Here is a 144,179-nt window from a genome sequence, read left to right as displayed (position 1 = left end):
GCGGAAATCTACTCTCTTGCCAGCATTTTGCCCCGCAGTGACTAAGAGCTGGCAATAAAATCCCTTCTTCTCATTGGACACTAAAATCTTCCTGTAAACAAAGAAAATCTAGATGAATTAGACTGCTGACAACTCAAAACAATTTCTTGTGGTTGGGAAGTTACATCTGAGAATGACTGGAAAAGCAAATGTGACAGAGACTAGAACAATAGCAACATTCAGATGGAAGTCCACCAGTTGCATCCCTTGATGCAAACAGATTTTATGAAGGGCTTCTTTCAAAGGCACTCCACACACACACACGTCATTTGGAGGTAGCATTAACATTCACGTGGAATGAATTTTTTTTTTTTTTGATGCAGGAATTTTTATCGCTTTAGAGAAATCTCGTTCTTTTTATAAAGCAGGAGAAAGCAAGCTGCTTTTCCCTCAGAAGGCCTGAATGATACTGCTGGTTCCATGTGAACTGTGAGGACTAGAGGGAGAACAGAAAAGCTTAATTTTTTTCATAGACATGCACAAGCTCAGACACATGCAGTTCAGAATAGGTAGTTGGATTGCAAGCGTAACTGTGTCCCAGTTCTGACAATAAAATATTTGTACCAAGTTGTCAAAGTACAAAATACACACCCTGTGGAAAAATTCTGTTACCAAGGACAGCTAAGGCAGATGTTGAGGAAGTAACTTGGAGCAAAAAGGAAGACAGCCAGTTTTCTGAATTGATTTATTCTGTTTTAATGCATTTACTTCCAGGGATCATGACCATACAGGCCTGGTTTTACTGTGTATTTTTTTCATTGTAAAAAGACATACAATGAGCCACAAAGGCTTGAGCCACACGGGTCAGACCAGGATCAAATGTTTCACAAAACTCCAGGGGTTTTCTAATCCAAGGCTTTGCTTTCTCCCATTTAATACAGAACAGCTAGATTTGGGTTACAGGTCTGACTTTCTTCATCTACAGGGAAATCTTTGGCTGAGTGGTTTTCCTGGTGTCTTCTCCCAAGATATCACCAAAAGAAATCCATGACATGTATCAGACATAAAAGAAAATACAAAACTGTAGGAAATATTTGTTGACAGAAGATTTAGTTCAGACTGAACTTTACGAGTGCTTACAATTGAAACCTTCATTACCAATACTGGTTTTGTCTGAGAAGTTTCACAGCTTTATTCTGACAAGTCCTAGTCGGGGCATAAGAGGAGAGGACAGCTGCATGTACAAGTAGACAGGATGCCAACACATCAGCCAAATGCAGTCTCCTGAGTGAACAGTCAAGCTCTATATACAGGCTGATAGAAAAATAAAGGAATTACGTAGCAGGCCAGGAGCGTTTTGGGGAGGAGCAGGGTATCACTGGGCTCCATATCACTCTCGGCTATCAGGAGTTTCCCAGGGAGCTTGGCTGGGCAGAGACCTTCCCTTTGGGTAGCGGGTCCAGGAGTTGGACCACAGAGGCAAGTGCATGCTACCCTTCTTCTGTCTCTGTCTTTCCTCATGCTCAGATGGTGTATGATGTGGGCCCTGATTCTCCTGCCCGTGGTCATGCTGCCAGCCCACTCCTCTGCCCAACTTGCGGTATGGAAGCCTGCTAGCAAGGCCAGCACTGATGTGCCCACCCATATGGAGGACAGGGCTTGCACTCACTGCTTGAAGAGCTGCTCCTTGCTCACCAACACCAGCAAAGAGAATCCATAGATCCTCCACGCACTCTGAGCAGCCGCAGGACACCCTTCTGCAAGGCTTTGTCTGTGCCCTGAGAAGCACATAGACCACACTCATCCCGGGCAATTTCCTCCTCAGCCAGGGTCACCTACATGGTTTTAAATTCAGGAGGACAAAAAAAGCCTGGCTAATGTGGGAAAGAGGACCGTTTCTCTTGGCTGAGAGCCCTGACCTCTCCAATCAGCACTGGGAAGAGAGAGCAGCACAACATCTCCTGTGAAGGTGGCACCTGAGGGTCTCCTCCACCTCAGGCGTGCTTCCACATCTGTTCAGCACTCATTGCTACACTGCAGTGGGTTTATGTGGGCAGTGAGAAAAAAGCTTTGTGTTGATTCCTTTGTTCCCTTTTCTTGGGCTGTGCAACACGACAGTGACATTTCCCTTCCCTGCTTGTGATAACTAGCACGTCTCTACGAGTGCCGGCCCCAAATCCCCACCACGTGCTTCTTGCAACCAGCACAAATTAACCAGTGTGGAAGGAATGCTAAATATCAGGAGGGCTTCTAGGCTAACAGCTCATGTACAAAGTAAGAAAAACCATGAAGAACTGAAAAAAAGAGATTCCCTGCCTTCAGTAGACCATTACTCAGTCGCAAGCTATGTACTTCTGAGCTTCTTTTGCTCCCCTGCCAAGGCTCTGAGAGAGGGAAAATCAGGACAGATACATGAAAAGAAGAATAAAGACAATATAAAGAAAAGGAGACAAACTATCATGTCATATATCAACCTTAAGTCCCCCCACTGCTGTTTACCTGTCTGACATTTTGCCTGTAACAGCAATAGAAACTATATGCTTAAATTGTATTTCAAAAAATTGACAGCTTCAGAGCATCTCCATTTTCTCCCCTCGCCTTGTCCTGTTGTGTAACTGCATGTCAGGCCAGGAGCCAGAGCTGACATCACGTTGCAGAGGACTGCCCTGGGTCTTGCATAACCTTAATAGGACAGCCACTTGGAAAGTGTTTATGTGCCATTAGAGAGGTTGCTCTTCTAGCCACTCTACTGCATTAGAGGAGCAGAGTCATTATAGACCAGGCAGAAGTATTAATTGCATTTGCATCATTGACGCCCACGACAGTGTATTTCAGTGGGCCCAGATACTTCAGGTCCTGTTCCCATCGCCCTTGGAGCAAAACTCTAGCCATGGTAAGTGATTGCAACTCACTGTAGCACTGTTGTATTTTCTCCCAAGAGGATTTTGTTACCTCAAAATGGTTTGTGATTACTCTGGAGGGGTATCATCAAAAAGATGCCCAGCAGGCTGCGGGTAGGCTCAGGTTCCATGCCCAACATCATATGGTTTAGGTCTCTGAATAACAGCATTCCTGTTTGCCGGTGGTATGCTTACTGGGTCCAAAACCTCTAACGTGCTTGTTCTTGCTGGCTGTTACCTATGTGGCAATAGGTGGAAGCAGCCTGCAGAAATGCAAGTGTGAGGGAACTATGGAGGGAGTCAAATACATGCAGTTCTGCTTGAAAAAGGTGTCCTTTTCCTCGCTATTCCCACTGTAACATTCAGATCCACTTTCCTGCCCTGTAATAGGCAGACGCCAGGTAGACACTGGCTCCAGCACATGTTGCTTTCCTCACCTCACTGCTGGGATGAGTCCTCAAGCAAATTAAGGTTATTAAATACCAATACAAATTAAGAGCCACCAGCCTATATCTGTCCTTAGCACTGCCTTTCCCCTTGAAAGGAAGGATTCAGGATGGCTATGCTACTTTTGCAATGAAGAAGGTGACACGAAGCTTCCCCTAGCTTTGCTTTCAGGCTGGCTATTACCTTCCTGGCCTCTACATCCTGCGCTACAATTTAGTCTCCTTGTACAGGTACAGATGAACTCACTCTAAATAGTATCAAGAGAAAAATGACTGCCTGTTTTTCCTCCAAGTGTTACATTATGTCCTTTCTTATTTAGCAGGGTGATGGTGTTATTTTTAGGGTATTAAACAAGATGTAACACTTCTCTGTCTCGTTCTCCTCCTGTATTGTATCTAAACAATTTTAAAGATGACAGCTACCAACATTCATTAAGTGAAGATTTGTTTTGGTAAATTTGTTCCTGTCATAATTATGCTGACAACCCCTCAAAAGAAAGATCTCTCCTAAAAACTTTGAGTGAGATGCTTTGATTGTACTTTTAGGCTGAGTGAGAGGAATTCTGCTTTGCTGCAGAAACCTTTCGTATCCTGCAGGCTGTTGCCATTCTGCTTCCATATGGTCCCAGCAATTCTCACTTTCTTAGCAGAGCAAGTTGGGGCAAAAAAAAATATTGGGCAACGTATTCTCCAGCATGTCCCCACATTTTCTCTTTTCTGGCCACAACATTTCTTCTTTGGCAGGAGCAATGAAAAAGCTTTTAAAATGGATGAATTACCACACCACAAGAAATCAGTTCACAGAAGAACAGTTTGCCTCATGGATCCTGATGATTTTATAACCATCTGGGTCACTATAAAAGGTCACACAACCAAAAAAGCCAAACAAACCCAGAACAGTTTTCGCTTAAAGAGCTCTACCTTTAGCTGGTTACCCACAATAGTGTACAGGATTTACAAGGGCATTAAGTATCTGAACAAAGTACTCCAGGCTCAGTAATTTTCAAATAACAGCTGACTTTAATTTTTTCTTTGACATTTATACACACATCCTATTGCAAGCTTGATTCATTTCTTTTTGCACTGGAAAAAATGTTAAAGCTGGAATGGGAAGTCAAGAATGTGGGAATTCATACATTGCGTGCATATGTGGTTTAGTGGTGTGTGCCATTTGTACACATCACTTACTGGGGAAGTTAAATCACTTTTGGATACAAATTTCAGCAACTGCTTCCAAAACTCCATCGACTTCAAAACTTTGAAGTTACATTCTCCACAACCTGTTATTGAAATATTTCTTGCCAGCTCAAGGCAAGCACCATTTTCTGAAGCAGAGATTTTTCTTTTGCTCTGCAGGCTGCGAAGTGATGCTCTTGACTTGCACTTAGAGACTGGCTTCCCCAAACTGGAACTGACTGTCTTGTCTCTGTTAGGAACACAGTGGCTTTTGTGTACTTGTGAAGGTTTTTGTGGGGTTTTTTTTAACTTCTCAGACTTCTTTCATCATCACTGATGAAAATGAATGCAGGGCTCTTCGATGTGCAAACAGGACTTCATTCATTTGTGCAGTTATTAAGGAAGCCTCGGAGTTGTGGACATGCACACAAGGCTCCGATGGTCTCAGCGAACTACTGTTCCTTTGTGGTGGGTGCCTAATGCAGTAGTGACACAGAATTTACATGACAAAGGAATTAAAAAATATCTTTAGCGCTGGCTTCCAGATGACTGAAGAGCAGGTTTCAATAAAAGGAGTCATGACTCATGCACCAGTTAGCAAAATTGCCTTCCTGTCACTAGGAGGAACAGCTTTCTGTTTGCTCCTTTCAGGCTCTTTCCTACACTGGGGGCCAGACTGGGCACCATAGGATCTGGTGATCTCTTTGCATTGGGAAGCTGTGGCTCTCCACTGAATCTGCAGTTTCAGATGTGAGTCTGCTACTGGTGGTCCCTCAACCTGCTCAGCTTAGTGGCCCCTGTGCTATCTACACAAACAACCTTCAGTAGGGTCAGCGCAGCCTTGGGGTGGTGGGGCCAGGTGTGGCCCCGTGCTGGCATGAGCTGGGAGGGTGCTTGGCACCCCGGAGCAGTCTTCTCTAGAGCTTGCTGAGCTCCACGGCCTCCTCAGCGCACAAAAAGTTCTTCTGCAGAGAGCTTGCTCCCACCAGTAGCAGCTCAGTTAGTGAAGATTAATTTGAAAGCTTATCTCTTCTCTCTGTGTTGGTGCCGCTCTGGCTGTGTCCAGCCTCCCTCGCCCCATGCCTCCACAGCTCCTGCCAAACATTCAGTCTTTTTAGTGCATTTCCCCTTGTTCCCATTATAAAATAATCCAGCTGATGCAAAGATTGCCTCTCTAGGGGAACTCGTCTTTGCTCGGCAATCATTGTCACTGTAACCTTCCCAATGGAGTTTAATTATGTGCTTGCGATTAAGCAATTACGCATTATCAGGAACAGAGTAAATCAAGCCTTTTATCTCCACTAACAGGATATTTCCTGTGAGCGTTCCTGCCAAAAGAACCTAGGGGAAAGATGGGACGATTTTGCATGTTATGTAAGCATGTTTATTTAGGGAGCTCGCAGCACCATGCATTGGATGCAGCCACCTCTGCTCCAGCTCCAGCGTGGTCGCCTGACTCCCAGCCCGCATGGCCAGAGGACCAGACCCACACAGTAGCGAGCGGTTGGGTGGTTGTGAACCTCAGCTGCTTTTACGGCACGCTGCCGAGCCATGCTCAGAAGCAGGCAAATCGGTTTCAAAGATGCAACGCACTCGCCGATAAGATTCCTTGAGCTCAGTCGGATGGTTGCCCTGTCTGAAGGCATTTCATTTGCAGAGAAGGGGATCTCAGAGCTGCTGCAAGCTTTGCTGTGCAGATAAAAGAGGAAGAGGCCACCCATGCGCTCGCTTGCTCTGCATTCAATTAGCTCGCTCACTGATGGGCTAGCACTGCAGAATGGATTTTCCCACTGATTGATCTCTTAATGTAAATGAGCTCTGGTTTTAAACTCAAACCATACACACTTTTTTCCCCTTGGAGCTGTTCTTTCATATTGTGCTCTGAGTATACTTTCCCTCTAGCTAGGATCTGCAGCACCTTTGCAATTGAGGGCCTGCATTATCATTATTTATACAAACAGCCCTGGGATGGCCATTTGCCTCAAAATGTCTATATTTATTTATTCTTTTTCTGGTCTCTCCTCTTATGCTATTTGAGAAGACTCTGAATAACTTGTCCCATGCAGCTCTTTCCTCTTGTTCCTCCAGGCTCTTTACAGGAATAATTAATATATAATATATGTGAAATTTTTCCATATATGTCTACAAAAGCATGACTAGCCAATAATAGTGACATTTTAAGCAAATGGAGATTCATTCATTTATTACAAAATTTAAGTTTAAAAGAGAGATTGTCCTTCTTTGAATACAATATATGTCTCTGTTTTGGAATATTTTTCTTATCCATGATTCACATGTTCTCTATTGTCTTTTCAGACCTTGACCAGGAACTTTACCTTTTGTAACTGCAGGAATAATTATTTAGTGCCTAGTGGCTCACTTCTCCACAGCCAAAATGTCACTTGAACAGAGCCTTTGGGATCTGCAACAGTAAAAACCCGCAATAAATATAGTAGATGCCATTAACAGCGCTAAGAGCTACTGGGAAAGGAGGCTTAGATTCTTTTACACAATTTATTAGCAACAGCTATACCTAAGAAAATTAATCTGATATAGGAATTTAAGCAGAATAAACTTTAATGGAACTATGCCCACCTTCCAAAGCACTGACTGGGTCAGTACGTCACAATCCAAAATCTCTCCCACAAAGTCAAATTTCTGTGTGCTCAGAGAAACAGAAACAGCTAGATAACATGGTAGAAAGGCATTGATTCTGAATAATATTACAATTGCCTTCTTAAAAAAAGGAAAAGACAAATACAACTTTTTAAACTTGCTATTGTCATAAAATTGAAATTTTCCTTAGCCAAGTGTGGTATTTCAGAACACTGCTATTTAACAACTAATCACATTCAAATAGGAGCATCATAATAAATATTTATGAAGACAGTAGCTCATGAGTTTTGAGATTATTTCTATTAAAAGCAGCATAATAACTCTGTCACTTTTCATTTCTATATGAAATCTGGCAAGAAAATCCCTCAGGTATGACTGAAGATACTGTATTCTTGCTTTCAAGAGTAAGTCCATTAGCATTTGGGTACATGGGTTTTAAAATAATAATCGGGATTGTTTAGATTAAAATTATCCATTGGTGAACTGAACATCTACTTATGCTACTTTGTACCTTGTTTTCTTTTTCATAGCCATGGAGGGTGATTAGAAATAATGACATAACCCCAAATTACTGAAAGAGCGGATAGTTTCTGGAATGATTTGGTGTAAATCTGAGGTGCAACAGACTGAAGCGGGAACTGATTTGCAGTGTGATCTGTAGGCTGTTATGGATGTTGGTGGTCACAGGCAGAGTTGTCACTCCTGTTCAGAGCTGACTGCATCTCCCATGCAGCCTCCCCCATCATGCCTGGGGGTACCAGTTCTTCAAGACATGATTTAGGACCTTCTGGGAAGTTTTAAGGGCAATGTGTCAGTATCTGATGCTTTTTTAGGACATTAGTGTAGTGCCTGGATTGTTTCTTGAAGAACACTAAAAATTAAGGAAAGAAAAAATCTTTAGAATGATCCTAAAATGTTTTGTGATAGCAATCCTTGGGCTTTGCTTAAAAATATCAGGCTGGCCAGATGGTACCTACAGAGGCATCTGTGGAGATTTGGAATAGATGGGTGTTGACCAAAATCACAAGTTGCACAGAGGAAGATGCTCTGCCAGTGGTGTTCCTCAGCCCTGTGGGGCAGAAGACCGATGTGTGTGTTCATGCGGAGAGCTTGTGAGCTGCCAGTTCCTGTCCAGAACCCTCCTTCACCTTGTGCCCAGTCCTCCTGGAGCTGCGTGTGAGCTTAATGGAAACAAATCTAGCATGAGGGATGGGGAGAATGAGCAAGCAGAGAGCTAGTAGAGGGGAAACTTCCATCTCCACCATGCAGCAGTACAGTCCCTGTGTCAAATGCCCATTTATCACAGAGCTCACCCACCACTCACCCATGTCCTCCACCCACAGCAACATCCTGCCAGTGCTTCACTTCAGCGTCCCTTCCTGCTCCCCGTGGCCCTCGGGACCTAAGCCCATGGCTCCTCTGCAACAGCTGGACAGAGTCCCGGGACCTTGCGGACATCCCTGCTCCTCCTTAGTGACACCCACAGGGGCGAAAAGTCGTAGGAGTTGAAGAGTCAGCATCCGCAGTGCTGAGTTGTTTGATTTCTTTTACAGCAGTGCTCATTCCCATGGCTTCAGTTTGTCCTGCAGCCCAAAATAGCTGTAAGGCCATGCACATCACATATGTGGCAAAATGACATCTCGCCCTGCCTGTACCCAGACCGAGAAGCTTTTCTGCAGAATAAGGATGCTTGGGAGCATGGCCACAAGCTGCGACAGGCTGTCTGCACTCAGCAGCCACAGAGCTGAAGTCAGTTTTGTGCTCCAAAATAAGGATTTTTAGCAAATTTTGTGTTAGGTCAAGAAGTGTGTGTGTGTGCGCAGGAGCCCCATGGTATTGTTACTTTAATCAGTAAAGTGTGTCCAGGAAGTCCTCTGAAAGGCATCATCTTCTCCTTATAGAGGGTCTTGGAGACTGGTTAATTTTCATTATTCCAAATTTCAGAGCCTGTCATCTGCTATCTATTTGCCCTTTGGACTGCTGATGAAAAATCTGTGCTGTTTACAAACCACTGGAGATGCAGTGCCTCATCTAAACACAGAAACCACATTACTTTGAGTCTCTCAGGGCTGTTCACTTGCCCTTTTGAGGCATTTATTGCATCTTTTCGTTTCTCTCTTTTTCCTTCCTCTTACAGTTTGGATTCAAATATTTACTCTAATACAAATATTTAAAGCAATTTAATTCTCCTGAAGTCTGGGAGCAGCAAAATCAACAAATGAGGGAGAAATCTGAAGTGAATGAAAGAACAAAAACTTATATGTTACAGCAAAGACATAATTACAACTGACTTTTTTTCTGTAGACAGTAATGTTTCACCTTATAAAAAGCAAAAGACAAATTTCCTTGGTCCTTTCAAGATAAGAAGAAAAGAAAATTGCAAGCACTTCACTGAAGAATAATAATGGAATTAGGCAGTTATCAAGAACATATAATTGGAAATTATCAGGAAAACACACTTAGAGGCACAGGAGTTCAAGCAAGCATCTTGCACGATAAAGTCGCAGTGTTCTTAATTATAAGCTGCAGTATCAGTGAGCTGTTGACTAGAAATACAAGGAAAATCCACTGTGTTTATTATCCGCTCTCCCATGACTCATATAGCACATTATCTTTTAGCAGCACACAATGAACATGTCGGATTTTCTCAGGATCAATTATATGTATATCCCAGTGGAAGGGTGGGACAACATCTATGAGAAGAGCAGTCAGTTGGTCAGGTATAGGACATGCAGAAATTGGTTTTCCATTTTGTTCCTAGACTTATTCTTACCAGTTTTCTATCTCCTTCCAGTCCAGTTTTGTAAAGACTTCAGCAGCATGCCACATGTTCAGTAGTTTAGACATCATGGGCAAAGGGTATCTGATTTTCATGATAAATCTACTTCTTCTGTGCTCAGAGCAACTTAGGGGGAAGCCACCCATCCTGCCCACCCAGAGCAGAGAGGGGGCAGGTTTCTCACAAGATTTTCCTTGCGTGCTCCCTGGCTGGAACTAAACATATCAAAATGAGACCTCTGTTTTTGAGACTGGATCAATAAAATAATTTTATGCCTTGTGAAGGCATAATGGAACTGCTCCCATCTAAGCAGCGATGCCCTTCCTTTATCGGCAGATAAGGGAAGGGCAACTGACATCATCTACCTGGACTTGTGCAAGGCATTTGACACTGTCCCGCACGACATCCTTGTCTCTAAATTTGAGAGACATGGATTTGATGGATGGACCACTTGGTGGATAGGGAATTGGCTGGATGGTCACACTCAAAGAGTTGTGATCAACGGCTCAATGTCCAAGTGGAGAACGGTGATGAGTGGTGTTCCTCAGGGGTCGGTACTGGGACCGGCACTGTTCAACATCTTTGTCGGCGACATGGACAGTGGGATCGAGTGCACCCTCAGCAAGTTTGCTGACAACACCAAGCTGTGTGGTGTGGTTGACACACCGGAGGGAAGGGATGCCATCCAGAGAGACCTTGACAGGCTGGAGAGGTGGGCCCGGGCGTACCACATGAAGTTCAACAAGGCCAAGTGCAAGGTCCTGCATGTGGGTCAGTGCAATCCCAAGCACAGCTATAGGCTGGGCAAGGAATGGATTGAAAGCAGACCCAAGGAGGAGGACTTGGGGGTATTGATTGATGAGAAGCTCAACATGAGCTGGCAGTGTGCGCTTGCAGCCCAGAAAGCCAACCATGTCCTGGGCTGCATCGAAAGAGGTGTGAGGTGATCCTGCCCCTCTACTCCACTCTTGTGAGACCCCACCTGGAGTACTGTGTCCAGCTCTGGGGGCCCCAGTACAAGACAGACATCGAGCTGTTGGAGCGAGTCCAGAGAAGGGCCATGAAGCTGATCAGAGGGCTGGAGCACCTCTCCTATGAGGACAGGCTGAGAGAGTTGGGATTGTTCAGCCTGGAGAAAAGAAGGCTCCAGGGAGATCTAATTGTGGCTTACCAGTACCTGAAGGGGCCTACAGGAAAGCTGGTGAGGGACTGTTTATGAGGGAGTGTAGTGACAGGACAAGGGGTAATGGGTTTAAGCTGAAGGAGGGTCGATTTAGATTAGATGTTAGAAAGAAATTCTTTACTGTGAGGGTGGTGAGGCACTGGAACAGGTTGCCCAGAGAGGTTGTGGAGGCCCCATCCCTGGAAGTGTTCAAGGCCAGGTTGGATGGGGCTTTGGGCAACGTGGTCTAGTGGAGGGTGTCCCTGCCCATGGCAGGGGGGTTGGAACTAGATGATCTTTAAGGTCCCTTCCAACCCAAACCATTCTGTGATTCTATGATTCTATGACCTGGTAGCTTTAATATTTCATCAGAAGGGAGTACTTGACTTCTAAGGCTGTTGTGACATAGGTCCAATTTCCTGAGCACCAATCATTATGGAAATGCTAGCAAAGGCCAAAGTCAAAGCTGTGTCTCTTTTGTCCTGCAAGTGCTAAAGCTGATGTGAGGGGATGGGAAGCTGGGGATGGCTTTTCCCCTTTTGGGGGATGACTGGGAAGTGAAGGGGTGGCAAGGGCCAAGGTGCGCCTTGCACTGGCTTTTTTCTGTGGCCAGGCTTGTGCTAAGACAGTTTTCAGCCTTCGGGAAGGACGATGCGTGATAATGCGGAGTCGTCAGGGGTCACTTGCTTGAGATCACAGATTAAAAGAAATTTTAAAAGAAAGCAGAGATGTTTTGACTCAGATATTCTGAATCACTTCATTTAGCTTGAAAAGTTTGAACAAAATATTTTGCTATTTTGGCACCAGCTATTTTGGCAGTTCCAATTCCATTAAGAAGTTTGCTAATTTGACTTCTTCTCCAGATGCATGAAAAAAACTCCAGTCCAGATGCAGTATCAAAACTGTAATGTGTAAGAAGATCTGATTTTGACCATCCCTACTGAGTACAGCACTTGATGGTAAAAAAAGAAGGTGACATTTCTGCGTTACCCCAAGAGACTGCAATTCCTTTGCAACAGATCTCCACAGCAATATCCCCCAGTGTCTGAGCTCGGGACTTTCTGCTTGTTGAGCAGTCCAAAGTTTTCATATGTGATCTTTTTTCCCATCTTTCCCATGCCAAAAAATGCATGCTAGGATCCTCCTCTGTGCGTCACACTTCTGTCTGCAGCTGGGATCATCCTAGTTGGCGTCCCGTTGCCTTTGTACATGGGCAGAGGAATAGTGGGCTCAGCAAAGTGTAACTGGAACTACATGGTGCTGCCAGATCCTTGGTTTTCACTTGTCAACATTCAAGGCAAAGTTTAATAGCTGGATAGCAATGAGCTGTATTTAAGCCAGTGACCTACAAGGTGAAAGGCTCCATAACCTGTTACTAATTTCCTGAATCATCTAGCCCTCTCTTCGTGCAAGAAATTCTTGCAGCTTTGTAACAGCAGCAGAAACTGTTGGAGTCAAAAGCCCTTAGCCAAATAGTGGAGGAACACAAGAGCTGGATAAGTCGTACAGTACTTTTTTTCCAGTGTTTTTCTGTCTGGCAGAAGCTCCACATACGTTTGATTTCTGTGCTGAAGCTTGGTTATCCGAACTTCCCGCATGCTAGATGTATCTTCCTTCTGGTTTAACTGTGATGGCTTTTATTGAGCTTTCTCTAACACCTTTATAGATCATTACATAGCCAAATAAATGTGAATCCCTTTACTCTGATCACCAACATCAAAAAGCCTCACCCTCAGGAAGAATAACTTGGTGGTTAGAAAAATTACAAAGATGCATAACTTGATCACACACTCACAATTTACTGTTGCTGTTGCTGCAGAGCTGTGTGGGAAAAGCAGTCTGGTGCCCTGGAGTTCAAATCTACAGCAGTGCATTCAAGATGTCTGAGCTCTTGAGAGCATTTACTGGTATAGTGAATTAAATTTAGAGCTGTGCAAATCCGGCTTTGGATTTAGCTTTGTGAGATTCACCTTTGACCTAGCTTTGGATAGAGATTTGGATCCTGTCTTGTGCAAATATCTTGTGCATTTTGTGCTACCTTTCAGCGCACTGAAAGGGTATAATTTCTATGAGGAATATTTTACCTACTAGTTACCATGTCAGGCTATGGCAAACGCTAATGGCTATGTCCCTTCTTTTCTGTAAGATCAGGCTTTAAGGTGTCTGCAATGAATAATTTCAATTTAATAGACTTGATGCAAACAGCAGACTGGGAGAATACCAGCAAACATTGATATGTTGCAGCCAAAGATCTGAGTAAGTAGATTAATGTATAGACTTCATGTAAACCATAATAGACAGTCAGCTGTTCAGACAGCAAGACAGACGTGGCTCATCAGGGAAGGTTAGGTTTGCACTGTGATAGTTTTTGGGTTTTCCATTTCTTTTGTGAGGACAGGGGAAGGTAAAGCTGAGGACAAAAGGTTCTGGATGTCCAGAAAGATGTTTGAAAACATTGCATCAGGGAAGACCTTTCCTGGGATGTTTTAACAATTAAGAACGAAACCCAGCCTTGTGACAAGAGATGTCCTCACAGACCAGATGAAACAAGAAGAACCTCTCTGTGTCCTATATGTGGCCAACACCCTGCAGCTAGTCCTTCCTCCCCATAGTTAGCACCCAGACATGGGCATCGATGTCAAAAGCTGCATCTCTTTCCTAATCTGGTTTCAAAATACTCTACCATCTCAGCCATCCAGACTTCCTGTGCTAATGGTTGCCATGACAGGAATTCTCTCTTTGATCCCTTTTTGGGGACACCCTTCCATCTGCAGCAGTGATTACACTGGTCACAACTTCCTGCTAAGCACGGTCTGTCTGCTAATAGGAAAATGGAAAGCCAGCCAAAGTCCTTGCTATATTTAATACAGAGTAACACTATACACAGGCAAAAATTAAAATAAATAAGATTAAATAATATAAACCAAAGTAAAGTAAAATAAAATAAAATAAAATAAAATAAAATAAAAATGCTAGAAGTTAATTCTGCCCTTGTAAAAAAGACAAGAATGGTAATAATATATTTTTTCAGATTGTATTTGCATCACAGACTGTAAGCAATAAATTCATCTTGTTGAATCTAAGAGGAATGAACATGAATTAGCAGCCTCTGATCTTGACTTGAGGAGAAACCCCGTGGGGCAAAACCTGAAAATGGCATCCACTGACTACAAATTTCTCAGCGATTAGGAGCTAAAAGGCACATCCTGGAGCACAGCAGAGCCCATCAGCTGCCAGCACCCACATGATTTGTGCCCACCCTGGCCACCCCACCACCCTCCAGCCACAGAACAGGGGGTTCAGCATGGCATCAGTGCTCCAAGGGCAAACAGGCATATCCCTTGCACCACTGTGGCCTTTTTTGGACTCACTTGCCATCAGCTTGGTCTGAGTTGAGATCCTGAGCACCGGCAGGTCCTGGCGGTGGCTTTGCGGCTGCGCTGAGCAGGAGCCGGCACTTGCAGCAGGTGAAAGGGACTAAAGATTGTCAGTGCCTTTGTCTGCTCAAACCCCGCAGCCCCAGCACATGGACCTCTCACCCCTCCTCGTATGGTCTTTTCTCTATTGTTACTTTGCCTGCCATTGTCATGCTGTTGTTATATAATGTTCTCTGTATATTGTTATATTAAAACACCGTAATTATAGGCTGCAGGTCAGGCTGCCGTTAAACAAAAACCACTGCAGCGATTGCCAGGATCCTCAGTGGTGCTTTCCCATGCACTGTGACTCTGCAGAGCGCAATCTGCGTGTCTTGGAGAGACACGGCAGGAGAGGGTGGTAATTAAGTGATACAAATAGGCATTTTGGTAGCTTTGCCGCGGACAGAGAGCTCTGTGGATTCGCTTTAGCTGAAGATCTGGACCTGGTTCAGCCAGAAAACAAGACAGGAAAAGGGAAAAACAAAAAATATGTGAAAAGAGCAGCTCATTGAAATTATATCCTTCTCCACCTATGACACAGAAAGGGACAATGCCAAATTTGGGACCAGGTTCCCCTTGCCTCTTTCTCCCTTTCCCAAAGCCGATATGAGAGCGTGTCCCCCAGGCAGGAATGCAGAGCTGGAGAGGATATGGAAAGCATTCAGTGCACTGGTCCAAATGGAAAACTGGAAGAGATGCAAACACTTGCTGTGATTCCCAGGCATTATACACTCGCAGGGGCACACATACAGCTGTAGGTAGGAAGATAGCTTTTGGCATGCTGAAGGCTGCAGATGTGTGTCTGAGCTTCCTAATTCTACCAAAAGCTCTGCTGCTTTCGAGCCTGCTTCTTCCGTGTCACTGCTCCCTTCCCTTGGTTTTTTTCCTGCCCTTCTTGTCTGTGTAAATACCCTACGAAGGGAGGAGGAAAAGGCTCGCAGAAGGTGATAATTCCAGCTCCTTCCTCTGTGGACTTAAGACTTCCTTCTTTCTTCCTCTTCCACAGGCTGCATGTTTCCGTGAGGGTTTGGATACGCAGGGCTGTCTTTGCTTCCAAGCTTAGTGGTATAAAAGAGAGGCCACAAGGAAATATCCTAATCAGATCTCGCTGGGAAGAGAACTCAGAGCAGAGGATGATGTAATGCGCATAAAAATTGTGGAACTGAATAAAGAATCAAGAATGGGTTTTGGATATCTCGATGGCCAGCTAAAATGCCAAAAGCAATATGAAATAAAGCAACAACTGTGAAAATGAGAGGAAGCAAAGTACATTTTCCTTACTTCCTGATAGACTCAGTTTTGGACTCTTCAGTGACAGTCTATTAATCTTCTGTGTATTTTGGCATCAGAAACCTTATGAACACACAGAGACATATATTCTGCTGAATCTTAAAGCTTAGTTTTAATGTTAAAAGTCAAGGGCTTTCACATCAACAGCTCTTTGTACACACTGTAAAAATATAGATATTTTAAAACGCCCTTAAAGCTCAAGCTATTACCATCCCCATCTGGATTCCCCACAGTGAAGCAGAAATGCTAGCACTCATCATCACACATCCGTGCTGGTCGACTCATCTTGCCAGAGGGAGCTTCTGGGGAGCACTAGGGATTCACACAAGATGGGGCAGACACAGTGGCTCTGTTGGGTTTTGTATTGTCACTCAGCCACCCCCTCCCTTTACCAAGGGCCACACGTTCTGTTTCTCTGACATGCTACAGCCAAAGCTTAAACAAGCTTCCTGAGAGCTCCCTCTTTACTCCCTGAGGTTTGAATCAGGGATTCACCCTGCTCGAGATGCGCTGGTGGCTTCCCCAGAGCTCCTTTTCTTCTGCTTTGCTTTGGCTCAGGCATCCTACAGGCGCTCGGGCTTTCCCTCTGCCTCCTCCCCTGCATTCATCTCTTGGCTCCCTGAGAGGGTGTAAGTCCTTATGTCTGTGCTCTGTTGTTTCCTCATTTGCTCTGCTGATCTGTACACGATTTCCCTTTGTTTGCTGAAGCATTCTCTGCTCTCGCCTCAAAGCCTGCCTGCTGAGCTGATGCCCCCACCCGTGGAGCTCGGCCACCTCGCCCCCTCCATTCCCACGTGGTGCAAAAAATGGCAAGCCTGGTGCCGGAGCAGGATGGCGATGGACCGGCCGCCGTCTGCTGCTGCGTCTCTTGCGAGGCTAGGGGAGCCGCTCTTCCCACGGCCGGGCGTGCTGTCTGCGCTGTGCCTGGGGCTGGGGACGGTGTTGCCCAACACGCCTGCCCTAGGCACAGCTTGCCATGCCTTAGTTAGCAGGCTTGCACAACCGTCCCTCAAGTGCCACAGAGGGCACGCCGTACCTGTGCTGAGCAGAGAAGAAATCCAGCGTGGCTCAGGATAGCAGAGTGCTGGGGAGCGGGGCAGCCAGAGGAGCCGTGAGTTGACTGTGTGTGGGATATGATGACTTCCAGAGAGCTGTCTTTGCCCCTGGATACTGCATGGGGAAGGTAATGCAACCCATAGTTATGCTGCAGAAATACCCAAAGACCTTACTCAAGTTCAGACTGATCCTCACCACGGCTCACTAGCGATCTGAGGACAGTGATGAATAGGCCTGCAGTCAAACACACCTTTCACAGACCTACCTTTGTTTGCTGTTTCGCTTGGTAGTCCGACATCTCTTCCTGGCTACACTTAGACATGTTTGTAAAGGCTGATTGCTTTTAGATCCTATCATCCGGCCTTGATATGGAATAAGATTGCCTCTTACCCTCACAGAGCAACCTGGGGAGGATCTTTTGTGCATAGGAACCACTGTGAAAGAAGACATCAGAGCTTATTTGGGAAAACAAATGTCCCTTGTATTACCTTCTTCAAGTTTTGAAAGAAATTAATTTATTCCAAATCACCACAAAAGGAGAAATTCATGAGAATGAGCAGAACTAGAAGCCTCACATTTTTTTTCCACTCAACACCCCAAAATAAGGCAGGTGCCTTCTCCTTCACCAGTAGCTGGCTGCAAGACAGTGACCAATGTCTGTTGGGCAGCACAGGATGGGATGTCGCTGTGTGCACCAGTGGGCACCTCCAGGAAGGGCTTCCCTCCCGCCAAGGGTGGTGGGACTCTCCACTTGGACTGCACGGCTGCCTTTTCAAGGGCTGAAGTCCCACGCCCCAGAGCCCATCACAGAGGGCTTTTGGAGGGAGGCACAGCCTCCTCTGTGTGCCATTACTGCAGGCAGTTTGCACAGACGTCGGTTTCGCTTCAGCAAGCAAAGGCAGGAAAACAACTGTCAAAGTAGAAATATAGTCAAGAGTAAATACAAGTAATTTCCAGTTTGGGCAGTGCTATGTTTACCTATTTTTCATATATATGCTGTTTTTATCACCTAAAAAAATCTCTGATCAAAAAGTTGCTTCCAACCTAAGTCTCATAAAAATATTTGTTTCATACCCATTTTCTAGCCTTTTATATTACCTGCTTTCTACAGAGACATTTTACAGCTGTAATCAATCATATGTCCTATTGCCTATTTCCCTGTATAAAATCCCACATACAAAATACCTTAATAGGAGCTAGATTGTAGTATGTACTTATTTAGTAAAAAGCCAGTCTTTGAAAAATGTAGACATGACTTCCAGCTACTGCAAAATGTGTCTCCAGGTCTGCCAGTTAGTAAGCCTGCCTGTTCAACCTGTGAAGCTGAGGGGGCTTCAGGAATCGTCAGACCTGTTCAATAAACCGTGCTGATCTTTTCATCTTCTCGATTTCCTGAGTCATCCCAGCTCCGGACCTCAGCTGCCATATGGAATACCGCTTTGTAATACAATCTGAAACACACTTTCAGCTCATAAATGTGTTTGTGTTTAGAACTACAAAGGACACTTCCTGGCTGTTCAGTAGGATTTTTTTTTTTTTTTAAATATATATATTTATTAATTAAAATGTCAAGCTACTTAGCATGTTATTGTTTTTATACCAGCTTGATTCTCATGTGATTTCTTATGAATAATAATGAAAGCGCTGCTTTAAATAGAATATGGATCCTGAGCCTCAGTTAGAAATTGCTTTTAATCTCTTATTTTCTAGATAGTTCTGTGCTGAATGCATTTTCCTGCTACTTTTAAGAGAAATTTTAAAATCTTTAAAACGTGTACTACTGCATCACACTGTAAGTTTTAAAAAAAACAGCTAGCAAGTAATGTGTGTCATTCTCAACATTGTTTTTGTACAAGATTTTTTTTTGTAGACTCCACCTTTTTTACATCTTCCAGCAACACTGAAATGCTGCTTTTCATTAGTTAGCTATAGCTGCTTGCATCCTGGTGCCTTCAGAGTGGGGCGGGAGACCACATCTGCGGTGCTTGCATATCTTGGTGACTTTGTAGCTTGGACTTCAGTGAACAATTTGAAAATCGCACACACATAAGGCTGACTTACATTGCTTCTTTTTCAAAAACATTTCAGGATTTTCTGTGTTTCAGCTCTGAAAGGCTCAGAGCTATTTTCACTATTCTGTTGTACGTGTCAGAGATCATGAGAAATGGAGAAGGGAAAACTCAGTGCAGGCTAAGCTAGCCCATACTGTATGCAGGACAAAGCAAGCTCCTAAAATCTCGACTCGTAATAGTGCAAGGAGGCGCAGGGTCTTTCTTCTGGTCCCCAGTCCAGCTTTGGCCATAGCTTGCTGGGACTGAGGCAGTACTGCAGCGTGACGCAGGACTGGGTGCTGATGCCACCTGGTCAGGAGCATCCAGCCAGCCTTGGAACCTTCCTGGGTGGCAGCAGAGACATGTGCCAAGGACTTTTAGCCCTTGTTTGATATAAAAATAGACTTAGAACAGAAAATACCTACCTTGCAGTCAGGCAGCAGGGAGTACTGTGGGATAGGAAGCCACACAGAGAAACCCCTGAGCACCAGAAATGCTGTCCCGTGCCCAGCCTCGCTGGCCCTTGGCTGGGGATGATGATTATGCTGAAGCCAAGGAGGCAGAGGTGTGCCCAGCAGCAGTTTCCCCAGCTTTCAACAAGCACCCATTTCTTTCCTAGGTGGCTGCACCAAGTAGTTCAGAAACATTGCTCTTCCTCCTCTGAGACAATGCCAGCACCTTGCTTCTGTCTGTCGCCTCTGAGGGAACAGCCAGGTTGCTGTGGGGACCAAACAGGGCTCCCATTGCTGTCTATTGGTCTGGAGGACTTCCAGAAAATTAGAGGGGCCATGCTGTGGGCAGGGGCGGTCATGCAAGGAGCCAAGGTCTCCTGCCACCAGGGACCTGGAGCAGGCGGCTGGGTGGGAGTGAAATGGGCGCTGCCCTGGAGGAGTCCTTCTGACCCCATCCTGCCCCGGTGCCTGCGGCTCCCTGCAGCTGTGTGTGCCACGGCACATCATGGAGGTGATGGGCTTCTGTAGCGCAGATGTGGTGCCGTACCGCCTTGGACCCACAAAGCGTGGAAGGACATCAAAAGACCATATGCCTCAGCAACGGCCCTTTCCAGCAGCCAGCTGTCCCGCCTGCTCAGAGCCATATGCGCACCCAGCCCCCCAGGCCCTTCTGGAAAGAAGCTTTATTTGAACTGGGACGGGCTGGGCACAAAGGTGCAGCCTGCTCTCCTGGCACGCCACGCTGCCTGCGCCTTTGCACCCGAGGAATTGTTAGAGCAGGACAGGGGATGCAGCAGTACAAATCGGAGGGGGTTCATTTGTGCCTTGGCATCAGCACAGCGGAAGGGAGGTGAGGTGGTCAGGGGTGAGGAGTGGTCACGTAAATACAGGTTAAATGAAGGGCTTTTCAGCTTGGAAAAGAAGCAGCACAGAGGTGGTGTAGCAGAGGCCTCCAAAATAGCAGAGAAGGAGAGTAGGGATCACTTAATTCACTGTGGCCCGTAGCACAAGTACTAAGTGGCACAAAGGATGAACAAAAACCCCAGAGCAAATCCCCTTCCAGCCAGCACAGAATCAAACCCTGAAACTCGTCAGAGGATAATCTGCCAAAAAGCATAAACAGAGTGAAAAAGTGTTAGACAAAGACCTCAAGCAAAGACCATGCAATCTTAATCTCAGGATGTCTTTAAGCGCTCAGATACTAGGGACAGGTACTCCATTGTTTATACTTTTATAAGCATCCAGTACTGTTACAAACAGAGCAGTAGACTAAATAGATCTGATTACTGATTCAGTACAGCTGTTTTGCTGGCATGTTCACAGAACAGTTGCAAGATTATTTAATAATTGTTGTGAATTATTTTATATTTCCAAGTCATGTTTTTTGCAAATGTATATAAAGGAACTAATTTACTACCATAAAAATAAGCCACGATCATATGTTTGAAATCGTTTTAAAGTTAATGACGAAGAAGTCTATTCCTCATTATAAGTATATCAGGATGAGGAGAGAAGAAAACAAACAAAAATGCAAAAGGGTCTAATTCCCAAGGAGGCAGCAAATCACAGCATGTTTTTTTATTCCTGATGAAGTAATGCTATTTAAATGCAGTTAGGATAACAATCCCAAAAATGTCATGCAGTAGGAAATAATCAGTTTTATTCCAGATTATATCTTGTTCCTAAACTGTAGCTTTGAAGCTCCAAAACCCTGGAAGATGAGAAGCAGATATAAGGATGTGCTGGTCAGTTGGTGACAAGTGATGCAGTTTCTGAGGGTTTGTCACAGTAAAGGAATGGAATCCATCTTGGAGAGATTTGTGAGGCACAGAGTTTTGAACAGGGGGAAAAGATCTGCATTTCTGTTAAACTGAGTGGTGAAAGCCCCGCACACTTGGAGCAGACTTTAATTAATTCCTGTGAGCTGAAACTGAAACAGTTACAGGGGCTTAGTTCATAGGTGGCACTTTTAGGCTATTTCTGCTTTCATTAGTTTTCTTCTTTTGTGCTCTTTAATCAAGTGACGTACCGCTGTGGATTATTCACTAGTGGCAAATGAATCTGAAGCACGTAGGAGGTGGGGACCAGTAGTCGACTGTGTAGTGTGTTAGACTGGTAATGGTCATGTTAGGTAAAAGCACCGAATAAATTTACCTAGCATGAAATGGCCCTGATCTTTATAGCAGGGTTAGCATTGCAAATTTGATGCTTACCCAACTCTAATTGGGCAGGCAGTTGGCAGAAAAATGTTCCTTTGCACAATGCATTCTACTCAGTTACATAGTGCTTTATGAAACCTTTGATTTCTGAGAAAATATGGGTCAACGATGTGAGGTCTGTGATCTCCATATTTCTTCTCCGTACTCCTTGTCACAGCATCCCCACCAGCTGGGCTGCCCGCTGGAGGACACAGCTGCAGCCTTTTCAGCCTGGCTCTGGCTGAGTCCCACATGACTGGACCGTGGGCTGGGGCAAGTTGAACACTGACTTCAATTTTTGCCCTGTGTTTGCTTGGCAATCCCAGGGCAGCTGTTGGGGCATCCTGCAAAGGACAGAGGCAGGATTTTGAAAAAGGGAGATGGGCACAATGGCCCAGCCAGACCTGCTCAGCGTGCTGCTGGCACCAGCCCCTCTCCTGCCACCCCTCAGCCTGCGGGGGCCAATTGTCACCAGAAGCATCCCTTGAGTTACACCTGCCAGGGTAACCTCCATGGCCAGATGTGGTGACATTTGAAGACAGGCCCTGGTGTGCTGGAGTAGCCACGGAGTAGTTTCCCAGGGAGGGGCGGCTTCTCCAAACTCCATTTTCCCTCTGTGCATGGCATTAAAGCAACTGCATGGAGGACGCTGTGAATATAATTGCCCATTGCCTTGCCACCACTGAAGAGCTCCCATTAATCCATGTTTTAAGGACTAAAATGTGCTTTTGTGACTTGTGTCTGGGCTTGACCTTGCTTTGAAGCACTTCATACATCACCCATACTGACTTTTCTGTATCACAGGCAGGGCTGGAGCACACGGTGCATCTGCACTGAAGCTGCACGGAAACTATTTCGCCTGGGAAAAAAAAATCAGCAAGAGCAATTTTTCATTGTCAGAATTCTGAGCAAAATATCTGACACTTGAATGTTTTGTCTGAGGACCAAAACCTTTTTGGCTTTGGGATGTCCATTTGAATGGAAATTAAGCAGATGCCTTGAGGGAAGTAGATACTTCCTGTGAACCACTGCTTTCATGAAATGTGGCTTCATACTGAAACATGCTTAGCCATAACATTTATTGACCAAGCGTCCCAAAGTGTATATTTTAGAGTGAATTTCAGAGATGGCTTTCAGGTCCAAACAGTATGACCAGCACATGACTCAAAGGAGTAGCAATCCCCCAGCAGTGAACTGAACTCTAATATTACTACAGACAGAAAGTCCAAACTAAGCCACAGCTATAAGCCTTGGGAACAATATCTATTTGTCAACGTTAAATCATCTCCTATAAAGCAAAGGGTGGCACTTTATTTGTGCAAGAAGTGGTAAATCCCTAGTTGCAGTTCATTAAGTAAGGAAAAAGACTGTACTTCAGGACAGAAGAAACTATCTGCAAGCAGATAGCAAATAAAGTGACCCCTTTGGTTGGAATAATACCCCTTGTAATTCACCACTCTGACACACCATATTCGCAAATGAAGTTGGAGGGAGGAATAGAAGGGCACTCTTCTGCGTGTTACTCACTAAACAAATCCATCTGTACGGACAGCTCACCAAAATAGGTCATCACTCTTTTTAGACTTGTAAAGAATCACAGTTTGAGTACATTTTATTATCTCCGTAGAGATCCTTGAGCTTGGCTTTCCCACAGTGGGAAAATGTTAAGCTTTTTGAGTTCAGTTCCTTGCTTTCCCCACTGGGGCTTAGATGCCCTACTGAGTAATTTTAAGCTTCTTTTGCTTGAAAAAAACCCATAGAATCATAGAATATCTCAAGTTGGAAGGGACCCATAAGGACCATCAAGTCCAACTCCCTGCTCCTCGCAGGACTACCTAAAACTAAAACAATCTGAACTTCCCCTGACACAGCTTCATTCCATCTTCTCACGTCCTATTGCTGGTCATCAGAGAGAGGAGATCAGCACCTCTCCCTCTGCTGCCCCCCTTGAGGAAGTTGTAGGCTGCGATGAGGTCACCCCTCAGCCTTCTCTTCTCCAAGCTGAGCAAACCAAGTGACCTCAGCCACTCCTCCTAAGTCTTGCCCTCGAGACCTTTCACCATCTTGGTCGCCCTCCTCTGGACACACAAATAGTCTGATGTCCTTCTTATATTGAGGCATCCAAAACTGCACACGGTACTCGAGGTGGGGCCGCACCAGTGCGGTGTAGAGCAGGACAGTCATCTCCCTCGACCAGCTGGCTATGCTGTGCTTGATGCACCCCGGCACCTTTTGGCTGCCAGGGCACACTGTTGACTCATATTGAACTTGCCATCAAGCCAAACCCCCAGATCTCTTTCTGTGGGGCTGCTCTCCAGCCTCTCATCCCCCAGTTTCTGCATATAACCAGGATGACCCTGCCCCAGGTGGAGAATCCAGCACTTGCTCTTGTTAAATTGCATACAGTTGGTGACTGCCCAGCTCTCTAGTCTACCCAGATTTCTCTCTAAGTCCTCTCTACCCTTGATGGAGACCACAGGTCCCTCTAGTTTAGTATCGTTGGCAAATTTACTTAACGTACATTTGATTCCTGTGTCCAGATCATTTATAAAAACATTTAAGAGCACTGGCCCTAAACCCAAGCCCTGGAAAACTCCACTGCTGACTGGCCACCAGCCTGACGTAACTCCATTTACTATACCTCTTTGAGCCGGACCCGTCAGCCAATTGCTCACCCAACATATTATGGACTCGTCTAGCTGTGTGCTGGGTGTTTTGTCCAGCAGGATACTGTGAGAGAGAGTATTAAAGGCTTTGCTAAAATCCAAAACTATCACATCTCCTGGCTTCCCGTGGTCAACTAGATGGATGACCTTGTCATAAAAGGAAATTAAGTTGGTTAAGCAGGACTTTTCCCTTGTGAACCCTTGTGTTAGTTGTGACCAACAACTGCATTTTCTCTGAAGTGTTTTGCAGTAACTCTCAGAATAAACTTCTCCAAAATTTTACCAGGCACTGAAGTGAGACTGACAGGCCTGAAATTACCAGGATCTTCCCTCTTACCCTTCTTGAAAATTGAGACAACATTTCCCGCCTTCCAGTTTACTGGGACCTCTCCAGACTCCCAAGACTGTTGAAAAATAATGGAGAGAGGTCCCACAATAACATTGGTCAGCTTTTTCAATACTCTGGGATGAATCCCATCGGGCGCCATAGGTGTATGTGCATCCAACTGGAGCAGCAAGTCTTGAACAACATCAGAGTAAGATGGGAGTTTATCATCCTTTCAGTCATGGTCTTCCAACACAGGGCTCCGGGCATCCCAGGACCCATTATTGGTGTTGATGACAGAGGCAAAGAAGGCATTAAACATCTCTGCTTTGTCTACATCCCTATTTGTGAGGTGACTGACTTCATCAAGCAATGGACCAATATTATCTTTGATTCTCCTTTTGCTATTAACATATTTTAAAATGCCCTTTTTGTTGTCCTTCACAGTGCTGGCCAGCTTGAACTCTGAGCTTTGGCTGCATGAATTTTCTCCCTACAGTGGTGAATAGCATCCCTGTAATTCTCCTGTGTTGCTTGTCCTTGCTTCCAATATCTGTACTCTTTCCATTTCCACCTAAGTTCTAGAAGAAGATCCCTGCTCAGTCAAGCTAGCCTTCTGCCCCACTTACTTGACTACCGACACTTTGGAATTGCCTACTCCTGCGTTCTTAAGAGACGGCTTTTAAAATGTGACCATCATTCATGGAATCCAATACCTTAAAAAGCAGATTCCCAGGGGACCTGCCTAACTAGCTCCTTCAGCAGCCTGAAGTCTGCTCTCCCCATAACCAGGGTCAAAGTTTTGCGGGCAGTTTTTATCCTGTCACCAACGATTTGAAACTCAAATACTTCGTGGTCACTGTGATCAAGATAGCCACCAATCACCAGTTCACCCACTCTGTTCACAAACAACAAATCTAGGAGGGCACCTATCCTAGTTGGCTCCCTTAGTACCTGTGTTAAGAAGTAAGCCTCAACACGCTTCAGAAATTTCCTGGACCTATTTGTGTCTGCTGTATGGTATTCCCAGTTGATGTCTAGGAGGTTAAAATGACCCATAAGGACAAGGGCAGTTGATCTAGAGATATCCCTTAATTCCTTGTAGAATAATTCATCACCCATTGTGGCTGGGTGGTCAATAGTAGACTCCCACAACAACATCCGCTTTATTTGCTTTCTCCTTCATCCTTACCCAGAGGCTCTCAACCGTGTCATCGCCAACTGTAAGCGCCATACAATCCAACCCATCCCTTACATACAGCACCACCTCCTCGCCTCACCTGCCCTATCTCTCCTGAAGGGGATAACCGTCTATCACAGCACCCGTCACGCTACTCATCCCACCAGGTTTCACTTATGCCAATGATATCGTAGCTCTGGGATTGGGCCAAAGCTTCTAGCTCCTCTTGTTTATTCCTCATGCTGCCCACATTAGTATAAAGACAATTAAAATGTGCTCCACTGTACTCAGCACATCTTGGAGCAAACCAAAGGACCTCACTAGCACACTGTCCCTCAAACAGTGGCGTGCTGCCCCCAGGCTTATCTCTAGCAGCCTGGTTTTATCCCCTTCCCCTTTCAAATCTAGTCCAAAGCTCTTTCAATGACCCTCGCTAACTCTTGTGCAAAGATCCCTTTCCCCCTTTGAGACATGTGTACCCCATCTGTCACCAGCAGGCCTGGTGTTGTGTAGACCATCCTGTGATCAAAAAACCCAAAATTCCACCAGTGACACCAATCTCGGAGCCAGGTATTGATCTGCTGGCTTTTCCCATTTTTTTCCTCATCATTCCCTGCAACTGGAAGGGTAGAGGAGAACACTACTTGTGCTCCTTGGGACCAGTCATCCCAAGGTCCTGAAGTCTCTCTTGATTTCCCTTGGACTTCTTATTGTAACTTCAGTTTCATGCCTACATGACAAATCAATAACGGAGGGTAACCTGAGGGCCATACAAGGGTTGGAAGCTTTCTCTTCACATCTTTAACCCAGGTCCCAGGGAGGCAACAGACTTCCCTAAGAACTGGGTCCAGTCTGCATATCGGGCCTTCTGTTCCCTTCAGAAGACTCTCCTATGACAATGACCCGTCTTTTCTAATTTATGGAAGTGGTTTTGACGCAGGGCACAGGCCGACTTAACCTTGGCAACACATCCAACCTAGATGAACCATCATCCTTGTTATCGTTTGGTTCCACTTGCAGAGACTCATACCTATTATACAACGGCACCTGGGAAGGTCGGGTAGTCATGGAGATGTGCCTGCTGCCCTGGGAAGGAACTTGTCACCATTTTCCCCTATGCCTTAAGACACTGCATTCTGTTGGGTGGAGAGACAATAGGAATCCTCCATGTCAACCAAACTACCAGAGGTCTCCCACACTGCACCCACTCACTGTGCCCAAATGATCATTTGATTTTACAGCTCTTTAAAGCTGTAAGCAAGGAAATGATTTTAAATTTTATATAAATAACTGCTGTGCTAAGATGGAAAAAATCATTTTCAACTGCAGCTTGCAAAATGTGCAGGGTACGCTCTTGAATCAATACATCCTCTGGAGAAATAGCATATCTGTCCTTTAAAAGATGTCTCTGGATGCCAAAGGAGAGACCCAAGTATTCTTAGAACGAGAGGATAAACCCACAAGTGAGGGCTGAGGCAGCTCCTCCTCCCTTGACAGCAGAGTGACCTGGAGAAAGCTCCCTTCCCTACAAATATAAGATTAACTCATTTGAAATAAGCTAATGAATAGAAAACTGTGAACTTCACAAGACGCTGTCAAAGACACATAGACTTTGCCATGGGGATTTCAAGACAATATTGGTTGGTTTAACCTCTCCTCCAGAGGGCTGGGTTTTATCCTCCATTATTAATTGTGAGCATTCTTTTCTACAGAGAAATACAAATCAATCCTGAGACATAAAAAGCTTTGCCTTTTATTCCCAACCTCAACTTCAACTGCAGCAAAGGACTAGAGAGGCAGAAAACAGCAGCAACTGCAACTGAATAAACTGATAAGGATTGGCAAAGTGCTGCTGTGGGTACATCTGTGCATGCCTCTGCATGCAGATACAGATTTGTGTCATTGGGCACCACCTGACCAGATGCTCCATTTCAACCAGGACAAACCCATTAGTTACTCTGTTGGGCTTTTTTCAATTTTCATCAGGAATCTGTGCTCTTTTATACTACGATCACAATTGGAAGCCACCAATAAAAGGCAACTTGTCACTTGCTGCTCTGTACCTATTATTTGGCTGTGGTTTTTACAGGAATGGTTGCCACAGAAGCAAAACGAGGTATTTCCATTTCCAAAATGTATTCAATGTTCATTTTCTGTGTGCTTTTTTCCTCCACCAGTGTTACTCCTTTAAAGGTCCCACCTCTCCCACTGCTCTCCTTTTCCAGGTTCCTTCGTCCTGGTGGGATTTTTCCTCTTTCTCCCACTGTCCTCTGCACTGGTCATCTCCTTTCCTACATAAAGATGGCAGAAGTACACAGCACTGACTATGCTGTTATTTCCAGGGGAGAACGCTGATAAGTGACACTTGTACCAAACTCTGTGTTCTTCATACAAACGTAAGATTTCTTCTCAGCAGCTGCATACTTCGAAGTCACTGGTTATTTGGGGTGGGAGGTCAATAAAGAAATGGGTTTCTGGTCTTTCTCCAAACGCAGAGTTTGAGCAGTCTTGGCAAGTCCCAGAACATCTACAAAGTACCACCTTAGCCAAAAGGGGACAGCTGGATAGCAGCACTACCACAGCTGCGATCAGCAGAAGCGGCTGGGTGGGCTGGGGCTTACAGTTTTCAGGTCTTTCCTCTACTGTTTCAGTTGAGTTTTGTGGAACCTAGCTCAAAATCAGAGATTACAAATAGTCTGAGTAGCCTGAACTTCAGACCACAAAAAAACCCAAACTTTCAAGGACACCAGTGGGAATAGACATTGGTGGTGCAGGAATGGGGAGGGAAGGACACTCAGGTGCTGAGACTGTTTTTTTTGGGGAGTGAACAGCTCTGCTGCATTTTAGCTCTGGTGTGGGCATTGCTGTCAGCATTTTATTTTCTTAAACCCACAAAAAATGAAGGAAACATCAGCAGAACGCTTTTACCTTTATTATTATTTTTTTTTACTTTTCTGTGCTCTGTGCCTTCCTCATACACGCTGAACTACTTTTCTGTTGTTATCCTTCCCCTCAAATGGAAAGATTCAAGTATGTGGTTCTTGGGGCCAGTCTCCCAGCAAGGCACCGAACCAGGCTGACGAACTTCTGTGGAGTATCCCCGAGCCAACCACACACTGGCTTTGGCTCTCTGGAGCCTGTAGCCATAAACAAATTCTTGCAGAGAACCTTTGTTACATTGCATTTGATTTATGTTTCCAGTCAGAGTAGATTTTTTTAGCTCATTTCCCAGCTCTGCTTTATTGCTGTTTACATGCCATCTGTATTTCCCAGTTGCATTTAATAAGCAGGTTACTTTTTAAGGGTGTCTTTTTCTTTTGTGGAGTCTGGCTCAGATTCCAAGATGAGGGACAAAATTGATACTTTTAGGGCTCCTCAATGCTTTACTTTTAGGGTGTGAAGAGAGCTTGGCCCCACTCATCTGGCTGCACTTAAGGAGCAGACTTCTCTATTAACAACTCCAAAGAAATCTCTTTGTGCTGCACATTTCTATTGTTTCTTCAAAAGGTCTTATGCACTCCATTCACCCTGGAGTTCCCATAAAATGCCTCATGGTATATTTCACAATACCCAAGTAATAATCAGTATCATGATTGTGTCTTTTGATAATGAACAGAATTCTTCACATATACACACACTATTAGCCGTAGCAGCAATATAATTATCATCTGACTTGTTGAGTCAAAGAACTGGTCTTTCAGGAATCCTCTCCTGCTAAAGCAGCAACGAAGCCTCACCCTTCTCACGGCCAAGTGTTTCTTAAGGAATTTTCCAGGCCTACCTGTACATAGGTAGGTAGCAGGGGACAGACCTATGTCAAAGAGGTCTCCTGGTATAGGTGCTTCATAAATTTCCCACTGCACATTTTCTATGCTTCTGTAAATTGCCTATGATGTTAGATATGAAAATAAGAAAGGAGGTCATCACTAGGGATGAATACACTGTTAAAGATTCATGTAGAGGTGCTTTAGGCTGCAGATAACACAAGATTACTGTCTCCAACTATTCTGTAAAAGATTACTGCACAGCAGTCGCCTATAAACAGTTCTCCAGATCTGCCAGAAAGGGCACAGGAAGTGAAAGGCTTAAACTGCAGCAAAGGAGGTTTACGTTGAGCGGTACCTTCTTTTCTCTGCCTATAAGGAGAGGGAAGCAGGGCACTGCATTGCCTAGGAAGGTCATGAGGTCCCATCTGTAAGAACTTTCCAAGAACAGGTTAGACAAGCATCTGTCAGAAATGATGTAGGTGCAATTCCTTCTGCCTCTTGGGCTGGAGAGAAGGACTAAATGACCTCTCGAGACCCATTCCAGTCCCTGTGTGTGTGCAGTTCTGCCATTTAAAGAACTGCTTCACCCTGGAGTGAAATGGGATTAACTTATTAAAAGCATTTCAATGTGTGAAAAAAACTGTACCAGTTTTAAGACAGAAATCAGTTCTGATCTTATTAGATGATTTCAAGTGCTACAGAAGCATAAGAAATCTGACTTGCAGTTGTGTGCAGAAACAGGAAGCTCTAACCATTCTGCGTTTGGTCACCTTGTGTGTTTGCTTATCTGTATGTCCTCCTCCATGCATGTTTAAAGAGAAAAAGGACCGCTGGCAATGTATAAGAATCCCTAAGCAACCGGTGTGCCCAGTACTTCCATAAAGCCGTGTCACTTCTCCATTGGCCATCCTGACATGCTCACCTCCTGGTCTCTCTGCCAGTTTGTGCTGCTCTGGCATTTTCCTGGGACAGAAACTCACCCCAGGGAAGGCCCTTCCTGCTCTCTGGCTGCCCTCCTTTACATCTCTTGCTTAGGTTGGCAAGACGAAAGCTGTGTGTCTGTGTAAAGGGTTAGGTCCAGGTTAGTTTCAGGAGGGATGAAGATTCCATACATTTGTTGTAATCAAATCTGCATCTTGACTGCTGTTGAGTGTAGTCTACTGGTTGGCATGGTAACAGCTAACGACATTTAGACAATATATGTCCTTTTTAGTCTTACAATGTCTGAGATTTTCAAAGGAGATCACAGAGGAGTGATGGGTGATGATAGGGAAGGAAAGTCAGGAGAAGTGAAACGTTGGGACACACTGGATTCTTGGAGGATTGCAGCTCTAGCTTGTCTGTCTATCTGCTGTTTATCAGACTGGAAAAATTCACTGCTACCTGTTCATGACCTGCATTTCAGGGAAACTCCACTTGCTCCCTGGTTTAGGCCTGAATCCTCTCCAGGACCACACACTAATGAAAAGGAGCCTCCATTTGTTCCTGCAAAGTCCCCACAGCTGGAAATCTCACAGATGTGCTTTACTTGCTCTGGCTACTCATTAGCAGCTGCAGGCTACAACTCATTTTATCTTTCAGGTTTGAACACAGTTCACCAAGGTGCAGAATATGAGACAAGACACATAATGAAAATCATATGGCACTTCCCTGTGACCTGGATTGGCTAATCTTACTTCAGGCTGTGAGCAGGACCAGTTCATCTCAGTTCATTAGAAACTAGTTCCTCTGAGAAAGAAGCTGCATGTGAAATAACCTGATCCATCTGTAGAGACTCGAGTTAAAAAAAAAGGAAAGAAAACAATGTTGTCCTTTGAGTCAGCATCTTTCTAACACAGACAGACAGTGTCCTGAAACATATAGTGCCTGCTGTAATTCTTGTAATTCCTCCTGGTATTACAAGAGGAAATGAATTTATTTCCTGATATCTAAATTCTCGCATGCTATCCGACAGGCCTAAATTATCTTTGGGCAGGGGCGTATACACAACAGACACTTTTTCAGAGCTCCCCATTGGCATGAAGTTGCTTAATATTATCATTTGCATGTTACACTCTTTTCAGATTCACAAGGATAGTAACCAGTAATTTTAATGGGATCCTAGTGCCTTCCCAATAAATAGCATCTTAGTCCTGAGCAATGACTACACTGTAGTGCTACAGGTCTCTTATTTAGCCATTTCATATTTGAAACACAAAATTTTGCATAAGGCTTATTTGAAGTATTTGAATATGACTTTTCTCTTTGTTGGACCTTATTAATCCACCTTGGAACTAAAATTGGTGTAGTGAGAACTGCGTTTAATGAATATTCAGCAAACAAAAACCAGGGATGCAGATAAGTAACACTATAAAAAGACAGAAACATGGAGTCTATCATGAGCCAAACATAGCAAGAACGCACATGGCTTCCCCTTTGCCACCTTGGTTGTTCCCCTTCCTATTGCTGTATGGAGTTTGGGCTACTCTTTGCCTGGACCCTGGTTTTGGGTGAGCGGTAAGATCCTTTCCCCCCTCCTCTGGAAAACCACATGCCACTTCTGTCTGCCAAGTCACAGGATCTAAGCTCCAACTGTGGCATGAACACAGGGCAGCTCTAAGCAAAGTGTGCACATATGTCAAGTCTACAGGCTTGCAATGCAAAGCCAGCGGACCTGCAATCAGGCAAATAGAAACCTTTTGCACTGTAGAGAATCTAAATGAAGCGTTCATCTTTGCAGCATGAAACGTTCATCTTTAACCTGAAGGTTTTGCCTAAAACTCCAAGTATCTAGGTCACTTGGTGGCTTGAAATGTCTTTTTTGAAACATTGTTCTTTCAGACTCCTGCTGGCACTGGTATGCCAAGAGCATGAGTTTAACACATGTTGGGAGTGCATAAAATCACTGTAGCAGAAAAGCAAACGTATGTGCAATGGTGGCACCAAGAAGCATCATATGTCAGCCCTGGCATCAGTAAGATTAAAGTATCAATGAAAAAAGGAGGAGCAGTGGGGTAAAAGAAGGCGGCAAAAGACAAAAGTGAACAAGATAGGAAAGAGTACGTGAAAAGGTGACCTATGTTGACATAATTTGACAGACATTAACAATTATTCTGGCAGAACTTTTCCAAATAAACACATACTATAAGCTTTTGATTAAATTGCACTCAAGAGTGACAAGTTGGTAGATAATTTAAAAGCCCTTCACAGCCATACATATATTATATGAATGTAGATATAAACTGATTCTGTTGTTCTCTTGCAAAAAGAAGCTTCATATAGGACTAGTCCTGAAATAAATCGTATTTCTTTTCCCTCCTCCTGCAAGGTCTAGTAAAAATTAGCACTCTGAATGCAAACTCAGCTTCTCAGGCAGCATCAGTATTCATGGCTGGGAATGAAAAAGTGAATTACAGCTGAGTGCATTCAGTATGCCAGCTGGTGAATAAAGAAAAACAGCTGCTGGTGACCGCCAACTGTGAAGCTCATGCGGACAATGTTATGTTCAGAACATAAAATGAACAAGTTGCATGCTGGCATGGAGTCTGTTGCAACAAAAGTGCCCAATGCCTTGTAAAACTTTACAAATAGAGTCCAACTGTACAGATTTACTGTCTTTTAGAAGCAATGCAGAAAAAAGTATTGTAGCTGTTGCTACGCAAATGCTACAGCTAGCATGGGCCTTGTCTTGCACCGTGTGCTGGATCCAAGTGCCAACTATTCACTTCCACTGTAGGGTTTAAATCTTATTCCTGCTAACCTGGTGAAAAAGATATGCAGAACTGGTGAGCCATTAAACCACCTTTCAATATCCACGTCTCAGCCTGAGCAAGTGAAGCTCTAATTCATGGTGACACTGTTATAGGGCTTTCTTATTTCAGAACACTTTACACCAGAACTGGGATCCATAGTTTGGAGAGAAAACATGAGTCCACATTAAGGAGAGCCAATACTCTGTTCTCCAGCATGAGTATACGGACTGGGAATCAAAAGACTTGGAAGCTTGTTTCTCAATTACTCCCTGGTAAGCTCTGTCACCTGGGCAATTTCCATCTCCCAATTACAACAAAGAAGGGTTGGGTCCTACCACACTTTGGTTGTGTTCATTACAAGGGAGCCCAAGGTCCACAGCAGTACCAGGGATGTCCTGCAAGTTCAGATCTTCTATAATCTGCACAGGAAGTATGAAAGTTCATGTGACCACATCTGCAATATGGTGGCAGTGTACAGGAGGATGAGGTCACTTGACAAGTATATTTTGTCATGGGCAACTGCAACAGAAGCATCCCTTGTGGCACAGCCCCTTTTAACATGGAGATGTGTCTTCTTCAGGTGTGTGTTTCATCCCTGTTATCCGCTGCTGTTAACACAGCCTTCAAAGCAAGTAAGCCCTGAGCACTCTTGTGAGAGTGGGAGGCTGTGAGCCTGGCACGCTGTGCAGAAAGCAGTTTGTTGCAATGCTAAATCACTTGCATACAGTAGCACCTTACTTCCTCCTTATTTATTAGGGATGAACATTTCTGCCTGGCATTTCTTTTGCCTCTCCTCCTGGTTGTGGGACCTCTTGTTAAACTTCTCGCTGCAGGCCACTACAGGCTGAACATTTCTGAGCAGGTAGCTGTTTCTCCCCGCTCCCATTTCCTGAATGTGGTCTCTTTCCTCCTCAGAAGGCCATTTGTTAAACTACTTCGGATATTTTCTATTTCTAATGCAGCAGTCACCTGCCAGACAGACACATGGATGCTGTGCGCAAAGGCTGAGACGTTTCTCTCTGTGTGCACAAGATGCATTTCCAATGGACACCTCCTCCAGACACAGCCCTTGCACTTTGAAAGCTCCTCCCACCCAGAACATTTTCACTTATTAAAGAGGTGTTCCCCATTTTAAGTACCAGAGATATCTCCCACCAGAGCCCTCTCAGAGGCTCATGTGGCCCTCGTGACTGCCACATCTGACATTTCCAGCACTTCTGGACCTGTCCCTGTGGGAGGAGTCCAGGCCTGTTTCACAGACATACGAATGGAGGTGCAGAAAGGCTAATGGTGGGATTGAGCTCACCTTACTTCACTTACCCCCAAAATCAGGCATCTAATCAGAGCTAGTCATCTAGGCTCTCTCTACAGTCAATGAAGTAAGACAGGTACCTCCAGAACATGATTCACTCCTTCTTTCGTGGACAACTATCCTAAAATAAGTTGAATCGTACTCCGGAGATGCCTGTCTGTCTGGCTGAATGATAGAGGAGACCTAAATAACTAGCTTAGCTGAGATACCTATCTGCAGGATGGCTTCAGCTAAGTGCTGGGCTCCTGCTCCGAGTGACGCACCCAGGCTCGAGTGGGGAGTCTGGGGCAGAGTCAGGAGTCAGACTCTTTGTCCCACCTCCCAGGCACCTGCCCATCTAGAGGGTCCTTCTTCTCCAGAGAGTTGTTCTTTAAAGCAGGAAAATGTTAAAAGTTTTCTCCCTGTGCCTCTGACATCACATCTCTGACACCATCATTGTCCCATCCCACTCCTTTTGAAATCCAAAAGCTGCCATTAAAACACAGCTGTAGAGTTTTTCCACTGCCTTTCTGTTCTTTCTTTAAAACAACAACAACAATAAAAAACCACAAGCAGGAAAATTCCAGAAGAAAAGGCTCAAGGCTAAGGCATGGTTTCTATCTAATTTGAATTCAAATAAGTTTTTCATTATTTTTAAATTTAATTATAGCCTTCAAATGTATAAAATTGCATGTGAAAATAGTACACAGAGCTTAAATATACCCTAGAACACCAGACAGAATCACAGACACTGCTAATTTTCAGGCATGCTGTTGTCTTGATCAGCGTAACGTCACGATACCTTCCGTCGTGTCCTCAGCCCAACTAGATGGATGGAAAAATGTCTTTTATATACCTTACAAATGTATATAAATGTGGCCCTATCTGAGGTTCAGCGAGCAGATTTGACCTTCAGAGGGGGTGCTGAGACTCCTTCTCAGTTACAAAATGCCCTGGAGAATGTAACTGGAACCAATAATTTTCCAGAAGTACTGTTTAACTAACCATAATCATTCTTATATCACATATATAATTTCCTAGCAAATGCTATTGGAGATTTTCAGAACTCTCTGTATCTCAATGTTAAAATACAGTGCAAGTGTCTCAGAGGTCTCTCTATAACATCTGCTTTTGGTCCTGTTGAACCCATCTGGCTCTTTCCCATTACCTTCTCAACGTTATTCATAGAAATACGGGCCCAGGACATGATCCAAATGCAGTGACTATTTCTCCTCCTTTGTTCAGTGCTTTCACAGAAGTCTATCTTATAATTTCTCAGAGAACGCAAGTGAGAGTGGAAGTAATATTAAATTGCAGCAGGTTTTTTACTTTACGACTCCTGGAAGGAATTTCATGCAACAAATGAAAGGTAGCTTTCACTCACAGGCTTTCGAAGTCTTTTGAGAGTAGTAAAGATGTCAGAACCTCTTCATAAAGTCTTTAAATATATTATCTTTGAAGTATTAGGCAACTTAATTCAATGGGTCATTAATAGCCCTCACAACAACATACCAGTAATGAGCAGTTACGGAGCTGAATGGGGAAGTTCATATCTTTCTGAAGACCTGCATTTTAGTTTGTTTTTTTGCGTGAAGTAAGACAGACCTGCAGGGCTCTGAGATGTACCCAACATTTAACTTGCAACCAGAAAGGCAGAAAATGTCCAACTGCTTCTTCTTTTCTTTTTTGTTTTAGTAATGGGAATTCAGATTCTTGTTCTGGGCTACCCTAGAGCACATTTGTCAAGAATTTGGTGATGGATTGTGAATGAATTTGAACTCCAAATCTGTGCCGTGCCAGACTAAGAAAATTTGTGGGGTTTGTTCTGCTTCTAGCTCGATGTTGAATTCTTTTCTTACTGTCACAGATATTTCAATTCTTGTGTGTGCAGGCTTGTGTATAACACACACCACCTCCAGTGACCGTCTGCACGCATAATTTCTGCTTGTCCCTTGGTGCTCAAACCTCAGAACTTCTCACACGATTCCCATACGGATGTGTACAGCTCTGGTCATGGAGATTACAACATGCATTGGTGCTCAGAAGAGGACACAAGCAGTTTTTCCTGCAGTGAATAACGTACACAACTTGTTTTTCATCTAATTGTCAAAGAAAAACATAATACATTCATTGTAAATTTATAGCAGTGCACAGGAAAATTAAGGAAGTACAGTGTGTTATCACCATGAGGAAGAGAAATTTCCTGCCTACAAAAGTGCAGAAAGGATGTAAGGTCGCACCACCGGCTCCTTCAGGCACAGAGAGCTGAGCGCGGCTCCCGTTGGAGCTGCTCCTAACCTGCGGGGCTGGCTGCTGCTCACCGGAGAGCTGGCTTTGGAGGTCTCTGGGTCAGACCCTTACCCAGCCACCGCCAGCCTGGCCCCTCGCTGCTGGTTCCCATCCCATCCCAGCAGGGTCAGCCACCAGCTGCCCAAATGACGATTGGCTACCTGAGCCCCCTCCCACCATTTGGGGCTTGTAGAGACCCTACCCAGCCAGCTTAGTGAGAAACAGAAATAAAAAAAGGTGCACGAACGTCCCTCGTACTGGTACGAAGTGCCACCAACAAACCGGTGGCCTGACCAAGCATCTCATGCTATCTGTCGCAACATTTTCCCATTCGCGTGCTCAGGATTTTCGTTTCATCTTTGGAAAAACATCTCCAACCTACAGCCAATGTGCTCCATCCTCCATTAGTAAAGTTCACGATAACTTGGCTTCATTCCCACTTGGAAAATGTCCTCTGCACTAACAAGCCACTGGCCAAATTTCTCCCTGGGCAGCCTGAAACCTGCCAAACAGAAATGAGATCTGTAAAACTGAGCTGACAGCACGAGGTCTATATAGACTTTTCCAGGCCATTTGCCAGGCCCTAGTGGCCTAGTTTTAGGAAGACAAATTGAAGCCATAACTAGCTAGCTAAGCTCTCCTCAAACCCTTTTAGAGTGATAAAACCCTGCCCCTGCCAGGCCTAACCCTGGGTACTGAAATAATTGCCAATGGCTCTAAAAAGACATAGCAGAAGAAGCCGGGGAAATTCAATAGAAGCAAATCTGAGAGACCTTCCAGCCACTTGTCCTCCCACGTGAGGCTGCCCAGAGGGATGGGGTGGTGGCAGGTCCTGGGATGTCCCTGCGTCTGTCCTGGAGGGTATCTGCTGGGTGCCAAAAAGGAAGAAAGCAAGCCCCTGGGATCCAGCAGCAGTGCAAGTGCACGCCTGGGAGACAGCACGACAGAAAAACTAACCCAGAACCTGCTCTCCTCCAGTGTCCCTCTGGATGTGGTCCTGCAGCCTGCTCCTTCCCCCCAGGCCACCCTCCTCTCGGCAGCGCCCACCACCGCCGCTGCCTCTCACGTCCCATGGGCTCTCTGGGGCTCCAGCTAGCCTAGGATCTGATTTTCAAAAGCCAGGACTTTTAAAGGGCTGTTATCCACAGCTGGTTTTGAACGCATGGAAATCCACGTAGGATGCAAGCCAACAACAATTTTTAGGCATGTATCCTAAATACCACTTGGAGGTGACAATATATTTGGGGTTAAGTCAAAAATATTCGGTCTTAACATGTCCTTTCAAGAGTGAGGAAGGTATTGCTGTTGCTTGACATTAACCAATGTTCTTTTTTTCTTTGGAATGAACATAAGCAAAGGAATTACTAGAGTCAGAAAGTGCATTTTTTAGGTGGTAGCACTCTTCTGTTGTTAATGTGCTATATTTCTTGTAAATGTATTGTGGAATAAAAAGGTAATAGAAGTACTTTGTGTGCTCAGATATTAGTGGATATAAAACAGAAAAGTGCATGAGATCTGGTGTTTGCAAAAGCAAACTATGCTTATGAGATATACAAATGACTACAGAGCCCAGCTCTCTGAAGACTTAATGCATTTATTTATAGCTGACTGATTTGGGACTAAAATGTTGGAACATGTTCACATGTTCTTGTTTCTCCTGCCTCAGTTTATAGTTGTTTTATGATTTTTTTGCCAGCAACCAAAGGAAAGAGAACCTTTTTTAACCACAGCACTTGTCTGCTTTCCAAGGCATAAAAAAATAAATAAACGTTTACTAAGCACAACCCACAAATCGAGGGGAGGATCTTTTCTATCTAGCAGTCTTTCATCCTGGAAAACTAAACAATAATATTGACTCTCTCTTACACAAAACTCTGATGCACTATAGAAATCTTTCAGTAGGAAGGGGGAAAAGGCAACAGAAAAGCAGTCACGGCATCTTAAGGGAGAGAATAAGACTTTGATTCTTCAGCATTCAGTGCAGCAGCCCAGCTTGGAACAGAAAGGCTTGGGAGTACAGGAGTAAAGTAATACATACTCCCTGGACAGCTTCCTTACCTTAACTGCAGTTTCCCCAGTCCGTAGTTTTATATTCTTGAACTCTTGCCTTGTTCCCTGGTGCATAAAACATGTGTATGCCGTTAGTGTTTTTTATGCAATTAGAAAACTGTTCTCAATGTTGATTTTGATGTTAATCTGTGATATTTGGGCACATGTTGCTGCACATCTTGAAAAATCCCTGGCATGGAAGTAATTGTGGTTTTTAATATGCTCGTCTGTATATTACCTAATTTGGTGGAGAACCTTGCGTAGATCTTTTTCTGTATGTCTAGGTTTGCATTTTGGATAGATCACCCTTCCCTGCTTTTTGACAAAGCTTTGCAGTGTATCAGAAGATGAGGCTGTTTCTCAAGAGTACACTTTGTGCTATGTATAAAACAACATTAGTGACAGGGTGTGCTTTTTTCAGTTGGAACTGACATTTGATACATTAGCCAAACGGGGACCGCAGCCAGATCATAATTGGATATGTATTTTCAACATCCTCAGCCCTTCAGCCAATTGGCTGGGACTCCAGGAGGCTTATTAGTAGAAATGCAGCGTTATCTTTTTGCTAATCTGACTAAAGTGAAACCATCAAAGAAGGAGCCAAAATGAGGGAAAGAGGGAAAGATAGAAATACCAGACCTTAGGCGGCAAGCTGCAGTTCAAGAAAATTATGGCTCATTAGGCTTTGCAGGCAATGGCAACGTGCAGAAAAGGTAACACAGAATGGCTTTAAGATGAATAATATTTTCAAGCTGTACATATCTCTCCTAACCAAACACTTGATGGCCTAAAGGAGGATTCCATAGGGTAATATTGGCTGAAACCTAGAGATATTAATTCTGTTTTCATTTGCTGCTAAAGCAGGTTGAAAAAAAAGGCTGCCATTGAATGCATTTGCAAAATTCACACCAAATCTTTTTCAGGCACATAATTCTGTCAAATAGTTGTCACTGCGCATCTGGAAGAACAGTTTATCTAGGATGTCACACAGAGAAGAAATTGATTAATTTAGATTTAATCCACCACTTTTGTCGGCTATGTTCAAAACGAAGGAAAATCCTTGCCTCTTGCATGGTTCATCCTGATGAGGAGTTTAGTGCTTTTAAGCGAATAAGAATGACCATGATAAAGGGACAGCGGGAACGGGGCAAATGGCCGTTGTAAAAGGGATGGAACAGGACAAGTTTTGCAGGAAGCTTTGAAGCACATGCAAATTATAAGCCAAACATTTCTGAAAAGAAATCCTCAAAAACAGATCTAAGCAAAGACTCCTGCTGAAGTAAGGCAGCACATGGATACACACACACACACACATACACAGCTCATTGCAAAATAAGAGCTTGCATGTTCATTTAGTAAACTTGCAAGCTACAAGACACTTCAGTAAACTCTGCTTGTGCATGCCTACTTCACGCTGCTATCAGCTGATGCCTTTGCCATGTGCGAACTGATAGGTTCTGTGCTGGCTTGGCACGTGAACTTAAGCAGAGAGTTAGAAGTAGTGACTGGTAAAAGTGGAAGCTGTAATGAATGTGGAAGTGACAATCAGCTATCATTCGCTGCTGGATGATAGTACGAATACTAAAAATGAAGATCACCATCCAAAAATTTTCCATGAACAGTTCAACTACCATAATATGGAAATGCTTAGAAAAGGTTTATCTGGACTTTTTTGTTTTAAGCAAAGCAAAAATTATCAAACTCAGATCAGACAGCGGTCTAAATGATTTAGTATTTTGTACCTGACAATCATCAGTACCAGATGCTATCTAGAAGCATTAGGAGTTGACTACACTCCTAGGTTTTCTTCTTAAGTGGTTAGAGTTAATATAAAAGTCAGAGAGATATGTCTGAGCACTTAGTTAATTTTAAAGCCAGCGAGACATCCATCTTTTAGCCCACAGCACAAGGGAGGTAATTTAAACTAGCTTAGCAAAACACTCGAAGAATCAGAGTCAAGCAAGTTGAGCTTCACCTCCCATCTACTGCTGGTGAGGTTCAGTCACGTGGCGGCCATCAGGGGTGAGATGAAGTGTGGTCGTTTGTTCTTCTCTGGTGTTTTCCCAAGTCTAAACCGCATGTGGAGTAACTGGGAAGGTTTGTCTGATAGTCTCTCACATCATTGCAGACAGTGGGGTGCCTGGTTTCCTCCGAGCCATAACTCTGGGATGAGACATGACAGTCCTCAAGGTTTTACCCCTTAGGGAAAATCCACCTGGCGATGGCTGTTTGGTCTCTATCCGAAATGTTCCACTTCCTGAGATGTTCTTGATGCATAAACGAGAGGCCGAAGGGGTGTTTTTAAACCAGAGCAAATTCACATCTAACAACATAATCCCCTGCAAAGCCCAATCGTGCTTCCCATGGTACAGAGCTGCCTTCCTTCTCTTCCTCTTTTCAGCCGCTCGCAGTGTTGCCAGTGAAGCCAGCCCATAACCTCTCTCCCCATGGTCAAAGCTTTCTGTTTGGCCCTGCTGCATTGCCTCCTGGCTCCCTGGCCACAGAGCTGTTATCCCCTTGGGGGATGGGGACCCTCCCCAAACACTGCCTTTCCACTTCTCACAGGGGATAAACCCTTGGAGCTTCAGCCGCTTTCATGGTTTAAATAACAAGTTTAACTTCACAACTAGGGTGGGCTAAAATCAGGCAAGCGGCAATTTGATCACTTATAATCATCTGGCCATACCCTTGGCTAATTCCTAATTCATAACAGCATATTACCCAGCCAGACAATATTTACGGTTTTTCATTAGCCTCTGGAGATGAGGTAATGAGAAGGAGGGGCTAAAGTCCAAAATAAATTGTTCTGCAGAATTCACTCTTTTGCTCATATTCACAAGTAATTCAAACAAGCCCTTAGCTTTAACCACATGGGGTCTTTAAGAGTTAGGGATTTAAGCATGTGCAGAACTGACTTTTTACAAAGTGTCATTCTGTTTCTTTCTGCAGTGCTCCTAATCTATCTTTCCATTCTGCCTCATTTTATGATACATGCTAACATTATTTAAGCATGTCTACTGAAAATCATTCTATTAAAGAGTACAGGTGACTGACTAAACAATCTCTGGTAAAATGTGTGTACAACAATGTGCTACCAAAGGGTTTTGTTGTTTACACCACACCATAAAAAGCCAACACTGGCTAAAGCCACAAAGCTCATAGGTGTCAAAGCTGACTATACTCCTTACAGATTTTCCAGGCTAAAACTCAGTGATTCATGGGTTGTCCAAATTGGCTACTGTGAAATACCTTCTTTAATTGACTATTTTCCTAATATTCTTCAAGAATTGTTCATCTTTTCTGTCCCCTACAGGTGATTTTTGTTCTGCTGATTAGTCACCCAGCCTTTTTATTCATCTCATCTAGTGCAGATATTCAAGAGAGAAGGATAGGTGATGGATACCAAATCCAAACCACATGCTTCTGATAAGAAGTCTCAGGTGGCTAATCCATCATGCTGAAATACATGAAATTTTTGAGATATGCAAAAATTATTCATGATCACTTTGTTACTGGGCTGTAGATAATGCAGACCAACTATTAACAGTTAAAGAAGTAGGTGCAAGGGTCAGAATTACTCCAGGAAGCCAAAAAAATAAGGCAGCAAAGTGTCATCTTGGAGGATAGTATAGTATAATGATGAATTAATTTCCTGTAAGTCGACACTGTAAGTACAGGCCTGCAAACACAGCCTGGAAGCAAAACCTCCATATGGCTGCTTCATTCCATGTGAAAAGTTGACATTTTGGTCCCCCTCTGAAAAAAAAACCAAAACCCAAAACCAAAAAACCCAAAATCAGAACTCCATTTCTGAGCTTGTGAAATGAAAGTGTTGTGAACAACCACAGCACAAGGGGCTCTGCAAGTGCATGAGGATGCTTCTGCCAAGTAGGGTCGTTGTGGAGTTGCACCATACCGTAGTGGCATATACGTTGCAATAACTGCAAGCACATAAATGTTGATAAATGCACTTCGAAACTGCATGGTGAATGATTTATAGTACCACTGAGTTAAACCCAAATCAAACAAGTAAGCTATGGTGTATTTCTCTGTTTAGCTGATACTTCAACCAGGCCCAAGATGGTATCTTCAAATAGTTGGGGGGGTGTCTAGTGAATTATGCTGCCTTATTCAAAAATTGTCTATCTGCCTATCTTTGCTCTTTTGTGGATCCCATTACTAGCAGAGCTGGAAAATTCCCAATATGATGAAGAGTTTATACTCATTATAAAGCATATTTAATTATCTTTGGCTTGTCTTAAAAGCAAATGTCTTTAGTCAGGTGAACTCCTGTTAACTATAGCTACAGTTTGCAAAAGTCCTTTAGATATAATGGATCTTTGTCCAAAAAGGAATGCAGGAAGCAAATTTAAAATCTCCAGGAACAGCCCTCAGGATTTAATCCTTTGCCATTAGTATGGGTCTGGCCCGAGGAAAGACTGCAAGCTGTCTAACTGAGTATACAATCACAGAATAATTTGGGTTGGAAGGGAACTTAAAAGTCATTTAATCCACTCCCCCTGCAGTGAGCAGGGACATCTTCAACGAGATCAGGTTGCTCAGAGCCCCGTCCAACCTGACCTTGAATGTTTCCAGGGATGGGGCACCTACCACCTCTCTGGGCAACCTGTGCAAGTGTTTCACCATCCTCACTGTAAAAAGTTTCTTCCTTATATCTAGTCTAAATCTACCCTCTTTTAGTTTAAAACCCTTACTGCTTGTCTTATCACTACAGACCTTGCTAAAAAATCTGTCCCCATCTTTCTCACAAGCCCCTTTTAAGTATGTAAAGGCTGTAATTAGATCTCCTCGGAGCCTTCTCTTCTCCAAGCTGAACAAGCCCAATTCTCTCAGCCTGTCCTCGCAGGAGAGGTGTTCCATCTCTCTGACCATTTTTGTGGCCCCCCTCTGGACCCACTCCAACAGCTCGATCTCTTTCCTGTGCTGAGGACCCCAGAGCTGGATGCAGTACTCCAGGTGGGGTCTCACGAGAGCAGAGGGGCAGAATCACTTTCCCCTACTTGCTGGCCACACTTCCTTTGTTGCAGACCAGGATACGGTCAGTTTCTGGGCTGCAAGCACGCATTACTGGGTCATGTCCAACTTTTGATCCACCCCCAAATCCTTCTCTGCAGGGCTGCTTTCAATCCCTTCATCCCCCAGCCTGTATTGATACCAGGGGTTGCCCCAACCCATATGCAGGACCTTGCACTTGGCCTTGTTGAACCTCATGAGGTTCACATGGGCCCACTTCTCAAGCTTGACCAGGTCCCTCTGGATAACATCCTGTCCCTCAGGCATGTCAACCGCACCACACAGCTTGGTGTCATCTGCAGACTTGCTGAGAGTGCACTTGGTACCACTGTCCATGTCACTGATGAAGATATTAAACAGCACCGGTCCCAATACAGACCCCTGAGCGTCCATATATACATTAGCAGCAGTGGGATGCAGGTCCCCACTGCTAGCTGCTAGCGTGGCATGGTGAAACATGAGGAGGAAAGCTATGGCACATCAGCTCACAGGGACGCATTGGAACATGCCAGCTTTTTTGCCTTGAAGCTGCTTGGCATGTCAAACAACCTGGTTTTAGCCATTAAAATGATTGCATGCTAGATTGCAAAGCACTATGAGCTGGCTGCACGCAAACAACGGGAAGCAAAATCTGTAGGATTGTTGCCACAAGCTGAACCCTACGGGCCAGACGAGGCTAGTAGGAACGAGGCCTCAGCCATGCCAAGGACTTGGGAAGTCTCAGGGCTGTTCCACAGCAAGGGGCCCTGAAGAGGGTCTATGGTACAGGCTGTACTTGGACAGCCATGCAAGCTCCAGGAAAAGGGACCTTTGCTTTTTCACTGCTGTGAAGCCAGGGAAGTGGCACTGATTTTGGTGCTGTTTGTTCAGATTTGGCTGAGGGCTCAGAGCCCAGCCCAGACCTGGGGCCCCAGCAAAGCTGTATAAAAAGGAGACTGCAGGAGAGTGAAGGAGAAAGGCAAAGTATGGAGATGTTTATCATGTACATCCTGGGGTCTGTGATGTTCCCAGCTCCTCTTTCACACTGAGGTGGGAACATGCCACCGGGAGTGAGTGAGCAATACCCCTTTCGGTAGCCTCCAGTCAGCCTTAGGCTCGGTGCTCCAGCGCAGCCTGTCCATGTGGTCTGCAGGCACCTGGCTGAACAGGCTGGCTCCAGAGCCTTTCTGAAATGCCATTCTGAGGATGTGGGCAGATGCAAGGGTACGAAGCCCCATCTAGTTCTCTGAGAGGCAGAACAGGGGAGCAATCCTGTTGTGAGCTCCACTGGTGCTTGCCACATGCTTTAAACCAAACATATTCTTGCTTGCTCTGCTGGTTTGCAGCCAGATTCCTCTGCTCCAGACTCATAAAGTGGAGGAAAGGGCGGTGCTTGGACAGGTTCACAAATGTATGCCTGTAGGACTTGGAGGAAGGCTATCTGAGAAAATGCCACCCAGTCCCCCAAAGCACATGTCCCAGTCCTAGACCAGAGTCCTGCTGGGAGTGGTGCAGGTCCAGGCTGAAGGACTGACTTCCAAGTTTACAACCTAATTAAAAAGTAAAAAGAGGCTGTGGAAAAACATCACATCCACTTCAAAGCACCTGGTGAGCAAGATGCCGTTAGCTTGGCGTTTGACATTGCCATGAAGCAAGCACTCCTGCCAGTAGCCGTTCTGCTGCGGCACGGCACGTGCTAGGGTTAGGACAATGGTCTGACAGCAGAGCTGGCAGAGCGGCTGGAAAGGATGTATGCTGGCCCATGGCATGGTTTACAGACCCACACTCAGGGCATGATGGTGAGGTCTGCACAGAGCTACAGCCGGCTTGCACAGCCGAAACATTCCTCCCTGCTCTGCCCCGGTCCACTGCACCGGTACAGTCGCCACGCAACTCCTGCTTCGGCACGAAGTGTTACGTGGTGTCTTGTGTGCTGCAAGAGAATTTAGGCTATATCAAGATGAAAACATAATTGTTCTCAACAGCGGTATAATTGTAATAGCTGCCTCCAGGAGCAACCCCTCTGTATATGAGGTTTATGCCAGAGACTCAGGAAATCACACATCTGGTTTGCTTTATCTCCCTTCTCTGGGCTCGCTGAGGACTAGGCTGTGATCTACCCTCTAGCCCAGAGCAAAAGACACTTTACTCCCCAGGACCAGCTAGGGATTGAACTGTAATTCAGCTACTGTCCAAACTGTCTCTGCAGCTCCATGCCCAGCCCAGCCTCCTGCTCGCACAGTATGGCCCTGGAAGCTGGCCGGGACAGCAGCACACCGCGCAGGAGCCGCAAGGCGCAGTCCTTCCCTGAGACCTGTCCCCACTGCTCCTACCCAGCACACGCTACCAAGAGCATCCCTGGAGCAGCAGAGACCTTCAACATGGATGGAGAGAAGTGGGACGTCTGTGCAGTGGAGGCAAGGCAGACCTGTACTAGAAAGAGCATTTTACCTGTACCAGAAAGAGAGTTATTACAGAACAGATTCAGCCTCCAAAGCTCCATTTATGATTAGTCTCTGCTGTTGGCAGCGGGCTAGGGGGCAGCTGCTGCTGCCCAAGGGAAGGGACACGGTGCTGACCCACACGCGGCACCACCGCTGATGGCGGAGCCGCTGGGTGCTGCCAGACACAGGCAGTCCCTCCTCCTCCTCCTCTTCGCAGGGCAAGTGGCTGGAACACGGACAGCATCGGGACTTCTCCCGCACAGGGTCCTACAGAAGTAGTCTGAGCACCCTGGTTGGTATTAGAGTGTGGTGGTGCAATAGCTGGGCCCTGTTTTGACTGTGTGAGCACCACCGTTGACCCCAGTTCTCCATTTCTGTAAAAGAAAATAGCTTTTTGATGAAACACGAGTATGAAAGAGGGAAATGCTTTCACTAGAAATGAAGGCTTCATGGAAAGTAGCAAGGGCTTGGAAACTCAAATTGTTCTCTTTAAAGACAGCAGCCCTGCAGAGAAGAAGGTTAATGAACACTGATTTTTGGTGTAACTTTGTTACAAACACAGGTTCCCATGCGCTCCCGAGAGCCTGCTTACTTCTGCCCTAATGAGCAAGCTGAAACACAGCCTTGCGTACGCTGCCGAAGGCAGAGCCAGAATAATCCAACACAATAAAAATTCTCCATTGCCCTCAAGCCTCCGTCGAAAATTGTATCCAAACCTGAACTGAATTATTTCTGAAAGGGTAATTACTTCTTGATTACTTTTTACCAACCTCTAGGCTCCCAGGCTCCAGGCAGAGGTTGAACTGTCAGATGTCGAAAGGGGGAGAGAGAGAGAAAGAAAATGTTCGTACAGTGACTCCAGCCCAGCTGGAAGAAAGAAGCACAATAAATCTTTTCTTGTGGGAGCTCCAGACCACTTTCCAGAGGCTGTGTTTCTTCTGATGCATTTCTGATAAGCCTCCAAACCCTGACAGGATGCTGACCTGCCCTTGCTGCATGGCACGGGAGAGGAGGGGAGAGCTTGGCACCAGCGATGCATCGCAGAGGTCAGAGCACACAAAGGGCACACCATCTCCACTGTTTGCCCCCCCACCGAGGTGGGCTAGCAAGGGGTCTGGTCTTTCTCTCCCACCCCAAACACAAGCCAGCACAGACACCCTGCAAAGCACCGCTTGCCACCAGCGAGTTGCCCAGTGCTGTTGCTGGTGTGGTGCAGAAGGGAAGTGGGGTGCGTTCCCCTTGCCAAGAGTCACCTGCCAGCGAGACCAAGTGGCACATTTGCAAACTCTCCCTCCTCTCCAAGCCTCACTCCTCACAGCGAGCACTTCAGGAGAGAGGGCTTGAATTCTTCCCTGCTTGGCTCTGTCTTGCCTGGGCATGACAGCAGCCTTGCACGCCACCCAGCCAATTTTCCACATCATCCTGCGCACCACACGAACCACCCGCATGCAGACATCCCTGCTGGGGCTGGATGACAATTCATGCAGGCTGGGGATTTTGTAGCCCAGCACATCACCTTTCCAAGCCAGGGAGTACTATTGTTGATCAGTCTCTCTACACAGAAGCCACTGCTTATTCCTAAATCTTCCCTATCCCACTTTTTTTAACCTTTTCCTTTTTGAGCAGGGATAATGAGTACCAGACACGGTATTCCTGGAATAAGTATGCTTCTGTTTTCTATGGTGGCATGTGATGCTTTCTCCTTTGCTTGTTACTCATTTTAACAGATCCTCACATCCAACTTTCTTAGTACAGAGGGGTGCTAGCAAAGAATTGTCTTCTGTGATTCCAGTCTTCCTGGATTTCTTCTTGAGAGACATTTGCTCATTTAGAATCTATCCATATGTATGTAAGGCTAGGGTTGTTTTTTCCTGCATGCATAATGCAAAAGGCTCTTTTTAACATTAAATTTCATCACAGCAGTTTATCACCCAGTCATTCATTGTTGGTGAACACTGAGAAAGTAATTTTTCCCCAGCAAAGCTAATGGAATTATGCATGGCTTCTCCTTTGTGGAGCAAATATCACCAGAACTGCAGCCCTTGACCAGATGTCTTGGTTATAGCTGCTGTATTTGAGTGAAGAATGTTGCAAAGAACATGAAGCCTAATTCATTCTCAAAAGAAAGAGTCTGATCCTGAACATCTTTTATTCCTTTAAGTGTTTCAAATGATGGCTTCCTTCCTTCAGTTCTCTTTGATTCAGCAGATGCTATGTAGCTTCAGGACTAGTTTGGGTAATATTTCATACAAAGTCACCATGCGCTGCTTGGGTTGGATTTATTTGCATAGGTTCCTTCAACCACAATGGTACCATATATTTTATATTCCTCAGTATATCAAAGCCTAGTGGCAGGATGTGAAGTTTCTGTGTGTATGTGTGTGGGTCTGAGTCCGCTTCTAGGATGAGAAAGGAAAATCAGAAGAGAGGACACAGCACAAATTGGTGCATTATGTGGGACCTAAGGTTTCCATCTCACACATCATCCCTATAATCTCAAAGACGCTTTGGGGAAGAACTACAAAATTATATTTTCATGAAACAGCGGAGCAAAACCAGGCCTGGTTGAGGGAAAGCAAGGCTCCTGTGCTGACTTTAGTGGGTGCTAACATCAGGCAGGACAAAAGAAAGCTGCCACGGGCTTTTAGACCAGGAATAAGGTCAATGAGCTTCTTAAGAAAGCCAAAGCCAAGGGAAAAGCTCAAAGAAGATCTGCGTTGTGCTCTTGAACAAATGATCCAATTTCAATTAAAAAATGCTAATTTGGATTTTAGTCCAGGTTTCTCGTGTCTGGGTGAGGATTGGCAGAAATTCAGCCTGCTCATGGACCCAGAATGGCAATAGTGTGTAATTAACAGGAGTAATTTTTATTACTAACTCTGAAACACGCAAAACCTACAAGAAACATACGTAGCTCGAAGAGATGCCCATCATCAAACCACAACATTCTCATTTGCCCTGAATAGCGGGTGTATGGGCAAGCAGGAATTCAAATAACAGAAAATCATAGGAAATAGAAAAGTGCAGCTTTGACCAGAAAATAACAATACTCCATGACTTCCAATTCATGTAGCTGTATTCCAGTGGTATAAAAGTATTTTGTGGTGTTGTCGTCACATATTTCTTCAGTCACTGATTTTCCTTTTCAGGCTAAGCAGGTATTCTGTTCAAATTCCCTCTTATTTTTCAAATAATTTAAAGACCTATCTACTCACAGCAGGTTATTCCTGTGAAAATGATACATGACTAATAAATTCATATTTATCTTATTTACTGAGTATCTCAACATCCATTTTTGAGTGCACTCGCCCTTTTTATTTTAGAGGAGGTCTGTAAGACTTTTGATGCCAAATGACTGTTTCTCATAGTCATAATTCATTTCTTTCAGAAAGAGTTAAAATCTGTAAAATGAACTAATAGGTGAGTATTCACACGGAATAGAAATACAGGAAAAAAGAAAGCATGTTGAAAAGCTTCAACTAATATTTTATTTTAATCAGGCCTTTTATTTTTCCCTCAAAGGATAATAAAAAATACGCACAGTCAGCATGGTTTCATTTCCTCGGGAGCTGCACAGACCGTGTTGTATCAGGTGCTACAGGGGCTTCTGTGGGAAGTGTGGTTTCTTTGTTTGTCTTTTATAGCTCATCAGGCAGTGAGTGAAATCTGAGTAACTTCTTGAGACACGACCTGTGAGTTCCCCCCGCCCCCCCGGTTTTAAACTGAGGCCGAGTGGAGAGGTAGATGTTGGTGGCTGCAGGGAGAAAGCCAGCAGAAGAGGAGAGGGTGAGGAAGGAGGCTGCAAAATCAGCCACTGGAGCAGGTCAGACTGGGACCCCAAAGCTTGCAGCAACAGGGCCAGGCGCCATGAAAAGGCTCTGATTTCAGCCATCTCCATTTTGATGAGAAATGGGCAGAAACAGGAACAATTTTGATTTAGCAACACCTCTTTGGCCAGTTGCTTAACTCAAGTGGTTTGGATCAGGCAGCTGTTTTATTAAAACCAACCACGTTTGCCTGGGTGCATGTTTCAGATAGCTGGCTCCGGTTTGGACTCATTTTCATGTGCAGCCACAGGCTCACACTCCCTTGTTGGCTCCTTTCCGCAGCTCTCTCTGCCCTAGGCTGTGGCCGCTAAAAGAGCGTTTCATTGTTAGAAAACCAGGGAATTGGGTTTATTTACTGGGAGTGACCGAGTTAGAGCAGAAGCACTGGGGGGAGAAAACATATCTAATATAGTTTATAATTTTGAATAAGCACTGAAACAACTGCTAGCCATCCCCTGCATACTTCACTCCTTGGATCAACAGAGGAGCCCTGCCAGACGTCAGATTATATATTCCACAGCTGAAGTGTTTGCATAACTTTTCAGTGGCTACCATTTAAAGAAAGAAAACCACTGATGGGCCTTTTCTTAATATATTCCCCCAAGTTTGACATGTTCACAGTGTACTGCCAGCAATCAGTTTGTACTTGGAAGGCAAAGTTACTCATATCTCTGCCATGGCCCTCGTGCCAGCTAGCAAGATGGGACTGGCCTTCCCCGTTTTCACAATCTCAGCATTCGACTGCGGGCAGTGCTGGGGGGCACCCAGCCCTCCGCACCCACGGGGGGTCCTGCCTCCCAGCCGTGAGAGTGTGGACTTGTTGGAGTGCCCGTTGTGTGTTATCAATAATGATATCTAGAAAACATTCATTTGGCCGTTTTGGTTGGTTGCCCAGAGACTCAAAAGAAATCGTCTGGTATTTCTCTTTGGAGGAAAGGAAAACGTGACTACATCCAATTTCAACATTGGCTTTTGCAGCATTCCTATCGCTGCCCAGATTTTGTCTTTACTAAGGAATTATCCAAGAAGCAGATTTCCTTTTCTGAGCAGAAGGTGCTCAGATAAGCCTTCCCACTCTGTGGCTATTGAGCATATGCTTCAATATAGCTTTGCTCCCTTTGAACCCTGACAGTTTTTGAACTCTTCTGGGCCTTTTTTGCTAGCCGTCACACTCCCTGGGTTGCTCAAATTATGGTTTGGCCTAATCCATGCAGCCCACATACGTTCCCCTTGCAGCGGGCCGGTGCTTGGGCAGCCTGGGCCACTCTCCCACTGGCAAGAGTGATGTGAGTTTTTCACATCAGAGAAGGGCAATTTCTATTTTTGCTGCAAGCCAAAGCTACCGAGTATCGTCTCTGAAATGACAGGCTGTATGCCAAATGAGAATTCACAAATGAACCCTGTAATTAGATAATGCATTACAATCAGTGGAAAAAAATGGGTTCGGGAAGATAATTAGCACTCTGTTTAACTGTTTTTGATTGCCCTGTTAAAGGGCAGAGTGAGACCTTTGATGTTCTTCCATGGCTGAGACATACTAAGACCATGTGTACTGGCTTACATTTGAAGACTTTGTAGAGATTTTTTTTTTCCCACCCCATTTCTCTTCTGTTCCATAAAAGAAAACAGGGTCTGGAGTTACAGCAAACAGGCAGTTTTTCCTATAGATTTGCTTAGAAAACTGCCCTTTTTCAGAATGCTAACCACCTCCTGTTTTCAGGGAAAACGATAAACTCATGATGCAATTTAGATATAATGAACAATGAGATGGTACGCACTGGAGGGACATGAATGGTTTATGAAAAAGAGAAATGACATACTTTTTTAGTACCTGTTAAACTTGTGGGAAGTTTCTCTACACACTGTTTATGAGTTATGGCATTTCACCCCAACAGTGCCAGGGATTTCACCACCAGGAATTTCTGGTAGTGGATGTAGTCATTTATGCACATGCTTTGTAGAATTCTTGACTCTTAAGAAATGAAATGCTGTCATATAAATGGAGGATGTTATTTATGTCTGGTGACACTAACTTTGAACCTCCTGCGTGGAGCAGGATGTTAGACAAAATGACCTCCAGATTTCTCTTATAACTGAAATTTTTCTACAATTTTCATTAGCTGAAAAACTCATTCTCTACCTGCTGTTAGTGTCAGTCAGTATCTTCAGACAAGCTATTGCATTTTGTTACATTTTTTTCTTGTTCTGGCTATTCAGACATAAACACATTTTTCTCATTTTATTTGTATCTTAATACAGACACTATGGATGTAGACTACGAGAGCACACTCTACAGAAACATGCTTTAACGCCCAAGAGATCTGTCATTCCAAATGCGGGATGTTTCTCTGAAGGTAGCAATCTTTTGTCTACCTTCAGGTTCACCCATTCCTGACCCCTGCAATATTGATTCCCTTCCATCTCCAGCACAATAAATTCTGGGTTAGGAGAGTGCTACAAAAGGGTTAGCCGTTATGCGGCAGCACTGGGGGTCGTTGCGCAAGGAACCAGCTGGCTACGGCCCAGAAAGTTGGTACCCCATGGAATGGTCATGTAACAGCAGCAATCCAGCTCCACCTCCTTCTTGCTGATTGATTTACCAGCATGTCCTGTGGCATATGAGCCTTGCTGTGTGCCAAGCTTCGTTTCCATGCCACTTTCCCCAACTAGCTGGTTTTCCACCAGCTTTCCATCATCTGAGCAGACTTGAGGAGCAGTGCACCACTACCATAGGTTGAAGCTTGAAAGCTGCCATTGTGCCCAAATTCAGCAACTGCTAGACAAGGCAGCAGAGTCCCCAGACAGTCTTCTGCTCTGTAAATGACAAAGGGAATACCAACATGGGGTTTCTAAAATCTTTACAGGTTCCACGTAGGGTAGAATAAGTCATAAGAACAGATCCAGCTATTTTATGTCTGTGGAAAGGCATGAACAAAGCGTAATTTTGGGTGAGAAGTCAGTTGAATCCCATGTAGATTGACTATAGGTACCATGCAAAAAGTCAAAGCCCTGCAGCATACATTGGGTTGTGATTGAGAATCCCTCTCTTTTGAGGCAAACTGTGCTTCAAAGCATTTTTTCAGGTTAAAACCATCTAACTTTGGCTGTGCTCCATTTTTTTGGCTGTACAGTATTTCACTGGATTCCTTTTCACATGTGGTTTAACAACACCCCCACACCAGCTCTTAAGTGCCGAAGAAATCAGAGAGTGGAACAGCACAAACAAGGGTGGATGCTGTGAGGGAAGGAGAGCTTGCAGGAGGGCTTAAGTGGAGGCAAATGCCAGGTAAATATAGATTCCTGTTAACTTCTTTCAAGAAAAAATAAAAATAAATACTCTAAAAACAGACCATTATATAGCCTAGCTGAACCTACCAGCTTCATCAGTTCTCATTATCAGTGGCCTCCATCACTTTGTTAACAGCTATGCAGCGGTGCTTTTAAAAGTTATTTTCTCATGGGCCATGTGACATCCGCCTTCTCTAAGCAGCCACCCTTTACACACAGGCACATACATGCCATTTAGGTGGGACATTTTTGCAAGTATTTCCTCTGTCAGGTTTACACAGAACCAGAGTATTACTGTGAAGATCATCATTATTCTAATAAAGCAGTACTAACTGCTAGGTCATTCGCTAAGAAGCGTGGCTTAGAAGTATTCCTGAGAATACACATTTTTCTCAGGGTTAAATTCTCTCACTCTCTTCCTAAGAAAAAGTTCACAAAGGAAGGAAGGAGGGAGGGACTAAGTGCACAAACTGAGATGGTGGAAAGAGACATGCTGATGCAAGCAGAGCTGTGGTCACTGCTGTGTCACTGTGGTCTGCGGCTCTCCAGGCTCCATGCAGACTTTGCAGAATGGCTGACCCATCCATTTGAAACAGCCAGGGGCCAGGGAATACATGCAATATGCCAAAGGGCCATAGGCTGTTTTCAGGAGACCTGCTTTAAGTGCCAATTGATATATAGGAAGTCCAGCACCAGCTCATCACTCTGTGGTGGTGCTCCACCACTGATCTGAGGAAAGACAACATGCAGGCTTAGGAATAACAAGAATTGTAAAAACTGATGAGACTCTTTATTCTAGCAAAACTTTAGGTTCCGGCCTGGAAGCAAACAACAACAGGAATGTACCCATGCTTGGAAGCAGTAGCTGATTCTCTCTGCTGTGCAGAGAAGGAGCCATGCTTCAGCAGATAATAGGCAGAGGGTGTCAGCATCATGCATTGTCCTCTCAAGCTAAAATACTGCTGTGGTGACTGAGTCAAGCAGCTACTCCAGATGGGCTCTTAACTGACTAGAGGCAGGAATCAGAAAGACAAAAGTCAGTTCAAAGGTACTTGTGACCACTGATGGATGCCTAAAGACACACAGAAAACAATTGACTTTCCAGGGCAATAGGCTTTGATTTCTGTAGAGTTAACAGGAGAAAAGACATTTAAAATTTAAATTTAAAAAAAAAAAAAGAGGAGAAAAGCTTGAAGAATCTAAATCTATATGCAGTTTTAAACCTATAAATATAGATTATATATATATGTTCTGAACAGACTTTTACAGGAGTTAACCAATGAGCTTACTGAATCACTTGCAGCAACACTGGAAAAACCTGGGTTGACAGGTCTTCCCCATTTTGTCACACTCAGAGACCTTTAGGCCAGCTGTCACCACCATCATTAGCATTGAGTCATCTGTCACTTCAGCTGTGGTCTTATTAGAAATGAGTGAAAACATAGTGAAATCAGGCAGCTTTTTTTGCTAAGGAGTTCACCTAGTGACTACTGATAAAGACAAAATTGCTTTTGCATCTAAATATGCTTGAAGATATTTATCTAGTATTAGGTTTTTGACTTTGTTTTTCTGAAAATTGGCTACCAGTTGGTATATATACAGCTTGCAGATTTGGTTTCACTCTAAGAGCTGGCACGTGTTGCATTTTTGTGATATTTCTCGTGGCAGTGCTCACTGCCTTATTCCTCTGCGGGAAGGAAAGGAAGACTGGCACCTGCAAGTCTGCCTCTGAATCGGCAAGGTATTAAAAACAATTAACAAATAAACGTTCTATTTTCCAAGCAGAACAATGAAATTGCTGCCATCTAGATAAGAAATTGTTTTTCAAGTCTGGCCTCTTGATGGCTAACCTAGCAAAAGACAGGCGGAGGGAGCCCTTGATTATCTGATGGGTAGATGTTGAGGTTGACCTGTCAGAGGAGGCTGGAAGTTATAAAAAAACAAAATTTGCTGAGACATGGCGTGAAGGCAGGACCAAACAAGATGGAGAAAGTGAGTGAAAGTAGCAGCTTCATCGCCTTCCCACACAGCTATTACCTCCTGGGGTGAAAAGCAAACTGGGGAAGGGGTGTGTGGGGTTGTGTTGGGTTTCTGGTGCCTCTCAGGCGCCATCTGCATGCAAAATGCAAACAGCTCAGGTGGCTTCTTTGCAGGGTCTGTGCATTCCTGCATCGGCCATCCCATGCTGCCTGGGGGTGCAGGCAGGAGGGCAGGTTTGGGACAGTGTGCCTGTGTGGCCAGAGCCTTTCGGAGGCCTGGGCTTGGCATAGAGGCTCCCAAAGGGCGCCAGGCCAGCAGGCTGCTGTGACCAGGGCCAGAGCTAGCGACCCAGGCAAAAGTCTGCTCACATCTAGAGGCTGTTAAAGCAGATTGGCCTCAAGATACTGGTCTGAGCACAGTCACGTGGAATAGCTGGTCTGGCCTGAGACAAAGAGTCATTAATCTCTGAGAGCACCCCTGGCTAGTAATGAGGCTGGGCTGGGCATGGCTGTTTGCAACCCACGGCTTTGTGTTGCAGCTGCACCCAGGCTTCCTCTCCGGTGGGGACACAGCCATGCCAGGCAGGACTGGCGGCAGCAGGCAGTTGCTCTGCAGGGTCAGGAGAGGCCCATAGCCCTTGTGCTGCCCTGTGGCCAGGTGGGCAGACACCTCTTGGCACTTTCTTACTTTACTTTGTATCTCTCTCTGCCATGATACAAAGAAAACCTGCAGTGACAGAAGTGAAGTGCTGCTTCTGTTTCCTACTTCTTAGCATGCACACAGACACACTGTGTGCATCTGTGCATGTCCTGGAGCTCCCCCCAGGAGTCCCTGCTGCCTCTTCCACAAAGGAACAGTGTGCCCACAGCATGGCTCCTGGTTCTGTGTGGCCAAGAAGGCATCAGGGTACTTTCACTAGCAGAGACCACAGCCAAAGGAGGCTGCTCCGGACATACGCCCTGATCCCAGGCTTTTCTCATGTCCACTCTTTATGTTTGCATTAATTTCTTGCTCTATTTCCACTGAAACTCTCACATAAGAGGGCATTGAACATCTCCATTGACAGCCTGTTCCTTCACCAGTTGCCCTACCAGCACATATGGATAGCAGGACAAGGCAATCACTCTTTGTTGTCTTGTCCTGTACAAGCCAATGTGAAGCACACCCCTTCACTTGAGCTATCTGTATCTTGAAGTGGATAAATATATAGTGTATAAGCATTTTCTGAATAAGCTGAACTCTCTCAGTTCCTACTTTTCCTTCATTTGAAGCTCTCTCCACTGCCACATTTTTCATTGCTGTCTTGAATTCCTGTATTCTAGAGACCATCACATCCTGCTCCACTCACCACCTGGTCTGGTGTGAAGTGGTGATTTCTGTCCCAGTATCACCAGTGACAGCAGACTGCCGATGCTCACAGCATTTCTCCCTCCTCCCGACCCAAGGTGCAACCAGGTCTGCACAGGAGGGCACCATGAGGCTCCAACCCAACGGTCATTGCAGCATGATGGGGGTAGGAAGACCCATTTTGATGGGAAATACCACTACATCTGCCATGGATGTGACAGGCAAAACAAGGCACTGACTTTGCAGTTACATAGAAAAATGTCCCCCACAGAAAACCACAGAGAGAGCCTGGAACATGGATGAGCAGGCCTCTGCTTGTCCTGGATGGCTGAGGCTGGCACAGCACCAGTGCTCAGCACGGCACGCTTGACCTTCCTGCCATGCATGTGGCTGTGCCTGGCACTTCCCCAGGGATGTCCGTAATCCCATCACATGTGATGAAGCCACCCAGGCATGACTGTTTTCAGCAATGCAAGTGACTGGGAGACCCCAGGTCTGCTGGTGTCTGAGCTCTCCCATTGCTTTGCCTGATCAAAGCAAGCCGGGTATGTCTGACCAGATTTATTCTCCAAGTGACACCTCCAAGCTCTCGTGCTCTGCCAGAAGCAATCTGCTTCAGACATCGCTGATTAGTATCATCGCTTTTATGCTGGGTTTCACCATCACACCTCTACCTGGTGTGGCAAGCAGGATCCCACAGTGAGGGAGGAAGGACCATGATGGCTTTAAGCTGCCCCTCAGCTTTTCTGCAGGTGCAGACACTCTATGCAGTCTGGTTTTCCAATGATGTCTCAGTGATGCCAACATTTCTTGAAGGTGAGGTATAACTTCAGGAAGTAAGATATACTTCCTAATATGTTTTCCAATTCAGTGCCATAGCCCAGCAGCCACATGCTATGGACTGCTAACCCTTTCCCCAGAGCTATGTTGGCCATCCTCAATTAATATGATCGAAGTATCATAGCTCAGGTTCCAGACTGGCCACTTCTTCCCAAGCTTCCACTGAATTAATCTCATATGTTGTCCTTTGAAAAAAATAATCTTTTTCAGAAGAATGGAGCCCTTATCCAGCTGTTATATAGCTGCCATGAAGTGTAGCAAAAACTCTGTATGTGCTGCTGTTTGGCTATTTGATATCATTTGCCCAAATGTAGTCAACATTGGTAGCTTATTCCTCCCTTCCCTTCCCTTCCCTTCCCTTCCCTTCCCTTCCCTTCCCTTCCCTTCCCTTCCCTTCCCTTCCCTTCCCTTCCCTTCCCTTCCCTTCCCTTCCCTTCCCTTCCCTTCCCTTCCCTTCCCTTCCCTTCCCTTCCCTTCCCTTCCCTTCCCTTCCCTTCCCTTCTGTTTAATTTGATGCACTAGGTTTCTTTGCTCACAATATGTGTCAGGGTCAGTAGTGAGGTCATTTCCCATATTTTCTTTGCTATCCTTTTCAAAGCAAACATGATCATAGAACTGGAGTAATACCTGAAAAGCACTGCAAAAATGAGCTTTAGTAAAGCAAAATTAGTGTCATCTGCATTCAGGTCGTTGTTGAATTTTCTTCCTAGAAACATTCCAGTAAATACTGGCAGCATTTTTTCAAAGAGAAGTGAATTTGAATTAATCCTGACAGAACTTTTACTAAAGTTAATTATAAGCTCATAATTGTACCTGTATGCGGCCAAAATCTTATTTTAGGAATTATACATATACAGCAAGACAGCAGAAACATTTCTATGCATTACTTTGTGTTGAATTAAGTGTTGTTATTATACTTCAAATGTGAAATGCTTGGAACGAGCATAATTTGATAATTTTTGTAGGATCTGATTTCTTCTGTAACCAATTTTGAATAGCAAATGCTATTCAGTAAAACTGCAGACGTGAAGAGCAGCTAAAAATGGAATAAATTGCAGGTTATATCCCATTTGTTAAACTCTGCATAATTTCATTTTTTGCGATGCATGTCAAAAGCACAAACGGTGCCTGTAAAACAGAAGCGCCTGGCCTACAGGTGAGAGATTTACTGCTCTGCAGACATTGTCCTGTGACGAAATAATCATTCCCAGGGTGTTGAGATTAATGCTACTGCCATACACCTGCTCCCATGTTTCCTTTTCTAAGGGTGCAGGAACTGAAGCAGGAGTGCAGCATGTCCTACCTCCAGCCCCAAACAGAGGGATGCACAGCTGCCTCACGGCTGTCCTCAGGGACACACCAGCTCTCATCGTAAGAAAGCAGGTGCAGGCCCATTAAAAAAAAAAAGAAAGAGCACAGCAGGCTGATGCCCCGAGGACCCCCAGCACGCAGCAGATGTGCAGCAGGAGCCTGCAGGTCTGTTGCTCTTGTTTGGTACAGGACCAACGTCAGGGCACTGGGATGGCAGAAGCACTTCCTGGTGCTGGCACAAGTGGATGTGCCCCTCGGTGACATGGATCCAGCAGGATTAGGTACCTCTGGGAGTTAAGCACATGCTTGCACACACAGCTGGGTCGGCACCTGCACCCCGCACAACTGAGCCGGGGCTGCTGCCTCCTGCGGTGGTACTCAAGAAAAGGGGAGTGCATGCGAACCTCTGGGCACCCACTGAAATGCTTGCAACAGCCCAATACCCCAAGATAATTGTATATATATTTTTGAGTGATATATATTGGGTGAGGACGGGGACAAAAAAAGACATGTGTAGGATGGCACATTTAGGTCCTAGACATACAAAAGAGCAGCAAAGGTAATATTTGTGCTCAGTCGCCTCAGTAGATACAAACACCCTTAGCTCTTCCTAGCCTTTACCTTACATGTATGCACACACACACATATATATACATATATATATTTATATATGCATGTATATGCCCTTCACATTATTAGCTTGTAGGTTAGCCCTGAATATTTGTGTGGGAGTAGGTCAAAGGAGTCAGAGCTGGAGTTTCTGCTCCGGCAGCCTCTCCAAGGGAATCCGCCCGGTGAGCGCAATGGGCAGGAGAGACGAAGCAGCCAGGTGCTGCCTTTCCTGCGGCCAGCCACATCAGTCCCCACAGCACAGCGCTGCGTCGCTCCGATGCAGGGCTGCCCAACAGCTGGCCTGAATGTCCTTCTGTTGCATTTTTAACATTATATGCGCTGGTTGCAGCTTAAAACTGACCGAGCAATCTTTATTCTAAATGCAGGAAGTGGCTTTCATTTGCATAGCTCTGATGGGATTAAAAGAGGCATAAGAGTAATTAAGGTCAGATGGGTTTGCCATTTACTAAATCCCTAAATCCACCTCCGCTCCAACATAATTCAGTAATATCATGGGGCAAAAGGTCACTGCAACAATTCGTGTCCATCTAGCCTTCCATCACAAAGAGATAAACCCTTTTTTGGACAAAGAGTTTTTCTGGACACGACACATATATATTATTTTCCACACAGGCATCACAAGAAACTTTGCCTCAGCTACCATCTGAATCTATTAACTGCCCTATGCCTCAAGATTGTTTTTTTCTGGTTTTGGATAGGAAAATTAATGATACCTTTTATGCACTTGAGTTTATATGGTTTCCATTTTTTTTAAAAAAAAAACAACCCAGCTGATACAGATCTTAAATATGTATTCCAATAAATTTCTTCCTGAGTTTAAAATATTAAGGGACCCCTCTGTTGAAAGAGAATAATAAATGCATAAGGAACATTTGGAAGATAATGTATTATTGAATATTGTATGTTACTGAGTAAGCTTGCAGCAGTTATTACTTTTAATTAAATGTACATGCATTGCCGCTGCTGAAGGTCTTCGCTCCCAAGGCTTCATTGTTATCTGTAATCCAAAGCCGCTCGATTCAATTGAAAGAGCCCTGAAAAAGAGTAAGACTGAGCAAAGCCGCTCTGGGGACTGGCATGCATGTATTTATTGGCTTTTGCAAGTTCAGTTAGCTCCAAGCCAAACAGATTGTGCTGAGTGTCCTTCTCCACTCACAGCCTTCAGGGCCAACTCATTGTAAGCTATGTCCCCCAAAACCAGTCCTGGAGGGAGTCTGCAGCTCCAGCCCTCGTAAATGTTATCAGAAAGTTGTCAAGTTTTCTTGAGACAGCTTTGGTGACACACTTGTCCCTATCAGCGACCCCCATGTCGCTCCAGTCCTGCATCTGACAGAGTGGGTAGTGGTCCCAGGAGTGGGACAGCATACACAAGTGGAAATCAAACCCCAAGCAACACATTTCATGCCAGAGATAATCAAGAATTAGAAAGAATTATTTTGCTGCTGAGGAGGGGCAGTGAACATGCAGTAGAAGGCCCCAGTCCACAGCCAGGTGCTGCAGCACAGCGACATGCAAGGAAACAAATTAGGGGGTTCTCTAGCAAGGGAGTTAGTGTGTGGCCCCTGCACAGCTTTGCCCCTGGGATGGACTGTCAAGGGAGTGCAAGGAGATCGGGGGAGGACTCTTCTTGGCCCCTGTCTCGTCAACTCGCATTTACATAAAGTAGCAATTTTGTTAAAATTCCTCGTTTTGTTATTTCCCCAAACAAGATGCTTTTCTTCAGCTCCCCCCATGCAGGGGTGCCTCCTCACTCCTGGCAGATGCATGCCTGGCTCTTGTGCAGGAGACTGTGCGTGTGTGTGTGTACATGCGCATATGTCCCCACACTCCCTCTTGCCAGAGGCTGGTGCAACACTGATTTCAGAAGAAGCCCCACAGACAGAAACTGACCCTGCCTTGCTGGTCCAGGGACCATTGGCCAAAAAGTCAAGAATAAATCAAGTCCTCCTCGCCAAAAAGAGGCCGACGTGGTGAGAAGACAACTGAGCCGATGTGGCAGACAATGCCGTCCTGCTGGCGCTCAGGCTGTGCTGGTGTTTCACGCCCGGGCACAAGGCAAAGGTGTGCCCTGCCCCTGGCGAAGGAGCCGTGCGTGGCCATGCTGCTGCTGTGTGTGCTCACCCAGCCTTGCTCTCGCCCTCCTGCCTCCTGGAGCTCCTGGCGCCTCTGTGCTGAAAAGCCCCGGGACTGGCGACGTGAATTAATTTCCAGATGCAAACAATGGCTGTATCTGCAGATAGCTGGGTAGGTGTTGCCCAGGATGTCCCTCCACACAGCAGCTTCCCCATGCCCCTGTCCCTGCCCTCGGCAGTGAGATTTAAAGGCAAGGGCGGCTCTCGCCAGCGTGCTCTGGGTGTGGGCTCGCTGTGCTATACGGACCTGGTGAGATTGCACTATCCCTACCACATTATTGCAAAATTTTCTCCACCCAAGAAGCCAAAGAGACGGGTATTTCGGGATTATTTTCTTAAATAAATCTTCCAAGTGAATAAAGAAGAAGGAATCTGCTTGATGTCCACAAGGATGCAACTTCACAAAGACAACATAAACAAAGAGAAAAGCATGCTGTGAAGCAGTGCATGCTTGAACACTTCTCTTAATCAGAGAGACCAACATGGCTTCTTGACCACTGACTGTTCCCAGCATCGCTAAAACAGTAGATGAGACGTCTTTGCTAAGTAAACAGCATCTGCCATCTCCACCGGCTGTTTGAAAGTGCTGACTAGCTGGTGAAAAGATTAGCACCGTCTGACTCCTCTACTAATAACTGATTCGTTACCCAGGCTTGGCAGTGCCTTCCTAATTGTCAGTTAGAACTGCTGACATTCCTGAATATTGCTCTTCAGATGTAAATAATATTTATTTGAGGGTACTGTGGTCTCTGTTTTGATCCTGCAAGTTCAAGTGAGTTCACTCACCTGAAAGGACCAAAACAACCTTGGATGGTACATCCATTTTATAACTAATATGTCATTATAATTGTCTCCCTTACATGGGCATATTTTAAATCATATGCTTAAAATTTTGGTAAGTGTCTTGAGTTGGGCTGGGATGGGTAAAGCTGTTTCACAGTGGGTTTAGTCCTTGGGAAACCATTAAGCGTTTTTTCTGAGTGCTGACGACTGATGTTTGACTAGTTGTGTCTAGGCCAGGCTGTGACTAAGAATAATTTTTTTTAGGGGCAAAAATGTAGACAATTCCACATTCTTATCAGAAAAAATCAAATGTTGAAAGGACACGGCTATGTTTTGTCTATGATTTGTTTATATAGATTATATACCGACTAAAGAAAATACCTTTTCTGAAATTGTCATTAGGGTTATTCATGCCACTGTCTTTTAAAATAGGCCGGGAAAAAGGTTCTTATGAAAATCATAAGCATGTAGTTGTTTTAAGTTCAAAATATGAAGTAACTAAGAGTTATGTTTTTATTGTGCTTTCCCCTATTTTAATTTCTTTATGCTTTTTTACTACAGCTCTGCTGAACAGATGGCCGCAGGCTCCTGACAACGATACTTCACTAGTCTTGGCAGGATGATGATGGTTCAATCACCCATTAATCCCATGGCAGATAATGGCTGAAAGCACCAGATCAGGTCACTCTTGTTGACCAGATTGCGCAAATCTATATGTGGGGTTTTTTTCCACTGATTCCTTTGAAAGCTTTTTAATTTGAATGTGCAACATTCATGTGCCAGTCAGTTTGAGTCTCATCACAAATCCTCACCCTGTCCTCCTGTGATCCTCCCATCTGGTGAAAAAGCCTCCACATTTTTCACCTGCAAAATAAAAACCGTTCCCAGAAATGACGGGTTTTCAATGAAAATCACTCCTATGAGCCAGTCATGCCAGTGGCTGTGATACCTGATCTCGATTCGCACCTGGAGGCTAAGATGCAGCCCAGCACAGAGACTGACCCTCACTGGCAGGTGCTGTGCATCCCCGAGCGCTGGGCAGGTGCTGGCACAGCCGATCCTCCTTCAGGGTCTGGCGGTGGGAAGTGGGCAATCAGTCCTGCAGACAGCACGCAGAGGGAATGGGAGTCACACCACAGCTTGATCCCGTTTCGCCTGGTGTGCAGCTTTGAAATGTCCCCATTTTCTACACACCATAATTCCAAGCAGTTTCTCCATTTTAAAAAAGTAATTAGTGAGAAATGAAAACAGCAGACCACTGATCAACACTGCCATTTTGATTGTTCTCTAAATGAGAAGAATACAGAATAATTTTACTTGCCTTAATTTCTTTTCTGCCTGCTTGCATTTTACCTTTGTCCTATTATTGTGTGGACATTGAGAAATCTGTCTCTCTAACGCATATAGACTGTACCAGTAGGTGGGGATGCTTATTTGCATCCTTTGTACCTCTATGTGAAATTCATTACCGGATTGTGTTACGCTGAAAGGCTCTTGGAAGATCGTCAAAACACTTGCAAACCCGCTCTGTCACAGCCTGATGAATATCACATGCAGGTCTGAACTGTTGAGCTGTTATTCAACCCTTACGCGGGCAAAACTCCCTACGCAGCCAACAGCCGGGAAGAGGTTGAGGTTTGCAAGCAGAGACGTTGAGCCAGGAGCCATTGCCTCCTACAGCAACAACTGTGGCTCCACAGCCGGTTGAGAAATGCCCAGATTTAGGAATTGCCCCAAAGAGTTGAGTAAACAGGTACTCCAACTGATGCACAGGTGAAGAGACTGTGGAAAGGGATTTTTGAGTGTGTTAGGAGACCCCTGGCAGCACTTCCAGGGAAGCCAAAGGCTGATGTTAGTGGCAGGCAGGGGAGACTGTGGCAGTCGGTGGCAGCCAGAGCTCTCACCGGCTCAACAGTTCTCTTGAGTCACCTCCCTGATATGGCCTGGCTGCTGTCAACACTTGGGGAAACAACAGCAGGAAAACACGATGAAAAGGCAAAACAAAAAAAGCAGACAGGTTTAGCTGTGCATAAAAAGTATGCACACCCTCAGGACTTGCTGGACAGTGGAGGTAGAGGAGACAAGCCTTCCCCCAGAAGGCACTAGCCACAGAGAGCCTCCTCCACACAACCCAAAAGTGGCCCAAAGCCTGATGTCCCTCTGCTCTGGGACAGAGTGAAAAAAAAAAAAGTATATTCCCCTTGTGCCCCTGGGAGGCAGAAGAGGATGAAATACTATGACTTTTCTTTTATCAGCTGTGTCCTAGCTGTGTTTAGTCTGGATGTTACTCATCAGGCCTGGCATGTCCTCATCCTCTGGTCATCTTACAGTTTCTGATGACCAGTTATCAGATGAGTGGTCAGTCTGTTCCTAACCCATCTATGCTCCTCCATCCTCTGGATGCTCCTGGAGAAGGAGTCAGCAAAGTCCCAACCATGCAAGCACAGCTTTGCTGGAATAGCAAATCTCAGATGACTGGGACTTCTTAAAAGTTCAAAGCTGTTGAACACCAGGTCTGGACTGATCCTCTTCTCTTTCTTTTTTTAAGATATCCCAAAACCATATATGTCCACTCTGAAATATCCACTCCCATCAAATGCCTGCTTAAATTGAGTCAAGACCAGATATTCGCCAAATATTTTTCATGAGCACAGCAAACAGGCATCCCCCACAACGCCTGGGATCCAGCCAGCAAAGCCCTCCACTGGTGTCCTGTAGCCTTACCACAAGGAAAGCCGAAAGTGCGAGCCCTTGGCATCGCCCTGACAGGAGCAGCATCACCACCAGGCCCACCACGAGACAGCCACCCCAAAGGGGACCCACTGGCCAGCTCAGCTCACCCCCAGCCTGGCCAGCAGTCTGTCATGGGATGTTCCAATGGATGTTTATGGAACAAAAGGCACCCCTCCTCTGCCCCAGGGCTGAGGATCCCTCTTGTTTGATGTGTTTGTAAATAAACCTCTCTTTTTCTAAGGAGGTCGTTTCCTGTTAGACCCTAATAAACACTCCTCCTGGTGCCCTGGCTTCCTGTGTTTGAAAGACCTGAACACTGTTTGTCATTTCGTGGTATCTAAGTACCCTAACTGAAGCAAAGGCTCATTTACAGCTACATGAAATAGATGTAAACAATGACAAATACGGTCACAGTAACAAGCATGTGGAGAGATGACCAGAGGGTTTCGGTCACAGGAACAGACCAGACAGGACTGGTGCCATTGCGGGGGCCAGGACACGTCCACAGAACCAGTGTTTCAGCACTGAGAAAGGATTGAAAGGAACGGCATGGAAATATTTTCCTTCTACAGCTTCAAAATGTTTGGATAGCTATCCTAGACCCCATTATAGAGAAAAATATGCATCAAATAAACCACATTTTAGTAAAAATTAGTAAAAACCATGGGGGTACAATCTCCATTTTATGTGACTGTAATCTTCTCCTTCCTATTCCCAGCTAGCTTTAATACCCTTTTTATCATAAGCTCTTTCTGCATGTGAGGATATGTATTTCAGCATAAATAAACAGGTGGAGCAGCAACTCAGTTTTTCTTCCTAAACATTTCCTTGCCATTTTTTACAAAGGCTTTTCCATAAGAAATTTCTAGGAGATCTCTAAAACCACCTTAGTGAATTGTTGACTTGCCTGCAACTTTTCTATGTCATCACCACCCACCCATCGGGTTTAGGTTCTGTTTGTCAAAAGTCCAAGTATCACGTGGCACGTGACATAATTAAGTTTGGTATCAAGTTGGACAAATCCAAATCCTTCACTTGGGTCAAAGAATGTCCTGGACATGCTCACCCATGTGATCCATGAGTATTTATAAACCATTTGTAGCCCCAAAACAATTTCTTGTTGGGATTCATGGCTGGTTTAGAACGGGAGTGAAATTCAAAGACTTCACAATGTGTTTACAAGCAATCTGCAAACAGTAAAGAGGGCCAAAATAATGTATGTGTATCCATTGCAATTAGCTCACAATTAACGTCTGTACACTGGAGTTGCATAGATAGTTTTAAATTTAGTTTTCAAAAAAATCACCACCTTCAAGGCTAGAACTCTCTCTCACAGGTTTTCCACTGAATAGTTATGTTGACAAGGGCCAAATAGATTGAAAATATTTAAATGTCATTGTCTCATATAATCAATGAATAAAATAATCATTGCATAAAATATGCTTGCATGGAAAAATCTGTCTGCTTTGCTCTGATTCAATTATTTCCATCATACATAAATGTTCAGGTCATTGTGAGCTTTGCCACTGACTTTAACGGGGCTCAGGATTTCCTCCTAAGAATTGATTAGTGGGAAGGTCAGGTTTTGTACAGAAGATTAAATACAGACATCACAGGTTGGCATTATGAACTCCTTCATACTGTTGAATGATTAAGATTTTGCACCATATTTCTTTTCAATGCTATGTGACCATGCTTTCTTTGTTCAGACCTTTAAAACAAATAGTAAGGTGGGAGTCAAGTTAAGTTGAATATTAAAGCATTTCATCACAAGTCCAGGGGCATTTATTACTAGGCCAAAGAATTAATAGCTGTAATAATGTGCCTGGAGTGTCATGAAGGAGGTGGTTATAAATGTCTTTTTTTTTTTTTTTTTTTGAGATGGAATGCGTGGAAACTTGGATCTGCACAAGTTATCAAATTTCTTTGTCCATGCAATGCAGATCATTTTACTTTCCACCTTGTGCAGCTACTTCTCGGGAGGGACAAGGGTCCACATTACACTAACAGAAGCAGTTTGTCTTATACAATCATTTAAACTATCAGTTAAACTATCCGGTGTGTCAAGTGTTAGAAATACCACCAGAAGCCCCCACTTCCTCTCCTTGTTTTCTGTTCTCTCTGTTCAAACATGTTGACTCACATGAGGAGGTCTTTACTACTAAACTTAGAAGCAGCACCTTTCTAAGTTTCATCTCACTGTAAAGTAAGGAAAACAACTTCAACAGATATCTTGATGTAAAAACTTATTGAGAATAAATACTGTTCCAGGAAACATATTTCTTGCTGAATGCTTGCAAAGGGTCTGTAGCACCAACATGATAAAGAGCAGGGAAAGGACAGGGAAGTGAAAGAGCTAAAGAACAGGGAAACTTCCATTTTCACACTTTGGTTTTCCAGAAGCAAGTTTGCAGCTAGTCTTTTCCGCTGAAAGCTGAAGAGGATTCGGTTCCAGAAACGTCCTGGCTCAAGAACAGTTCTTATAGGGATTGCTCCTCCACTTCTGTGTTATTTAAGGTACTGTAAGTGATGTTACACTCAAGTAACCAATGAATGATAAAAGAGAGGGACATAGTGCCAGAAGGTCTTCTAAACAGAAATAACAGCTGGAGCTATTTGTTGCTCTGTAAAAAAAAAAAAAAAGATACTTGTGATCATTTTTCTCCTAGTAGAATACTTTTTTAAGAATTGCAATCATTATTTTAACTTGTGATGGTGCTACTATTTTGAGGACGGGTTGCCAGGTCTAGAAAAGAAGGACTTAAGACTTACCAAACAGGAAAACAGGCAGTGAGTGGAGACCTCTTATCAACAGCAAGTATGTTGAATCTCACCCAGAATATTAGTCCGGTTGAAAATCAGTTCTGGGATGCTCACATCTGCTGAGATTATTGTGCAGGCAAAGGCCACAGCTTTCTCCAAACTGCGCTCACACACGGGCTGCTGCAGGCAGCTCGTGAAGACAACACGGTTCCTTGACCTGTAGATACTTCTCTTGTTGCACAGCTGTGCTGAGTGCTCCCAGAGAATCCAGGATGAAATCTAAAAGCAAGCAAATTTTCTAGCAGCCTGTTATGATTCACAATGCAACAAAACCTTCCAATTAGCAACTGTAACAGCAAGAAGGAAGTCAACCAATTGGGAAAAAAAGCATAAATACAAGGATCCCCAGTTTCATTACATGTAAATGTCATTGTACAAAATATAATAATAAGTGAATATAAAAAATACAAAGTATTTGAAGGCAAGTACAGGATTCAACTCTGTCAGGATTTAATTTTTTGACAGGAAATCCTGTGTGAGTTGCTACTGGCCTTACTACAAGGGCTGGCGTTTTTTATACCTGCTTCTAAAGGTGATGATCCAGCTTCTCTGCAACATCCCTTGCAGATACGAACCCATAATCAAACATGAATGCAGACATCTCTTTCTCAAGTCTGTGCCTAATCCATTTCCAGGTAAGTAGGAGCTCTGCATGCACAGAGGCCAGGCTCCCCCCGGGCTCCCAGCCCCAGGCTCCTCTATCACCCTGAGCACCACGGTGCAATTAACGTGTCTGAACCTGCCACTGCTTGCAAAGGTGTAATCTTGCCATGAACTCGCTGCATCAGGAGATCTCTTAGCTCTGCCAAAACAGCTGCAAGGTGCAGGAGAAATTTGAGCAGATAAGATTGCTATCAAGAAGATATTTCTCGTTTAGCAGCCTCACTGCAGACTTACTGCTTTCTCTCTTGAGCAGGAGAATGAAGCCATTTTTCTCATGTTCTTGCTATTATTGATGTGGTATGTTTCTGAGAATTTATTTCAATTTGAGCATTGCCCTGAATCATTCTGTCTGCATTGGCAAATGCAGACAGCCTTACTTCTGTCCTTTTTTCCAGTGAATACTTCTGTTCAAGTGCCCATCGGTAGAAAAATTGGATTTAATATAGTGTATTCATTGCATGCACATACTTCTCCCCAGCCTGTATGCAAGTTCAAGCACTCTTATGTTTCAATTCTTATTTCCCGCAGATTTTCAGATAACCTCATTTTTCGTCTGTATTTCATTTGAAGGGCCATCTGACTTAGACTTCATCCCCCCCGGGATCCTCTCCAGATCTCTACAGCATTCTTGCTTTTCCAACTTATTTTTCACAGCTTAACTCCAGCAAAGTTATCACTACTCCCCTTCTCTGCTGCTAGCAGCTTCCAGCCACAGGTCACTGCACTGCTTCCCAGGTTACAGATCCAGCCTAGGACTGTAGGCTCAGTTGCTCTGAGCCCTGCTGAACAATGTGAATGTCATCGTTCCCACCTCTTTCTAGAATAATAACACAGTGGACGGCCCATTCGAGGCCAAGACGATAGCAGTTCAGAAATTCTCAGTTAATTTTCCATTAAAGTACAAATTTTCCCTGATCAAACTGGGGGGAAAAAGGTTTACTTTAAGGTAACAAAACCCAAGATGGAGCGGTCTCTTTTTTACCTGCCTTTAATTGTGATCTGACAGAGTTGGCACTTAAAAAGCAGCAGTTGTCTTCTGGACCAACAGCTGTTTTTCAGTCACCTAAAATAAGAGCAACTTCTAACATTAGACTTAAAATAGAGGAAAGCCAGTGTTGGCTAAAAAGTACCTCCCCCCGCCCCACCAAAGCCCATGCTCAAGATGCTGACTCTCTGTGCTCCTTTTGCTATATTAACAGTCCTCTGTCCTCTTAATCTGACCATCAGGAGCAAGGCGAGGAGTGCCCTTCTGCACTGCAGCCCCTGCAGCGAACCTAGCTGTGTGTAACCCGCACAGAGCACCTCACGAGAAGAGCTTTTCTGTGTGCTGGGGCCAGGTCTGAGGAATAATTTCGCTTCTGCAAAGTAGAGTTCTTAATTCAGAATTTATAGCAAAGAAGAAATACATCGCAGGCCAGGTTAAAAAAAAAAAAAAAAAAGCTTTCACTGATGTTCAGTTTGCGTAAAAGACATGGAAGATGTTGTGCCAAGGGTTGAGATGGATTTCTAAGTGCCCAATGCTTCTCAGTCAAAAGCTTCAGGGCTGATGGCTCCACGGTAAAGATGGCCAGGCTCCCTGCTTCCCTCTTAGGCTCCTGGGAGCCCAGGGGCCCTGGGGTCAGCAAGGCGCCCAGACTCCCTGCTGGAGGAGCACATCCTGAGAGTGCTGCGAGGGCCACATCTAGCTGGTGCCTGGCACCGTCTTTGTGAGAGAATAGACCTGCCGGCTCACCGCTGCCCTGAGATACCCCAGGTTTAGTCAAGGCTGAGGCAGGAGAAAAATGCCAAAACATTTGTTAATTCTAGCTGGAAAGATGTTTTATAACTTCCCTGTGCCTGTGAAAAAATAAAATAAAAATGAAGTCATACATAAAAAAACTACAAAAGCAGGACAGAATGCAATTCAGCAGCATCCTTGTTAGCACACTCAGCACTGTAGCCTGGGAACATTTCTCTGGGGATGGAAGCAGCTTTCATCCTCTGAGCTACTGGCCTATAAAATACTCATTACCATCGTTGTATGGAAGTTTGTATCCAAGGCTAAAGTTCAGCCAGTGATGTCTAGCAAAATTGCAGCACTTTTTAAATGTCAAGAATGCCAACTCCAACACTTTTTACTTAGATGTTTTTATGTTGTAACATAGCAATCCTTGCTACCAGAGAACTCCAAGCATAGAGCCAATTTGTACACATGCATATATATATATATGTATACCTGTGTTTAGTCATGCATGCTCCTCCTAGGCATGTGGGCTGGGAACCCACCACATAATGGCTTCTTGGCAGTAGGCAGCACAAGTGGGTTCTGGGCGAGCAGGGCTGCTCAGACATGACCTGCAGACTGTGAAGGCCTGTCCTCTAATGCATTTTTTACGGCTTCTGAAATCTTTACCACAATCTCTTTCTTGTGTTACCCTACGCTCATAGAAGCTTTAATTAGTGGGGGATATTGCTGGGTGAAGGGATGCACCCGCGCTCTCCTCCTTGACATGTCATCCAGGATGAGCCTTTCCCCAGCGTGCCTCTCGAGCAAAAGGGGCCTCTCTTGGCCCTCAGCAGACCTGCCTTTACCACAGGTGGGTGTGCTGGTACTTCTCACCTGGATTCCTCCTTCAGAAGAGAGGCTACGGTGAGAACATCAGAAGCAGCTGTGACAAGAGCTGGACTAATAGACATGCAGCTCTTCTCTCTCTTCCCCAGAAACAGCCTTTTTGCTTTTCCTGGACCTAACTAGATTCTGCAGCATTTTCCACTTCATTTCAAAGACCTTCGTGGTGCCCAGGCCTGTCTGACCATGCAATCTTCTGCCATGGAAGCGCATAATCTACCTCCCACAGTCTAAGTCATGAAAGGAGAGAAAGACAATGATCATTCTCCCTAAAACCTGGTCACACATTTTCACCCTACCCTGCATGCCTGTGGGATATCAGACTTTATTCATTAAGTTTTTACCTGCATGCGGTCAAATTTAATCTTGCTAACACCATTCAACTGAAGGCAATGTCGTTGAACCCCTGGCTCAGGGCTGGAAGCTGGCATTTATACCATAAGCCAATGGAACATTTCATGGTATTAAATGGCTTGTGTAACCTGGTGATGCATCAAATGACATTTTAATCTCCAGACAAGCAGAGCCCCAAATACCTCCTCATTCAAGCCAGTTTTATATTGTTGTGCTACTACATCTTCAGGCAAGCCAGTCCTGGGTTATGTCCATGGAAATGAGATATGACAAAACAGCACTGCTCCCATGGGTGGGTTGTGGGTTACACGCTCTTTCTCTTGCAGCCTTGCCTTGAGCTGTCCCTATGGTTCAATATATAGAAAATGCTCTTTCAGTCTGGTATCTACTTTTCTTAAAGTAAATCCATAGAATGGCCCTGAGTCAGATGTTAGACAGTGCAAAATATCTCAATGCATTTGAATGTGGGGAAACAAGCCCAAGGTGTTCAGTAACTAGCAGAAGACTGTATTCATTGGTGTGAACATACCTTTGCTCTTTGGGCCTTCAGGTTTGTAGGCTGATCAATGCACTCAGTGAAGTGATAGTTTTTACAAACATGATGAGAAATTTTCAACCTCTTACCATCTGGCAATATTTGCTGGTGGGAGACAGGGAGGACTTTGGCGCAAACAAAATCCATCCAGTCTAACATAACGATTTCATTTTGGGTATATCTTAACCCCACCTTTCTGGGTTTTGCACAGCTTTGAAACACTTGTATGTATCACAATGGTTTCTGCCAGCCTGTTTATTAATTATCCCTACTGCTCAGATCAAAGAGTACTACCAGTGGCAAACCCAAACTAGGAACATCCCATCACCTTGTTAGCTGTGCGGCAGGAGGTGAAGTGGGGAGGAGGTAGGAGCAGCCCCAGGGGTGCATTCATCTCTGCTGGTACCTTGGGAAATCACATTCCAGCTGGTTGACCAGGCTCCTCAGGGCTGGTCACACATGCACACACCAGAGCAGGTAATACGGTATTGTACAAGATTAATAAAAGAAAGAAATCAAATAGCCCTTTTGGGAAAGGCCCCTCCAAGGGCTAGAAACATGCATCAGTTATTTTATCCCAGAGTAAATTAAAAAATATCCGTCTTTTAAAACCTGGTGTCTGAAGGCCAAGTGAGAGGCCTGCTCTGTCAGGATCCAGTGCTAACGTGGAGACGCTCTCTTCAGAGGAGCATGTCTTACTGGAGACACCCAGACACCTGCACATTTTGTAGGTGCTGCTGGGGCAGGAAGAAAGATTTCGTGCATGAATTCACCTGGAGACATCCTTTGCTTAATAAAGCTTGTAGAGCACAAAGCAGCTGAGGAGAGACAGCGGATAAAGCGTCGGAAGCAGCAGAACAAGTAGTAGATGAAAACCCAAGCTGCTGGAAAGGATGCTCCAGCAGACCCCAAGCAGGAGCCTGCTGCTACAGCCCTCGGCAGCCAGCCCTCGGCTCCAGCCAACAGGCCAGGCTGCTCTCATACACTCTGCCAAAGACCTGGGAGGATACGCACTCCCCAGGAAACACAGGAAAAAAGTGAAGGGAATTGGCAAAACTCTCAGGTTATAAAGACTGCTAGGATATAATACAAAAACAGTGGAATAAACAGGGATGGAATTGGCATTCCTGCTTCACAAAATGTGCCAGCATTTCTAAGACTTGGCTGCCTGAACTTTAGCCCTGGTTGCAACCTTCCATATAACTATGGTAATGAGTATTTTTCAGGCCAATAACAATAGCTCATGGGATAAAGAGGCGTATTTCCCCACGCAGACTATCTTGATCTCCAGTGCAGTGCTGGGTATGTTTTTGTAGGAATACAGCAATGTCTTAGCTTTCTAACCTCAAACTCTACATATACATCACTGCAAAAGGTTTGTTTGCACATGTTTTTTTATAGCTTGCATGCTTAATTACTTAATGATTTATATTTGTCATTAAACACGGCTGCTCTGCGTTTGAGAGGCTCCAGGAACAAATGGAAGTGACTTGGAATGGCTCCATCTCTTTGCCTGGTGAGGAACAGAGATGTTCAGAGGCATAGGTGCTCCTCCATGTCCTTATCATCTGCCCATGGGTGTCTACGGAGCCCATGCTCTGTCAGAGTGGGACGAGTGAGCAAGGACACACTGGATCGAGCCAGCTCCTGCTTCATCACATCTGACTTAAACTCAGCCTTTTGCCCCTTTTTCCTGTGCCCCTCACAGGACTCCTGCACGTTCCCACATTGTTCCCCACAGGCTCGGGGAAGGGGGAGTCTCGCGAGCTCTCACAGAGGCTAGAGAAGCATTTCATATAGGGGAAGAGTTAAAGTTGTTGTGAAAGTGGTATTGCAGAAGGCAAGTTTCAAATTTCCCAGTATTAAGAGGTTTAAGTCAGTTATACTTCAAGTCTTTAAGCACAGATTTCACATTCTGGAAAGTATCAGGAACCACTAACCTCCTTACCTTATAGCAATGCATTTTTCAGATGCTTCAAAGATGTGGCAGCAGTGCTGCTTTTCCCACACAGTCTGATGGCTCCCATCAAACCAGCCATCACATCCCAGTGGCGGGGAACTACATGAACTGTGGCAGGGAGGGGTCCGGGGAAATGGCATTATGGGCACGCGAGGCAGCAGCCCGCAACCTGCATGCGCGTACACCCATCCCTCGCTCACACCTCTCCTTGATGCTGCTCATGCCAACTTCTGCACGAGAGAGGATCCAGGTGTCCACAGAGGGCAACAGTCAGTCCTGCAAGCTGCTCTGGGCAGGCTTGCTTTGGGGAAGGAAGGAGGGAGGCAAACCAAGGGCAGCCTCCGGGGTGATCTTGCTCCAGGACAGGCAGCGTACAGCTCTGCCAGTGCCACGCCATGCCTGCATACACTGCAGGCACCCATGGGCCCCGTGGGAGTTCGCTGCTGGGTCAGTGTCCCTCAGCGAGGGGTCTCTGAAGAAATGCTACATGTCAAGTGTCTTCAAACAGAGGCAGTGAAGCAACTGGGCTGCGATAACATGACATACTTGAAGACTGGTGCAAGGTCAGTGGAGGCTTAGGTGGTTGCATTTTTTCCCTGCTGTGGACTGCAAAAGTTGTGAGAGTCTGGCAAACGCTGTAAGCAACTCTCTTTCTGTGGCCCACGCCTCAGGAACCCTTTGACAGAAGGACTCCTCATTTCTGCCAAACACACTGCTGCGGCAAATCAGTATTTGGGCTTATTGGGGTTGGGCAGGTTGGAGGTTTTAGAGCAATCTGGATATGAAAAGTAGCTGCATATGTGCATGGGGCAGGCAGCATCTAACAGAACATGCTGTGTCAAGTGACCCCAGACTAAATTTATTTCCTGGCTCTGCTAAGGCATAGCAACTTTCAGCACAGATCGAGCATGCGTGCAGGTTTCAGAGCCCATTGAAATATTGGCTCTGAGAACAACAGCTTTGCTGTCAGGACTGAAGCACAACAAGAAGCCCTTGCATCTTGCAGGTGGAAAGTTACCAATGCTACAATTCATATCCCCAGAACTGCCAGCAACACCCAGCTGTCCATAAACTATATCCTGCTGTGCATTTCAACCCTAATTTCCTTCACCTTGTCACCTTAATCCAGAGAGATCCTATCTGTAAGCCCATTATTTTTTCTAGTATTACCTCCCTAAGGGTCTTTGGGTGTCAACCACCATACCATACCAAACACCATACTCCAAGTAGATGACCTGATAACAGCTTGGAGAGGATCAGAGCCGCAACGCAATATCCAGATGTGTGCAACAAGTAAATGAAGTACTGTAACAGCAGTAACATTTGGATGGCATATGACTTTTTTAAGAAGGGGTTGCATCTCAGGAGTTTCTTGCTCAAATTACCTCAAATTTGGCCTCTAATCCACACTTGGAGAGCAACTTTCAAGGGAATTCTGCTATTCAGATTAATTATTTGGGTATGTCCGCATTGCGCAATGCAATGTACTGCAGAGCTCCTCAGTCTACTAAGACTGGGACGAGCTGGCTCCCAAATCAGAAACAGCACAGCTGCCCCAAACAGAAGAAATGCTGCCAATATTCAAACTTATCTCCATACAGACTGTCTCATTGACATGAAGGTTCAGTCAGAGCTTGCTCAGGACCCAGCAAGGCACCATACCACCCTGTGCAGACGTGCCTTCAGAATACAGACAATACTGTGAAATAGTATGTTAACTTTGTTTTCAGCCTGACTACCTAAGGAAACTAGACTTCTGTAACAACAGTGTTTATGTCTGTCAATCCCGCACCCCTCAAAAGTTTTTGAACCTGTTGGCTTCCTTGCCAGTTAAATTGGATAGAGATGGAGGCAACATGTGCAATGGCATTAAATGGCTACATAAAAGGAAGAAAACGCAAATTAATATTCCCAGTGAGGGAAGAGCTGCGGTGTGAGCTCACCTTCAGTTCTGGAGAGCAGAGAGGGTGCATGGAAAAGAGATCCAGTAAACCAGGCTGGTGGTGCACCAGGACAGCTCAGAACAGAGAGTGTGAACAGCAGCCCTGGAGAACAGAAGTGAGGAGCTTTAAGCAAACCCTCCTCCCACACATTTTAACATGTTTCAGCATCCAATAGCACCACTTAAGAGAATAACATTAAAAGGCAGGGACATTTCACTACTTATCTTGAAAAGCAGTTGTATTTTTCACATTGCTTTCACATGGTGCAGCGAAATTGGGAGAGTTCGGTTCCCCAGCTGCCATCACAGCCTGCTTGGTGTCTCTGGTCCTCCTGCTGCAGCAGCCAAGCCCCGGCTCTGTGGGGACCTGCACTTGTGCAGAAACCTTAAACAAAACAAACAAACAAAATTCAGAGGTTGAGGAAGGAGGAATGCCAATTTCCTAAAATCATGCATGCCTTCATATAGAAGACAGAGTTTAGTCTGGATGATTTATGAATGCCCAGGCCACTCCTGCCAGGCTGGGACAGGATTTCTGCATGGGAGCAGGAAAGGCTGGGTTTTCTCTGGCAGCTGGTTCAGAAAAAGTCCAGAGAAATTCCTACTGGCCATTTGTAACAATCTCCTAGCAAGGGAGAGGGGCATGGGGAAGCAGGGCTGGCCAGGCACAAGCCAGCATGGGTCTGGTGAGACCTATTATCCTGGCTTCAGCACCTCTCCAATGGTGTGATGGCAGCTCCGTTCAGAAACACGCCTCTGCAGCTGTGAACAGGCGCCCTCAGGCTCCAGAAAGATGAAGAGAGAAAAACAGGAGTGTAATTTATGCCACATCTTCTTATCTTCTCTTATCACCACCAGGATGCAAATTAGTCATAGCTTTAGTAAGTGATTGCATAAGCATCATATTAATTTTGTTCGTATTTCCCCAAAGAAATCAGCAAATTGTTAGCACAACTTGGACTTGCAGATTTATTTTCCAGGCATCGTGAACTATTGGCAATTGGGGTGAAGTTATTTATCATTTCACAGCAAAGATAATCTGGTTAACAAACGAAATTTCTTCCAAAAGAAAGAAGCAACGGTAAGCGAATACACAGTGACAATCAAAAGCCATGAGAGGGTTTAGAGGAGAAGGCGAATTTGGTTCAGCCCATTGTGTTTTGCAGTACATTCTCTAGAGCTGCCTGAAGATTCATTTGCTCCCATCCAGAATATTCTGTTATACAAAGCATTATTCAAAAACAGAGGGAGAGACTGCACATTCACAGATGAAAAAGCTCTTGAGGGAGTTCAGTATACAAATGCCCAAACCCCTTAATCCTGTGAGCTTTCAATAGTCCCAGAAGACCCATTAGGGTGCACACCTCCCACTGAGTGCCACCTCGTGTGACTCTTGCTGGATGATATGCACACGACTTTCACTGGAAAGAAAAATAGGTTCGATGAGAAAATTTGCCGCTGCATCTGTTTTATGAGTGCAACAATAGTACAGAAGGAAGGAGCTCTTGCAGGGCGTGTGAAATCCCCTTAGCACAGCTTAGAATGACTTGGAGTGTGCCAGTGAAGTAGATCCATAGGGCCTTTGGCCAGCCCTGGCTCCACTCCTCCTCATTACTAAGTGCCCTCCTGGGAAGAAGTAGCTCCTTGAATTCTTGTCTGAGCTGAGGCAGGACCTGCCTGATGCTTCTTCAAGCACTGGGCTTCGCCTGGCTGCAAACCTGGGGCCCAGAGTTGGTAGAAGGCCAACATTTGTAATGCCTGTCTTAAATCTGTGAGCAGGAACAGGGCTCATTCTGTAAATAAAGTGAAATACTTTTGTCTTCACAAGGAATATTCTCAACCATGAGCACTCTGACTGGGGACAGGCTGATAAATACCAGGAATCTTAAACTGACAGTTTTATTATTTGTTTTTTTGCAGCAGACAGCCTAACACACAGAGCGGATAAAAGACAACGCCTGAGCGTAGGGCTGCCAAAGGTGTCCAGCACACAGCCCCTCGCCTGTAAGCGCTAAGCAAATACAGACCCACACAGGCTCCTCCTTTTTCCCTGCAAAAATTCACCCTTGCGCTGAATGACACCAGCTTACAGATCCCCTGCGGAGACAACCAGCTGCAACGCACCTGATGAGGTCCCTGCACAGGACACAGCGGAGCGCACGATAGCCCTGCTGCTGAAATATCCTTTACCACGGGGCCCATGGCAAGGAGGGCAGCAGGCATCCAGCAGACATCAGCTTCCCCTGCACGCCCTCGGAGAGATGTTGGTCCAGTGGGTTTCCCCTGGGGTGCCCAGCCCTTCCCAGCGACTTCCCCCTGTCTGCTCTTTGGGTTCTCAGCAATGCCTCTGCAACCATCTCACACGCTGCAGGCACTGGGAGAGAGCAGGACAGAACAGACCATGCTAAAAAATATGAGGAATGTATCTTTCTGCAAGTTTTATGCCTGGGGATGACCAGGGAGAGTCAGGCATCTAAAAAACAGAGCTAAGCAACTAGCAAGATTATGCTTTGCATCATACCAGTCCCAGCAAGCTTTTCTGACTGCTGGTCACCCTCTCCCTCCACACAGAGGTGTCCTCAGACTTTGTTTTGAGGTGACACAAACATTACAAAATAAAAGGAAAAAGAGGGCATAAAAAAAGCCCTTTCAGACCAAACAACTGAAGGAAAATGTGCTTTTCTGCTATTCAGTGGCCAAACAGTCAGGGGACTTAGAGCTAGAGAAACTGTGGCCAGGTGCCTCCTCAGCTTGATGAGGTTCACCCCAAAAGCTTCCTGCAAAGTGTCCTCCCTCACTGGTGTGTTCAGGAGAGCCTTGGCTTCCTCCCACCACAGCCCTTGTGCTTTGGGTCAACATGTATTTGTTGAATTAGAGAGAGAGAGAGAGGACATCATTCATGCCCATGCCATCTCCCCCTCCTTCAATGCTATCCCAAAAGAGCATCAAAAGAAGAAGAAGACACAGACAAACACTAACACCTACACACACCTGCTAACACCATATCACACAGCACCATGCTGCCTGCACGCCAGGTCCCTGTCCTCCCAGGTGTGGTTTCCAACAGGAATGCCCCGAGCCCTCCCTCCTCTTGGGGTGCCACCATGCTTTCCCCCATGCTTGCTGGGGGGCATCGTCCCGTGGGTGCCTGCTGCAGCAAGCCCCATGGGAAGGGGTGTGCTGAAGTAGGTGCCACACCATTTGGGCTGGGGCAGAGCCACCCATGGCAGAAGATAACCCAGTACCAAGGAAAGGGAAATCCTGGAAACCACACGTACCCCTGGGCTTCAGGCTGCCCCTTAGCTCAGAGGTGGGTTTGTGCATTGAAATGTCAGACCTGGGAGCTGCCTGCGGCAGCCAGGAGCGTCATCCTTCTTCAGATGAGGCAGCCGTTCCCTGCAGACTTATTGGAGACTGTGACTTTTCTTACGAGCTGTCTCATGGCCATCAGCTGGAGGCAGCGCCATCACCGCTAGCCTGAGCTGCATGTGATCCACATACAGGATTTCAGGTACTAAACAGCTATAGATTAATACAGTAAGGAATATTTCTACAGCGGTGAGATAGCTCTTCTTCTCTTTAACTTTTAATTATTCTGTACTTGAGAAGTTACTGCAACAGCCAAAACTGTATTCTGTGGAGCTAGAGTGATTTCTACATTAAACTAAGAGCCCCAGTAGACCTCCTAGAGCATGCTTGGCCTCTGTCTGTGTTGAACGATTTCAGTCCCTCCTCTCCACTCATCTGAGGAGTTTAAATCCAGAGACGTTTAAGGCCTAATCCAGCAAAGCACTTTGGCATGTGCTTACCCCTAACAGCACAAGTTCTGCTGGAACCAGTAATAAGAGAAGCCAATCTGAGTTTTGTTTTATTTTATTTAGGAGATACTTAGCTGATGTAGTTGGAGAAGCAACAATTAAAAGAACTATAAACTTTCACTCTATATATCAAGATAATATTACAGCAGCATTCATATCTATATAGTTCAGCTGCATCAGCCATTTTGCTGCTCATGACTGCAATTTGGAGTTTAGCTACGTCTAGGATGCTTTGGGGGCAAAAGGGGGTTGTTTAAAAATGCCTGAAGCAATTTCATTAACATAAGATAGTCTTTTCCACTTTATCATATAAACTGTGGTTGCTGTACAGTGAAGCAGCTTAAGAGCATCTGCTTTTCATTGATAGGTGAATTGATTCTCTTAAATTATGGAGAGACGATGCACTATATATAGGCACCCTTTAGATTATATTTTTAAAGAGCAGAAACACAACATATTTTTAAATAACTCCTAACCTCTAGCCAACTGGATTTCTTTGCAATTTTGTACAAACGATGATTCGTTTCCAAGTTGAGACTTGATATACTGAGTTCCAGCCCTGAGCACAATTCTGAAGCCAAGCTTGAACTTCCTGAAAATAAAAAGTCATTATGAAACATAAACAAGTCTTTAGCCATGACATGGAGAATAGGAACAAGAGGTGAAATCATTCTGCTGTGATAAGAATAATTTTTCTCTGCAGTTGAATCATTGTTCTAGACTGAGCATGTAAAGAGAATTAGGTTAGCCTTACCTTCCCTGTCTTAGGTTTGGACAAGTAATTAAAAGTTAACAGAAGGTAGACTAAAATTAGCTCAAAATGCCACCACCATATGATAACCCAGAAATAAAAACCACCGGCCTGTCCATTGTGATTTAAATCTAAACCAGAACAGAACTAGATATAAAATGGTTCCCACTGCGTTAACTGTGGGTCTGTCTGCTCTGCTTGCCCACCTGCTGCCTGCTTCTCCATCCTCCGGAGGAAGCCTTTCCCTGATCTCAACTCCTCCAGGATCACAGTTCCCAAATTTTACCCACAGGTTTCACAATCCTGCGAAGACTCAGCCATTGTCTGGCACAGGCACTGACCCCATTGCTGCCATGCAGGTGCCAGGCCAGACGTACCCTCCTTCCCAGCAACTCCGACCGGCACTGCAGCTCCCAGTTCAGCATGCTGCATCCTGGCTTTGCCCAAGGGACACACCTGGGCCATTTGTTCAGTGGCAAGAGGGTGACTAGCCTCGTTGGGGCACGCCAAGATGTTGGTTGCAGGAGCCTGCCTCTCACCACTGGACACAGCAGGGTGCCACCAGCACCTATCCACAGCCAGGTCACCTCCAGAGATAGCGAGTGCTGCCTACAACAGTTTTGACTCCAGGGTTATGACAATATCTTCAACTGCAGGGCCAAGACAACTTCCCATCTTTGACACAAGCAAGGGGACTCCATGAGTGCTGAGTTCCAGCCTTGCAATGATGACCAGGTGTCAACAGCTTTGTCCTGAAGATACAGTCAGGAAGACTGAAAATGGCTGTACTGGCATGGGGGAGTAAGACTCTCTTTGGTGCCTATGTGCCTGTGGATGCTTATGTAGACCCTGACAGCAAGTTGGGACAAATCACAAGCACAGGGTGGTCTGGAGAGGTGGCCTGCTGCTGCCATCAGCAGTGGGGATGGCACCATGACAGAGTGTCCTGGGCCAGCGCAGCCCCCAGCAGCAAAGGGGCTGCACCTCTAGGCACCACTGCAGCCCAGCACCGCCCATCATCTGGTCCACTGGTACCAGGACACGAGCAAGGGTCGAGCACCAGGAAAATATAACGCCTGCTTGCAGCCTGCTACACCATTTACCAGTTAGCGGCCAAGCAGACCCCTTCCCACCTACCTTGACAGCTGGCAAAAAACAGGGTCTAACATGGGTTTTGCTCCTAGCAGGGAAGTGAGCAGCAGTCAGGCAGGAAGGCACGCATGCAGAGCAGACCAGAGCATGCTGGCTGCCTGCACTCACTTGTACCCACTCATCCTCCCACGGATGAGCAGGAATAGTACCTGATCACATTGCACATGTGGCTTGCCTTCCCCTGATAAAAGCACTGCACCTTTCAGCACAAATAGTGCTTCAAAACTCTTTTTCCAGTCCCTCAAATGGCAGGGTCCTGCATTTGTGAGCAGTCAGTTCATTCTTCAACAGCAGCCAACAGGACCGGTGCGTACCCGACAGGGTTCATCTTCAGGGCTGTGAACATGTAACTCAGCTGCCTTTTTGTTAGGTAGGCTAGAGTTAGTGGTGCTTGTGAGATATTAAAGTAACAGACAATAGGACACCCCCAGTTCTGCATCTCCCTTGTACCTTCAGCGCATGGGATCCTCAGTCCATGCTGCCTTTCCTTGTGGGGTCCTTTTCCTTCAGGGTCATGACCATAATTTGAAGGAGACACTTCTGGGTACTTCCTGTGTGCAGCTCTGGTGATGTCAGTTCAGACATGTCTGGGACTGTAACTCTTAAGCTACAGAAAGAAACCCCACAGCAATCCCATGTTGTATTTCTAACCTGCAAGATACAGTACCTTCAGCTTCTCAGAAACCACAATTCAGGTGTGCAGCTAATGCACTGCTTCCAGCACTGGTAAAAAAACAGGGCCAAGGAGAAGCTGTGCAGGCCTTGGGAGACTTTACAGGATGCCAGCAAGGTAGGAAGAGAGCATGGCCAGACATGGCCTCTGGAGCTGGAAGAGTCATTAAGATGTGTTCAGGAGGTGAAGGACCTACATAGCACTCCACAGTCATGATCCAGGAGCTCATGGAACATGTCACCATTTATCTGGATGGAAGAGGGATGGACACTTGCTTGAAAGTATTGCAAAAATAGCCAGTCTTGCCCAATAGTCTCCAGGTCATGCTCTCTTTACCTTCCATCTCTTCCCTCATACGTGCTTCTCTTGCATGTCCTTAAGAGCCAATATTATCTGTGCACTGCAGAGCTGCAGTCCCAACACATCCTCCAGCCCTGTGAAAAAGCTTATCCTCAGGCATGGCTAGCAGTGCTCACCAGACCTCTGCAGCTGCACAAACCTGGTTGCGCTTGTGTCTTCCTCTTCATCTCGCCTTTCAGGCAGCCAAACAATTTCACCCCCTCGCAGGCACAGGGAGGTGTGAAGACAGTATGATCCAGACCCAGAGCTTGTGGTTGTTTCAGAGCAGCCAGAGTGTTGTTTCTTCTGCAATGCTCTGGATGCTGAGGATTTCATATGCCATTGCTTTAGAGGATTTTGACCTTCTTTTTGTACCATTTTGTTCAATTTATTTGCCCTTTTGCCCCATGGTTAAACACCTCCCTTTCACGACTTGCTGCACATTTTTAGTTCAAAACTTGAAAAATTGTATGTTTTCCCCACTGAGGGAGAGCACAAAGCACTGGGATAATCTTGCCACGTACTGCCCCAGTATATCTGGGGAGTGTCAGCTACTTAAACACATCTGCAGTTTGCTGATTGTCTGAAAAGCATGCAGCTTGGCCAAATATCCATTTTACAATTACTTATGCCTCCTGGGCAACAGCCCATACTGCTGATTTGCTAACTCTGAGCTGGTTGGTGGGAAAGCACAGGCACTATGAGGAGCTGCACGCTCTAGTCCATGTCTTCTCCATGGTCAGTGCCGAAATGGAGTTAGATCAGCACATTTGTTCAAGGATTTTCTGGTCCTCCTTTGATGCTTGATCATATCCTCTGTCTTTCTCATGGACGCAGAATGGTGCTAACAGCACAGAGGAACCAGGGTCCCCTGCGTGTCATCATTCTTGCTCTGTGGCAGAGCTGGGTCTTGCTCTGCCTGGCTTCTATGCAGGCCAGGCAAGCTAAATTGATGGGCACCATCCTTGCACCCATGCTGCAGTGCAGAAGCTGAGGTTCAAAATGTGTCCGTGAGTCTCACAGCAGCAGGAGGTACGTTCAAACACAGCACCTCTTACAGTCTTGTGTAGTATATGTGTTTGCATGCTGGTAAACATTCCTGCTAGTGGGCTGGTCACTCAGTGACTTTTTGGAACCCCCTTGTTGGTTAGCGTTGGAAAGAGGAGGCCCAGATTTCCAGCTCAGCTTTATTCTCGCTGTGGCTTTGGAGTTCACAGACCGCATGAATTCCTGGCATGATTTTGCCTGGAAGAAGACAATGCTACCAATTTCTGTGTTAGCACTTCATTCATTTAAAATTTACAACATGTCTTTGTGGAGGATCATGTTTGCTGATTGTCTGTTTATACCCACAGAGATTTGGGGCTTTGTTTTTATTTACACAAAAGCCGCTTCTGATAAACTAGGAAATGCCTGTATTATCTCGTGGGAGATGGAGCATGTTGAAGCATGTTTGATTCTGATGCTTATGTGCTGTGGATCAAAAAGTGTTAACAGAACCAAGCAGGAAACGTAGTACATGAGCCTGGATAAGGAGCATCCACAGTAGACACCAAGAAGCAGGATTATAGCCTTGAAGAGAAAACTCTTTCACCCCAAACTCCCATGACATGGCTGGTTCACGAACAGTGAGGAGAGAGGGATCAAAGAAAAGTGAAAAATATCACAGGCCTGCTCATGTGGAAAGGCAGAGGGACTGACCACACCAGCAGAGGATGTCCAGACGGTGCTGGCCAAAACGGGCAGGTTGGTGAAGGAGAACACAGCTCGCAGGGGCATGTGCTGGAGGCTGCTGAGGCTGCTCCTCCTGACTGGTGGTGTGGCTGTCCAGGAGTTACAAATACCCAAGGTGCTCAGCACCGGGGCCAGCTCTGGAGTAGATGCTACATTTGGGCCACCAGCTGAGGTGTCACGGGGCCATCACATCAGCATCTGACCCCCAAACCCAGGAACGTCTCCCACATCCCAAGTCAGATAACTACTTGTACCTCAGCTGAGTAGTTTAAAGAGGCTTCTCTGTGACATTTACATGGGTGCTTCTAGGAAGTCCTCTTTAGGCTACCAGTGAAAAGGGACTGGTGTCCTGCATGCACTGGCAGCAGATCAGAGCTGCTCAGTGCCCTCCGCACTAAGCTGCTCTTTGTACCAACCAGCACGAGAGGACAACTGTCCCCTAGGCACTATCAGCAGTGTAAGCAATAGTTCAGGGTGTTTAAAAGGGCATTTTTCAGATTCCTTAGTATGATTGAGCCCTTGGATATATAAGAGTTGGGGTAAGCTTGGCCGCTCTCTGCTATGTCCTTGTGCAGATGAACAGACACACGCAAATACCTGCTGGGGCAAAGGCAGAAACCATCACCCAGAGCAGCATGTCGTCTGGATGTGCCTCAGTCCCCAAAGCTCATGCCCTGTTTTCCAGTGTGTGAAAACCATGGGGTAGGTTGGGAAGAGAAAGAGAAGGAAGTCCACATGTGATGGGATACCCGGGTTGCACTTCTGGACCCCAGATCTGGACATGCTCTCACATGCTGGTGTGAAGACCTAGAAATATGTAATGCCCAGTAAATTTATTAGGTAGCAATTTCCCACTTGGCAAGAGCTAAGTAATAGAGAAATGATGGTTAAAGTATTCCCCTGTCAGATCCTCTACAAGTCACAGGGAAGGGGTCTGTAGGGGAGCTTGGACTGTAAGAAGGAAGGGTTTGGATGTCTCTGCTCTGCTGGGTCCTGAGATAGAAGGAAAATTAGCGATGTTTACCACCAAACTGTCAGGTCTGATGCAGAGCTCAGTCCAACCAGGAGGTGCCCAGTGAGTGCTGCAGCCCCTGGCAGGGTCCTGCTGCCCAAAGCCAGAGCTCAGTCAGTACGCTCAGCTGGTACCAGCACAGCGTGGATGCCATGGCTACTTTGGGTGTTTGAAAGAGTGTGAGGAAAAAACATCGTCTGCAAATGGCCCAGTCACTTTTGGTGTCTGGCAGGGGGGACAATACTGAACAGCAGCGTGGGCGCTTGCGTAGGAAATATAGCTCATGACATGTTGTCGCCGATGGGCTTTGGCCCTGGGTAGGAGAAGCACAGCAAAGTCACCCCCACTGACTGCAGCAGGAGAGGTGAGAGGGGCCAGCGCTGTCTAAAAGGGAGGGGGACACCAGACTACGTGGCTAAATGGCTCCCGTCTCTCACCGCGCTCCTCGTCACTTAGGGCTTCACCTTCAGTAGGAACTGAGTTAAAAGTCAGCCCACGCTGCCTCTACCTCTAACATCCACATGGATATCCCTTTCTGAAATGCAAATCACACCGCTGTTAGAGCAAGTTCTTTGATTTTCTTAAGTGCATTTAGTGCATGACTCCCAAATCGTAGACTTCTGCACTTGCAAATAACTTTCAACACAATTACTGGGTGCAAATGAGGATATAGTCTGCAAATGATCAATTACCTGATTGCAGCAAATCATGCTGGTAGATGTCTGTGCAGTCTCACTTGAATCCACAAGGAGTAGCAGGTCCAATTATTGGACATATTAAAACTATAACATGCAACACAGGAAGCAAAGTAAAGGATGGTTAAAAAATTGGAGACAGCATGTTGGGGGCAGTAAACCAAGTCTGCTATCCTCTTCACTCCTACATGTAGCAGCTCATTAAGATGCTGGCTAATACCTAGATTTCTCTGTCTTTGCACTTTTTTCTCTGTAAATGTGCAAACTGAAAATGTTGCATTGTTAAATAAAATTACCTGTACTTTTGTTTGTTTTAATGCAACTGTGGTTGTGTACAAAGAGAGTGATATTTATTGGATGTGACTATCTCTCAGCTTTAGCTGAGCTCTTCCTTTATACATGCTTCTTCAGGACATCACATCCTCAAGTACTTACACAACCCACAAGTTAAGGATGAAGCACTGCATGTCTCAGCTTGTAGATACATATTTACTTTATGAACCAAAGAGCCCTTAAAAATTTTCTCAAGAAATGCCACTTTTTATTCATTGCTAGATCAATAAAGTCTCAAGTGCAATCATTTCCCCCCCCCCATTATGTTTCTTTGATAAATAACTTTTACGTAGTAGATTACTCTCACAGTAAATATGCAAGACACAAAGCACCATTTCCCATGTCCTGAACCTGAGACTTCACAGTTACAGGCCTTACAGAATGATCTTTTTTTAAAGAACTCAGTTGCCTTGGTGCCATGCCTCATCAATTGTTTGTGCTGGAGTGTCTTGGCCGTATGAAGAGTTCTCTGTTTCTTTCAAAAACCACAGTAGCACACAGGAGAATCAAATACTCTGAGTGAGGACTGGCTTATGAAAAGACAGTAATTACTTCTTTCCAAAATATTTTCTGGGGAAAAAAAAAGCCAAAGGTCAGAAGTTTACCTCCAAGTACAGCTTTTTGGCCAGGGACAGAGCAGATTCCACCCACAGGGATTATCACATTATGCAGCGTGTCGGTGCCAAGCCCAGGAACAATGCCGCACCAGTCTGCCTCCTGCCCACGGTGCTGCAGGCGGAGCTGAGCCCTCCGCGCGGAGGAAGAAACTGGCATGGTCAGGAACACGCTGTTCAGCATCGCTCCTGCAGCGGGAGTTCACAGAGGCCTCAGAGGCTCTTAGACATAACTATTAGGAGGTATTTACAGAAATGAGATGTAAGCATGTCGCTGAAACTCCTGTTCAGATAGCAGCTCTCTGTAAACAGCTGCCTAGGAGAGACCTTGTCATGCTGCAGCCATAATAACCAGCACACAGAAAGCCCCAATTCCAGCCAGGGAAATCTTTGTTTACTGATTGCAAAGAACAGGAGGGACACGCAGCTACTCTGAACACCCTTTGAACAACCATGCCAACTACAGTGTAAGGCAGCGTTGAGCAAATAACATTTCATTTCTTTCCCATCAGTTAAACCAACCAAGGACGCTAAGCAATGTAGCAGCACATTCTGCCTCGGTTCCAGTGAGCGTGAGCAGGCTCCCTGATTGCTTCCCCAACTATGCTGCCCTCTGAAATGATTTTCTGCAAGAAATTCTTCTCCAGAAAACTTACCTTTAAAAGAAGAGACGGCATGTGTGTGTAACCTCTTGCTAGAGGCTTGTGCTGTTGGACTCTGGACATTAAGCAATCCTAGCTCTAGAGATTGAGTAGAAAGACCGCAATAATGCACCTCTGCCAATGTTTAATGTTTTTGTAATTAGGGGAAGATGTGAGGTGGCAAAACAAATTTTTTTCACACTTGCCTTGGACTTCCATATGTGCCTAAGGATTTTCCTGGCTCTGGGTAATGCAGCCATTCCAAATTAATGGAGCTTCTGTTCTACACAGAGGTCAGTCTCTCTCTCTCCCTCTCCCTCTCCCTCCATGTACGTGTATTTGTTAAATACAGAGTCACATTATCATATTATCCCTTTCAGTCCTCTGCTGTGACACTCCAGCTGGTAGTGTGACGTCAGAAGACAGAAGCAACTTCCTGAGATGGCCTCATCAGCTCTGGGCACTGTCATCCTTCATCCCAGGCTCTTGCACTTTTTCTAAACAGGCAAATGATCAACAGCTTGGCAGGTCAGTACTTTGATGAAATTATCTTCAGCCCTCTGAATCCTGATGCTTAATTACAATTCACTGTCAACCTCTGCCTTCAGTACAAAAGACACGACATTTTATATCAGGATAGCTAACTCATAATAAAATGTGATCCATTAGCCATTTTCCTATTATAGCCAGTCCAAGAAAAACTAAGAGCATGCATGAATTTGCCACAAACTTTTACAGTAAGAGCATGGTACAGTGCTGGAAATGATTGCCCAGAGACACCCTTGGACCTCCATCCTTGTAGATTTTCGAGGCTCAGCTAGACAAAGCCGTGGCTGACCTAGTCTAGTGTTGGATAACACTCCCATTTTGAGCAGCAGTTTTAACTGGGAGGGATCCCATCCAAGCAATATTTCTAAGCTCCTATGATTTTATGTGCACAGAAAAGTAAAAACTACATGTACATCATATTTAGAAGTCTCTATTAGTTGTCTTGACATAAAACCCAAAACATTTATTTTCAGTGGAGATAAACTTGGGCAAGAATGGTCAGCAGCAGAATGATTAACACAGCAAGATGGCGAATGAATAATTGCACCATCTTTGTAATCCTGTTTTATCTATGGAGATATTTGATTGTTTTCTAATGACTTTTTAATCAGCTTACGTGAAATAAATTATAAGCAGGAAACCTCAATAGGAACCACAGCAATAAAACAGGAAGAGATGCGTGTCTGCATCTCAGTTTTGCAAAGGAATTCAGCTTGATTTATTTGATGTGATTTCCAATATGTCGTGCCTTGCACAAGCACGTGCAAAGTGGGGGCAAAGGCAGTGTAAAATCTGGCCGTTCCCATTTGGAGCCACCTGGGGCCGAACACAGCATCCATCCACATCAGCCATGGGAAGGCACAGTCTTCCCCAAAGCAGCATGTCTTCCCACGCCTGCCCTGTGTCAAGACAGTAGCCAAGGACACTTCTTCTAATTTCTTAAAAAAAGCACAGATAGATCATCTCAGATTGCTCTGGCATTAACTTATCCTTGACCACAGTTGAAACTATTATTGGAGATTAGATGCTGACAAAAATCCCAAAAGAAGGAGGCTTGAAAAGTGTAGGGGTTTGGAGAATAATTAAAAAAAAAAAAAAAATCCTCCTGGCTTTATAAATCCCAGAACAACCAAAAAAACTTCTTATTGCTCCAATTCCACATATCATTAAGGACCCATCTTACTTTCTGTCTGCCTGAAGGATACAGTGTAACTGGAAAAAAGTTCTTTGCCACTCATGAAAAGTAAAATTTCTTTCCCTAACTCCACCTCTAAGAATAACATTTACAGTAAAGCACATACAAAGAAACTGTCTATAAATATAACACTAAAGACAATATTTAGTCAGTGATTGAGAAATGAACAAAGAATTTTCCACTCATGTTATTGTAGCTGGTAAAGGTTTACATTCTGGTTCTTATAAAAGGATTTATATAGTGCCGTAAATTTACAAAGCACTTCCCAAACATAAATAAGACATATTCCCTGTCAAAAATGTCATGGAAGACAAATGCAAGAAGAGATGCAGGAAGAATCCTTAGAAAGAATTAGGGACTACAGAGTCTTGAAAGCATGTGTTAAATGGATATCAGTGCTCTGGAAAACAGGCAGCCTGACTCTTCAGCTTCTTGCATCAGCTCATACAGGTACAAATCAATGTCTTGAGGGACCTGATTTCTGCTAGACAATAATAAAAGCAGAAAGATCTTACTTCTTTAATTCTGGCACCAAAAAATTATTTAGAAATTAGCAGCAGGTAGAAATCTGACAGCCAGATTTGAACCAGAGATTCAAACTAGCTATGTTCAAAACCAAACCAAAATCTTAAATATCCTGAACCAAAAACCAAAATCTAATTTTGTGGCAAAGACCATTTCTAAAATGGGCTTTTCCAGAATTGAAAAGTCAAAACATCATGAAGAGATTCATGAAGAGTCCAGTTTTGGATCCAGACAGACTTCTGACCTAGACCAACTATACTGGAGATTTAAGGATGCCTTCCACACTGTCCCATGGCTGATGAGACTTGGGAGCTCAGGGCTGCTTGAAGTCACTGAGCTAGCACAAAACAGTTGCAGCATTCTGCAGAATTAACACTAGAAATGTTTGTTAGAACAATTCTGCTCAAGCTATTTAATTTCTCTCTTTTTACTGGATTTTGCTGCTGTAGCAGTTCTTCTTTGAAATGCTCTGTTTAATTTTAGATGAGTCAATGAACCAGTAAAACTCCATTCCATGAAAACTTGTTTAAAAGTCTCAGCTTTAAAATCTCTAAAATACTGCTGTTAAGCTTCACAATTTATTCCCAGGGCCTGGGCTTGGGCTTTTGGCTGGAAAACCTTTTGTCCAACTCTGTTGCTTTAAATATGAAACTCTGCTTGTGCAATCACAGTATCCTCCAACAACAGGGGAGGAAAAGAAAGTGCTTCAAACAAACAAGCAAACAAACAAAGACTGAAAGAGAGATTAAGAGGGAAGGAATGCCCTGAATGTGTCTTTTCTGCATCCAAATCATGATCTGAAAACCACACTTCAGTTTAAAGCAACCTTTGCACAACTCTCACTTATTTCCAAATTGGCATCAGCAATTTATGGCAAGGACCACATCCATTTTCTGGTGCATCAGTATTTCCTGAGATGCTGAAGGTCAAAATGCAAGTCTGTATAGTGGATAAAAAAATTATAATAAACACATTGTCAGAGCCCTTTGGATATCTCACTTCCTTTATTAACCTTTCTGTCAGCAGGAGCCTTGGCCAGATTTCTGTAAAGGAAAAGATTCAGAATTTCTCATGGGAAAAATGTTGGCTTTTCTGACAATATTAAGAAAGAATATTAATATAATAATAATTCAAATCTGCACATCGGGGCCAAGCTCTTTTACAGCTCTGCAGTGATCTCTGAGCTCCTCAGACCCCACATTTTCAGCTGCATGAAGCAAACACCTGTGAGGTTTTGGCACTCTGAAGAGTGGAAAGTTGAAAGACTTCCAGGGTGTAAAGCCACGGTCTCATCCTTTCCTTATCACATGCTTCCTTCACACACAATATTTTCTAGTTCTCCTAATGTTACTGCTACTTCCTTGATCATCTTTTGAGTCTCCCAACCAAGGAGGGTGACAGCGATGCCACCTGCGTCCCCATCCACTGTGCCTCCTAGGTGTTATATCTCACCTCCTCAACAGTGCAGAGAAGTGGATTCAGCATTCATGTCTGGCTTTTAGGGAATTATCTAGTTCAGGTAGTCCAGGCCAGATGATGGCATGGCTTGTTTCAGTCCAGTCAGTGTGATTTTAGCCTGTGCTTTTCTTCTGAGCCTCTTCAGAAAAACGAGAGGAAAATGTTAGAGGGACAAGACATGAAGAACAAGTAGATGATATCTACCTGGGGCTGAAATTTAGACATTTAAAGATGGAGAGCATCCTGGCTTGCACAGAAAAGCAAGGACAAAAAAAATCAGAGAGATAACACTCCCACAGAGCTGGAGTGGTGGGTATCAGGCTGTAAAACTGAAGTATCTGGTGAAACTAGTAGGTCGATCTGCGGTAAATAACTTTGTCGGCTCTTCTAGTCTCCTGTATCCCCTGGAATCCTTCTGTAGTATAGTGATTTAACTGAAAACAGTCTCTAGTCTAGTAGTATTAAATAACAAGTACAATTAGTATACATTCATTAGAATCATAGAATCATAAAATCATAAAATCATAGAATTTTAGAATCAGAGAATCATAGATTAGTTTGGGTTGGAAGGGACCTTAAAGGCCATCTAGTCCAACCCCCCTGCAGTGAGCAGGAACATCTTCAACTAGATCAGGTAGCTCAGAGCCCCATCCAACCTGACCTTGAATGTTTCCGGGGATGGAACACCTACCACTTGTCTGGGCCACCCCTTCTAGTGCTTCACTACCCTCACCATAAAAAATTTCTTCCTTATATCCTTTAGTTTAAACCCATTACACCTTGTTCTATCACTACAGGCCCTGATAAACAGTCCCTCACCATCTTTCCTGTAGTTTCCTTTAGGAGCTGCAGGAAGGTGTCCCCAGAGCTTTCTCTTCTCCAGGCTGAACAACACCAACTCTCTCAGCCTGTCTTCATAGGAGAGGTGCTCCAGTCCTCTAATCATTTTTGGGGCCCTCCTCTGGACTCGCTCCAACAGCTCCATGTCTGTCTTGTACTGGGGCCCCCAGAGCTGGACGCAGTACTCCAGGTGGGATCTCCTGAAAGCAGAGTAGAGGGGCAGGATCACCTCCCTCGACCTGCTGGTCACAAATTAACATCGATGCATTTGTAGCCAAGACACCTGCTAATGTTAAAGGTAAGATTGGAGGAGAATTCAAAGACCAAGTTCAGGTTGCAAGGTTGACTCATGGTCTATACAAGTGAGGGCAGTAATTAGCCAAAGTTTAGCTCGTCCTGTTCAAACATTTGGAGCTGCAAATGACACTTTTCATAGTACTCTATAGCAAAACAAAAGCAACAAGAATAGTCTCAAAACAAAAAATTGCCAAATTTTTTTATAAAATTCACTTAACATTCAAAATGCCTGCAGTGTTCCTGAGTGATCTGCCAGCCTTCACAATCAGGAGCTGCTGAGCAGAATCTAAGCCAGGTTTTCAAAGGCATTTTGGTGTCTGAAGACACAAAGAGTATCTAGCAGGGCTTACAAATGTGGCAGTCACTAATTTGGACTGCAATTTAGGATTAATGGCACCCATCTGCTAGGATGCTTTTAAAATTCAGTGAGGATGTTTTCTGTATTTTAAGACAACAAGGTTAATTTGAAAACCTGGACCTTTTACTGTATGGTGAGATGCTCAGTTTAGCAGAGCCTGAGGCCACTGCCCATATATCCCTGGGGATCTGAGGTTCCAGACCCAAACTCAGGCTGCACAAAATGCTCAAGAAACTTCCAAGGTGACTTAAAATTACCTTTAGTCCTGGCTTCCAGCTAGTATTCATTTCCTCTTGCTAATGAGTCTTGTAAACGAGTCCTGACTATGGAAGTAAGACACATGAATAACCTATTTGTTCTCCTGTATCTAGAGTTAGGTCTTGATTTAATAGTTACATGTTTATCACACTGAGAAGAAAAGAAAGCAATTCTTTTTTCCATAAATCCAACAGTATAAAATAAAGTTTGTGTTTCTAAAACAAGCCATTTTAGAAATATTGAGAACCAAAAAGCATGTATGGAAAAATCTTCCCAAATGAATTGTCCTGTGGTTTTTCCTATGAACTATTTCTTTCACTGGGTTTTCCCAAGGCCTTTGTAAAGAAACCGAATGTCACTTGTCCAAAAGGTTTGGTATTCCCGGCAAGATGGTTCTGTTTGGGATTAGCTGGCAAGGCTGCTGGACACCATTTAATGGTCACCAGAGAGATTCAAGTTATTCTATGGTGCCATTGAAGCTGAGTATGTTCCTTTAGGTTGATTTTGATCCTAGGCCAATTCTGAGAATTCTTCAAGTTTGACAGAAAGACACTTGTGCCTCTCTGGAAACACTTTTTACAAAGCCCAAAAGAGCCTCCAACTGCAGTCGGTTTGTATTATTTATCCAGATCATTGTATGCAACCACACTTTTTATTCATCCCTTTAGGCACAAAACCTTGATTTTTACATGATGCTACAGGAGAGAGATGTTTCTTACTCGTTTGCTACAGCTTAGCCTGCAGAAGCACCATGCAGCAGTGCCTTTACATAGGTATTGCTGTTGAAGACAGGCCAAGATTGATCACCACTTAAACACCAACATTGTTCTACCACAAGGGGGGAACAAACCCAAAAAACCCACAACACTAAAAACAAAAACCCAGAACCTTTCCACGTTCATCTTTTGTCAAGGGCATAGTAGTGCACCCATTTATAGTCATCCTGACTTATCTTTTAAAAATATCTTTGCTGTCCCAGTGGTAGAGGACATGTCACATCAAAAGAAGGCATAAATCTGCAGCCATCCTCATTGCAAACTTTGGTATCTCTAGTGACTATGCCCAGCACTGTTTCATTAATAAGTTACAGCAAGTTACATACGTATCATATCTTTCCTCTGCATTCGCCCTTTTGGAGAGGAGCCACCAACTAGGAGAGCAAGTTTTCAACTGTGGGCAGTAAATGTCAACTGCCTTGAGGAGAGCTGGCTGATTACATCAGTCTGGCTTTCCTCCCTGTCCTCAGATGTTAAAATCACATTACAAAATATCTGCAATGCACAGAAATTTTTCTTCAATATTATTTTTCTCTTTAAAATACTTACACTATTCTTAGAAGACTATAGCTGAGGATGGAAGAAGCAAAACCAGTTTTCATGGAAAGATATTCCTTTGGAGCTCTTGAACCTGTGTGGAGACCTGGCTCTTACAAAGTCAGTCTCAGGATTTCAGTTCAGAGTATCTCAGATTTCTTTTCTCAGCTCTTTTCATTTCAAGATGCTTAGCACTGGTCTAGTACATGCTAGGTACCTTATGGCTGTGCATGGGATCATGTAGTCAGGATAACTCACCTGTGAGGTCAATGACCCATCAGCATCTTCCTACTCCATCCAATAATTTGATCTGAAATGCATAAACAATTTTAGGAGCAGAATCAGGACGCCAGTGTCTTCCCTCCCATCTGATACCCATACCCTCCTCCCTTTGCATACCTCCCTCCACCACTTACCTATTGTTTTCTTGAATAAGTAGTTGCTGTAATTCTTTTTTATGAGAAGATTAATCCTTTTGATGCAAGTTAGGCGTGCCCTGGGAACATCTTCTGGACTGACCTCTCCTGTTTGCAAAGACACCTGGTTCTTTGTTCCAGTAGGGTTGGGTATCAGTTCAGTTTTAAATTTAGGACACATTGGGAATGAAATGAAGCAAAACATGAGGCATCTTGAAAAGCTTCCATTAAAAAGTGAGATGCCCGTTGAGTTTAGGTGAGCAGGGCATTTCAAAATCTTTTGAGATTATATATCTAAATTATGCTTAAGTCCAAGATAAAGTGTATATGTCTATGCCTGGATGTAGCTGTTAGGAATATGGGAAAATTTATGGGTTTCAGCCTTGATGCATGTGGATACTGGGGACAGCTGGATTAGACAACAACCTGATGACTGAAGAGAATACTTTAAGAAGACATTTCAGTGCCCAAAGAGACAGTTAGATACGAGCTGACAAGTGAGGCTTTTTGTAGATCTAAATACTTCCCTTTCTGCAGTTCAAAACTCTAATGGCTTATCACAACTCATATTAGAAACATTCTGCAGCAAACATTCAACATGCTCTGTTTGTCAAGACAGTACTACCACAGTTGCATTGTGGTCCATCGCTTCAAAGCAGTAGTAGTATTCATTTACTTACATGTATGGAGATATAAACATACACACATGCATGCACACATACACATACATGAGTGCTGCCAGATTAAAAGACTTCAAAAATACTACCACATCATATTTTTCAGCCTGACTGTCACCAACAACTAGAAAAAAACAAGTTCTGGAATCACGAAAGAATCAAGTCAAATTAATGAGTCAAATTCTTAAGTAATGTGAGATGTTAGAGCTACTAGATGAAGGTTGGGTGAATATATTTAAAATTAGGGAAAACTTCAGGGAAAAATTTGAGTATCATATTATTCTTTCTAGCTCATAATAATTTTCCAAGTAGTCAATTTCAGACATATTCCTCATCATGGGTGATTAACAGATTGTAAGCAGCATCTCATTTCCTTTCTTTTACTTTTCTGATCTTTGCTATATTTGCATTATCTCTGCTCCTCCACCACTCCATGTGGCAGTCATGGTCTACTGATAATTCCTGTTCTGGCTATCTGTATTTACAATTGGGCAGTATTTAAAATCTCAAAGGTAAACTCATACCTGTTTGAGTACGTTCTTCAGCATATTAATATGCCGGATATGGCTATGTCTACACCAGCAGTACAGCCTGCCCTCTGATTCCCAAAAGCATGATAAATTGCCCTGTGTCCTTATGCAAAATTTGCCAGTTCCCTGAAAACTTGAGAAAGACTCTTGTGCGCTCTGGGGATATGTGCTCAAGACCAGTGTCCTGGTACTCCTAAATTCCTTTCCTTTTTTGCCTTGCTTTACAGAGAAAAGGGTAAAGTTATTTTCCTGCCCTTTTCTATTGACATTGTAGATCTGACTGCCACCTTTAACCACCTAAAACATTTTGCTGCAACCTTAAAAGAGTGCAGAAAGCACCTGCATCTACTTTACTATTATTTATCAAATTGCATAGCTGCACTGTCAAAACATTTGGGATGTTGTGGACCTCTGTGTGTAATACCATCAGTAACACTGCTTCAATTGAATAATTATATAAACAAAGACAAAAACTATTTTGTATGACCCCTAGTTTACTTGGGCCACAAATAAAGTCTTACACAAGTTACGATCACTAGAAAACGGAAAAACCTAAGCATTAGAAACAGTCACAAAGCACACAGTGTTCCAAAGAATAAGCCAAAGTCCCAATTACAACATGAAAGGAACACATAATTTGCCCATACAGAAAGGAACAGTTGTCCCCCAAATTTGGGTAGTACCATAAATACATGGAGCATCGCATGGACCAGATACAAAGTATATACTTCAGGTGATCAGGGAAAACCCAAGATGACAAAAAATCAAGCACAGTTGCTGGCCACAGGAACTGTGAATTTTTCTAATTCCTTCTTTTACCTTTTCAGAAAAAGTTCTGGTTCCACATGCAGACTATATTAATCCTTCTCTTTGGGTTTTACACAAGCTTGACTGCCATGGTATCTTCTGAACAGCAACTACAAATAGCTTCTTTGATACCTGATTATTTTAAGGTTTTCATTAGATTAGAGAGTTCAGGAAAGGAAAAGAAGTATTGATTCAGCTTTGGTCAGTCAGGGATTATAGTCTCTGATCAATGGTTGTTTATTATGGAGAGCAGGAATAATTCACAAGTCCAACAGCCATTCAGAAAGAAATTCCTTGGAGTGCAACCATCCCAGTTTATCAACATCTGACCAATAGGTGATCGGAGATCCATCACCTGCTCTGAGGAGCAGAATATTGATTTCTCCATAGACACCTAAGAAAAAGACACTTGAACAAGAATGTGCAGAAAGGTGAGAGAATTCATGGCTGCACAGGAGATTCTTCATTTTTAGTGTCATGATCAATGGTCACCTGGTCAGATGAGAACCCTGATCTTTCTTGCCCTCCTCTTTTTATCTTTCCAGCCATTCAGCTTCCCACTACCCCTTCTCCATTTCTGCTAAGTCATATCAGGAGGATTTCCTGCTTACTCAAGAAACATCGGAAAGAACACAGAAAAAACATGTGCTTTAGCCTGCAAATAGATCTGGTTGAGAGAGCGCCTTTCAGCATCTCCAACACCTTCTCATGATGCAGTCCTCGCGCCCTCTATGCCCCCTTCTCTGCACACTTATTATTATTTTTTTCTGATTATCGTGGTTTAACCCCAGCAGGCACCTAAGCACGACACGGCCACTCGCTTGCTCCCCCGCAGTGGGATGGGGGAGAGAATTGGAAGAGTAAAAGTGAGAAAACTCATGGGCTGAGATAAAGACGGTTTAATAGATAAAGCAAAAGCCGCGCACGCACGCAAAGCAAGACAAGGGATTCGTTCACCACTTCCAATGGGCAGGCAGGTGTTCAGCCGTCCCCAGGAAAGCAGGGCTCCATCACGCATAGCAGTGACTTGGGAAGATAGATGTCATCATTCTGAATGTCCCTGCGCTTCCTTCCTCTTCCCCCAGCTTTATATGCTGAGCATGACATCATATGGTACGGAATATCCCTTTGGTCAGTTGAGGTCAGCTGTCCCGGCTGTGTCCCCTCACAGCTTCTTGTGCACCCCCAGCCCACTCGCTGGTGGGGTGGTGTGAGGAGCAGAAAAGGCCTTGGCTCCGTGTAAGCACCCCTCAGCAGTAACTAAAACTTCCCTGTGTGATCAACACTGTTTCCAGCACAAATCTGAAACATAGCCCCACACTAGCTACTCTGAAGAAAATTAACTCTATCCCAGCCAAAACCAGCACATTAGTTCATAATAATGCCCAGTTTGCTGATCACGCCCCTCTCTCTCTTCTCCTTCTTACATACTATCTCACTCCTATGTCTCCTCTTCCTTATGAAATTAGTCCAGCATTACTAGACACATAGGAAGTGTGATTACTATTACTTGCAGTTACAACTGATCTAGCTGATCTTCCTCCTCTGTAGCTGCAGCTTATTATGAACATATAAAGCAATTTCCAGCTGCTCTCCCCAGACAAGAAATAGAAAGCATGAAAGGAAAGGAAGCAGAGACGTGTCCTGCCAGCTCCCCGCAGACCACAAGTAAATGCTTTACAAACCAGAGTGGAACCAGGAGCCCAGCCTGAGCCTTAGGAGGACTCCATTACTTCTAATTACATAGTGGGGTTGCCCCACAGATGATTCCTTTTCCTGCTGAGGGGGCAGGATGACTAGAAGACAATTGTCATCACACCTTCTCCTTAATCACACCTGGAAAATTTCCCCATAAGCCTGTTCCTCCAGCGCTTAAATATTTTTGTGGTTCTTTTGCTAGTACAAGAGGAAATATAACCAAAGTAAACAGAGCAAAGTTGAGCTGATGTCCTGGTTTCAGCTGGGATAGAGTTAATGTTCTTCCTGGTAGTGGGTATAGTGCTGTGGTTTAGATTTAAGATGAGAATAACGTGGATAACACACTGATGTTTTGGTTGTTGCTAGGCAAGTTTATACTAAGTCAAGGATGTTCAGTTTCTCATATTGCCCCAACAGGGAGGAGGCTGGGGGTGCATAAGAAGCTGGGAGGGGCCACACCCAGGACAGCTGACCCAAATTGGACAAAAGAATATTGCATACCATACGACATCAGCTCAGTATATAACTTGGGGGAAGCTGGCCAGGGGTTTAGACCACAGCTCAGAGGTCTGTGGGTGGTGAGCAACTGTGCTGTGCATCACTTGTTTTGTATATTCTAATTATTATTGTTGTTGTTATTGTTATTATTTATTACTATCTTCCTTTTCTGTCATATTAAACTGCCTTTATCTGAACCCATGATTTTTACTTTTTTTTTTTTCTGATTCTCTCCCCCATCCTACTGAGGAGAAGTTGAGCAGGCAGCTGTGTGGTTTTTTTAGCTGCCTCCCAGGTTAAACCATGACAGCTGACTTCAAGAAGTCCAGATGTTTGGAAGGTATACAAATCTCTAGATCAAAATCACTTTTTGGTGTAGAAGTCAATCTGGAAAAGCATGCCAAGAATATTAAAAAAGCTAATTTTGGTAGTTTTTCTGATTTTATCTCTCTTGGAAATGCTAGAAAAGCAGCCCTTGACATTTCCATTTGGAGTCCCACAAAAATCAAGGAAGTGGAAAGTCAAAGGAAACAATAAAAGCCAATGGTTGGTTTGTTTGAGGCTTCGGAAGAGACTTATGGCAATTTATATCTCTGTCCATACGCTCATCCCTAATTTAGGACTCCTAAAAAGCTCAAGTTTCTTTTAAAACACAGCTCTTAGTCAGCTCTTAGCCTCTCCGTGATACCTGCTGTGATAAGCAGTGGTCAACTGAAGCTCAGTCTGGGCACTTGAGCTCTTATTTGCCCCTGTTTTGGTTTTCGGCTGTGTTAGAGTTAATTCTCACAAGAAGCTGGGAGGGGAAACAGCCATGACAGGTGATGCAAACCAGCCAATACGATATGACATCATGCTTAGTATATAGAGCGGTTCTGACCAGAGAGGAAGGGTCACTGCCCAGGATGGGCTGGGCATCGGGCTCTGGGGGTGAGCAAATTGCATTGCGTATCACTGGCTTCATACACTCTTTTGTAAGTACTGTTGTTATTGCCCTTTTCCTTTGCTGTCCCAGTAAACTGTCCTTATCCCACCGCATGAGTTTTACCTTTTCTTCCGATTCTCCTCCCCATCCCACTGGGGAAAATGGAGAGCGGTGAGCAAGCAGCCGCGTGGTGCTGAGCTGCCAGCTGGGAATAAACCACGACAGTCCCCTCACATCCTCTCTCTCCCGGTTGTTTCTATGGTCACCATGAAGAGCAGCTCCAGTTCTGCTTGATGCCTCATGTCACCGAGAGTAACACCTTCAACTTGGAGACACTGCTCAACCCACATGTCCAGAGCACTTCAAAATCTTCCAACTGCCTGCACCCAACCTGCCTAAGACACTGTCTTCCAGGCACCTCCAGCATGACCGAACCATGCCATTTGCCAGCCTCTCTCTTGAGGACAGCAATGTCTTTTTCTCCAGCATTGACAAACGAAGCCACGTCCTGCTTTCAGTGCTCATAACACTGCTGTGAAGGTCATTCCCCAGTTGCTTATTTATGTTAAGCCACCTCCATGTGCTAGTCCTTGCCTGCCAAATCCAGGATAAGTACCTCACCTCAGCTTTAAAGCCCCTTGTTCTCTACCCCAACATGCACTCACCTCTTGCTTGCTGACTCCTGCCTCCAGAAGTGCATTTTCCAACCAAAACTTTTGCTCTTCTTTCCATATTTTCCTTTCTGCCAAACAACTTCTCTGAGTAAATACCTATGGCATTATCTCGTCGTCTTTCTTTGAATCCTGCCTCAAAGCTTGACTTTGCTCTGAAACCCACAAAAATCTTGGCCCTGGCCAGAGTGCCTGTTTTCAGATACCACAGCCATTCTTGCTGCCCAAAGTACAGCAGGAGGGATTCTCACTCCTTTTGTGAGAGGCAAGGCTGGTGGGTGAGACCCTGGCACAGGCAAAACACAGGCTGCCTCTCCTTGCTTTCTCTCTTTGCCCAGGCCAGGCACCCCAGCAGCAGCAGCAGCAGCAGCAGCAGCAGCAGCAGCAGCAGCAGCAGCAGCAGCATCTTTTGCAGAGCCTGTGAGGCGCAGGGATGGTAGGAGACAGCAGCAGGACAGCCTGCAAATCTGGGAAGTGCCCCACACAGCAGAGCCACAGCTCAGGACTCACCCCACGCTGCGGTCAAAGCTCAGCAGTCATCCCTTTGATGAGAAATCACATTTTCCACAAGCTCCTTTTTCTTTATCCCTGCCTGATTTTTCTACCCAGCTCTTCCTTAAGAACAGAGAGAGGTTAAAAATGCATGTCAGAGGGGTTTTTGATAATCTGATCTGAAGCCCACTGGAATTTTTTTACTGATCTCAGATAGGATTTTTGCAGGGGACCACAAATAATTTGCTGCCTCTTGGGATCCCAGAGCATGAACATAAATCACCATGAACATGGCTTCCACTGAGCTAGCACATATATCATTCCTAGTAAGCGGTGCCTGCATCAACCATCCATTAAAAAAACTCTTTAATTTGGGAAAATTTACATGCCAGGTGCAAGGCAATCACATTTACTATAAATGAGGAGTATACATTTTATTTTTATATAGTTATAGAGTTATAAATGTATATGTCAGTATAAATTTTAAAAATTAGCATTTAGAAATCTGTATACTTTAAACATATAAACAAAAAAAGAGGTTCATAGGCTTACCCTTTGGGCAACCCAGGCCACAGGATGCCAAACCACACTCCCTACAACCTGTTTTTTGTTTGAGACTCCCATGTTTAAAAGCCATGCAGTGGCTTTAAACTGAGAGGCTACTGTATTAACAAAGACATGGGGCAACTCAAGCAGAAGTTGTAGGCTTTTCTGGGATACTTCTTTAGCTGCTGTTGACTGGACAGTGTGGTGGCAGCTTGTGATACTGTTTGCAATCTTTAGAATCACGTTTCTGGTACAAACATTCATAACTGTGCATTGGGAATAACTTGTTTCTCATTCATCACGATCTGTGCTTCACAGACATCAGAATTTCACCCTCAACTCCCTTTTCTGAACTGCCGCCTGGAATTTATTTTCTTTAGTCTGGAGGCAGATGGTTGCTCTTAGACTCCTGAAGCCCTTATGTGAACACCCCACTGATTTCCATAGGGGATCTCCCTGGGTGGAAAGCTCAGGCTTTGATCTGCCGCAAGCAATGGGAAAGGGCAGAATCAATTACAAATTGTTCCCCCCCGCTTTACTAACCTCTAAACTTTGAGTTTGGAGGTGAGGGGCATGGGGGGGGGGGCGGGGGCACCAGCAGCCATCTGCAGCAGCCATCATTTCCCCTCTGAAGCAAGGCAGAAACGCAGGGTGAGCTTCTCCTGGACTGCGAGCTCACAATTGCACTGTGAGTGGTGCTGGGGATGCCCTAGCCATGCGAAGCATATCACCTATACAAACTGCATCCCCAAGGGTTCCACAGAGGTCAGAACTGCGCCTACAAACTCGGTAAAAAACCAAACTGCTTCAGTGGTGTTACAGTCCCAGGCTGAGCAGGGAGCTGAAGGCAATTCTTGCTCCTCCTGACTGCCTGGGACGTGGGACTAGTTGCCCACCCTCTCTCTGCTATACTTTTCCATCAGTGAAACAAATTTCCATTTTCTTCCCATTAAAAGGCAGGAGAGGAGGAGGAACTTTTGATAGAAGGGTATAAATACAAAATCATAGTCTGTGAAACAGTCAGAAAACTATACATTGAATTAATTTGATTGTTTTGGCTCAGACAACTCTTTCTTGAGCAGTAAATGGTTAATTTCACATCCTGTAAATGAACTCCTTTGACTTCATAAAAATGCTTTTTTTAGGTGTTTATCTAAAGTTTATGTTTTGAAATGGTTAAAGGGAAAGAAATGGGAAATATTTTCTGCAGAGGCAAAGCAAATTGTTTGCTTCACTTGGCATGACTTTATTGTCACCTTTTTGTTTCTATTCATATGAAAAACCCATCTGCAGACCAGCTCCCAGTGAATATTCCTCTTCCCTCCAGTTTTACAGTTAGGGCAACGAGCGGCAGAAGCAGCAGCACAGTGCTTCAGGAGCTGTCAGCCAGGTGAACACAGTCCTTGCACAACAGGACCACGAGCAAAACACAGCTCTCCAGGCTTCACTGGAAAACCAACAACCCCCGCCCCCACACACACACACTCAAATAAAATCAACAGCAGCAGTAATGTATGCTTCATAGGAACAGTGAGGCATAGAAAGGCATCACTGTAAGGGAATAAAGTTTTCACTCTAATATTTGGCATCAGGAACTAGAAGAAATTCACAGCTTTACCAAGCTAGCAGCTAGCAATAAAAAGACTAAACTAAAATACAAGATCATGAGGTAGTGGTTCCTAGGTCATTGATCTTAAGCAAAATGGTAAAAAAAGAGTGTAGGTAGTCGTTGTTTCTCATTTTAATGCTTTTAGTCTAAATTTAAAATATTGGATTACTACACAAATAGACAATTGGGTATTTTATTTCTCAGTGATCTCACGGAATACATAACTTACGCAACTGTAGGAAAGGTAAGGATGGCTTAGAGCTCAAGAGCTGAAGAGAGGGTAAAATGAAAGGTACGGAGAAAGGACAAGGGGCAGCTTGCAGAGAGGGCATGAGAGGGTGAAGGGAAACATAAATTTTCTGTGTATTGCTTTTCCTACCTATATTTTTAAACACCTAATAATCTTTCCTCAAAAGTTAGGGAAATCATAGTTTCTAGCTGCTTATCTAGAAATTGTAAATAATGTAACATTTTCAGGCAAAATTTATTAGATAATTTTGCATCTGTGAAAAGATGTTTTCAATTCTGAACTCTATTTTTGAAAGATATGAAAACTAATAACCCCTGATATTGGAATTCTACAAGTTCTATACTTCTGGCATTCCCCCCCCCCCCGCAGGGCTATGCCTGTTTCAAAACCTCCAAACCCTTTCCTACCTGTCTTTAAGCATAGCAGATATGTGTGTGTGTGTGTTTATTTTGGCCTATGGCTACTTAGAAAGGAAATTAAAAGTTTTATTGAAAAATCTCTTTTGTAATAATGCCATTTTGGAGGATTTATTTTTCCCTTTCATAGGATAATCCGATCGATTTGATGGCAAAGACCCTGTGCTGGAAATGCCTGAAAAGGTGCTTGGGATGGCGTCTGTATTGATTAGCTAAAGGTAATGAAACACACCAAGTTTCCCTGCAAGCCACAGGCAGGGCTCTCAGGCGCTCTACTTTGAATAGCGGCTTTTAAAAGAGATTAGTGTGCACTGTTGCACAGTTTGTACTAAGCTAATCCTGTGGGAATACATTTGGTTTTGATTGCAAAATACTGAATACATAATTCAAGTCTCCACTGCCCTCCCAAGCAAACAAGCTTGCCCTTCTAGCTGGCACTGGATCCTGCACCCCACACCCTGGGGTGCCCGATGGGGTGCTCAGCTCGGGCGCAGCATGCATGCACGTCCCTGCCCAGGGCTGGCGGGGAAGGCGGGTGTTTGCAGTGGCTCCTTGCCGCTTGCTTTCCACGTGGGCATGATCGCCACTGCTGGTGCTGCGGTGGGATCCACAGGATGGGAAGAGGATGTGGGACAGTATGGGGAGGATGGGGGGATTCAGTCGCAAAGAGGGCACCTGTTGCAAACACATGCGCATGGAAATACCATGAAGCAGGCTGCCCAGGGCATTTTGTGTTTAATCTCATGTTTTGAAGAACAAGAGGCATTATCTGAATGGGTTTAAGTAACAATGCAGCTATGAACTCAGTATGCTCCAGAGGCTTAAGTAATATAAACCTACAACATGACATTCACAGTGACCCTCTAAATAATTTTCAGTTCATAGCAATTAATTCACAGGTGTTAGGCATTTGCTAATGTAAATGGGTTTCAAGTAATTGAAGACCACAGTTCAATAATTGAGCTCAGTAGAGCAATTACAGTCACAATAGCACACACAAAATCCTGACTGGAAAAAAAAAAAGAAAAGTCTTTGCAATGTGTTATTCTGCATAAGGCAAACCCAGCGCTGTGGCATGCACAGGCAAAAGATAATCAGAGAAAACACCTGAGTACCCTGACCCACCAGCTGGTATATCTCAGCTCTGCCCCACCATGGAGCCAGCATTTGGCAGGGTCCAGGGGTTCTGTTGCACTGATCAGCAGCACCCTGTTTCCCACGCCTGTTGCGTGCTTGCCATGCTGGGGGAAGGGGCTGCCTCTTTAGCCTGGGCCTGCACAGGTGCAGGGGTCCCCTCGCAGGGATGAACCCCAAGGGCAGCATGGGTGTGGGGGCAGCCGTGGGGCTGGTGAAAGAGCTGTAGTGTGGCCCCTGCTCTGCCAGCTCAGCCCCGTGCTTCCCCTGTGCCTGGGGACACTGTGTTGACGCTGTCTTGCTCCTGCAAAAACGGGCGGCTCTGACCCAGTGTTCCCACCTCCTCATTGTGCCAGAGCTACCAAGCCTGTGGCTATGCCAGCAGTCAGAGCAGGGAGCTGAACTGGCAGAAAAGTAACTAGGAGTAAACCCAAAGCTTCATTTTCAACCAAACCAGGTCTCAAATCCAGTCTGACAGGGAGTGGTATGAACACAGTGCAGAACAAAAGAGGCAATGACAACGGGGGGAAAGGAGGGACTCTTTCTTGAAGCCATAGCACTGTAACATCAGCATAAAGTGACCTTTAGGTTACTCATAGAGAATAAATGCTCCTCTAACCTCACTCTGCAATCTATGGATGGGTCGTGCAATGTAAGAACAACCGGGCTGTAACATTAGGGATGTCGTGATGGGTTCCCTAATGATCTGGGTTCAGTAACAGGCTCATCTCCACCTCGCTGCAGTATGTCACCAACCCCCCCCCCCCCATCTCCTTTCTGTGTTTAACACCTCCTCTCCGTAATTAACCCTGGACCAAGTTGCCCAGGGCCTTTAAGCATCTCCAAGGCTGGGAATACCAGGCCTCTCCGGGCAATCAATGCTTGACAGAGGTTCTGACAGAGACACTTCAACTATCATATAATCTATCCAAAGGTCAAAGGGGCCAAGAATATAGAGAGCTCTGGGACAAAATTTGGAGTTTATACGCTTAAGCCAGGGCTGGCAATGAGGGTCACAATCCAGCCTGGTGCCAGCCAGTATAGGCAGGAAGGCAACTTGGGCTGTCAAAATCTGAGAAGCCTGATTTTCCAACCAGCTATGGTTTGTGTTAGCTCATGGCAGACTGGGAGACCTGGAGCTCCCTCTTCCTCAGCCCCATCCCTTGTGCCTGAAGTCAGCTTTTAGCTTGAGCAGATGCCAGGCTCAGCTGCTTGGCCCTTTCCCTCCCACTCCAAAATATCACCTGTGAGAAGAGGACCATGCTGCAGCCACTGGCACGGGTATGGGGTAGAAAGCTGCTGGCTTTTGCCTTTTCCAGCTGAAGCCTTTGCTGAAGAGCAGCTGGTAGCACACATCGGCGGCTCCCCACCCCCTGGAGAGACACCTCCTCACCCAGCAAGGAAAGCCACAGGGGTTTTCCTTCATTTTTTTTAAGAAGGTTCTTTTAGAGCATGTTTCAAAAGGGACACCAAGGTGCTGTGCTTGTCACGGGCATGGTGCAAGGAGAAGCCAGAAAAGACCTCTGAAAATGCAGGAGAAGGAACTGAGAATTAAGAAACCAGAGTAAATTCTGAGATGTGCAGGCTTGTTTCCATCTGAATAAATGGGGACAGTGTCGTTGGCTTCAGTGAATCCAGACTTTCACCTCAGCAGGTGGTGCCAGGGGAAGCAGGAAGATTTAATTATCCAAATAAACAGGGTGATCCAGTTTCTTAACTTACTTCAAACTGGAGGCTAATGTTCAAATAATTAAAAGGCTGTTACGCATCGGTCATCATGATCTGTGGCTCACGCTTTTCACAGTTCAATCAAGTTGCTTTTAAATTGGTCAACAGACTTCTCTCTGACTGCTGGAGCATGTCAGGGCTTCCTACCTGTTCCAAGAGAACATTTTACAGGCATGCCCTGCTCCCGTCCTCAAGGTCTCTTAATGCAGCTTTCTCTGCAAACCTACCCCAACTGCACTGAGCTTGTCTTCAGAAAGGAAAACAACATTTATGGTAGCAACGAGATATTAAAAGAGGAATTGAAAACAAAGAAGCGACTGCCTCTGTAACTCCTTATAGCTCCCTTGTCTGCAGTGGTGGGAAGGTTTTTGAGGGGTTCCTTTCAAATTCAGCAAGAGCTGTCTTACAGAGGCTGAACACAGTAACCAAAAGGAAAACAGTTTTCCTCCTGCTAACAAAAGGGAGATTTTGTAATTGTTGCTTCTGCAAGTAACAATCCTCTGACCTTCAAAAAAGCACACCTAAAATCGCTGCAGTTCCCTTTCCCAGGTACACATCTAAGTGGGCAAACTTTCAAAGCAGGGACCATTTCTGTGGACGGTAATGGAGTGCAATGTGAACTGCTGCAAATTATCACCCAAGACGCATTTAACACCGTACATACACATCTGGTTTCTGAGAAAATTGTTTGCTATTAAATGTAATTAATACCTACCTCATCAATAATGCATAACAACGCTCATCATATAATAGGAATCCTAGATTTCTCAGCATTAATTAGCCTATAGAAGGCATGACCAGAAGATATCACTGATGTCAACAATTTAATATGATTCAAATATACATGAATAATGAGAATAGTCACCATAATATTGTAAAATAAGCTATTTCATATGAATCAGGGGAAAAAGAAAAAAAAGACCATATTGTAGCATCAACCACGTATTTGGTAACGGGTTAATCAGAAGCTTCCCAGCTGGCTGGCTGTTTTCTGACCGCCCATTACAGATTTATTTCTCCCTCTTCCTTCCAAGGTGCTGGCCTCGCCACTCCGGACTGCTGTGCTGGACAGATCAGTTAAGATATTTGGCAATTTCCAAGTGACTGTTAAATTACCCATGCATATTTTTGACCTAGTTATAAAATATAGTTGCTGGGCAATATCCAGGAGAACGCAGAAGACTGATAATAAATTGCAGATTCTGTGTCACTAGTTCAAAAATCCAACCCTGGCAGTAAGCTAGGCTAATTTTCTGACAGTTGTTTTCACAGCCTTTTTAACCCAAAGGGGCAGGGAGCGGCAGAGCGCACATCCCTGTGCTGGAGCTGGGCAAGCAGGTTGCCTTGTTGGCACTGGGACCGCCTGCTCCACAGCACCATCGAAGGAAATGGAAAATTCTTCTTCGAATAACCACTCTTGAAATGTGATAATTCAGCATCCACTGGGAATGGGGATGGAGTTTAGAAAAAAAGGATTGCTTTTTTTTTTTTTTGGGGGGGGGGTAGTTTTGCAAATATTATTACTCTATTTGGCATTATCCAAATACTGTCAGTTTTTCAACAGCTTTGGGTTTTGTTTGTTTGTTTGTTTGTTTGTTTACTCACTTCTTTATCTTTCCAGAAGCAAAGTGGAAAGAAAGGAGAGGTGAAGAAGTGAAAACCAAAAGTTTTATTGATTTTTTTGAAAGAAAAACCCAACATTCCCAGCAAAATTTTTTGTTTCCCTCAAAACTTGCTGAATGAGCCTTGTGGGCAGCTCTTCTTACAACTATTGAGTTCCCCACAGAGAAGAAAGCAAGAGCTTATTGCTGTACCAAAAGCAGCAGGGCACTAGAGAGTCTCTCACCCAGCAAATTCACTACACTGGTCACTGGGGCCTCATGGTGCCTTCATTGGTAAAGCTTAACTTTCTCCTGGGCATGGTGATGCCAAGACCCATGTTTTACCATCCTGTTGTGAAGTGTAACTAACTGCTGCAAATCAAGTCCCTGCAGTGCAACCTCCCATTCAAACACTGCTATTACTTTTGCCAAGCGTGAACATGAAAATTTGCTTTGAGGCCTCTCCCGTCTGCCCTGTTCTTCCTTTTCCACTGTGAATGAAACTCACACTTCATTTTCTGTGTGTCTTATATTATGTCCTGTATTTCTGTTTCCAGCGAGGATGGCCCAGCATAAGCAGCAGCCCACTCGTGCGAACAGCAGGCGACACGGCACACCTCCTTCCCGGTGGGAAGTGCCCCTCTCCCATCAAGGAAACCATCTGGCTGCAGCCGGCAGAGCTTTCATCAGCAAGAGCAGCCAGCGTGCTCTGGGCTTACTGCGTTGCCATTGTACCATGGTGTAGACAACACTGCTGAGCAGCGAGAGGGGTGAGTGCCACTGCGGCTGAAAGCCCCATCTCAACAGGGCATTGTCCTCTGCTCAGTGCTGGAAGAGGCCAAATGCCCAAGCCCCCACAGCCACTTCTGCTGATGCTCAGGGATAAAGATGTCATCATGCATCCTCTTGACAAGGGGGAGAACTGCCCTCTGACAAGTTTTCATTGCTGTTAAAAGCACTAAAATTTTGACTATGTATAGATTTCTCTGAAGTTTGAGACCCCAGTCATGTCAATTCTGCCACAGGCATGGGGCAGCAGAGAGAAGACAAACATGGGAGCAGGGACAGGCTCGGTAAAAAGGAGAAGAGATGTCAAAGACAAACATTAATAAAGATTTCATGTGATACTCTGTATAAACACTCTTGCTCCTGTTTAAGAGAGCCTTTGTCCACTTTAGCTTAAACCTGTTCCAAATCAGCTAATGCAAAGCTGAGATAAACCTGGATTAAATCAAGACTGGAATGTACAGAGAAGGACTACTTGGAAATTGTGTCCCAAGGCACACGCTTACTTCAGCTGGCTGAAGCACTGATTTATATGATGGTGTTTCAGGATGGAAAGTACATATTAATAGAAAAGGCATATCAACATTTGACTGAAGCTACAGGACATTTTGGAAGACCTTTCTTTGGTTGTTTTTTTATAAAGCATTTCATGAGATTGTGATCCTTGAGAAATACTAGAAACAAGAAAAATACTAAATGATACTAAAATGATGGCAATAATTATTGTATCTATATGAGAACAAAGAGCGGCATGCAATCTGAAAGGCAGAGGATAAAAAAGGACCTGTTTTTTTATAATTTTCATTCCAAAAAAAAGCCCCAGCTATTTTTCTATTTTTCCCCTTAATAACTAGCATTTACAATATAATAGAACATGCCTGGGAAAGAATATACCCTGGAGTGCTATGGGTGGCTTTACAAGACCTGAAAGATCAGATAAATAACTCATAGCCCAGCAGCTGGGGAAACAAGACAGACTTTCTGGACCCCCTGGTGTGGACCCATGATCACTCACACCAATGCCCAGAGAGACCAGATCGCTCAGGGTCATGGATGCAGGGTGCCCCCCTGCCCGGTCTGAGGTAGGTGGCTTGAACCCAGCTCCAATTTGCAGCAGTCACGACCTATGTACAATGAACTTAATGGACTGGTTTCATTTGCAAACGGAGTTGTGCTGTCTGGGTTGCAAAACATACTTCCATTTATGTTGGAAGGTTTACCAGAGAGATTAGTTGAATAGCCAAAGACTGGCTTTATCATCTTTTCACAGAGTGTACCCTTCCCTGCTGGGATCATGGTGACAAAGAAACAGAAGTAGTTTGCACTGTCTGTTCTAATATTGTAAAAAAAACTCTGGGGGAAGGACAGAAGCAAACAACTCCCCTTGGTGTCCTTCAGATGAGGAGACAGAAAGGTCAATCGAGATTATATTGAGCTTCATTTCAGGGCTGCAAGACATGCTGTTCATATCATTAATCCTGCATGGCTATTCCTATGCCCCAGACCTGCTTGGCATTCATTCCACTTGTAACGAATAACGATAATTTTAGGTATCTTCAGTCCAAGACGCACAAATCACAGCTATTAGTTATTTTATTTCAAGTTAACATTGTCCCAGAGTTAATACAAAAACTAATTTTTATATGGATATTTATAAATTTGCCTGTAATAACGCTAGCAATAGACTTCAGCATTTTAACTTCCAGTTCTCCGAGTACCACTAAGAGAGATTCATGTGAGAAAATAGGCTGTAACTGGGTTGGCCAGACAAAATTGTGGAGAAATCTATATCAGCATGATCAAGTTTATGTCTGTGACCTCATGCCACCGTGCTAGGGTAGCGGTGACAAGATTTGAAGAATTTAGACTTTTCCCATATTGAGCAACGTCCTGCTCCATCTATATAACAAACTGCCTTCCACTGAGTCCACTTTTTGAAATGAGCAAAATTGGGCTGGTTAAATGTTTGTGGAAAGCAATTATAAGGGACTCGCTGGCAACTTCAGTCTTAGTTCCCTTCCAACTCCATATGTGTACTTCTAGGAGAGGGTATGTAGTTGTTCTATTTCCAGCTCCGGCAGCTATGTCACAATTTTTGATTTGCAAAATTAAATTAATGAAGTATGCTGGCATTAGGAGGAGTCCTTGAGAGAAAAATCCAGCAATAAAAGGCTGGTAATTGCCACCAAACAAGGAACTGATGGATAGCACACCACCCTCGTTGCAGGTAGGTAGGCAAAGTGACTCATGAAGTAGGCTATATAAAGGGATGAGTAATCAATGAAAACAGAGTGAAAGAACAAATTGTCTCGTATGAGAAAGGCAGCTGCTGCTGGAGATCACTCATCTAGGGGACAGAAGCACTAATGAAAAAATTGTTAGAGTAGAATAAAGAAAGGTAATGAAGAAAGCAATAGAGCAGCAGTTCCCAGTCCCAATTTGTTCAAGGACTAACCACTCACAGCAGCCGCAGCGATTCCTGGCCATGGGTAGAGGAGGAGGCAGTTAGTTCTTTAAGCAACGTGCTCTGACCCATCTTTCAGATCCACAACAGCATGCCGGAGGGGTTGGAGACAGAGTCTATTGCAGATGGTAGCTAGAGGTGCATCTGTTCTGGGCCCGTGGATAAAGCCAATCAGACAGCGCAGACTTGGAAGTGAAGGGGAACACAGAGTATTTTGAGGCAGAAACACTGCCATGGTGTTTGGACGTTAGACCATGAACATCCATGGGGCCAACTGTCACTACAGAGGACATCAGAGCTCAGAGTTACTAAGGGGGCTTCTTCCCAGACCCCAGTAAAGCAGCCGTGTGCTCCAGGGCCATTTCCCCCACCCCTGCTGCAAGAAGCCCCGCTGCTGTGCACTGCCCTGGCTGCACGCTCAGGGGCCTGCCGCTCCTCCTGTGCACACCCACGGTCAGGGGAAGATGAAGCTGGTCTCCCTGATAAGGGGACCCCACACAGAGCTGGGGCAGGCCAGCACATGCACACGGATCCAGGAGCACAGCAGCAGTTGCGTCCCACTGTGAGATACAACGTGCTGAGACTTCTCCCTTATTTGGATAGGTATGGTCCGTTTACACGTTAAATGAAAGCCAGACCACCTCTCCTCTAACTGTGGTTATTGAATCACAGTCAATAATAGAGACAGGGAATACTCTGACACTTCAGCCTTCTGATGTGTTGTTTACCCAATACTCTCAGACTCTGCTACATCTTAAGCTATTCCCCCCCCAGTAATTTTGTATATTTGAACTGTATACACAAGAAAGGCTTTGGAGTTAATCAAGACATTGCTCATTGGGAGTGAACAGGAATGGGATGGATTTGTTCTTGTTCTCAGACGGGGTAAGCCTACCCATTTGGAGAAAGTTTCCTAGTTCATGCTCTCAGATTTGAAAAATGAAACTCCATATCTATGCTATCCTTGCTTAGACTCTGATACCATAAACACTCTCACTAAACATTTGCAAAGCAGAGGAAACACAGCCAAATCCTACTAAGTTATAGTGAGCAACAATCCTATTGCAGGACATTTATGTTTTCTGCATGTTCCACTGGGAGAAATGTCCCTTTAAAGCTTTCAATATGATTTAAGCACAAATGTTTTTTATATAGGTCAGGAAAGAGAAATGTAATTTCCCCTAGTTTTGTTTGGTTGAAGTTTTCTGTTCTAGCACTTAATTAATGACTCTGGCGAAATGTTTTGAAAGCAGCAATGTTTCTAACCCCAATTGCATTGCCAAATAGAGTACTTCCTGCTCATTGTCTATTTTGGAGAGGAGGCCGAACTCACATCCATGCGCTGCTAATAAAACTAAGGAAACTATTTTTATGGCTATGGAAAAAAAGGTATTTCTTCCTCAGTACCCATCTCTGTCAGTTATTGCTGCAGGAAAGAAAGAGGTGATGTAAGAAATGTGGAAAGCAAGGGAGAAGAGGGGAGGGAGGGGAAGCCACATAGGACAGAGTAACGTTACCCCAGCTGGAGCAGTCAGTTTCACCGGTTGGCTTTGACACGTAACTTCTTATATATTCACCCTTGAAACCCAAGCACTTTGAGGAGAGTCCACATAAGGACATAAGCACTCAGAGTGGAAATTAGGCAGAAGCGCATCCAGAACACAATCCTCAAATCTTTACCTAATCCAATGAGTGCCTGGGGTTTGTTACCAGTAAATTTCCCCAGGTTTTTAAGCTTTCTTGTCTCTTACAGCCCATCACCTGCCTCAGGTCTGAGACACTGCAGCCCAGAGGGCTTGCATCAGTACACGTGGTCAGAGGTTCTGTAAGGTGTGTCCCCAGATGTCACTACAAACCAACAGCATTGCTATCAAAGACCTTCCCAGAAAAGGAGGTGACACACTTCCATTGCAACATGGCCTGATGATGGCTTCTCCAGGCAGCAAGATGTGAACATGACTCTCTGCAGTGTGAAGGGTTCGAGCTTGCTACCCTAATGGCCAAAGTTCAGTTTCATTTCACCCGAGGGGTTTTGCACCAAAATGAGATAGGAACAGAGAGAAATAGGGACTTGCAGCAGATTCTGCAGCCCAGTTGAATTGCCCTCCTTGTTGAGCACGGAGGGAGCCTAGGAAAACACCTCCAGGATGTACAGACAGCATGGGGATGGGCCTGAGCTCAGGTCCAGCAGCCACTCCTCGGACAGCAGACATTGCAAAGCCTCCTCTCCTACAGGTGCCTCACCCCCTCCACTTCCAGTTGCTCTGCTGAAGGAACAGCACCCAAGACCTGGGCTCCTGTCAGCACTCGGGAGCCCACTGACCAGCTGGCTCAAAAACGAGACCAGTTGGATCTGTTGCCTTTTCCTCTGCAGGCAGATGATCATAGAGGTCTCTCTCTTCTACCTACATGTACTTTTTCATAAAACCTGCAGCACCTTACGCAGCTTCTGTTTTGCAGTCATATTTGGCTAGCATTTCAATGGCAGAAGAAGCTTTTGCAGAGAGAATGGGGGACAGTCAGAGCTGTTAGATAAATCTCATTCCCTCAGACAGCTGTACAGCATTGGAGCATCTGCTGAGTCAAAGACGGTGATTTCTACTTGGTAAGCTACAAACACGGGCATCCTCTCAGATGGCCGTCCTGCTTCTCCCAAGAACTGTTGCACTCAGATGTGGGTAGAGTGAAGAACAGCCACATCTACTTTGAGAGATTCAGGAAGAAGAAGAGTAAGCAAACACAAATTGCCATGTGTTGGCCAAAGTCTCTCCATCTTAGAGCTCTCTAACCTTTCAAGGCAAAACTGTATCACTAACTATCTATTTGTGAAAAAAATTAAAATTTAATATTAGCTGTTATGAAACACATTAAGCCTTCAATGTGTTACCTCTTGGAGACAGCTTAAACAATGCAGGAGATTTTAAAGCACTGAAAGTATCATTGGTCTTGCAGGCACTACTGCTCCAGACACTTTCCACTTGCCACAGCTCCTGATTGCCACAGTCCCAAGTCTTTGTGCTCTTAGACACACTGATGGGACTGCCTTGTCCCCGAGCAAGGCCAGACTTTGCATCCTGCCTCTTCAGCTCTTTTGTTACTGGACCTAGCGCTCAACAGTGGAGAAAAGGTCACTGACAAAATCCCTTCATTTTCTGGAGGATGTCCCTTGCAGGCCCTTGCCGCACCATGAGATCACGCAAGCAAACACACATTGCTGGATGAGGACCCAGTGGGAAGCACTGCTTGGCTGCCACCAAGGTCAGAAGATCCTAAGGAATACACCAAAGATGTTCAAAAATCTTAAGAGCTACAGGCACATCTTTACTAGGAAAAGAAACTGTGGAAGCTTGTCAAGGCTGTAACCATGAAAGACTGAATCTGCTTAGCAGGCAAAGCATGGAATAGCACCTGGCCTGAATTTCTTCTGGGTGACTGGAATAAGTCCCCATCCTGACACTGATCCTGATGTGGGGTGTGTTGATGGGAGTGAGGACAATGGTCAGGTGAAGCCACGGCAAACAGAACTGAGAAGGTTTCACTGCAAAGTGAGGATGGCAATGCAATCTGTCTGATGCAATAAGACAGCCTTCCCTGAAATAATAGTTGGTGAAATAGCAGATCTGTGCATGAGAGATAACTATGTGGATATTGAAATCTCAGACAAGGGTAATGACATGGACATCAGTTAACGAGTAAACCGTAAAGCTGCTATTGAAGTATTTGATGGGTGCATTGCTTGCTGTTAACAGGAGCCCAGCACAAACACTGCTCGCTTAGTGTTCCACAGACTCACAGCATCTGACAAAATAAATGACTGCCCAGGACTTCTTATTTGGCCTTTCTGCTTTCTGCTGGAACACAATTATATTGGCTAAACATGTGGTTTGTAAACATGTGCCTGCAGTGTACTTGCTTTGTATATTTACACAGCCCATGTAAATTTTGAGCTTTACTTTTGTCAGAGAAAACCTTCAGTGACTTTTTATGTTTAATGCATTCATTCTGAAGTTGTTGCTTCACCTACTGCCAATATGTTTTTTGGGGGGTTTATTTGTGGGGGTTTTTTTGCTAAAGGTTGTTAGAACATACTAAGAAAATGTATTTGTACACATAACCCTCACACTGCCATTACTTGCACTACAAGTTTCAGTGGCCAAGAAAGTTGTATATTGCCAGGTTTTGGAGAACTGAGGCTTCTCTGCATCATTAGAGTGACCCAGCAAGGCCAAGAGAGCAGAGCTCAAAAGGCCAGAGGGATCCCATGCACGAGCCTGCCAGCCTGGGAATAAAAAAGGCAAAGCAATGCAAAGTCACAAATGTTGAATTTGCAAAGCTAGAAGGTGCTAGCAGGAGGTGCAACACATGGGAGCAGAAGAGAATGTCCCAGAGGCTCTCTCTTAAGAGCAACATGCAACACCTCGAAGAAAAGTGACTAGACTACCACTCTGCAAGTTAGTATCTTCATTTTAAGCTGGGTGAAAGTTTTGGGATTGATGACGTTGGAGAAAAAAAGGATGCCACAGAAGATAATAAATTAAATAGAGGACTTGCAATGTTCACTTGGTCCTCACTAAAGGAATACAAGAACTAAAGTTACTACAGATATTTACAAAAATAAGCAGTCAGGGTTGTAGCAGCAGTATTAAAATACTCATTGTTTTAAAAAGAGATCACACATGGACCTCATCGAGTTGACGCCTCTAGGAAGAACAGGTCATCCATGCAGTTAGGGAAGAGTATGAGGGCACTTGGGAGTCAAGAAGCTGATAATAAAAACAGGCTAGCACAGAAGGAACCAAACCATCCTACTCGTCATGACTCAATAATTATTTCTCTGTCTTAAAAGCAGAAACTGAAGGAGTATCTTTCTCAGGGAATCATGGGGCAAGTACAGCCACCAATGAGATGGTTAAGATAGAGAGAAGGGTTTTAGCATGAGATCAGTTATGCCTTTTTTAAGGAAAGTCATTATTAACTGAAATTAGTCATAAACCAAGGATTGCATTTTCCAAAACGGACTTCACAAATATCTTGCTGCCTGAAATAAAACAAAAACCCCACAGATCCTATCTGTAACTTCAAGCATCCAATCTGCAAAGCAGATATACAATTTTAGGAAAGTGTAACTGCTTTTCTGGACAGAACAGTCAGAGGAGCCAAGTGCAGAAGTAGCATTTCAATCTGATTTAGAAAAGAAACCTGCATAATCCCAGGCAGATTTAGACTGGGATTGCCAGAGCTGGTGGAGGCCTCCCACAGAAAGAGAGCCAACACAAATAGCAGTTCTCCCAGCTTCTACTGGGAAGATAAAAAGAGAGATAGGACTTCCAGTATTAGCTAATTTTTTTTTAGGATAGAGATTTTCAAGATTTACAGAATTTGAACTCCTCCTCTGCTCTCTGGTAGTTTTGCCATTACTTAACTTTCTGTCTGTAAAGTAGAACTACATTTCTGTTTCTTCCTGCAATGTTTTGGAAAAGGAATGAGGTCTTTTAATGACTGGCAAAGCTAAAACCACCACCACCACCACCACCACCAATAATAATAATAATAATAATAATAATAATAATAATAATAATAATTAGATAGATAGATAGATAGATAGATAGATAGATAGATAAAAAAGGCCAGAGATCCTTTATGCTGCCTCAAAAAAGAAAAAGAGTTTAAGGAAACTGTTAAAAATTGTTTTGTGCATCAAAAATACAGGTTAAGTCAGGCAAAGAATCCCAGCTGTAACATGGAAAGAAGTAGACCTTGCAGTGGAGTAGACATGTAAATTCATGTCCCAGACTAGACTTCTCTCCTCTCCGAGATAATCTCGGCAAACACAAGTAGGTGGGCACTGCAAATCTCACACCGCTGGTTTGCACGGGTCATGGGGCAGCTGGCAGAGAAACAGGCCTGACCAAGCTCCCTAGATAGCAAGCAGGAATTGGAGCTGCAGCATTTAAATGCAGCTATCTCGTTAATAGCCTTAATCCTTGGTCCAGGGGGATGGTGGAAAACAGGGTCAAAAATGGCAGAGCTTGATTGCAGAGAACAAAGACAAAAATCTTCACTAATACAAAACCTCATGAGACCAAAGCAAAGGGAATATATAAAACATATTCACAAGGAATGACTAGTGCCAAATATTTCTCTGTGCTTGAAGTGTCGGCTGGGTCTGACAGGTGCCTTTGGAAAAACAGCAAGTCAGAACAGTAACTAATGGCTCCCTAAATCCCCACTGTCAGGCACTGGCATGCTAGTCATTTCCACACTTCTCCTTTCTGACGGCTGAAGGAGAACCACATCTTCCCAAGACACCAAACCTTGCTCATCTCCTAAATAAACATTAAACTCGCACACCCTCTCATGGGCTGAGATGCTTGGATGAGGACGCAAGCACTGCTCCCCCATGCTGGACACCCTGCTCCTCCTGTCTCTCACCATTACCCCGGGCTCTTCATCACCAGAGCAATTTGACCAAGTTGCATTTTTGCCTGCTCCTGCATCCCCATCTTGGTGGAGTTAGGACAGCCTGTCCTGTGGGTCTGGTGTTCAGCTGGGTCTTTTGGGTTTTAAGACTTAATTCCCTGATCTGCCACATTTCCCAGATCCCGTGCAAATCACTTTCTCTCCCTTTGGAGTAACAGAGCGCTATTGCTCACTATCACTCCCAGATCCTGGGAGGATGCAAAGAGTAAAAGCTGTGAGCTGCTCCACAGGGGAAAAAAGGGGCCATAGAAAGATGTTACCTAAATGTAACATAGATTCCTGTCTGTCACTTTGGTTTCCCAGGGTAATGGGTTTCAAGCATTTCTGCCGCCTTAAAATACCACAATAAAGTCAACATATGCTCACCAGCAGGATGGACTAAATTTTCATCAAAATAATAGTGCTGCCATGAAATATTAATTCTGAGGTAATAATTTGCCATTGGTAGAAAAAGAATTTGAATTGGTGGCTTCAAAGGCCTAAAAAGCATTCACTAATATTTGGTCAGCAGCTGGACTGGAGAAGATAAGCCCAAGCTTTTATTTTGATGCACTTGCTTTCTTGAATCAATGCTGATACGGTCTCTACAGAAATACAGATCAGGGGAGGTTGATCTTACTGTGCAGAAAGCAATTTTTTAAAACAAAAGTATGAAGCAAGCAACTCATTGGGGTCAGGCGAGGGAGGAAAGCAATGGAATAAATTACTGATGAATGAGAAAATTATTATAAGAGGCTTAGCTAGACTTCCAGAACACCAACTGGGGAAGGAAAGATGGCAAGAGAACAAGACTGGTGCATACTGAGTCAGGGATAAAAAAACACATGAAATAATCACTATATTTTTATAAATTATGCTGATCCCTTGTAGATAACTCTTGCAAAATTAAGGGTTGATTTTAGTGCCAAAAAGTCCATAGACATTTTGACACAGAGGCTAGCAGGAACAGAATCTGGCCCATGGATAATATAAGAAAAACAGAACCAAGCCAAAGATTATTTTCTTTTCATTGGTTGAAATTTTAAAAGGGAACTGGAGATTTACTGGGTTCACCACAACAGAAAACATTTATAAAAGTTCTGGTTTTCAGAAGGCAATTGTCCAGTACCTCCTAAAAAAATCAGAATTTCTTTTAAAGTATCTCAAGTTACTACTGAAGAATGTTTGTAAGCAAAAAATCACCAGTCTTTTCTGTAGATTTCATGGAAAAAACAAATATATAAAAGTAAAGCCTAGTAGTTTCCCCTTACATGGTGGCAAGTTTTGATTAAAATTTATACTTCTTATGTGCTCAATGGCTGGCCTAAAACATAATTATATGACCCATCTGATACTTTGAGCCTATGAATATAAAAAGGAAGATCTGAACTTTGCAGTTTTTACCACATTTCTCTAAAGGCCGAAACCAAAAGCACACATTGGGCAACATGAGACTGCGGCAAAGTTCATTTCTTACACCTATGCGGACCCCAAAATCATTAGTTCTTGTTCATCTTTAGTTCTGCTGGATTGTCATTGTTTTACAGAAAACAATGGGGTTTAGAGTCTTTTATAACAAAATCACTGCTTTTGAAGCCTGAATAAATACATGCAGAGAACACCTGAAGGATATACAGCATGTTATTTAAATGAAAGATATATGAAAACATGTAACATCTATTAACCATAATGTCTACTTGGAGAGCTGTGAAGTTTATGGTGGTGTTTTACTATTTCAACAACACTGAGAAACTCACCTCCTGTACATTTTAATTACTATCCTACTACCTATAAAACACAAGGTTCAGTTTACCTTGCTATCTCTTTTTACTAGGCTGTGTAAGAGTTAGGACCTGATATTCCCAGAACCTTGGTCACTTCTGAAGGATTCTCTTACTTAACTGTGTTTATCACTAGCTTTAAATAAACCTGTGAATGACATGAAACATGGCAACACACCTCCACCACCAACTCAGCCAAATGCAGCTTTCAAGTGGAACAGATCCCAGGACTTGATTTTGAAACATCTGGCTAGCTTTGGTGTGATGCTCGCCCACTGTGACTAGTGTGGATGAAGCCAATGGCGTGACCCCGCTGCGAGCGAGCCCTTTGGGAGCCCATAGCTCCAGTTATCCCCACCGGTCACTGTATTGCAGTTGTGATGCTGCTGAATTATAGCCTTCCACAGGAGGCTGCTTGGGGCTGCAGAACCCCTGCTCCCACTGCGGTGCTTTGCAGGCGCTACATTGCAGGGCAGGCAAGGAGGGGGCGTCACCCTCTATGTCAAGGACCAGCTGGAGTGCATGGAGCTCCACCTGGGGATGGATGAGGAGCCCACTGAGAGCCTATGGGTCAGGATTAAAGGGAGCGCTGGGGCAGGGGACATCATAGCGGGGGTGTCCTACAGGCCACCTGAGCAGGGGGACCGAGTAGATGAAGCCCTCTATAGGCAGATAGGAGCAGCCTCACGCTCACCAGCCCTGGTCCTCATGGGGGACTTCAGCCACCCTGATATCCACTGGAGGGACAATGCAGCTGAGCACAAGCAATCCAGGAAGATCCTGGAATGCGTCGATGATAACTTTCTCCTCCAAGTGATAGAGGAGCCCACGAGGAGAGGTGCCATGCTGGACCTTATTCTCACCAATAAGGAGGGCCTGATAGGGGATATCAAGCTCAAGGGCAGCCTTGGCTGCAGTGACCATGAAATGGTGGAATTCAGGATCCTCAGGGCAGCAAGGAGGGAGTGCAGCAAGCTCACTGCCCTGGACTTCAGGAGAGCAGACTTTGGCCTCTTCAGGGATCTGCTTGGTAGAACACCATGGGACAAAGCCCTGGAAGGAAGAGGAGCCCAAGACAGCTGGCTAATATTCAAGGGTGACCTCCTCCAAGCTTGGGAGCCATGCATCCCAACAAAGGGGAAGTTAAGCAAATCCACCAGGAGGCCCCCATGGATGAACAAGGAGCTCCTGGGCAAAGTCAAACAAAAAAAGGAAGCCTGCAGAGGGTGGAAGCAAGGACAGGTAGCCTGGGAAGAATACAGAGAAACTGTCCGAGCAGCCAGGGATCAGGTTAGGAAAGCCAAAGCCCTGTGTGGTGGGTTGACCCTGGCTGGAGGCCAGGTGCCCACAACAGCCGCTCTCTCACTCCCCTCATTCACTAGACAGGGGAGAAAAAGTACAACGAAAAGCTTGTGGGTCGAGATAAGGACAGGGAGAGATCACTCACTAATTGTTGTCACGAGCAAAACAGACTGAACTTAGAGAGGGAATTCATCTAATTTATTACTAGGCAAAACAGAGTAGAGGAATGAGAAATAAAACCAAATCTTAAAACACCTCCCCCCACCCCTCCCATCTTCCCGGGCTCAACTTCACTCCCGGCTTCAACCTCTGCCCCCCCGCAGCTACACAGGGGGACGGGGAATGGGCGTTGTGGTCAGTTCATCACATGTTGTCTCTGCCGCTTCTTCATCCTCAGGGGGAGGACTCCTCTCATCGTTCCCCTGCTCCAGCTTGGAGTCCCTCTTACGGGGTGCAGACCTTCAGGAGCAAACTGCTCCAGGGTGAGATCCCCCACAAGGTCACAAGTCCTGCCAGCAAACCTGCTCTGGCGTGGGCTCCTCTCTCCACGGGTCCTGCCAGGAGCTTGCTCCAGTGTGGGCTTCCCACGGGCCACAGCCTCCTTCAGGTGTCTCCACCTGCTCCGGCGTGGGGTCCTCCATGGGCTGCAGGTGGAATCTCTACACCCCCTCATCCTTCCTCCATGGGCTGCAGGGGGACAGCCTGCTTCACCATGGCCTTCACCACGGGCTGCAGGGGGATCTCTGCTCCGGCGCCTGGAGCACCTCCTCCCCCTCCTTCTGCACTGACCTTGGTGTCTGCAGAGTTTCTTACATCTTCTCATTCCTCTCTCCGGCTGCAAAAACTCTGTTTTTTTTTTTTTCTTCTTAAATATGTTATCACAGAGGTGCTGATTGACTTGGCCTTGGCCAGCGGCGGGTCTGTCTTGGAGCCGGCTGGCATTGGCCCTGTCAGACACAGGGGAAGCTTCTAGCAGCTTCTCACAAAAGCCACCCCTGTAGCCCCCCCGCTACCAAAACCTTGCCTCGCAAACCCAGCACACCCTGATAGAAATTAGTCTGGCCAGGAATGTCAAGGACAACAAGAAAAGCTTCTATAGGTATGTTAGTGATAAGAGGAGGACGAGGGAAAATGTGGGTCCCCTCCGGAATGAAATGGGTGACCTGGTTACCCAGGATATGGAGAAGGCTGAGGTACTCAACGACTTCTTTGCCTCAGTCTTCACTGGCAAGTGCTTGAGCCACACTGCCCAGGTCACAGAAGGCAGGGACTGGGAGAATGTAGAACCACCCACTGTAGAAGAAGATCAGGTTCGAGAATATCTAAGGAACCTGAAGGTGCACAAGTCCATGGGACCTGATGAGATGCATCCACGGGTCTTGAGGGAACTGGTGGATGAAGTGGCCAGGCCACTCGCCATCATATTTGAGAAGTCCTAGCAGTCCGGTGAAGTTCCCACTGACTGGAAAAGGGGAAACAACCCCCATTTTTAAGAAGGGAAAAAAGGAAGACCCAGGGAACTACAGGCCGGTCAGTCTCACCTCTGTGCCTGGCAAGATCATGGAGCAGACCCTCCTGGAGACTACGCTCAGGCACATGGAAAATAAGGAGGTGACTGGTGACAGCCAACACGGCTTCACTAGGGGCAAATCATGCTTGACCAATTTGGTGACCTTCTATGATGGGGTTACAGCGCTGGTGGATAAGGGAAGGGCAGCTGACATCATCTACCTGGACTTGTGCAAGGCATTTGACACTGTCCTGCATGACATCCTTGTGTCTAAATTGGAGAGACATGGATTCGATGGATGGACCACTCGGTGGATAAGGAATTGGCTGGATGGTCGCACTCAAAGAGTTGTGGTCAACGGCTCAATGTCCAAGTGGAGAACGGTGATGAGTGGTGTTCCTCAGGAGTCGGTACTGGGACCAGCACTGTTTAACATCTTTGTCGGTGACATGGACAGTGGGATCGAGTGCACCCTCAGCAAGTTTGCCGATGACATCAAGCTGTGTGGTGTGGTCGACACGCTGGAGGGAAGGGATGCCATCGAGAGGGACCTTGACAGGCTGGAGAGGTGGGCCCATGTCAACCGCATGAAGTTCAACAAGGCCAAGTGCAAGGTCCTGCATGTGGGTCGGCGCAATCCCAAGCACGACTATAGGCTGAGCAAGGAATGGATTGAAAGCAGCCCCGAGGAGAAGGACTTGGGGGTGTTGATTGATGAGAAGCTCAACATGAGCAGGCAGTGTGCGCTTGCAGCCTAGAAAGCCAACCGTGTCCTGGGCTGCATCAAAAGAAGTGTGACCAGCAGGTCGAGGGAGGTGATCCTGCTCCTCTACTCTGCTCTTGTGAGACCCACCTGGAGTACTGCGTCCAGCTCTGGGGGCCCCAGTACAGGAGAGACATGGACCTGTTGGACAGAGTCCAGAGGAGGGCCATGAAGCTGATCAGAGGGCTGGAGCACCTCTCCTATGAGGACAGGCTGAGAGAGTTGGGGTTGTTCAGCCTGGAGAAAAGAAGGCTCTGGGGAGATCTAATTGCGGCTTACCAGTACCTGAAGGGAGCCTACAGGAAAGCTGGAGAGGGACTGTTTATGCAGGAGTGTAGTGACAGGACAAGGGGTAATGGGTTTAAGCTGAAGGAGGGTCGATTTAGATTAGATGTTAGAAAGAAATTCTTTACTGTTAGAGTGGTGAGGCACTGGAACAAGTTGTCCAGAGAGGTTGTGGAGGCCCCATCCCTGGAAGTGTTCAAGACCAGGTTGGATGGGGCTTTGGGCAACCTGGTCTAGTGGAGGGTGTCCCTGCCCATGGCAGGGGGGTTGGAACTAGATGGTCTTTGAGGTCCCTTCCAACCCAAACCATTCTGTGATTCTATGATTCTGTGCTGTGTTGGGATGGCAGTAGTGTGTCATATGCAACAGTGAGACAGTAACACTGGGTTATGCCCTTATAGCCCCTTTTACCCAGAAGTGGGTGAATGTTTAAGGTTTTTATATTGTTTTGAGGTTTTTAGCTTAGCCTTTAGAAAGGAAATCTAAGAGAGTGCTACATCTGAAGGTGCCTGCTGCTGTTGAGGCGCAGCAGGTCGGCTGCATCTGCTGTGCCTCCCACATGGTCCATACGATCCAGAGGAAGCCCTCCTCTACCTCCATAGACACTTGTGCAAACAGCCTGGTTCCTGAAACCCACTATCATATAGCACAGCTGAAAACCTGGGAAGGGCCAGAGACACATGAAACAATGCTATATTGCAGTTTGAAGGCCATAAAATGACAACACCAAGGCACCAAGAAGCAACCCAGCCCTGTTGGGGCTCTGCTGGGGAGAGGAGGTGGGGCTGCTGGGTGGGGGGCACATCTCCCTGCTCCTGTGGAGCAGCAGCAGCGGAGCAGCCCCACACCGTGGGAACCACCAGAGCAATGGCAGTGCCAGCCTGGGCGTACAGAGCACAACAGGGTGTGCAAGGCCAGGTCAGAAGACAATGCAGTTGTGAGGGTCTTTTCCATTTATTCTCTTTTTAAACCAAACAGCTTTACTTTGCATGCAAACGTTACCATATATTAAGTGTGAGATTCCACAGTCAAGCATCTAAATCATCCTACTTGCAGGTCTTGGCACTGGAGGTCTCCTTGACCACTGAGCACCCCTGACCATCACCTGGGAACAGCCTTTGACTGAAATACCAAATACTTAAAGCACAGCAAACCACCACAAGAGATCCACGCTGAAATGACAGTATATAAACACATGTACACACTAGCTGAAATCAGAAACCTAAACCAGACTGGAAATCCTCATCACTTTACAGCAGTAAGAAAAGATGCTATAGGGGAGAGCAGACAGATAGATCCAGATTAACTGAGCTGCCAAAAAGAATGAAGAAAAGGTTTCATAATCTGGGAATCTATTCATTGGGAAAACTCTTCATACAATGCATGAATGATACCCAGCTATTAAAAGACAATCTTCTCTTCCTTAAAATGCTGTGCCTGGGAGTCTGTTCGATTAATAGGCAGAGCAGCAGCTCAAAGCAGGTTTAGGTCTATAGAAAATCAGAGTCCTCCTGCACAACATCCAGAGGTTTAGTAACATGGTGATTCAGCTCTGGGAGCTGATTTTGTTGCTGGAACCTTCAGCCTTCTCACTTCAAATTTAACCAGAAATAATTGGCCCTTTTGAACAGCAGGAAAGTTGGCGGCTACCAAAGCCACGCTACACTGCCAAGCTCTGCCTGTCCAGCAGGAGCCACAGTCCTGCTGCGTGGATGCGGCTTGCAGCCCTCCAGGAGAGCCTCCTCCTCCTAGGGGGGATGTATCCCAACAGCCTCCTTGGGACCTCAAGGGAGAGCAATGCCCACTTCCATTGCATTTAATTGGAAAACAGGGTGACATGCAGCAGAAGAACAGGAGAACATCAAATCACGTTGCATCAGCTCTGTAAAGGAGATCTCCTAATTGTAAAGTGCTGGGGATCAAAGGATGTCCCATGCAGATCCTCAGGATCTGAAAGTTGTCTCGCACCCTAACTCTACTGACTGTTTTAATGTGATGAACGTGGCATTAAACTGTGTAAATTGAATATGCCCTTTAAAAAGTTTCAGCAGTGCTATTTATCGTGCTCGCACAGAGAGCAGGTGCGTGTGCACATGGCAAAGAGTCACCAACAAAAGGCCACAGACTCTGATGTCAGACTGATGCCAGGGATGGTATCAGCCCTGCAGGAGGATGTTGGCTTCCAGGAAAAATGCCAAGAGCCTTTCCCAAATATGAGCACGCAATTAGGAGATGACAGGGAATGCCTTTCAAAATTATACACGGTGCTTTTGTACCAGCGATGGTCTTGTGCAAGAGGTCTCAATGTTGCAGAAATCACAGATAATGGGAAAGAGGATGAAAGGGAACTTGTGCAAACACTGTCTGGAGCACAGGAATGACAAATGCCCTGGGGAGGGATCCTTTAACCACTCCACCAAACTCTATCATAATCAAGGTGTAGGCAAATAAAAGGCCATTGTATTCACAAGTGAATCAAATGAACGTTTGAAATGCTAAGAGGATTTGAGGGGAAAAATGGAAAAATAGGAACTTTTAAGGGCAGGCAGGACTCTCACTGCATATAGTTGACAACTAGTTTTTGTAGTGGGAACAGGGACAGAAATTAGTTCATTTCCTAATGTGGCACCTCCAGTCAAATATCATTGTCAAAGCCAGGATGCTTTGTTAGTAATACTATACTAAAGTAGTCATTGCCCTGCCCCAAACTGCCCTAATAGTGAGGAGGTTCAGACATATTTCCTGATATCAGAGGAACAGAAAAGATATCTGCAAAACTCAAAGGAAAGACTTGAACAGCCTGGGAAAAAAAACAGTCTGAGAGAAAGATGTGAGCCTCAGGTTTCTATTTGGGTTTCCCAAGACCTGGCTAGGGTATCTCACTCTTGTGTACGGTTGAGTTAGTCTGGCCAAAAAAACTGAGTGAAAATGAGATCTACCGGTGCAGTCAAAGGAATAAAAGCAAATTATTTTCTCATCCCAGGAACCAGCCTTAATACACAGTTGAAGATGGATAAAATGGGGTGGATGAGAGACCTATGTACGTTACAACTTGCAGCAAACTAGCCACAAATGAACAATAGCTTAAAGATTAAAGCTATGTTAAAAAGTGCTTTTTGTTCCACATTCAGAGTGTGCTTCTTTCAACTTGTCTTGTCAACTCCATTTCCATTTTTTGGCTAACATGACAAACCATATAAACTGACAAAAACCTTACGACTGAAGGAACAGCCACAATTTTATGCTGTATAATTTTAACTTTGCATTGTTCGCTGTGTACTCATTGTGTTGTACCTTATCTGATATAATTGCAACTGCCTCTGGGCAGGGGCAATAATGAATTATATACACATTCTTTAAGTTCAAAGAACTCCAAAGGAACTAGTGAAATTAGCAATAAAGATACAAGCATAGTAGTCATTAATCCAAAGAAAAAGTACTAGTTGCTGTTCTTACAAAAAGTTCAAATTGTCACAAAACATTTGCAAAATATTCCACTCTCAAATTGCTTTGGCAATTGCAGTGGAAAATCTCCGGGGTCAGAGTCTCTGCTAAACTGGGCAGAGAAGCTGAGCCAAGGCAGCAACATACTTGAGGTTGGGATACAATCTTTTGACAATTCCTGTAAGGAACTATCTTTCTTTTTTGCACAAGGGAACCTCCTGCAGTAGGATTTTGCAACAGCCAGTTTTCTTTAGACGTGAATATCAGAAGGGGAGTCAAGCATATGCTGGAATGACTCTGCGACTGCAGCCTGAGACTAAACAACAGGTAATGTTTCTCAATTAGACATGCTAATCCTCCTTACAAAAGCCAGACAAGTATGCTGTGCATTCATAGATTTAGCCGAAGGGCTTGCTAAGGCAACCTTCTTATGGCGCATAGCTGAGACAACCCAGCTGTGTCCTGGCCTGAAGGGATCCTAGGTAATAAATGAAAAGTAATCCTTTTATATTCATACAGTGAGATTATAGGCATGTAACCCCTGCAAGCCACTTAGTTTCCACTAGAAGTGGTAGTACACTGGTAGTAGGATCAGTTAGTGTGCAAGACAAGAAAAACGGAGGTATTTAGTTTTGCCAAAAGATCTGAAGGCTGACAGGTAAGTGAGCCTGCTCTTAGGTGGGAAGTAACAAATCCATTTGGGTCTTTATTCCTCAGAGCTGCTTCCCCATCCATCGCGCTCCTGTATTTAATAATCTCAGGGTCAAATTTTAAATGTCATGCTACACAATTCCACAAATATTGTGGGATAGACTGTGGAATGGAGCCAAGACACTGCAGGACCGGGAGCAGTGGCCAGAAAGTGAGAGCTAAACCCAGCCTGGGTTTGGTTATGCTGGTGAAGAGAGAAGTGAGGGAGCCCGGTGTGCGGCTCCTTCACAGCTCCCCACGGCTCCCTCCGCTGCATCCCTCTTCCCTACATCTTTACAGCATGCTCCAGCCGCTTTGTCTTCACCCACACATCCTGCTTCAATTAGGCTTCAGAGAGCCTGGAAGGACAGCCTTTAGGCTTTTATTCATCCTAATTGAACCATTTTGCACTCACTGTCATTTAAAGCTTTTTAGTAGCTGATAGGTCATCAAAATAAATTTCTTCTAATAACTTCTTTTACCTGCCTGAGATTCATAGAAGTAATCAGCATTAAAAACAGCTTCTCTCTCAAAATCAAATTGCAGGAAAAGATTTGAATTAAGAGGTACATTTGAAAAAATATAAGAGCTTTTCATCAAACCATGATAATAACAGGAGACCTTTAAACCCTACTGAAATATAATTAAAGACATATTCACCTCAAAAATTATTTTAAAGAATTAAGCTTTTCTAAAGCCATTCAATAAAACCCCTTGGAACCTATTATGACTCTTTTCAATAACATTTTATAACTATTAAGTTTTGGACTTTTTTCTTCCTGTTGGTTTAGTACATTTTCTTGAGAGCAAAAGGTCCCAGTGCCATTGTGTTAGCTTTTGGGGAAAAATCCAGTGCTATAAGCAAATGCAAACGCTCTTTTGTTTTCCCCTCACTACCCAATAGAATAAGAATAGGAGTGTAATTGAACAAGTGACCTCACATTTGGACACACATAGGAAAGAATGAAATCTATGTTATTGTAAGTTCTCCAGAGTCCACATAAGCAAACCTCTCCAGATATTGCACTAAATGTCAGATCCTGCTTCTTATGAAGTCAGCAGGAGGTTTGCCATTGTCTTCTGTGTCAGCAGGATGGAGCCTCTAGTATTTGTCTTCAGATGTGGTGACTTGTCCATGTCCGCCAATGTCAGTAGAGCTCTGGCTACTCAGATTACTTGCAGATCTGCCAAGACATGTTTATAGTCTATGGCTATTGAAATCACAGCATGCAGGAATTTAAAAAAAAAAAAAAACAACCAACAACAAAAAACAAAACAACCCCCCCAAACCCACAAAAAACCCCAGCAAACAACAAACAAACCAAACCTCTCCGTTAAAGGAAGTCCTGGAGGACTGTCCTGCACCTTTGGGAAAGGACTGCGCGTGCACAGAGCTGAAGAACATGGAAAATATTTGGGTACGGTAGCAGCCAGAGCAGGAGAGCCCTCGCACACTGCCTTTGCTGTCTCCTGGTAATGCGCTAGCTGCAGCTCTTCGCGGATGGACAGTAAGAGCTGGAAGCGAGGATGCTGCGACCTCTTCTGCTCCTGGGGCCTCACTGGGCAGAGGCGGGAGAGGGAAGGTGTGAGTGCCAGGCATCGGTGGGAGACAGGGAACACCAGGGGACAGGGAACGCCAACTGGGCCTCAGGGGACAGAGACACTGAGCCAAAATTCCTGCTACCAGCAGCACCACTGAGACTGCTGGAAGCGGGGACTGGCCAGCAGGGCCAGCATGGGCACTGGAGGGAACTTGCATACACACCTTTCAATTTTTTCTTTCTTTTTTTCCTCCTATTCTGTCTGCCCCAGTCACTTTGAGTTTCCTTTATTAAAAAGCCTAAACATTCTCAAATTAATTTTTCCATTTAAAAGCCTTCCAGTTTTCCTGGAGAAACTCATTGTAGAGGAAAGGCTTGGCAGATCTTCCTCAAGCATCTGCTCATTGGAGTCCTGTCAGAAGTACCAAGAGATATCATGTGCAATGGCTCATGGAATTTAAGATTTTGTTGAGGATGTTTTAATTAAGAAAAGCCATTCCCCTTGCTCTAACCTAAGCTGGAGTATAAACGTACTCTTCTTAAAATTTCAGTGCATCATTGTTTTGTTTGAATGTGGCTCTTTGGAAAAAAAAAAAAAATCCTGCTCTTGTTTACATCTTGCTAAGGCTTTTTACTCAGTGCTAGAATAAAAGCAGATAGGGTGTAATGCTTAATAAGGACAATAACTACACTTTATTTTGGAGTCAGCCCACCACAGAAAAGAGATGAAGTCCAAACATCTGTGATGAGATCCATATTCATAAGGAACCTCCAACAATGTTTTCATTGCTGTAATGCCATCTGCTTAAAGAATATGCTCAACATCCCAGTGAGGTAAAATAACAATAATACTCCCAGTGGGAAAATGGAGACGTAAGTAGTACGTGGCTTTCCTGAGGTCACAGGACTTGCATGTGGTACAGACACCAACCCAACTCTCCAGACCAGAGCTTAACCAGAAGACCAAGCTTCCCCATTAGCTGCTTAATCACTGTATGTATAATCACATTACCAACGACAGGGAAGTCCAGGACTGTCACGACAACAGAATATGAAGCCGCTCACAATTACAGGTGTTTCTGCTGACCCCTCAGACCAGAGAGAGCTGTTGATGAAAAGCAGCGCTGGATCCTGGAGTTACCATCACCAGGATGATAACAGGACCAGCATTAATTGCCATTAATAGAGCCACACCCTCAGAAATAGTAATAGGTTTAAATTTTGCTGTGTTGTATCTCATTCCATGTAAAAACCCAAAGTAGCCCGATAAGAGCTGAAACGTAACTGGCTCCACTGAAAACCATCTGTGACTTAGCTAACCTGCCACTGAAGAAATAAGGAGGGACAGATGAAGTCCAAGAGCTTCTGGCCAGCCACAGGTGAAGAACTCTGTGCACACCAGCCTCCAAGGAGAAGACCACATGGGTGTGCACCCAGGATGCTCCATGGTGATCAGCCAGGCAATTCACACATCTGTGCCTGGGGAGGACCATCCATATCCTCTGGAGGTCTGAAGGAAGAAAAACCCATTTCCCTACTCTGGGGCACCCCAAGCCCTTCTCACTGTGACCCACTTCCAGGAACACATCTCAGCTCTGGTAACACAGGCAGTGGCCTTCCTGCAGGGCTCCCGTCCCAGCTGCCATGGCTGCACCCATGCTTGTGGCTGGCACTGTGGGAACCACTCCCCAAAGCAGTGTGGTAATGTTTTCCTTCTCTGCTGATAGGACCCAAAACAATGATGGCAGCAACCCAGACCATCATCAAGGAAAGCTGATGAGACTGCTGAGGAGATGACAGAGGACCTTCACTGCACCAGGAGGTATTCAGGACTGTCGGAGAACAGGGTCAGCATGTTAGCTCAGTATTTCTAGCCTCAGGGAAAAGGGGTGAAAAGCACAGAAAGAGAATATTAAGACAAGGATGTTGCTGTGACAAAGGGCCGAGCTGAAATCAGGGAGAGAGTCAAAAGCATGCATCAGCTTTCCTCAGATCATCATTCAGTGAGTTTGATGCCTCAGCTGTGCCTGTGTCATTTCTCCATTTTTTTTTGTTTTCTCATTCAAATGGTGGAGAACCTGCAATAACTCTTAAACAGATTATTGTTAACAATGCGAGGGTGTTTCCTGCTCATGCAGTAACTCATCACCAGGCCAATAAATTCCTTGGCTTTTGGCCTCGCAGTATTTATTTGCACTTCTGCACTTTTTGGGCACCAGGCAGCTGATCTACTTGAAATGACTTTTTCAGAGCAAGATGTGCTGTGTCTGCCCACTGATTACAAAGGGAGCTTCAAGTAAGCAGGTCAGCCGCGGCCATCCATGCTCAGATGGACCCTGCCCAGCAGGAAAGAGGGTTCTTGGTTTCCTGAGCCGTCACTGCCATTTTTTCCACCTGGGGTAGGGAGGAGAAGAAAAACAGAGTCTGTCCTTTCAAGCTCACAGTGACTCCGGTGAACCACGTTATTTTAAAAGCAACACCTGCTATGCATAAGCCTTTCGCTTCAACCAAGTTCACACATTTTCCTGGAAAGGGAAATGAGTTATTGCTCAGCATAACCACTAGGAAACATGGAGATTCCTTTCCTGTGGAGCCCTCTAATTAATACCATCTTGAAGTAAACTTGAAGTAGGGATTAGGTAGAGTCTCAACCCCTCCGAGATAATCAGAAATACACCTACAGCTTCAGTGCTTTGTAACCTGATGTATAGAGGGTTAATCCAAACATTGTACAACATACTGCACTGTCATCATGGCAATGATTTAAAAATAACTGACTTCAGATTTGCAAGACAAAATGGTTGCAGTACTATGAAACCTGTGCAGATACTGACTATACTGTTGCTTTCACTGATACAGTTCATCTTTTGTTTGTTGTTAGCCCAAATTGTGACCAGTTTTCTTAAATCATCTGAATAAAAACAGTGTTTTCCATCTGTTTCAGGGAGTCAATAGTTCTTAAACACCTTAACTATTTGGATCTACAGCTGCAAAATTTGCATGTGAATACCTCCAATGGTCAATTAATTCAGGACAGGTTTTAGTTGGTTTAAACTCCCATCCATTGAATGAAGTGGCCCCATATAAATTGGTTTGATCATTTCACGGGTGCACTATTAAATGCACTGTTTCACAAGGAGCCAATCTTACAGTTTCGAGGTGAATTAGCAGGACATGTTCTTCCTACCAAAATATGTGCCTTTGCAAAGGCATTCCTCCACTCCTGGAGGACTTGGTGTTTAAAAATATCTTCGTGCCATTTTGCTGAACTTTGAAGAAGTTACTCCTGCAAAGCAAAGGCACTCATTTGCCTCAGAAACGTAAACAGCTGCTAAAAAATATGCTTGTAAGTAAGGTCCAGAGTCAGGAAAGCACCCCTATGCAGAAAGCTTAGTTAAGTATGTGTTTAAATTTAAGCACATGTTTAAGTCACAACAAAAGAAGTAATGCTTCGGCATGTCTCCTTGCACTGACTGTCATACCCACTCTCTACTGGAGAAATCATGCAATGGTTCATGCAATGAACTGGATGCTGTGCCTGTATTTCCTGAGAAAAGGTGCCATATGTGTTTACATATTTTCCTAGGTAAGGGTGGGAATTCAGTATACAGGCCAGTGAGTTCCTAGGTCTAAAATCAGAAAAGATGAAGACATACAAATGAGTTAGCTATCACACCCAAAGAAAAGACCCCTCTTTTAAACGCAGACCACATTTTTCAGGGAATCATTGTTCTCTACAGTTCTAGAACAGCTGGGCTCCAGCTGGTAAGATTTAGTTTGAGTAAAATCAATGGCTGCCACCTGATAAAATACACTCGTTTCCCAGCATGAAAAATTAGCAGCCTGCACAATGTTGGGTTTGGAGTAAATAAAAGGGTATGCGATTTCAAAACCACCTACTAAGTTGTTTTAAATTGGTATAATAATAATGATGATAATGAAATAGCTCCTGGGTTTTGATAAAAACTAACTTTTTTTTTTTTACTGCAGGCTATTTCTACCAGTATTATTTTTTTTTTTAGATAAGCACATCCCCACTTAATTAGGCGTATCAATTGCTTTGCTTTGTAAAAATGTACTCCCATGATCAAATTTTGATGGATTACAATACTAAAGATCATACTGTTTTATAAAAGACTTTCAACAATTCTAGTTTAGAGTCTCGTTTATAGTGTTGTTTGCTTAGCTCATAATCTTCCCATAATGTTTGTCTGCCCAAAACATTTATTTCTTTACTTGGTTTGTATTTAATTGCCATAAATCACTGAGCTGTAAGAATTCCAAAGATAGAGAGATTGATTCCATTCACTCACAAACTTTATGCAACTGTGACTCCACTAACTTTAGCTGTATTGTTCAGTTCACCACTATACACAGACATGCTTCTCTACCAACTTTACAAATGTTTGAGATTTCTTTTTTTTCCCCCATTTTGACCAAAATATAAGTAAATTTCAGAACAAAGTGAAACTCTTCATGCAGATTTTCTTTTCAAAATTGTCTAGTTCTTTCGACAACTAGAAGGGATGAAAGACCTGTCTTATACAAATAGTATGTCCCCAAAGTATGACAATTAGCTAATAATATAGTTGATTAGTTAATTTCATAGCTTTAATGTTTGCAGAAAGAGCATGAGTGAGAAGTTATTTCTGTATTCAGATTAATACCATATTTTCACTTTATTCATCCCAAACCTCAGAAAGTGAAACAGAAAACACGCACATGAGGTTTGCTTAGCACAATGTAATACCAACATCTGGTCTGAAAAACCCACATTCATGTGATTCGTACATACAGATGAAATAGTCTAAGGCTCACCCTGACACTTGGCCAAAATATCATGACTAAGAGAACACAGTCACAGATACACCAGCACAGAAATAGCCCTGTATCAGCAACTTCTTTCACAGCACGGCTTGCAAACCTCATCACATGGTGCATGAGCAGATCCGGAGACCGTCCTTCTCAGGACTGCACTTCTTCCTATTCCCTGTCAGGTCTTCCGTGCACAGACCACAACTAATGTGGGGTTTCTGCAGCACAGTCTGCAGCCCACCAGCATCACCAAGGTGATGTGACCCCGGTGGGCTGAAAACTGAGAAGATGTGTACAGTGGGAGGAGGAAACGAAGTAAAGCATCAGAAGCAGGCAGCTGATTTTTCTCACCAAGTACCAAAACCAGATAGAAAGATGAAAAGCTGATAGGACAAATTATTTCCAAGAGCACATCATCTGACCTGTTGCTGTTGCTTGCAGGGTTTTACTGGTAACAAATATGGCCTAGCAATTGCCATTGAGGGCAGAAGTCCCTGCAGGAACCTCTATGCAGATATCTGGGTCTGACTACTGCAATCCCATCCTCTGACTTACAACCAAGGGGTTAAAAGGTTTTTCTGGAAGATGAACAATTTGTTTGCTCCTTGGAGTTTTGGTCTATGTTAAGATAGTAATTCAGCCCGTACTTCTCTCCTTTAAAGCCAATCAAAATAATATTTAGTAAGGAAAAAATAAGGCAAAAAATCCAAGTCAAACTTATTTCCAAAGACCATTTTAATTTCATCTGCTGTGACTGGTCATCAGATCAGCACTGCTCAAAGAAGGATGCACAAGCCTCATAAATGGGAGTTAAGGATTTTTGCCTGAGCCAGCTCTTCCCAGATGCAGCATCTGGTTTTCAGCTTGTAAACAAACATGCAGTTTGGTTTATTAGAGCACAGGGAGGTCAAGTGACCTGCCAGAGGTCTCCCAGTGAGCGGTGCATAGCACTGGGTTTGAACCCAGATTCCGCCTGGTTCCCAAATTTCTACTCTTGTTTGGATGCTTCCCATCCATCAACTCTGCTCCTCCCTGCCCACTCCCCGACCAACAAAGCAACCAAACCTTTTTCCAGACCAGGTGTACAGGCGGGGGGTTTTTAACATTCATCCAGCATGTACTGAATCTGGTGGATTCAGTAAAACCTGAATCTGTACTGAAACTGTGTTTTGAGTGCACTGGAGTGGGGTAACAGTACCAAAGCCCCTTCTGTGATGCACCCTGCCCAATCAGCATTCTTACAGACACTCATGGACAGGAAAACTTCTGTAGTGCCTAACCAAGGGATGCCCAGAGCTGGTAATGGAAAGAAGGGTCACTGCTCCCCAAACATGCCAAGTCTGGGGTCAGCCAAAGCCCCAGCAAATGCTGGAGAAATACATATTTCCTGTTTCTCTTGGGCAACCTGCTTCCCCTGTTGCAGTTGGAAACATTCATTAGCTGAATACCTGGTTCTTGGAAGTGGCACCTCTCTGAGCTGCTCATCGCTGCCCGGCTCTAACCTGCGTCCCAGTGTTTCCCCGCTCCTCAGAGCCATGAGTGAGACCATCACAGGCCCAGCTTGAATTGCTTTCGAAATCAGTAAGATCTTTTAAAACAGTAAATTCAAGGGGAGTAGAATAAGAAAGAAAATTATTTTTGTTGCTGTTGTTGGTATTATTTGCAAATTTAACAGTAAAATACACCTGTTTCCCTGGGGTTCTTGACAGAGTTGTGTTCTGGGGTTTTGCTCAGCCCAAAGCAATGCATTTCCCTCTGGGAATGTAGAAATCTTTTGCTACCTTAGCAGTGGGCATAGATTCAGACCGAGAATCAAAAGAGTCAAAACAAAATCCAAGGCTTACCATTAAACCACTTTGCATTGTTGGATAATTCACATCATTCCTCTGTGCTTCAGTTCCCTATCCTACAAAGCAGAGCTATTGAAAAATGCCTGCCTTCTCCAAGCACTGGGTAACAAGGACCATACCAATTATAATCCTTCTGAAAGTTTACAGGGTTTGAAGCACTCCCTCAAAATTGAAATTATGTTCCATGGGTGGGGTTTTTTACCATCTAATTAATGACTTCATTTTGTAGGTACCCAGTGAGAAAAGCAAACACAAATACTAATAAAATGAGCGTGAGCATGGGCACAAGGAAAAGGTATTGTTCTTCGCACAGAGCAGTAGAGTACAAGGCTGTGGACAGTCCTGCCTGGCCTCCACCTCCATCACCACAGCTGTGTGTAGGGCTGGGCTCTGACGCCGTCTGGGGAGCTGAGCAAGCTTAGAAAACAAACCTAAAGATCCAGTTTTGCTAAAGAGTTCATTTCAGCCAGAAAACTCAAGATAGGACTTTACCACAAAACAAAAGGACTGACATTTGCTAAATAACTGTGTTGTGCACCATATGGCGTTCTACTCAACTTGAATCTTGCAAGGAGAGGTCTTCAGAGCTGCTCTCCTGGGTAGGGATGAACACTCGCAGTGGAAACACCACTGCCAGCTACTTTGCAAAACGCTGCATGGGACCACTTTTGTGATTGCCAGTTGATTTGGAGTTTATCAAGGATGGACATGTGGCTTTGGAGATTCCTCCTGAAAAGCCACCACAGCTGCTGTTAATGATCCCCTCCTGTTATTTGTGGTTGTGTTCACACTTTTGTCTAAAGCACCTTCTAACAAATGTTATTTTACAAATGCTGCACTGCAAAAGCAGAAAAGACTTTAGGTTATTTCTGTATCCTAATATGCTACTAGATCTAAGCAAAGCCTCTAAAAGTGCCTCTAAGAGTGTCTGAGACAGAGACTCTTCCTGCCCATGTGCCAAACAATTTACACTAACAAAATCTGTTTCTGACTGGGGCATACGGGACTGCGTCAGAGTGCTCTTTCCTGGACAATCCTGATTCAAAGGTGACTCTCAAGTGACAAGGCATGCAAACCATCTAATTCAGCCTATGCCTTCTAAGAACAATTATTTTATTTAAAAAAAAAACCAAACACCAAACAATGAACAAAAAACCTAAAAATTAATTGCTGAGGTTTGTTTCGTTGGTTTACACCCTGCTACATTCACACCCAAATGAAAGGTCTTGTTCTGCTTTGTGACAAAGGATGTTCCGGTCCTTCAAGGTCACACAGCAGTTACCACTTTTCTTAATCCTCCCCCCTCAATGTGAGCTGCAGCTCCCAGTAGATCTCAGCTGGGTCAAGCCTCCTGCTGACCATCCTCTTGTCAGTGGTTCACACAGCCAGCAGCAGGCAGCCCTCTCCATATTGCAACAGGCTCCCATCAGATTATTCAGGACAAAAGAATTCCCAATCTGGATTACATAGCAGGAAAAAAATGGGTGATTTCACGGCAGCTTTCAAACTGGCACGCGGCAGGACCCTGCACGGAGGGGCAGCAGCGCTCTGTTGACCCATGCTAGGAGAGCGGATGGCTGTGGCAGATGGGTCTTGTTAGCAGCAATGCACAGTTTAAAAAGGTGTTTGTGTCCTCCCTTCAAAATAAGCAAGTTTAAAGTGTAAAACATCTTGTAAAGTAAAGCCTTAGAAACAGAAAGTGCCTAAAAAGGCTCAGTGTTTGACATGGCTTAGTTTTAGATCATGAATAAAAAAATCCACGTCCCTCTCCAACTCAGAAAGCAGAAGCTTTGCACATGCTTTTGCCTGCATCTCTGTGTTTGCTGCATCAGGAGAGTTACGTGATGCAAGGCCTCACGTTGCTCGTAACTGTCTTCTGCTTTAGTTTTAAACAAAACAAAACAAAATAATAATAATAAAAAGGAATAGGTACATTTCTCTTGAGTTCAATTCTGGACTTTGAAATACAGATTTTGAGATGAGAATGAAATGCATTCTTTTCCTGACTACACCATATTTTTTTTTCTGTGGAGGAAGTGAACATTAGCCAAAAAGCAAAAACATAATCCACGAGTTCCTGTATTTTAACTGTCTCTCATCATGAAGCAATAAACAAAGGTTAATCAAATACTTACTAGCTGAGTAAATATTTTTGCTCATATGTATAAACCAACCTAGGTCAGATTCTCATGTTTTGGCTTTGCATTAATATGTCTTTGAAAAGCTTTTCAAGTTTGGTAGATTCAAAATTAGTTTTTTCCATCTTAACTCCATATGCTAAACTGAGGAACTATGCATATATATACATACATATGTATATACAGACACTTTATATACATTGTTTTTTATAGACCCTCCAGGAACTGTTTCTTTTTCCTCTAAACAAAGCCCATCAGTATGTTCATGAAAGTGTCCCTAAGGAACTCTGCAATAAAAAAATCAAAATGTATTTGACAGAGGTCAGCATGTTCCAGCAAGGTAACACACTCCAGCTGCCTACACACTAGGTGGAAGGATCTTTCCAGTCCACCTTACAGATGGTGGGGACATGCCAAAAGCTCCATTTAGGCACCATGCTCCTGTACAATCCCCCTTTCTGTGCACGTTCACTCCCATCTGGCTCTCAGCAAGCCCAGGACCTATATCTCTCCTACCACATGCCAGCACAACAGAGTGCCCTGTGCCATGGACACCATCAGAATTAATCATTTGTTCCAGCTCTGTGGATGTTGTGGTTTCAGCCCTCAACTTCATTTTAATCTGCCTTGCAGGTTTTTCCATTGCCTGAGAACTATGTTGAACGTCCCAAAGGGCATGCCCCCACATTTTCCCCAAAAGCTGTAAAGAAGGGAATGGAGAAGTAACTGCCTGTTCACTGAGGACCTCCCAAAGGAGTCCTGACCTGCTGGAGAACAGACACCCTGCCACTGCCCTACCTGGAGACAGCACCAGACAATGATAACGTCAACTAGCATCTGTCAGCACAATTATCTATGCTTTCCAAAGCTGTGTTCCTCAGTCCTGTGAAATCTGTGGCCATGCTTCAAAAGATTTCCTTTCTCAGGGCAACAGTTTCGGGTTTATTCCCAGCTCTTTCCACACTTTGGCAGGATCACATATATTGTGGTTGGGCTGAACTGCTTTAAGCTAACAGTTCTGCTGTAACCTTTGCTTCAGACAATCGCTTTATCTCCTGGAAAGTACATATAAGGCCAGACATTATTTCTGGGAACCATATCTGCCTGCTGGTCCTCTAAGACTCAGTTTCCTTATGGGAAAGAAAAGGGTGTGAGCACTTGTAGGCTGAAAAAAGAAGTCTTTCCCTTTCTCTGCAACCATTGCTAAGAGGTATAGCAGTATTCGGGGTAGCTATAGCCTTCAGCTTCCCTAGGAAGCAATCAAGCATGAAGCATGAAGCTCTGCTTGAACCTTTTTTTAGGGGAGGTGTCATAATGTGTATTCCCTGAATATGGTATGTTTTGTGGAAACTGCCACCATTTTCCCCACTTACCTTAGCTTGTTAAGGACCACAGCCTTGCAAATCAGCTCCAAGGGTGGGTGGCCCTGGGCCATACCTGAACCAGTGACTTTGGATCCTGAAAGGAAAAATGCACAGCAAGTATTATCAGACCAGTCATCCACTCCCAGCTTGTAGACCAAACCTCTTTGTAAGATATTTCAAATACAAGACCTTCTTCTCATCTGCCTCTGTGGGGGTACTGTGCCAAATCCACGGATGCCAGATGGATCTGACATACTGGTGTCTGGGATGTGACCCCACAAGCCAAGGGTCCCTCAGAGAGAGCAGGGATGTTTCTTCTCCAGGAGCTAGCTATGCTCTTTGATTCTCAGAGAAGAAGAGAATGCATGTTTTGGCTAACAGACAAACTATTAAAATATTTTAAAATGGAAGGCTAGAACTCAGATAGTATTCTTGTGTTTATAAAATATAATATGAGGCAGATTAGACAAAACAGATTGATGAGAATCTCATGTTTTCCAATAATCACCAATAATTTGGGGCTGGTTGAAAAGCTTGCACAGTTACCCCATTCCTTCTTCATCCAATAGGCTCTGCTCCTCCTCCATGGGCCTCAGTGAACCTATCTGCCCCAAGGGACCCAGAAGCCAACATTCCCTGCAGCTGTTTTTACTAGACCAACCTTTCATGGATCCAGGCCAGACCACAAGGAAGCAAGCCACAGCCATCTGCCCATTTTATGCCTTATCCTGGAAAGATACAACATTTCAGCTCTTTGTCAGCAGTGGTCTAGCTTTGGCTCTATCCCCAGCCAGGGATTTACCCAAAAGCCACTCCTGGGAAACCCTCACATGACTTCTCCTTACAGGTTCTCAATTTAAGCCAGCTTTCCCTGGATTTCTTTCCCCCTTTATATATCCACCTATTGGTTTTGTTGGGTTTTTTTAAACCTTTTAATTTCCCACTTTGTGGCCATACTTTTAGGAAGACATGACTGCCCCTCATAAGTCATGAGAACTGACCTCTGACTGCTGCCTCCTCTGAGGGACTACCCCACCATTGAGACTGAATCCTTCCCCTCCTGTTACTCTTTTTACAAGTTCCAACCCTAGTTCCATCTTTAACCATATTTAAACAATCCATATGTACATCAATGACATTCTAGCTGTTTCTTTGGGCATCAGTAAGTCAATCAGTAGTGAAGCCTCCATGTAGAGCAGCCTAACGCGACTTTGGTGGTAAACAAGTCTAGAATGGAGAAAGATGACAAAATGGGTGAACAAAATGACAAAATGAATGTGTATTGCCTTCTCCTCCTCTCCCAGCGTCATTTTCTCCTTCTCCCAAGTTCAATCTCAGCTTCTCTCATCCCACCTCAGGCCTCCAGGTTCTCAGCTACAATTTCTGCCATTACAGCTCTGAAGCAGGGGAGCAAGGTTAGGACGGTATCAGCTCTGCCTGCCATGGCTGATACAGGCATACAGAACCTTTCCCAAGCCACTGTTGTGGTGCGAGTTGCAGCTCTTTGCCCACGTGTTGCAGGGAAGTATTTCTGCCAGGGGTGTCTTGGGCAATCCTCAACTCCCACTCACAGAACACTGTTACCCACCTCTTAGGAAGCCAGTCAACCGTAGCATTTTCCATCTTTCCTACTCTTCTTGCAACTTGCAACACTTCTTTTCTTACTGACTCCTTTGACTAACCTTGCGTTTTTTTCTGCTGTGGTCACTTTATGGGAATGAGTGTGGTTGCAGAGTGAGCCAGTCCCAGTGACTAAACCGGCTGCCATGGCTCAACGGAAGAGCTTGTTTCTGATCTCTACACAGTCCCTCTGTGAGCTTATCCCCTCAACGCTAAGATCACAGGCCGCTACTTTTTCTGTTAGAGTGAGTTGCATTTTCTCCAGTGGTTCTTCCAGCACTTTCTAAAGAAGCTTAGCTGCTATTAGAGACAAAGCCCTTCAGGGAGATACGCAACCAGCAGATGTTTGCAGTGGGACAGTGTAACATTTTCAAAACAAACACGCATCTATTAGCCAATATTTCTAGCAAGTCCATACCAGTTATGCTATTTCTTTCTTCTCAACAATGGCAAAAAATTTATTTATATCAAATTAATAAGTATGCAGTTTTCATTCTCCAGTCCTGACACTTCTGTCTGATTTCATGCTCCAGTTACATTATTTTAACTCTTTCTGAATCTCTTTGCTGGTAAACAGGATGTATGGTCATAGGTTTTTCACTGTAAACAGGCCAAAGGCCTCTGGTCATTAATAACTTGACTTAGGCATGGGATCTCCACCAGATCCACCTGGCCAGCAATTCTGGTGGATCCATCCAAGCCCACTTGGTGGAGCTGGCATAGTGTCACCGCGTGGGCACACGGCATGGCAACACGGACGAAGGCAGGGGCAGTGCATGGCCCACCAGCTCACACACCCAGGGCCTCCAGCAGCTCTTCCGGGAAGGTATCACAACTCCACCACTCCGTTAAAGATTCAGAGAGGAACCTGCCATCCAGTGCTGTCATTTTTAACAGAGGTTGAACAACAAGACCAGGGACACACTTTTACACCAGTCTAGGCAGGCAAACAAAAATACATTCACGTGCAGGAATGGCAGGGGTGGCAGGGCTTGTTGGCCTCCACTGTGGACAGGGGGCTTCCTTCTTTCCAGCTATTTGCCAGATTTGTAAAAGTTCGAAGAACCAGCTTTTTGGAGAAAGCACAAAGACAACTTGTACTCTGTCCCTCCTGGGTCCATTGTCCTCTCCACACCCATGAGAAGCCATGATCACACCTCTCAGAATCAGGAACTGTTGTGACCACATTGTTGAATTCAGGAGCTTCTGGTAACTGGAAGAACATAGCTCTAGCTGAACACCTGGGTGCATCCACCCAGCCGAGCTCAACACTAGAGGCTGAAGGTGCATCCTCACTCATGTTCAGTCACTCAAAAGACAGGTGCACTTCAAGCACAGAGGCAAGGACACCTGGAAACTGTATGGTTTAGAAGCCCCATTTCCCTAGGAATAAAGACCTTTCCATGCATTTCCAGAGTTTGTTTCCATTGGTATTTGAATGACAGTCACAACCACAGGACCTGAATCAGAGGTCATGGTGTATATATCACCAAATGCCCCTTTTAGAATGTATGTTCATTATGACTCTAAATCCACTCTATGCCTCCAGGTCCTCTCTGGTTCCAGATGTATGTCTTTCTCCTTTCCCAGCTTGGAAAAGAGAAGCCTTCTTCTGAGGTTTGTCAGGCAGTAGAAGCAGTTACAGGAGCAGTCAGTAACTATATTTAGATGTGCAAGAAAAGACTTAGACCAAGGCACTGATGGTAGCTAATTTCAAAATGCTTTCAGTTATGTGTTCAAAGCTGTCTCCACAGGATCTCCTCTGAGTTTTACTGTATGGCTGAGAAGATAACTTCTTCTGTTGCTGCTAATTAAAGTGATAAATAACAGAAACTTGTGTACAATCCTGCAGTTTAAGCAGTTTATATCTGTCTCATCTAGAGATTTCCTGGGGCATGTTTTAGTTTAGATATCTCTCTGGTAGTGAGGTGACACTTCTTCCCACACAATCCTCTCACATATATCTCCTTTAATAAACTCTTAGATCCTCTTCACCTTTCAGTTGCTTGCCTTCATCCCTTGAAATTCCCTTTATATGCCCTCTTCAAGGAGGAATGTTTCCTGATGCCACTAGAAGCCTCTTCTTGCCAGATACTGGCTTGGAAAGGAGCAGTGTTCTTCACCTCAACAAGGTTTAGCATATCCCTCCTTGCATTTCAGCCCCTGCTGTGGGGAGTGCTGAAGCCCCAGCGTCTTGACCTAGGTTGTAAGTGGGGTATGTGGCATGCTGAGTAATGAAAACCTCATTTCCCCAGCTTTGCCGCTCTCTACCTCTTCCTTTCCCTGACCCTCACTCAGTGCATCTTGGACTTACGCCTACACAGGCTTGCTCTAGACCCTAAACACAGAGGGAGAGCTTCCAAAGGGCAACATTGGCAAAACGGGTCAGTGCTCAGCACTCATGCGTGAGCATCCATTCCACTGAGATACCTCAGCAGCAGCGTCTTTCACTTACTGTCAAAAAATGGCATATTCTGTGAGGTTTGCAGTGATTAATATGAAGCAGTATCAGCTTCTAAAAGAATATTAAATTACTCTCAATACAGTGTTGAAAGTGAACGGAAATAATAGATCCAAGTTGTATCCAGCAGATGCAAGTAGCAGAATTCAACTTTGCTCTGCCCGATGCTCAAGATGCCTTTGCTTGACAATTTAGTCTGTAAACTAATCACTGTCATTTGGCACATTCAGAGATGTTTTAGCCACAGAAAAGAGCACTGCAAGGACTGCTGTGAGAGCAAGGAACACAAACATAGAAAGCAATAGCAATGTTATATGC

At 44.7% G+C, this 144,179-nt stretch overlaps 2 long non-coding RNA genes across 5 annotated transcripts; both read right to left on the bottom strand.

Annotated features, from left to right (window-relative positions):
- Positions 1–67,386: 67,386 nt before the first annotated feature.
- LOC129199860 (uncharacterized) lies at positions 67,387–87,896 on the bottom strand. 4 transcript variants are annotated; one of them, XR_008574762.1, is made up of 6 exons: positions 87,816–87,896; positions 86,210–86,299; positions 76,040–76,423; positions 69,622–69,702; positions 67,926–68,195; positions 67,387–67,777 (listed from the first exon to the last, which is right to left on the bottom strand). It is a non-coding gene; the product is annotated as an uncharacterized LOC129199860 (long non-coding RNA). The 4 variants fall into 4 exon arrangements; XR_008574765.1 differs by lacking the exon at positions 69,622–69,702 and adding an exon at positions 80,333–80,448 and having other exon boundaries at positions 87,816–87,892; XR_008574764.1 differs by lacking the exons at positions 69,622–69,702; positions 87,816–87,896 and adding exons at positions 80,333–80,448; positions 87,151–87,344.
- Positions 87,897–95,066: 7,170 nt separating this feature from the next.
- LOC129199861 (uncharacterized) lies at positions 95,067–140,477 on the bottom strand. The gene is made up of 3 exons (XR_008574766.1): positions 140,442–140,477; positions 139,790–139,874; positions 95,067–95,117 (listed from the first exon to the last, which is right to left on the bottom strand). It is a non-coding gene; the product is annotated as an uncharacterized LOC129199861 (long non-coding RNA).
- Positions 140,478–144,179: the final 3,702 nt, after the last annotated feature.

Source organism: Grus americana, chromosome Z (genome assembly GCF_028858705.1).
Source record: "Grus americana isolate bGruAme1 chromosome Z, bGruAme1.mat, whole genome shotgun sequence".
In the NCBI taxonomy this organism is placed as follows: Eukaryota; Metazoa; Chordata; class Aves; order Gruiformes; family Gruidae; genus Grus; species Grus americana.
The sequence above is the reverse complement of the archived record's forward strand: the minus strand, read 5'-3'. Positions and strand labels throughout refer to the sequence as shown.